The sequence below is a fragment of the Nelusetta ayraudi genome, unplaced genomic scaffold (assembly GCF_046127955.1).
Source record: "Nelusetta ayraudi isolate G7.1 ecotype Tasmania unplaced genomic scaffold, CSIRO-AGI_Nayr_v1 ptg000016l, whole genome shotgun sequence".
NCBI classification, from domain to species: Eukaryota; Metazoa; Chordata; class Actinopteri; order Tetraodontiformes; family Monacanthidae; genus Nelusetta; species Nelusetta ayraudi.
Genome location: NW_027466066.1, coordinates 2,245,635 through 2,351,081, shown reverse-complemented (window position 1 = coordinate 2,351,081; position 105,447 = coordinate 2,245,635). Strand labels below are relative to the sequence as shown.

Here is a 105,447-nt window from a genome sequence, read left to right as displayed (position 1 = left end):
TTGGTTGCACTGTTTGATTTGGATTTCCTCGTCTTCAGTGCGTATCAACATTGGCAGGTACTCAAGGACAAGGAACTTTCAAAGGTACTGCTTTAAAGCGTGTGTGTGTGTGTGTGTGTGTGTGTGTGTGTGTGTGTGTGTGTGTGTGTGTGTGTGTGTGCGTGCATGTATTTGGATTTACAACAGGTTTGTGGACAAAATGCATCAACAAAAAGGCAATGTTAGCTTCTCCAAGCATTCTAAATCATACTAAAAGAAATAAATCCAAGTTACTGATCTTTTAGTGGATAAGTAGTTTCAATGTTTACATGCAACAGATGTTGGAGACATAGCTCAGCGTGAATGGCAAATAAGACAGTATCCATGCTATTCCGTTTTTACGTCCCCAGTGGTCTTCCCTGGTTCAAGCATAACACTCTTTGTAGTCTGAATCCCAAATAGACTCGGTTTCCTGAATCTGTGAACCTGGGGCACTTAGTGTTCACACTGCGCAGGTTGAAGTGAACCGCATCGCGGGCTGGAAGTGGCTTTACATCAAAGTGGTCTGAGTTCATTTGGAGTGTCCACTCCAAAGCGTTCGATCTAAATATACTTCAGGGCCCCAGGTATGAAAACACACTGATATGGAGAGAGAGGACATCTATTGGGCAACCTCTCCTGTAACGAGCTGCTTTCCGAAACGAGGAGTAGTAGCAGTGTAGTAGTGTCATGTCTTGCTATATAGAAAATAAATAAATAAATAAATAAATAAATAAAATAAAATAAAATAAAATAAAAACTGGTTTGAGGCTTGTTTTGCTCTTCCGAAGTTCAGTAGAGCTTATGAACGGTTTTTTAATTTTAAAATGATCAGCTGAGCGTATTTACGAACATCAAGCAAAACAACGACTGCTTACTGCCACCCAGTGGTGGTCGTACGAGGAACAAGTCACCCTCACCACCGGAAGAGTTCTATCCGTCTCCGTCCTCGCCATCTCTGTTTCTTGTTTGCATTGGAACACTGAGGAGTGTTGGGTCGGGAAGGCAAAAAAACAAACAATAAAACAAACAAACAAACAAAAGCCTCAATCTCTGTCAGGGAATTTAAACTCACTGACGTTAGCGGCGGCGGCGGCTAACTGTTGCTGCATTTGATAGTGAATTACGCTTGCTAGCAAACGTTCACTCGTTTTCATCTCGTCCTGACAGCAGGAAGGCGAGTATAGAAGGTTTTTAGCAGGTAGCCAGAATTATCAGCTAGTGCAGCAATGTTAATTAGCAGTGGAGTGATACATTCAAGAGGAACGCAAACTATTTAAACTAAACATTAATCTGATATTATTTTATGCATCTGAACTTTTTTTTTTTTTTTGACATGTACATAATTGTGAAAACGGCGAGGGATTCTCCCTTTTAATCCTTATTTAACTTGAAACAAACCCACAGAGAGAGAGAAAAAAAACGGCATTCTAACCGGTTTACCTAATCTATCTGGGCAGCCCAGCAGTTCCACGACTGACCACCAGGTGTCCTCAGTGCACAGTCTACTGAACACACCTGTCGCTCGTCGCTGATCAGTTCTGGTCACCAGCAGCTGCTCCTCGTTTCCAATCAAAACGGTCCACTACAAGTGTTAAGTTTCTTACCCCTTGAAAGCCTTCTGGTTGGGGTTCTTTAAAGAAAGCCTTATCAAAGCAAAACACATATCTGCAGAATATTCACTGTAATTATTAGACTTTTATGGACCTTTAACTTTTAATCTTTAAGAAGACAGTTGATTGTGATATCTAGGCATCTGTGTAATTTACTTTACTGATGCAGCTCACATTTATGTCCTTTTAATTCTCCTGTTGCGTCTGTGTGCTGCCAGTGTCCTGCAGCATTGGTTTCCCTTCCTTTGACCTCAGTTGAATCCATCAGCGTCACAATTTTGGCTTGTGTCACAGCACTTTCTGCTCCGTTGCTCTCCATGTACAGTCCACTGTTTTGGTAGGAATAAAATTCCCCCAAGTGTACCGGACATGTCTAAACTTCTGACGTGAGTCACAACACCGTAAGTTGTGCCTGCTCGAGCCTGTCTGCAGCCGGAAACTTTGTCTTTCGGGGCAAAGTCATTTTAAACAGGACCATTTCAAAGAATAGATAAATACATAAATATCGGCTACAATGTTTTTATGCACAAAGGTTTCTAAAATTATATTGCACATAACATAAAGGAGCAGCAACATGTCATTCACTGGCTTGTCAAGAGAAGAATGGCATCCCTGCTGTTTACATAGCAAAGCCAACTGCAGCTTCACACGTTCATTTTAATGTGCAAATTCAAAGTTACTCTGATCATTCATTTTAATATCATCAAAAGAATAAAGCTAATGTAACAATCCTGAACAGGATGTAGTTCTCATGATGATACCTGGTGTAAACACAGCCAACAGAGTTAGTTTCCAATTGTGATCAGGTCTGAACTCGTTACTTCATCCCCACGGCACGCATCATCGAACTTTTCATCCAAGTTTAAACAGGCCTAAAAAAACAAGTTGGTCGGGTAAATTGTAAACTTTCCACCAAGAAGAAAAGTGATCCCTGGCGCTGCTCTTTGCTCATCCTACGCTCTGTGCAAAGATACAGATCACATCCCGATACTGGAACACCACCTCAGATTTTCTTTTCAAAGTCTTCTTACTAAAAGGCATGTTCCTTTCTTCTTCTTTTTTTTCCTCCTGCCTGCATGCTAACTAATGTGGCAATGCCTGCAGTGCTGTAACTTTTGCCTTGCCGGATCGATACAGTAGCGCTGGCTGAGATGGATGTTATTCCTTCAGGAATTGTCAGCCAGTTTTCAGCAGACGGATGCAGTTTACTCGCCTTTAGTCTTTTTTAAGATCTGCACAAACAGTGCAGCCTATTCTCTATTTATTATGAAGCTGGGGAACGTGGGCTGGGCATGCACAAAGAGATGCAAAAAAAAAAAAAAAAAAAAAAAATCAGTCAATATTACTTCACTGAGAGTGAGGCATACAATATTTTTGCATTAATTATTTACAGCCATTGGAAGTCAAAGCACTTTGAATCTCGCACCGCTAATCCTGAATGTTGTTCATTTAAACGCACCCTGGAAAGAAAAAAAAAATCGCTGCATTGAAAGTCACGGTACTATATTTCTCTCCAAATCATGGTCTGGAGAGACAGACTTCAGGTGGTTTGGGGTTCAAAATGTCAACAGCAGATTAAACCAAGTTCAACAATCCATAAGTGTGTTCACACCGACATCAAGCCTCGTATCAATGCCATGCTCCCGTGTCATGTGGCTGCCTCAGCTTGCTGCTGCATGTAAAGGATGCAAACACTTGATGAGATAACAACATTTCATTCTACCAAAGAAACTTGCACATCATTGTTAGGTTTTGGGACACCACACACCCTACAAAAAAATAACCTTTTTCTACTGCATCATTTTGCCATCTTAAGGTGCATTTTGCATACAGAAAAGAAAAAAAAACAGGGTGCGAAAACCAGAGTCTGCAAAAGGAAGTGGTCGTCTGAAGTGTCTGATTTCATGGAAACGGTACAGAAAGCAAATTACCTCAGTAAATGTATACAGAGTAAACGTAAAAACCTTCTTTTTTTTTTTAATTCCACCATGAAAACTAACGCAAGCAACTTTCCAAGTGAGACCATTGTGGGTTTACGCAATAAACACAACCAAAAGTTGGGTAATCAAACGAGTGAAAACGAGAAAGAAAGGCAAACCTTACGCTCACTCTCACATTTCAGTCATTCATTCCTGGGCATGTTCACTCATGTCGAGGTGAAAAACCTGACACTGCGCAGTCTGAAGTTTCTCCATTCAGTGACGGCTTCACCGCAGCAGGCACTCAGCCGAAGCGCATCGGCTGAAGCAGATCTGAATTATTAGCACTGAGCTAAGAGCTCCACATGTTCTCTTGCTGCCACGATGGTGAGTATGGACAGAGCTTTTCCGTCCAGGCATGGCTGCCACTTTGCTTTCACGCCGCTCCTCTCATGCCATCGTTCAAAACAGATCTCGGCCAGGAGTTTGCGCTCTGGTGAGGGGCCAGGAAGTGTTCATGTGTGGGTTTCTATCGTCTGGATCGCCTCTGTGGTCAACTTTGGTGGTAAGGTTACAAGTTGTTGTTGTGGTTGTTGTTGTTGTTGTTGTTGTTTTGAATACTTCAGTTGAACAGTACATTATACCTTTAGTTTTGATAGAAATGGAGCCCTACAGGGCCCTAAAGGTTGAGGAAATACTAAAAAAAAAAAAAAAAAGAAAAAAAAAGAAAAATGAAGATTACAGTACATTATAGAGAAAAAATGTTCCTGTTCAGTCTTTAATGCATTATTTTACACTTTCATACAGGGCACAACTATTTTACTTCCCTGATGCTACATTGTTTGGGCTAAGCTATATAATATAATATAATTATCTCATGTCATCAGATGTCTATTTCATAATAGGATATATTTCTGTAAATATAACACCTAAAAATACAGATAAAAAAAAAAGATAAATTAGCTTAGAAGAGTCCAAAAGTACAAGATGTATTGGATTCTTAAAATGAGCAAATAGCTCAGAAGAAAACAATGAAAGCAAATGTTCGGTCTGCTTAAAGATCACATGTTGGTTGAATTACAAAAGACGGTGGACATTTTCTGGGGACCCTATTTTGGGGTTTGTGCATAAAACACGGGAAGAGGGTTATAAAAAAAATACCAGTATTCTGTCTTTTGTACTTTCCTCCAATCGACCTCAAAAACTCAAACCAATCATGTCAAAACCATCTGATGAATAAACTGGAGACTTTGAAACACTTTCCTTGTGACCTCACCTACTTCTCATAGGTGCCGTCTGTCCAACAAATGCATGTTCCTTACAAGCGGGGCATAGATGAAAAAGGAAATGAACAATAGCCACTATTCTAACCGTGTATTTGTATTACAAGATCGACAGAGAGACACACAAATTCACACAAAGAGTTTAGTCCCTTTTTCAAAGGCGGAACCAAAATTTCAGTTACACCTTGTTCACCACAGGAAGTGGCCTTTCTGACCATGTTTCTACATTTCAGTCGGCGACACTGTCATGCTGATGGCTGAACCAAGAGTGGAGGCACGGTGTGGACAAAACGTGACAATGACATGTGACGTCCCCATACAAGACCCGGACAGAATCAAACTCTTCAAGTGGATAGCCGACAATAAGACGTGCGAGTATGGGAAGGATCACGCAGACACCAAGGTTGTGTGTGAAAGCAAATCGGAGCGACTTTCCATGACCGTCCTCAACGTGATGCCGGGCGACCAGGGCAACTACCTGTGCAAGGTCCACTCTGAGACGGGTGTCAATACCACCCAAACGGTTCTTACGATCCCAAGTGTGTATATTTTTTTATTCTTTATTTAACAAAAAAGAAACTAAAAACCTGTCGTAATCCACCTGTGCTGAAAGTCTCCAATCCGATCGCAGGCTGCTTCGATCCCTCGCTGTTCCTGGTGAACGAGAGACAGGCCATGTGCTGCTTCACCGGAGTTTACCCCCGGGGCTCCATCCACTGGTTCCAAAGAGACGTCAACTTGACAGACTATGCCGTCCGGCAGCCTGATGAGGTGGACCAAGAAGGACGCTACGGTGTCTGCAGCACTTTACCAGCCCGGAGCAGCGACCTGAGCCTGCCGTTCAATTGTTCGCTATGGTCACCTGCGAAGAGTTCTTATCTCTTTCATGTAGTGGAGCGATATGTTCCAACAGAGAGAAGTGTGACTGGAGGTACCGTCTGCCTGAGGGCGAATCTCTCTGTTGTGTTGATCATGGCAGCAGCTGCTATAAAGGGCAGTTTCCAAAGACTGATGATGCAATGACAGTACTGATACGTTAGTTCTGAATTTGAACAATACCAAATCCCTCCACTAGTGTTCGGATTTGCATACAAATATCGATATGCAGTTGCATGACGCCACTCGGGCCGTCGAAGGGAAGATCCTTGATTTTTTTTTTTTGATTTTTTTTATTCCCTCACTGTTCTTTCATTTGTTGCTGGAGGATCGTAAGCAAACACTACCACGTTTAATTTCCCAGTCAGTTGTCTTGAATTGATTTTGTCCATTGTGTTCCCCCCATAGCCACTATGTGGCTATAGGACACATTTAATTGCAAATTTTGTTTTCTTCTGAGAGAACATCATTCTGTTCTACCGTCCAGTTTGTTTCACAAACTTGTTCGTTTGACAAACAAACAACAACGGAGTGGTTGCCGTATTGACAGGAACTTGAGTGTAGATGGACTGAAGTGCAGGTTTAAAGCATGGATGTATTATAAGAACTGGATACCGGACTGGCAATATGGGGGTGAGACGATTTCCCCCAGTGGCCACTCGAGGTACTGCAACAAATAAAATCACATGGGTCCAAAAAGCATTTTCCCCATAGCCCGCAATTCAAAAATAAACGCTTTTAAAACGGCTCACAGGACGACTGTGACCTTAAACTCGATTCGTAGGAAATCTGTCTATTGTAGATTTTCCAGTTATGGTGTTTTAGTTGGTCAAAAAAAAAATGATAAAGGCCAGAAAATCACCTGAAAAGCATTTATTCCCAGCGTGACGTCACAACGTCGTACGTGCTGACGTCCTGAGAAGTGACGTTCTCCAGAATCATTCTAATTGGCCAAATAGAAAATGTGAGTTTCAGACGCATGATGGGAAGTGACACTACTGCGCATGCTCTATGGGCCCGTTAATGCGGAAGTCAAAAACTTTTTCGGCGTATGCGCTGGGTGAGAAACTACATTAAAATGCATGGGCCGACAACTTGGACTCTGGTTGGGCTGGTTTAAAGCCAATTTCCCAAAAAAATACACAAGATCCGCACTGGGGCTCTTATGGACATAACAATGACCAGAGGGGGGCAGTCTCTCTCTGTCTTACTGAACCTCTGACAATTTGTGCAGCTGTGACTGTTCTGTACATATGTTAAATGTATACGTGTGTGTATAAAGTCGTGATGTTGTCAAAACCGCCTCAAACGAGACCGAGACCAAGACACCACCAAGACCACGTTGAGCCCAAAGGGCAGGGCAGGAAGAGAACTGAGAACTGAGACAGAGACAAAAAAAAAAAAAAAAGCATTGCAATTCACTGTAACTATGGGCAGTGTTTGGGTGGAAGTAACTGTATTGAGCATCTGCATGGCATCTTGCCTTTTCAACGAGTCTTTCCTATTCCAGATTCAGCTACATATTTCCAATCGATCGCACTGACACATGCCACCGCACAGGTACGACATTGTGTTGTCATGGCAACTTGTGCCAAATTTATGTAACTTTTTCAATTAAATCTTCATCTTTCATTTCCAGTTTCCCAGATTTGTCATACACCTAATTACATAGTCAACGGGGAAAAAAAGTTTTTTCTTTTTACTTATTTTTATTTTAGATTTATTTTTTTAATGTATTCCACAAACCAAACGTTTGTGATTAAATTCAGTGGGCACAATGCAGCAGCACCAACCCAGTGGGACCGGGGGATGGTTGACACTCAGCTGCAGCAGACGAACAAAAATGTTTATTGCACCTGCCAGCAGTCGGTGAGTCATGTCGAGCAGGCAAGTACACGCACTAGTGTTGTGTTGCAAAGCCGTCTTAACGCATGTGTGTACTTGCTATACTCACAGACAAGCAGAAGCAGAGTAATTGAGTGAAACCCCCCTGATTTCACGGGAGAGTGAGAATGCAGGATATCGCCTCCAAGTGACAAATTCAATGTGTTTGAAAAATAAAATAAGCTACTTTGAGGAGTGAGCTGTGACATCAGGACCTTCGACTAAGAGAGGAATGACCTGAGGAGACCCTGCTGGAGGCAGAAACTCAAGATGGAGACACACACTTGATTGGATCGCTCCAAAAAGCGATTCTCTAAAGATCAGGACAAAGCTGGCAGTGGATCGGTTTAGTACATGACAGTGTTTGTTTTTTGTTTTTTTGGTGAGGCCTTATTGTCATGATCTGATTAACTCTACAGTCTGCTCTAACATCTGCTGTCTGTTATAACAATGCGATGTACAAATTTGTTTTTCAGGTGTCATGTATAACTGGGAAAAGATCCGTTAATGGGAATCACTCTTCAACCAATCAGAACAAGAGACATCAAAAAATGAAGTTAAAAAAAAATCGCTATTTTCAGGAATATCTAGTCTGCATCATCTCATTCAATAAATAAACAAGTGGCACAAAGAGTGCAAACCTCCCCCAGGTTTGGAACTGTTCTGAAAATATGGAAACAACATTTATAATATTTCACAAGTTGACAAAACAGATTTTTTTTCTCAAAAGGTTAAATGTTCAAAAAGGTAACTCACCAACCACAAAATTAAAAATGTCCTCCAAAAACAGCTCGTCATTCATATCCTCGACAAAACCACTGTCCCATATTGTTCATCAACTTGCGCCATCTACTGGCAAGGGATACAACACTTGTATTGTTGTTGCACACAATCAAGCAAACCGTTGCTTGGTCGGGCCATAAGATTTCTTCTGAAATTGCACTGCTGAAAAATTGTACTTAGCTCAAGTTTTAAAAAGTTGTAAATATACACATATAAACATATGAATAGGAATTATTGGTTCAAAACTCAGTTTTCTAGACGTATACCACCCCAGCTGCTGAGGAGTGGCTTCACTCAGGCTTTCATGTTTGTTTCTGCAATCAACTGGTGCTTGTAAAGAGCATACACACAGACTTCTTCTTCAAAAAAAAAAACATTGCTTGGTTTTTCAATGTTCTGAAGTGTCTAACGTCCCTCTGAAAGAACAAAGAACAATCATAAGGTACGGCTATAATGCTCGACTGCTGAAGGTAAATGCGTCTGTGTGCATCCCAGGAGCGCACGTGTCACCAGCCGATGGATCAGCAGCGTCTGACGAGGCGGCGACGGCACCGAAGAGCCAATGAACCCAGTGGTGAGTTCAAGGCTCCTCTTGCTGTTCACGTGCACTTCTCAGAAGACCACCATCCTGCAGACGCATGTGCTTCGTCCACTCTATTTGCTCAATAACGTGAAAACCTCTTTCTTTCTTTGCGTTACCCCACCGGCACTACACTTCGCCGGTCATTTATTATTGCTCTTTTAGGCTCGTGGGGGAGATGGGGGGGGTTGCTGCAATATGAAAGCATTCGATAAATACTTTGATTGCATGGCCAGCCACAAACTGAGGTGCAACTTCCGAAAGCTGCAGGAAAGGAGGGAAACATTTCTTTCCTGAAGGGAATTCCTGTGGAGTCCTTTGGCTGTATGAAGGGCAAGTTAAAGGAATTTTGTGAGCCAAAACAATTCGTAAAGGTCTGAATTCAGGGCTTCTTTCCGATGTGACAACCAGTCATTTTCAGTCTTTTTGCAACCGATTTTGGCGGCCCCTGGTGGTCAAAAGATAGAATGCAGGCTATTGGCCCGTCCGTGTTGGACTCCTTTTTTGAAACCGGTTGCTGTGTCCGACTTTATATACAATCGGTGGTTAAATCATTCCATTGGCTTTAGGCTAACTAGCGCAGAATCCGTTGACATCATGTGTCTAAATTGACAACGGTTACTTTCTTGTATGTCTAAATGGAAGAAAAGCACACTGTGTGTCTATATATGCATCATGAACGTGTCTACGTCTGCTCTAAAAACACAATGCAGATCCACCCTCTGATATACCATCCATGTGGCCATTTCATCTCTCTGCGGCGTCTTCGTGTTTGAAACACAGCCTGTGACGATAACGTTTTGCGCTCGTTAATGGACCTCGTCCTTCAATTTGTTGCCGAAAAGCTGTAACCACGCAGTTCACCAGCTGATTATGGAAAATATTTTATGAGTCACTGAGACGTTTATAGACGTGGGTGCAAAAGGGGCAGTACGCCCCATCATGAGTGAATCACTAAATGGATGGGATTAAATTGAAAGGGAAACGGTGGCCCGGCTGCAGCAAAACCATAGGACAAGAAAAAAGGATTCGCCATCAAACGCCGAACAGTTATATAATCGTCCACTTGTTTTATGTAACCCGCAGCCGAGGCGCCTCCATGCCGCTCGGATCCTGTCACATCCCCCTGCCTGCATGCGCCGAGACATCACGCTCAGAAAAACACACATCTGCACTGGCACATCTCGTCTGAGATTGTGGCTTCTTTTGTGGTCATCTGACACTTCATCAATCAATCAATCCAACTGTCGGAGTGGGGACAGGAATCAAAACATGGGCACTGCCCTTTCAAGACATTCCACAATTCCACAGTAATTACAAATAAACTTTGTTAGTATATAACGTTGTTTTTTATAATTATGTGGTAAATGGTCCCAATATTGTGTAAAAAAAAACATGCATGTTGAACCCCTCTGTGATGTCACAAAGGGCACTGAGGCTCCTCCCAGGTTAACGACCACACCCTCAGCGAGGTCTTTCATGCGACCTTATGGTCACATTGTTTTTCTCCGCTTCCAGATATGTGATAAGTTAAGAAAAAAGCCCTGGTTTTTGTCACTGGCTATAAACAGCGGGCTAAATATTCTGGAGTTTTCTGCGGAGATGTAGAGTTGTTGTTGTTGTTTTTTTTAAATAATTAATGAAGCAAGGGACTTTTGAAAATTAACGAAACAAAAGACAAATCAATCACTCAACTTGTATTTATAGACCGCTCGACCACATCCGCGGGCGTTTCAAAGCACTTGGCACAATGAAAAGACAAACCAACAGATACCAAAGGACGTATGCAAACAGGAGCTGCACCATCGCGGGGCAATGCAAATGATAAATTCTTCACATCTAAAGCACAATTTGGTGTTTGAAATCTTCACCAAAAAAAGTGTCTCAAAGTGTCTCACAGCCCAGAATAAATTCAGGAGCAGCTGTCACACTCAGCCGGGATCCCGCACACCTTCTGGTAAAGAAGTAACACAGTCACCTGAAGTACCACAGTCAGGTAGCGACTGCTGACCCCAGTCCGTCCGTCCGTCCGTCCATCCATCCATCATCTCGCTTCATTACACGGTCAAACAAAGCCTCGGGTCATGTGCCTCGGAACCCAAACACAGAGAGCGACCACCACGACCTCAGCGCAAGGGTTCACACACTCCTGCTGAAGAGCGCCGTGTGTGTGTGTGTGTGTGTGCGTGCGTGTGTGTGTGGGTGTGTGTGTGTGTGTGTGTGTGTGTGTGTGTGTGTGTGTGTGTGTGTGTGTGTGTGTGTGTGTGTGTGTTTCCAGTCTCCAGCTGGCAGCCTCCTAATCAAATCAGGTAACAGCTCAGGCGGCTCTGTGTGTACAAACACTGGACTATTGTTGCATCACGTTCCTGTATGAAACTCGGCCAAAGGGTTTTTATTCTGCAGACTTTATAGAGATGCACATCACTTTGCATTCTGAACATTTTTATTATTTCAGTTCAAGTTTAGCCATCGCCATCGACCTCCAGCATGGCTAATCAATACAAAGAGCTCCTCAAAATACCATCTTTAGCCCCTGTTTACAGTCAGCAACCAAAACACTGGGTTTGGGGTTGTAATTATCTTGTTTTGTTTAGTTTTTTCCTTTTTATAGCCTACAAATATTGAATTGTTATTTCTTATTGTCTTATTTCTTTTGATTCAATATAATTTTCCATCTTTTTTGCACTATACAGTTGCTGTAATTATGCAAATCTTATTATTTTAGCCTCCTGTCAAAGTGTGTAACCACCACAACATGCTGACACTGAATTTTTTTTTTTTTTCATTCTTTAAAAATGATCTTTAAAGTATAATCTTGCACTAGCAAAACAGAGACAAAATAACACTGTCATTTGACGTTTAACTGCTAATAATTTATAATCTACAGCTCAAACAACTGGTGTTTACAGTTGTTAAAAATATTGTACAGCACAGTGCAATGTTTGTAGTGTAATCCTACGATAAACGACACAATAATTTTGGGTATAGTCAAAACAATATCAAAAAATAAATGAAAAAAAAGGTCTCTGCCTCGCTCACAGTTTTGTCTTTTTATTATTCAATTATTAAAGCATTGTTTTTGGTCCGTCCGACCTTCATCAGACATCTTTTAAAAAAAAAAAAAGGATAAAACCTGTGTCCACCACAGATCAAAAGCCATCACGCACAAACATTTACAAGGCTTCGGCTGTCCGTCGAGGCCAAACACTCAGAGGAAAAAAACAAAACAAAACTCAAACTGGAATAAATGCCGGAGAGTTGGAAGAGTCTCTCGCCGTCTCCCTGATGCCGATGCAAATTTCACTGCGGTTGATGACGGCCCGGAGTCACAAACAGAGCTCGGTGGATGTCTTCATCCTGGGAAGGTCATGGGGGGGGGGGGGGGGGGGTGCTTCTTCGTGAAAACCTCCCTCGTGACCTTCAAAACATCAGATGAGAGGCAGACGGCAGTTTATCAGGAGCCGAGCAGAAGCAGCCCTCAGGTGGGAGAGCGACTCCCTGTGGATTTATTACCCAACGAACCCCGAAAGCGGCGCGTTGCGTAAGTCGTCGACGGCCGATTGTTGTTGTTTGGGCCTCTGCCGTCGCCTCAGATGTGCGGGCGGCGTTTTTTTTTTTTTTTTTTTCCGTTAACCTCTGCCGAACCCTGGAGTTCACATTTCAGTCGAATTTATGGCGCCGTCTCTCGTCTCCTTGTTATTCAGCCGCGCGTTTGACGGTTAACAAATTCCGTCCTTGGACTGTTTTCTCTGAGAGGACCCGAGGAGGTCGCCAGCACCTGCCCCCTGCCTGCTCAGGCGGCTGTGAAGATACACTCTGAAAAAAAAAACAACCTTCAGGTTGGGGGATTGTTCGAATTGAAAATGGTGATTTCATGCATCTTGAGCTGCTTCATTATTCGACTGATTACTTTGAACATTTTTATTTGCTCTCAGGTTACCGAAACCTTTGCACGTCCCGCAAGACAACGATCCGGTTTGCGGTCAATCCGACCACACGGATGAGTCAAAAAAACAACAACAAAACAAAAGCGGCTGAGTCACGACGGGTAGCAGATGCGATGGGATGGAAGACAAGTCACATGAAAAGCAGGCGATAGGCACACGCAAGCATCGGGAAACTCAACACATTCAGGACTGTGGACATGGCGAAGGCGACCGGCTGAGGTTCAAAGTGAGCGTCGGAATGGGGAAGAAAGGCCGCGTGAGTGACTTTTAAACAGCTGTTGGTGCGAGTCAGGCTGGTTCGAGTGTTTTCCAGAGAATGGTCCCAATCAGAGGAAACAGCCAGTAGGCAAGTGGTACCGGTTCTGCCAGAGCTGAGAACAGGGAAACTGCACCGGCTCGAGAGAACACGAGAAGTTGAGGAAAACCACGACGACAGACGATCGCATTTAGACTGATTTCTTTTAAAAAACAAAACAAATAGATAAATAAATAAAAGTGAAAGTTTGAAATTTTGCATAAAGTTAAACATGAAGGAAAGATCGATGTCAGCTGACATAAACGTCGCCTCTCCTTGTCAAAAGCATCTCAGTCAACCAAATGCATGATATGAATTCTGAAATTCTCCGAAACGCTCCCAACAACACAGCAGTTCAGTTACATCACCAGCCTTTGTTTTTCTAATCACTCTCTTTTTCATTTGTTTATTTGCTTGCGGGTTTGTCTCTCTCTGTTGACGAAGGTTAGGGCCATTTGCCCCTCCCACCACCTCCTAAAAAACTTTGCCTCGTCATTGTTCGGGCTCTTTTTGGAGGTTAATGTCTCCGCAGTGCATCCACCTCCGCACTGTTTCTTCTCCGCAATATAAAAAAAAAAAGTTTTTTTTTGGTCTAATGAGCGCTCCGAGCAGCCGAGAGGTGAACGCAGCCCTCAGGTGCCAGGTTGTGTTTGCTCTTCCACTCAAACAATCAAGCGCTAAGCCCGACTAAAACAACATACCTCATTCATACGGACGGGAATTTCATTATCCCAGCTTCCATTGGCCTGTCAGTCACTAGGGCCTACTTTCTAGAAAGAGCAGGATCCCGTAAGGAGACTCGTAACAAGGGTTAGAGATGCCATAAATCTTCCTTATAGGATGCTTCTGTCTTTCTTGGAAGCTGCGCAAACCCATTTTCGAACAATTATAGCTGATGCAAATTACCCAAGTAAATCACACTCAGTGTAGCGGGAGGGCAACAGCACGAATGCCTGAGTACTAACACTAACAAACGTGAAAGCGTGGAGATGGGGAAATTTCCAATATTACACACAATTCACTTTACTGCTGTTCTCCAAACTGAATGGAACTAAACTGAATGCAAATCGCACTAATCCAAAAAGATGTTTTATCCAAATTCCACTACCGGTTCACCTCAATGAGGTGTGAAGTGGGATGAAACAGGGAGTGAGGCTGAAGAGGAAAAGAAAGGCAATCGATAGCTGATAGCGATGAGAGTACGTTGTACTAGCAGGAACAGTCTCAGTCACGGCACTGAAAGCTTTGTGACTGAAACACTGCCTGTGTAAAAAGACGGACGGAGCTTCTAAATTTAAAAACAACACGAAACTGTCAAAACCTGCGATCTATCGTTTGGCCAAAGTAGGTTGCAAAGAGGCTTAAAACGAAATGCGAACAGTCGCCTTCAATTAGAACCTTTTGGTGGGCCTACATCTCACCAATGGGGGACGTAACTTAAACATCACAGCACATCACGGCAACTACGTGGACGCGTCAAATTATATAGATTTAACTGGGCCATTTAAATTTGATGAATGGAGGGTTCGTCCAATCACCCTCCAGATTTCCAAAACTTTCCAAAACGCTTTTGATGGCCTTCAAAGCAGGTTAGCTAATGAGTTCCAGGTGGCAGATCTTGGATGCAGAGAGCTAACATACAAAAGAGCAACAACTCAGTCCAGATGAGGGACTTCAGGAGCTCACAACTGACACCAGACTGATTTTACCTATTAGTGTTGGCGACAAATGTTCAATTTCAGAACCCTGGGCAACTTTTCCAAAAGCATGTTGTGTCTTGATAAAATTGTCAGTGTTTGTGTGTGTGTGTGTGTGTGTGTGTGTGTGTGTGTGTGTGTGTGTGTGTGTGTTCACGGTGCGGTGGTTTCGCTAATGAAATCCCACTTGAGTTTCAAGATCTTTACAGTCCAGCTGTCGCTCGAGCACTTCACATTATAGTCTATAGAACGAGGCATCTGGGTCACGGACTCAGCAGCCCCCCTGATCCTTTTTCATCCGCCTCCCAGTGCACCTCAGCTCCGGTCCGCCCGCAGGCTCGTGATTCTGACGTTCCAATAAAAGTGGCGCGCACAGCGCGGAAAACATAATGAAAGTTTCAGGCAATAACAGAAGCTGCGGGTCTCTGTTGCAGCAAGTCGGCGCAGAAGTGGGTCAAGTTAAATGAAAATCGCCCGTGACCGAAAGTAAACGCAACAGCGATGATCGCATCACTCGTCTGTGAATTTGTAAGAAAAGTAAAATTAAAAGTCGCGAAAGTCTGAGAAATCCTTGCCTCTGTTCACTAAAGCCTATTCCAACACACACATATATTAATATATGTTTAAATATGCTGTTATGCCTTTCTTTGATTTCTCTTCTAGGCCAGGTTGTTAAAAATAAAGAAATAAAAATAAATAATTTCCCAACCTTTCCCTGGCCTTCTGGCTGTGACTTGGCTGGATTTATTAAAATAAAACAACAACAAAAAGGATGTCACTGCGCCTTCATTCCACCTCCTGCTGCTGCTCTGACACAGATTTCTCTCCATCTGAAATAATTGTATGTTACGAATCGATATTTTCGAGGCCTCTCTAATGATCGGTCGCAGCTGCGGACCTTCGCCTCAGACATGAAAGTGGATCCGCGGTGGCGGCGAGCGTGTCTGTTGACCCAGAAAAGGAAGACGCCTCGACTAATTTGACTCAATTCTTACAAGATGAAGGTGTTGAGGGGTGAGGAAGTGGTGGGGGTGGGGAGGGGCGGTACACACAGGCAGAGAACCCTCACGGACAGACAACAACAACTTCTCCTGCGGCGCAGGTGTAATAAGACCAGCCTGCCAATCGACTGCTGTCGCTGTCGCTGCCTCCGCCTCCACCGCTCCCGTCATTATCCAGGACATCGTGTTCCAGAGGCAAAGGACAGCGTCGGAGCCCAAAGTTGGGAGGGAGCAGGGCTGAATGCGCAACCGCCGAGGCTGACCTGGATGCACAAAGCCGCTGGGTGAAAAGGAAGGATTAAGCGGCAGGGGAAGACATTAGTTGGATGGTGTTAGTGGCCGATCCTGTTCTGTACTTCTTGTTGACATGCAAAAGGGAACGCGGCGCCACTCGTCAAAACTCGCTGTGATTATTTTGGTTTCGGTGCCAAAAACATGAAATACTACAAACCATAAATAGATCTACCTGGTAAAAAGCCCACAGAAAGGGTTGGCAAAGGAGGGGGGGGGGGGGGCAAGACGTGGATGGTGACAGGACAAATAGTTTGCTTCTAAAATTCAAGAAGCCCAATCAGATTTCTCACGACCAGTTCAGCCATGTGGTGAGTGGCGCAACGTCAGCAACGCATCGCCATCAAACGACAACGCACAGGGGTTTTAATCTCTTCCCGTTCCAAGAGCAGCCAGGAGAGAAGGAAAAACACGCCAACAAAAACTAAACCTAGGTCACGTTTTTTGTTCTTCTTTTACTGTGAAAATATGACCCAGTTCTAATTAAAAACAATTTGTCGCTTTAGCATCTGCTAAGCCTGCTGCTACAACCTGCATTTCTCCTTTGTCTCCTTCAGTAGATTTTCAAGGCAGCTTACTTTCTCTTTATTGGAAGATGTCAAGATGGATGAGTCAGATTTTGGAGTAGGGGTTCAAATCTTTACCAAAGTGCTAAATTTAAAGTTGTTTTTTTAACCAGAACTCATTGCACGGAAACCTGCAAGGCTCCTCCTTCCCCCATTCGATACACCGCTTTACAGCAGTTGATGCAGCGGCGTGTTGTGGCGTCTGAGCCACAGGTGAAGTGGTCGGTCCAGCGGCAGAAACGTATCGACCTCCACAATGTTTCTGCCGGGTTATAGAGAGCGAGAAAAACAAAAAGGAAAGGGAAACCCTCGTGCTTCTGCCGTCCAACGGTCGGCGTAATGAGATCAATCTCCCACCGTTCGCACCTCTAATGGGCCGACAAATGGAGTGTGTCTCTTCCGGCTCAGCCTGCCTGACTCCGCGCGGCCCTACGCAGGAGTGCCCGTACAGTCGCGCTAAATTGGCCACTTAGCGCCGACAGTACATTACTTTTACTGCCTCTGATTCATCCTCGATTACACACACGCAGACGCACATTTCAACAGCCTATACCAGTGTGGCTTCACACACGAAGAGGATTTGACACCCGCTCCGGACGCCCCCGCGTTGGCAATCAGTAGGAGCCCGTTTGACTCGCCCGCAAAGCCACCCCCCCCCCCCCCCCCCCCCGCAGACAGACCCCGGGGCGAACTTCAAGAGCTAAGTTGGCAGAGCGGGTCGTCCAATGATCGAAGGGTTGGCGGTTCCAATCTCGGCTCCTACTGCCCACATGTTGAAGTGTCCTTGGCCAAGACACTGAACCCTGAAATGCACTCAACAGGGGTGGCAGCCACCGTAAAGCACTTTGGGGTACCGGGAAGGTGCTGGAAAGCGCTATACAAGTGCAGTCCATTAACCAATTCACCTGGACGACTACACGTCGGCACCTGTGTGCTATCGTGTGACAAAGTTTAATGTTCTCCTCGCACACGCCAACGTGCCGCTCGACTGTTTGACAGACGGGTTGGGCACATCGTAAAATCAACGCCTCCACAGAGGAAACAAGCCGCACGACTGACACGCGCTAATCCGGCGACGGTTACAATTAAAAGCCTCTTAACTGCTGCTGCCGCCTTCGTCCTAGCTTATCAAACTCTGGCAAGTACACAAATGTCACAACGTCCCGTCTTCGAGAACAGGTTTGTGGTCCTCTGCTCGCGTTTGCACAAGACTTCTTTTACTCACTTTGAAGAATAGAGCTGCAGGAAGCAGGAAGGGGAATACAACTGTGTGAAACTCCTTTTGGGAGACGACGGTGACAACGGCAGGCGGAGAATAAACCGCCCGGGTCCCCGGAGTGATTTCCAAACGCTGCTGAGGACAGCGTGTTCCCATCCATTATCACAGCCAGCCATCGTCGCAAAGTGACACCGGAGAGCAGCCGAAGCTGACCCGAAGCTCCCAACCGCGGCGGACAAGGCGCTACGACGCCTACATCTGAGATCATAACGTGCTTCTTTGCACACCGGACGCATGATAAACAAACAAAACAAACGAGGCCAGGCCAATTTTTTTTTTTTTTCCTCCTGGCAAGAGAAGAAAAAAAAAGAGTCTTCAACCTTCAGAACTCCAGGTGCCTTGAATCAGAGATGTGCCAGGTGTGCTCTTCAAGTGTGAGTCAGCCAGGCAGTCGCTACTGAGGGCAGACTGACAGACTGACAGACTGAAAGGAGTCAGGCTTATGGCCTCGTCATGCAAGTTTTCGATAAGGGTCCCAACAACTGGAAACCTTGCACGTCCATCTCGATTAACTATTGCTGAAGGAAAAGGGCTTTGACGCAAATCGACTCCCTCTTTGTTGTGACAAGTGCAGGAACCACAGTGCCGCAAACCACCCTCGAAAATCACAGCAGAGGTCATCGGAAATCGGTGACTTTGAGCCTTGCTGCTGCTAACAAAATAGGTACAGATGCAGTTTAATGGAAACTGGATATTTTCTCCTTAAATAAGAGAGAGGTTTTCTCAGTGAATAACATAATGTTGGTTTATTCCGGAGCTTCCATTGGAAGCACAGCAGGGGACCGCAGCTGGAGCTACCTAAATATGCAAGAAAAAGACTGGTCCACAACAGAAAAGCCTCATTGAAAGAACTGCCCTCCCCCCCTAGGTGCCCCCTATTGGCAGAATGTTCTATTGTTTGGTGCCTTCATATCATTGGTGCAGACACACACAAACAATCTCCAAAAGAACAACCATTGACCAAAATCCCAAACTAAAGGTGCTCGGCTCAACGAAGTATGTTGACATGGATCGTGCCTCTAATTAGTCCAATTAGACAACGAACCCCATGAAGAACCATTCATCTGCGGCGCGAGAGGCGAAGGGCAGCAATTGTAAAACAGCCGCGTTCTTGCAAATGCCTTTTGTCTCAGGTCGCGGATTCGGCGGTATCATAGCAACAAGTGACAAATTTGAGGCGTAGAGAACAGCCAGAGATCCAAGAGTGCGCGTTTCACACCGACAATCTCCAGCTGCAAAGTGGATTTTGTGTTGATTAGTAACCCGAGGCCCTGGAAGCAACATTTCCCACATCGGATGTATTTCACATATACACAATGAGGCACATTAAAAAAAAAAAACCTTTAAAAGCTTGCAAGTTGATTGAAGTTACAGTGTGTAACGTCTTGAACATTCGAAGCAGAGCGACAGCAGAAGATTTCTTATCGTTTGAAGGAGGCAAGACTCGAGGCGTCACCCGGCGACGCGAAGATAAACAATCACATTCCGTTTGAAAAAAATATATATATATACATATATAACTACTACGCCCCTACTGCTGCCTCCAGGCTGTTCTATTTAGCAGCTGCACCTCGAGGTTAAAAACAATCATAAAAACAAAAAAGCAGATTCAATTCAATAGTAGGAATTCCAAATGTTGAGAAGACAGATTTTCTGCATCGCCTCAACATTAAAGTGTCTCTGAAAAGAACCAAAACAATAAATGAGTTGTGCTGCATGAATTGTGAATTGTGCTGCTGCATTATGAGAAAAACTGATTATCGACTTAGAATCTCAGCAGCAGACTGGTGTAGCCTGCAGAAACCTGAACTTTTCTTTCCCTGAGTCCTTCCTCAACTTGTTCCGAACATCAGCAGCAGGGTGGGCGAGGAAGAGAGAGACACAGAGTGAGAGAGAGAGAGAGAGAGAGAGAGAGAGAGAGAGAGAGAGAGAGAGAGAGAGACAATCTGCTCTCCTCCGATTGGCTGGCGGCAGAAGGGGGCCGGTGCTCCGAGTGAGCATAAATACAGACGCGCTCACATGTGAATCCAAACAGAGACGAGGCCCCTGAAGCTGACAAACAAGTTTCGGAAGAAAAAGAGAAAATCCCCGGCATGTCTTTCGAAGTGAAGGAGAAGACGGAGGTGCGCCTGGTGTTCCTGGGGGCGGCCGGCGTGGGGAAGACGGCGCTCATCCAGCGCTTCCTCAAGGACACCTTCGAGCCCAAGCACCGGCGCACGGTGGAGGAGCTCCACCGGACGGAGTACGAGGTGGGCGGCGTCAAAGTCACCATCAACATCATGGACACCAGCGGCAGCTACTCCTTCCCCGCCATGCGCAAGCTCTCCATCCAGAACAGCGACGCCTTCGCCCTGGTCTACGCCGTGGACGACCCGGGCTCGCTGGAGGCCGTGCGCAGCCTGCGCGACGAGATCCTGGAGGTGAAGGAGGACAAGTACACGCCCATCGTGGTCATCGGCAACAAGATCGACCGGCGCGGCGAGCGGCTGGTGTCCAGCGACGACGTGCTGTCCACGGTGGAGCTGGACTGGAACCACAGCTTCCTGGAGTCGTCGGCCAAGGACGACGTCAACGTGCTGGAGGCCTTCAGGGAGCTGCTGCAGCGGGCCAACCTGCCCAGCTGGCTCAGCCCGGCGCTGTGCCGCCGACGCGAGACCTACCCCAAAGAGGGCGCCAGGCGGCCCGCCATGAGCAAGACCAACAGCTGCCGCATCTCGTAGGCGGCGGCGAGGGACACGGGAGGGTTGGTCGGGTCGTGTGAGAGTCAGGAGCGCAAAGAGTCTGGGAGAGGTTCTGGAGGTGCAGAAGATGATGCGGAAAGACATGAAAAAAAGACAGGAGGACGTGGAGCAGGGCGAAAGTGTCAGAAAGAGGAATTGAGCGCAGGCGATTTTCACTGTGAATGTAAATAAGTGTTTCTGCTGTAAACGGAGGCCAGGCCGCCCACTTGTTTCACCTTACAGCACAGAAAACGGCTGGCTATCGTCATGGTGCCAGGCAGGCAACCCCAGGTTATTTATTCCCACAGTAGGCCAGAGGGTGGCACCAAGTCAATGGCAAATGCCTTTTCCAACCGCAAGTGAATTGATTGTATTAAAAAAAAAAAAAATTGTGTTCGAGCTTTTATTTCAAGGTATAAAAACTTCACAGTGTTGATCTCAGTTGTGTTGTGTCATGAAAACAAAAGTCCAGCAGTCGCGTTTAAAAAAAAACAAAACAAAAATTGTGTATTTCAGAAAAAGTCTGAATGGAGGTTTCTCTACCAATAAAGTGAACGGAACATTTTTAAATGTATATATTATGTATATATGTGTGTGTACCTAAAATATAGTGTTTCAATATTTATAATTATGGTCATGAATATTCTCAATAAAACTTCTTGATGTCATAAATTTGTCTCAGCCTGATAAATGCCCTGGACATGACTGATTTTACCCATGGACAAAAATGTTCCTATGAACCAATATTCTATTATCTCACTATGAAACAAGATTGTATCATCCCACTCAATCACAAGTCAACGCAACACAATTCAACTTCATTTAATCAAATTGGTCAACTTAAAGAGACAGTTCTGGGAAAACAATCCCCCTTGTGATGTCAGAAAGGGCACCCACACCTAAACGATGCCCCTCCAACTCACCTTCCTCCTCCAGTCGACAAGCACCATGAGACCTCGTCACTTTGTTTCCGTCTCTTTCCGAACATGTGCAAGTTACAAGGCGGCAGGGGACGGAAAACAGAACGTTGTAAACAGACGGCTAAATATGCAGTTTTGAGTTCTTTGACAATTTGTTGATGGAGTGAGGCTGCACCTCGGAAGTCCTGAAAACAGGTGGGATTCTACCGGTTTCGTGGCGCTTGGAGGAAACATAACGGATCTTCTAACGTCAATAAATTCTTTACGTTCAGACATTATCTTCATCTCACCCCTGCCCTCAACCACTTTGTCTCCACTTCCGCTGTGACAAGAACATTTTCTGTCATGGCTCTAACTCTAAATGCATTGCATCTAAAATGCCTTTCAATACGGCAGGGCACGTCCGTCCGGTGAAATAATTATTCTGCCATGCAGAGAAAGTGACTTCATTACGAGCGCGGAGGTCGTCAAGTGCATTCTGCTGGAGGCTATTTTGAACATGCGACTCGATCTATCAGACACGACGAGGTGTCATTATTCATGCAAATGGTATTCTGAAGCTCAGTAATTTCATTCCAGGTCTCAGAGGATATCAGATATTTACATGACTGAAAAAGAAAAGGGGAGAAAAAAAAAATCAGCCAATCAAATCATTTGAGCTGTACAACTGCGTCTGTGCTGCTTCCTGGCAAACAAGCCTGTAATAACTTATGCACAAACCTTGAACCAACAAGAATTGGCAGTATTCCAGCACACTATTCCTCTAGTCTATGTTACACTGCCCCCTGGTGGACGTTATTTAGCAAATAATCTTCCTAACAACTGTTGCATTACTGAAAGCTCCAGTTCAAGATGATCTGAAAACAAAAACTGCATGTTTAACTCTCCCTTTGCAGCCTCCCACCACAAAGCGCTGGGGTGGCATCAGGCCCCACTGTGACATCACAAGGGGCTGATTTGCAGAACGGTGGCACGTTTTGCACAACGTGCAGCCGACAGAACTTTGTGCTGCTCTCTCGATCGGGAACCGCTGGAAACTGACATTTTTAAACACGTTCACCGCACTTCACACACTGAGGTGAAGCGAAAGGTGCACTTCCTCTTTTGCAAGCCAATGAAAACAAGGTGCTTTGTTTTCCCCAGAATGAGACAAGGAAGTGTCCACTAATAATCAGAAGGCTGTTTCCTCTTTGTGCTCACTGCAGCCTCACATCTGGCGCCCGGAGCGACGCTCAAGTCGCTACATCCCCACGAGCGCACCGGCGAACCGAGGAAAGATATTTATTTTTCCTCAGAGATCAGGTGAGATCGCAACTTTTCTTCCCCTGCCTCGTGTGGTTTGCTTCCCGGAAGCTCTGCAAGGCCCGACAAGAGGGTATTTGCCCCCGCTCTTGGACTTGGTCAAAGCTCCTCAGTGTTTGCTCATGTCATTGAGAAGTTGTGAACAAGTGTAGGATCTGGGACGGTGGCGACGCCCTGTGCGCTGCAGGTCAGCGCATCATCGCCTTTATGACCTCGGCAGATACATTTCAAATATTTGAAGTTGTGTGAATGGAATCTGTGGATGTGAGGGGCTTCAGTTGTGAGCAGAGGGACCGAGAAGCGAGGGCACGATCGAAACTTGCGCTTTGACGTCAATTGAACCAAACTCCCGATCAACCGGAGAGGCATTTTGGTTGTTAAGATTTCCCCGAAAAATTGAAAAAACAGACATCGCCAAGGGCAACCGTTTGCTTTATTTATTTCTTTTTGTACATACACGTTGACAAACACGTTCGAGAGCTGCTGCTGCTGCTTCACCCTCTGCATCGCAGGCCAGTCGTGGAGAAGGAGCGACCAAACAGAGGATGACAAGAAACGCTAGGGACAGATACAGTTTTGGAAGCGTGGTGGTGGTGGTGGTGGGGGGGCGGGGGTGGTTTGGTGAGACAACGTCCAACATTGGGCCGTCACACCTGGCACAGCAGCGACCAAACACAGAAAACACAAAGACTTCAAATAAAGTGGGGGGAAAACACATCGACTCAAAATGAAGTAGTGGGAAGCTGAGGTGGGGGTACAGTGCTGCTGTATGGAAGACGTTCTCACACGCCACTCTTTCGCGTTTTCAATAGGAGTAATAAATGGTAAACCAAAAAAAAAGTCCAAACCAAAAAAAAAAAAAAAAAAAAATGTGCATCAGCTTCGGCAGATATCCCTGAGCGAAAGGCTTTGCTAGCATAAAAACACTCTTTAGCATCACTTCCAAATTCAGTCAGCGAGCGTTGAAAAGTGCACAACGCTCTGCGGAGGCCCCTTAAAAGGCAATGCCAGACGCTCGCGGCTTCTTTTTTTTTTTTTTTTTTTTTTTTTTTTTTCATACGTTTGGCAAACCTGCAAAAAGGCGCCGGGCGCTTTCGCGTCATGCCTGGCCGTGTCTCGTGCTCTTCGTGCAACCCCCCCCAGCGAGCGGACCGTGTCATCGCATTTGAATAATAACGAGCCTCTCCAAGATAGGTCAACTTTGTCTGAGTCATGCTAATCAGTAGTGGGGACAAAAAAAAAAAAAGAAGAGAGATGTGGGCTTTTCTTGTTCTTTCATGCTGATTGTGAAATTCAAAGGTCCCATATTAGGCCAACTGCTGATGTCACAAAAAACTGTGTGTTTAAGCAAACAGTTTCTAAAAAGTAGAATGTAAACGACAGTGAAGCTGCAGCTGTCAATCAATTTTGCACTGAACTTTTTTTCTTCAATCTGATTAGACAACTCTTTGAATACGGCAAAATACATCCAACGCCTTGTCCTTCATACATGAACCAGCTCAAACAATCGTACTGATGTTCAGAGGCACCGAAATTAACAAAGCTTCAAACCAGGAAAAACACGACATGAAAAAAAACGCTTTCGTCGACGAGAGTTAATAAATCGATTAATCATTAGATTAATTCGGTCGAAATGATGGATTTTTCTCAATGCTGGGAAGTTCACCGACAGGCTACAGACACAGACGTTGGTTCAGCCAAACATGGGACCTTTAAATAGAGTTCCTGATCCCTTGCCACACAATTACACCTTCTTAAGAACAGGAACTAAGTGGGAGGCTCGGTGCGAAGGCAAGTTCCTGCTATGACTCGAATTTGTCGCTCTTGTAACAAAAAAAATGCCTTTTTTTTTTCATTTTCAAAACCCGACTAGCATGCAAAGGAACACACAGGGAATGTTATCATTTGTGTAGTTCCAGAAAGACTTCCTGGCCCCATTCAGTGATAGTTGGGCCAAGAAATGCTGTTAAGGGAGCCACCTTTCACACACACAATGATCAATTTCTTTCCAACCATACAAGTCTTTTACAACAAACACGTTGCGTTCTCTTGCTGCAACAAACTTCAGAATACAAACATATTAAAAAAAAAAAAAAAAAAAAAAAAAAAAAGGAATGACAAGGTCAAGTAATCACATAGGCTTTTGTGCATTTTTTCAATCAACAAAAAAAAATTTTAATTAAATGTTTTACAGTGTTTTCACATTTCTGGCCATTAGTGCTCGGAAAAGAATCGTCAGCTTTCAGAGATCAAATTAAAAAAAAAATAATACAAAGCAGCCTGCGATGGTGTGTTACATTCGTACCTTGCAGCTAACGAGTCGGCCGGAAAAAAAAAAAAACAACCTTCTGGCTCTGGGAGTTGGACAATACTGCAGGATGTATAGCTGCTGGAGGTGCTGTTTTTCAAAGGAGGGGTCCCACCGCACCTTTTCCACCTTTCACCCACTTGCTTTCTGTGTAATTCATCGGCAAAACCTGAAAGTGGAGTGGACGTTTGCTCACGGCGGCGCCGAGGTGGGTTGAGGAGGGGATACCGCAGTCACTTTGTCAACTCACACAACGAATTATCGTTAGTTGGTCAACATGATGCATGAGTTTCCTGCTGGTTAAATTTATTACTATTTATTTAAAATTTCAAACAAAAGGTCAGGGGGGGGGTTGAACTCGCAGAGGACTTTGGTCCAGCGCGAATCTCATAGGCAGATTTCATTCCACTCGACGACAACACACATTTTGTTACGGTTTATGCCGACTGACTGAACTGTGAAAAGAGAAAAATAAAATCCTCGCGGGGATATTGTATTGTTCAGTCTTGGAGCCACAGTGGCCGCTGGGCCGTTCACTGAAGTGGAGGTTAAACCCCAGAAGCTCAAAGTAGCTGCAGAAGCGCTGGGGTGTGCGTTCGTTTCAACCTAATTCAATAAAAGCTTGCGTTCAAATCAGCATCAGTTTCGCCCTCGTCCTTTTCTGACTTTTACGGGCAGTCCGACTTGAAAGGGCCCATTAACCAAAGTCTCCTGTGGTCGACTCAAAGCACCTCATGCAGCCCTTCCTGGGGAAACCCCCCCCCCATGTGTCGATGTGGCAGGAACCCCTTCAGTTTTTTTTTTCTCAGCAGCCTCGGTTTCACGCAGTTGTTCCCGTTTGCTTTGCATACCGGTGACGCACACAATCGCGTGGTGTTGAGGTGGTACCGATTTGAATTTGAGGGCCTGCGTGCAATCAACGAAATGATGAATTATATCCATTATGCTGGTAATTATAATTTATATCAGTAAAAGGGGCAGAAATATTTATTTGTTTCTATATCTAGTTTTTTTTTTTTTTTTAAACAACAAATTGGAACATCGGAGCAATTCAGCCGCCATGACGTTCAATTTGTTTAAGGGCTGCACCACCAAAAAAAACACCACATTACATCATAAGCTTGTCCCCACAAATGTCCCTCAATCTCTCCCTCACAGAAACTGAAACAAGGTGGAGATAACCGGTGCTGTTTAGATGGCGCGTTGAAGGCCGCTTCCATCCGATTAATGACATCTTGGAAATGACATCGAGAAAAGAGATAACAAGACAGAAAAAAAAAAACAACAACGACTTGACCAGTGTCTTGTTCAGCGACTGTATCAGAACGACCTTGACAGGGCAAACTGCGAAACTCAGATGTAACAAACTGGCCCTGAACTGGCTGGTTCAGTCACGAGGCACAAAGTCATCAGGTACAACCGACCGCGCGGGGACAGGAAGTGAACAGAACGTCCTCTCCAGGGAGTAAAAGTTGCCGAGAGCAGCGCAGCGCGAGGCTTTCAAAAAGTACACAATGTGTTTCCAAACACGAGGAAAGAAAAATTGCTTTTCGTTGGGTTGTTTTTTTGTTTTGTTTTTTTACTTACAATGTCTGATGGGAACTGAATCAACATTTCTATCATTGCTTTAGTCTATATGTAAACCTTAAATACACATGGAAACATGTCTTAACCATGTTTTTTTTCTTTCACCCTCCAAAACAGCAGTGGGGAGAAGTACCGCAGACCCTCGGGCCAGTACCGGACCCACCTCTGCCGCTGCCGCCGCCGCCGCCGCGCTCTAGTCGTCCACGGTGATGTTGCGGAACAGGTAGGCCATGGACTCGCCGTTGTGGATGCGGCGGATGGCCTCGGCCAAGATCATGCTGACGTCCACCGTCTTGATCTTGGGGCACTGGAGCTTCTGGACCTCGTGGGGGACGGTGTTGGTCACCACCACCTGAGGAGAAGTTCAGTGTTAGCAGCGCAGGTCGTCGTGGTGAAGCCGCTAGCTTGGGTTCGCCTGGTTTGAGCGACTCGTGTTCAGTCATATTTTTTTGTAATATTCTTCAAAAGTAAGATTGATGAATTATTTCATTTAAAAAGAAAAAAAAAAAACATGACTATGAGCTGATTTGACAGTGTTGACGATGGTGACCTAAAGTCTAAAGTTCTATAAGCTTAGCTTTTGCTTAGTGTGTTTATTCTGGTTGTTTAAAAGTATGAAAAACCTGTCATGACTAAAACAGAAGCACTGAGTCAACACTGGGAAAAAGGAGACACTATTTATTCTAATATCTATTTAAAGTTGCGCAAATCTTCCAATGTCAAAAAAAACGGAGCTGAAGAGAACCAACACTGAAACATTGCAGCTCTGCTTGCCTGCAGGATGGCCGAAGGCAAAAACTAAACTAGATCCTGATCATTTGCAGAAATCAAACAACCCTTTTTTTCTGTTTCCCTTTTTTTTTTTTAAGTCAAATAAATTCAGCGGAAGAGCCAGCAGGAGGAAGTGACTGCTCTTCTAACCCACTTTCAGGTCTGATATTGGACGCGACAGGCCAGGGTGACTTCCCCTTCGACTCGTTTCGACTGCAAAAGCCTCCGCTTTCGACGGCAGGACCTGGAGCGAACGCGGACGGGCGCCTCTCACCTCGTCGATGGCCGACTCCTCGATGAGACGCGGGGCGTCGGCCGACAGCAGGCCGTGCGTGGCCATGATGTAGATCTTGTAGGCTCCTCTCTCCTTCAGGATCTCTGCGGCCGCGACAAAGTCGCCCACGTCGTCGATGATGTCGTCCTGGAGGGGGGACAGGGAGGCTCTTTTTAGTCCGAGCGGCGACGCGGTCTTCAATCTGCCGCAGGCCGAAATCATTGAGAGGTCCCACGTGCAATTCGAAGTACCATGTTTTTTGTTGTTGTTGTTTTTTCTGTAATACTGCGTTTCAAGATCTGTCATTCGTTGTCCCACAAATGTAAAAAAAAAAAAAAAAAGCCCTGTTACTTTATTTTCACCTGCTCCGCTTATTCACAAAAGTGCGCGCTGTGTGTGGCTACTGGCATAGCGGTACAGCTCCACTCATTCAGTTTAAGGTCCATCACATGAAAGCATCCTATCATATTAGACAACAGATATAAATGATCACTGGAGTGAAATAAATCCCTGATCATGACATGTAAACTATAATATGGCTTAAAAATTGGATTATCAATCCTATTTAATTAAATCATGAATCAAATGAATTTTTATGAAGGACAAGCAGAGGGTGAATTTCAATGCTCAATGCCTGAAAATACATTTCATCTGACTTTAATTCACCTCTCTTTTCCCTTCACTTTACCCTTTAAGGTTCAAATAACTTCTCGAACAAAGGAAATTTTAAATTACCGTTCGTTCCAATGAAACAAAACGGTGTATGAAATATCAAAGAAATTAAACATTATTGTTTTATGATATTTATTTATGGTTCCATCTACCTATGAGCAATCAGTTTGGTTTGTGAGTGCAATGAATGAAGGAAATTAGCCTTCAGCTAACTCAAAAACATTTACTTTCTTAATGGAAATGTTGATTAATGTACTTTGTCCCTTTTTGAAAATAAAGAATTTGAATTTGAATGAATGGCTCACGCTCACAGAGCAGGACAAACATAAAGAGACAATATTTCACACCGATTGCATCTCCTTCACTCTCCTACCAAACTTGGTGTCAACCATATTAAACCAAATTGAAAAATATGATCTTTTTTGATTGTTCTTCCTAACTTAATAGCAATCGACCCTCTGTGATGTCACAAAGGGCTCTGGTTGGAATGTTTTTGTTTTTTCCTTCAAAAATGAGAACTGCAGTTTCCAGGTGTCGACTTCGGAGGAACGTCCCGTTTTCAAGCAAAGTCAAAACTTTGTGAGGGGAAGTCGAGGGAGGCAACCGACCAACTGGCCGGCCAGCCAACCGGAAGAGAATACACTTCGTCTCACCACAATGATGGCGATCCGCCCTCCCACGTCTCCGACCACAGTGATCGGCGGCTTCTCCTTGGCCATCATCACTGCGAGGGAACAGGAGAGGCAGTTAAAGGGCGATGCGACGGCGGGGGGGGGGACCCCTTGCTCTCCGAGCGCTACGTGATCAGAAGCGGGTCTCGGCAGCAGATTGGGTAAAATGGGTTGAGAAAATGCTGATTTGCAGAGATCGGCAAAGACCCCGAAACGAGACTGGATTGGATTCTTTGATCGGGTGAATTTGTCCCGAGGGGTTTCTGAGAGGGTGACACAACATCAACCGTGTGAATTTTTTTTCCCCCGCCAAATGTCGAGAGAACATCTCCCCCCATTGTGCCCCATCTACAGCCGCGAGATTAGAAGTGAGAAGCTGAACGCCGTACAGCCCATGCCATGCACAATCAAATGAGAGGGGTTTCATTGATCTTTTTTTTTTTTTTTCTTCCTACCCAGGATACCCAATCACGAGGCAAAGGTACAGCCGCCCAGACACACACGTACACACACAGACACGCAAGAAGTGGGGTTTCCGGACACGGCAGGAAGTCTGCATATGTGTCGATATGCATCGGACGGTGAAGTCAGTCGCCTTTCACACGGCGGAGGCTGACGAGCACCGATGGAGGTTCTCAGCATTCAGACTTGCCAAACGCACACCGGAGGGGCAGTGGGGGTTGGGGTGGGGTGGGAGGGTTTGGGGGGGGTCGGTCAGTCCTCGGTCAAACGCCGCCGCTGCCAGAGGCGACGTTCACACGCACGCAGCCTGCGAGAGCAGCGCCTCGACTGCACAGCCGACTTTATTTTAGAATTCAGGAAGACACCCAGAATTAAAATTTTGAATGTCATTTTGCTATTAAAGACCCCGCTTGATGCAACAGTCTGTCTATTCCTTCTCCAGATATACAAAGAGCCCCATTGCAGGTGACATATTTTCCTTGTTACACTTTTCACATAGGAATCAGCCCTTTGTGAGGTCACAGAGGGCACTTGCACATCTAACTTGTCACCGACGTCGTGCCCAGTTCCACCGCCTTGAGACAGTTGTGCAGAACTCTTCCAAACAAGAGGAAGGTACACAAGATAGCGTCGGTTTCAGGAGGAAGGAAAAGCAGGAAATGTCTTACTTTTTTTCAAGAAATAAGTGATCAAGGTGCTGATCAGACGCTCTACTGGAGTCTCTGACATGGACCATAAATATAGGACAATTCTGGAAAACAACGATGCCTGTCAATATATCTACATTTGACAATAACATGACAACTAAAGAACGTAAAGAAGAGATTCCGATGGGACTGAGATTTGGTTTTCACTCGAGATGACTCTCCAGTGAGGAAGTGAAAACGTGACCACGAGGAGGCGCTACGTCTTTTTTTTCTCTATTTTCCTACACCTAAAAAAAAAAACAGGCGCTACGTCTAAAATACTGCTGTGCGCGTGAACGTCGTCTTTCAAAGGTCATTGTCAGAAAAAAAAAAAAAAACAACAAAAACAAACAAACAATCATTTGGTTGCCAATCAGCCAGCAGGGCTGATTGTGGGGGGAGGGGAGCGGGCAGGGGCGGTCAGTAAGAAGGAAGCAGTGAGGAGGTGCGACATGCTGTGCACGACACTGTGTGCTGAGTACCGTGAGTTCCCACAGCATCAGGGGAGAGAAAACTTAAAAAAAAACTTTAAAAAAAACCCTGGCAGTGCAACATTTAGACTTTGATCACTACTGAGAGAAAAAAAGGGCAGGGATGAAAAAAAGAAAGAAAGAGAGAGAGAGAGCAGAAGCCACGTTGTTAGCAGTGCGCACACTTCCAGAAAGTGCTCCCGCCGCTCACCGAGGCACTGCAACAAGCCACCTAAAGGAATGTTTGGGGAGGGGAGGGGCGGGGCGGGGTTCTTTTGTACGTCGTTCCGTCAGATATCTCGAAAGCACGATGCTGCGGCGGAGATGAAATGGAAAAGAAACGGAAAAAAAAACAATAAAGGCTGGCGCTGCATTCCAGAGATGTCCGAGATTAAGGGGGGAGTGGGGGGGGACAAAAAAAACAAAACCGGCAGCACGGTGAGCGGCGGCGGGCAAAGAGGTGGAAGCATGTGATCGTCTCGCCGGGCCGCTCCGATACCAACCGTCCTCTTCCCGTCGCGTTGGAGACGCTAGCTCGTCAAGTCATGCTTCGTTGCCGGTGCATGCAAAGTCATGAGCCAATGTTAATCTGGGGTGGGGGGGGGGATTCTTTTTGTAGAAGAAAAAAAAAAGAAGGAATTACACGGATGCAGCGTGTGTTGATTGGCAAGATGAGTCCAGATATTCCGGGAAAGGGGACAAAAGGGAGGGGGAAGAGGGAAAAAAAATGCTTTGGTTTGATTGATGGGAGTCCAAATTAAAATCAGACCACAAGTAGAAAACAGGGAGAGGTTTGGCCGTCTCGTGAGGCCGGCCGTCTGGAATCTTTAGGGAAGCGACTGGAGTGATGTGAATCGAATTGCGGCTATCGGCCTCGCGCAGAGACAACGTGGATTTTTTGATTTTTTTTTTCTTGCCATTTCGGTGAGCACCTCCCTCCTAAAGATCCAGGCCGCAACTTCACGAGAGGCAAACCCCTCCCCCTCCTTTTTCTCCCCCCCTGCGACATGCATGACACGAGGGACCATCTGAAGAAAGGAGTCGTTTCGTTGTTTGTTTTTTTTTTGAGAGAGAGATCAGGTGTGAGTTCTGTTTTTACGGTCGTACTTGGGAGCTCTATGCCGGGGAACGGAGCCTGCTGTTTGCCTGCTATCACCAACAAATAAACACCACGTTAACACAAAATGCACAAAGAAATTGGACATGACAACAAAAAATCAAAAATAAAAACAAAAAACAAACATATGACGCCGAGACTTTGAAAATCCTCACTCTGGGGTCGACATGGTTTTAAAGAAGCGGTGAAAAAAAAATATGTCTGCGCATTGAGTCGGCACTTTGTGGTTAAAAGTGGCAGACGGTTAGAGCGGTTAGAGGAACGTCAGAGCCGTCCAAAGGAGGATTTTTTTTTTAGAGTCAAGGGTGATTATAACACAAGTAATAAGATAAGTACAGTATTTATCTAAATAATAACAACAATACTGGACACCATACTTTGCCAATGACACGAGCAGCATTAAATTACGGTCGTACGAGGAGTTTCTGTTGTCCGCGAGCTGAAAATTCAATGCCAGAGCCATGTTAGTACTTCCCAACAAAACAAACGCTTCCATGACAATGTGTGTGTGTGTGTGTGTGTGTGTGTGGCAAAAACACCCAAATAACAAACAAGGAGGCAACGAGGACGAAGCTCTGTGGAGTTCAAACATGCAGTGACGCAAGATAATCGAGTTCTTGAAGTATGGCTGATGGCATGAGTGATACACAGCAAAGGAAAAAAAAAAAAAACACGCACAAAAAAAACCACACACACACACACACACACACTTCCAGGAAGTTAGCAGAAATAAAGCTGCGTCGTTCTTGAGAATTCTAACTGCAGTCTTGCAAAAAAAAAAAAAAAAAAGAAGGTACGTAGAGCGTCAACGCGACAACAGGGCGGCGCAAAGACGGTGGTGCTTACAAGGGAGCTCCAGCCCGGTGTGTCCCGTGGTGTTGCGCACGCACGGCGGAGAGTGTCTGCCGTCGGCCATGTCCGACTCGGAGCACTGGGCCTCGCCGTGGATCACGGCCAGGCCCAGACGCAGGCGTTCGGCGTAGGACTGCGCCCTGGGCAGAGAGACGAGACGGGGTTGGGCTGTCTTATGTGATTTATCAGAGCAACGTGAGCACTTATTTGGCACAAAAAAAAGCAAAACAAAGAAGTTGACATGCAGCCACTGACTGTATGAAAAGGCGGGCGGAGCATTCGGTTTCGAATAGGAGGCCAACTTGAAAGTACGAAAAACGTGCATTCTATCATATGACCAGCGGGGGCCGCCAAAGCCGGTTGCAAAAAGATAATGGCTGGCTACCACTGCAGACAGAAGGAGTTAGAAACTGGTTTTAAGTTTTTTGTTGGTCTAAATTGCTAGTTTAAAAAAAAATGCTAAGCTCTACGCAAAACTGAGCAAAACAGCCCTGATGTCAATTTTGTCTCATTTGGCTTCATTTCGAGTAAAAAAAATTGTGGGCGTGGCTAAAGTATTAGTAGCCAACTGTAGTTGTCTCATTGGTGGGTGGGCGGGTGTTTGGTCACACGCTGCACTCACTCCAATCATTGCCCACCTCCGTTACCGCCAACACACACAAAGCTGGAATCTTGCGGTTTCCAAACTGATCGGAAGTTTATTTACCTCTTCGCAGCCGCTGGGGACTTTGCCACGATGATGGCGTTTCTGTAATCAGGAATCTAAACAGACGACAGGCATCAGTATCAGGTTAACCGACTGGCTTTTTTTTTTTTTTGTCAATTTGAACGCATGAATACGCGGGAGCAGGAGTGTCACCTCTTCCTGGATGTACTGAATCAAGAAGGGCGACGCGCGCAGGTTGTCCACGGGGAAGTTGAAGAAGCCCTGGATCTCCTTCTGATGCAAGTCCATGGTGATGATGTGCGTCAGCCCTGCGCGCGCACGGAGACGGAGATGGTGTCATCGAAGCACACAGACAAACGCGCACACACAACGCAGTGAATAGCTGCGTTTTCATGACAGTTTTTCGCAAAATAAAAGTGATGTTTCTAATATTTCGACTTAGTACAACTGCGATTTGCAGGTGTTTCCATTGAATGGTGTGAAGCGCGTAAACCGTAATTCTTGTAAAATCTTGCGGGACGATATTGTACGAGAATTACGTCCCACGAGATTTACGACAATTACGTTTGCATTTGTTTGTTTTTGTTTATTTGCCATTAAGAATGGTTGTTCTATTTTTGTCTTTGATTACTTGTAAAAAAATAATATTTGAGAGTTTTGTTTTTTTTTCGAAATTTAGGCGTTTCCTTTACCAGTTTTTTTATTGCGAGATTTCACTTTTTTGCGCAATTCTAGGGGTAGTGGAAACGCAGTGAATGTCTTACCTGCTCTGGCTAGCATCGACGCTAACAGCTTGCTCACGATGGAGCCTCTCTTCCTCATCTTGCACTGCTTGCTGTAGGGGAAGTAGGGGATGACGCCGATGATGTTCTTTGCGCAGGAAGTCTTGAGAGCGTAAGCCATAATCAGCAGCTCCATGATGGCAGTGTTCACATCGCTGCCGTGTTTCAAATCAAAGGGCACAGAAACGCAGAGGCATCATTAAGGTGTCATCGGAAAAAGTCGAATATCTGACCGAGGATGCTGGATTTGTTTACTCGGAGGGTTGGGGGGGGGGGGGGGTATTAAAAAATATATACATATATCAAAGCACTCAGGACCAGGCCACACACGACTGCTTTTCAATGGAGGCATCAGGCTGAGAAGCTGAGTTCTGCCACGCTCAAAGGACAACAATTCCCATTTAATGAGTTCAACATTTAAAATGTTGGCTGAACCGCATTGACCTCACGCAGTCCCCGATCACTTACAAAATAGAATGCGCGATTGTTTGACTGATTTTTAGGACGATTGAGTGCGTTTCCACATAAGAAAAACAACAGCTCTGAGTCACAATCGCTGGATTAAACTGAAAAATATTTTCTGATGACACATGTATCTGATGAGCAGTCCTCTGAAGGAAAAAAAAAAAGAAGCCAACTCTGGGTGGTCAGACCACACCAGAACCGATCTCATACACAGCCTTTTTCAATTGTTGATACCATTCTGCCCTCTGGATTATTCCACAGTCGCCTCATTTCTGTCCCTTCACAAACATGGTTTGGAAGGTCCAACAAAGGAAATCCCGCTAAAACTGATTGTTGTTGTATATTAATGCAGGTATTTTGGTATTTTAGGGCTCGAAAAAAAAACGTCAAAACGATCCATTCTCAGGCGATCCTTTCCAATTTGCTCGGTTTTGGCGTATATAGATCTTACACAACACAATACAAAAGTAATGCTTTGCAGTGCAGCTCACCGTGGTATGGTCTGAATGATGAAGATACTTTGTCCGCGAACAGATTCCTTCACATCCACTCTAGTTTCTGGCCGGAAGGGAAAACGAAAGCAGCCGTCAGTTAAATAAAGTTTCACATTGATTCATCCAACGAATCCTCGTATGCTTTTTTTTTTTTTTTTTTTTTTTTTACAACCGTGCCTTTTTCTTTTACTGCAGAGCCATAACCTGATATGGCAATCACATTTAAACATGCTGGTAACACGATGCAGCAAGCGCAAACGCTGAAGTCAGTTGCTCCGTTTTTAAACATTAACGACGGCCGTCAGATTCAGCCGTAAAACATGATCTCACCACGCGGTCCAAAACTTTATGCATTCATCCAATTAAAGTTGCATACTTTAATTTCTGCTACTACCTGCCTTGCTATTGGCAATCTGTCCATTTCCTGCACTTTCCTGAATTTCCTCCTCCCTGGATGCCCACACACTTTACCTTACAGGGTGGCAGAAGAACATTAGGCTAGTGTATTCTAATAACCTAATAACAGGGAAAATTTTTAGGTCAATTTTAGGTGATGGCAGTGGGGGAAAAAAAGCATCCTGTGGACATTTTATCTTTTCAAAATACAAGCCTTGTGTTTTCGACTTATTTTTGCCACTATACAGCCAAGTGGTAAATGCAGCCACCCAAGAAAAGCAGCCTCAGTCGCAAAGAATACGTGAGTTTCAAAGTATGTGAAAGTGTGAACGATCCACCAAGCTTTGAACTTGATAGGTGGTCTCTCTCTCTCTCTCTCTCTCTCTCTCTCTCTCTCTCTCTCTCTCTCTCTCTCTCTCTCTCTCTCTCTCTCTCTCTCTCTCTCTCTCTCTCTCTCTCTCTCTCTCTCTCTCTCTCTCTCTCTCTCTCTCTCTCTCTCTCTCTCAATATGCTGGGACTGTGTTTGGCAGTTCTGCCGCGAAAAGCAATTATTATTACAAATCATTTCACGCAGCATTTTTTTTTTTTTTTTTTTTTGCACAACAAACATTAACTCCACTTGTATTGTTGCATTTATTTTGACTACTTTATATTAAATATTTTACCGCGGACTTGTGACCAAGTCATCACCGCAGCACCGTTAGATTGTGATAACTGTTTATCCCTAATAGCGTCATTGTTTCATTTAAAACGTAACGGTGAAGCTCACCTCCATTTGACTCCTGGAACACCACCGACTTTCCCAGCTCGACTCCAAGTCTCCTGTAAGGTTGAAGCACAAACTTGAATGTAAGCACCATTTAAAGAAAAGAAGAAGAAAAAAACATCCGGTAAAATGTCAGGCCTGGCAGTGCCTCTGAGATTCAGATCATTCATTCAAACCACAGTCTTGCTGATGTGTAACTGCTGGAAACGATCAGCTTTAAGTCACACGACTCGCCCGACGTGTTGCTAACAGATAACTCAGAACAAAACGCCGGTTGTTATTCACCCTGTTGGTGCAATTTGTAGTTAAATGAGGCCCTGAAACGTGGCGAGTGGGTAGTTTGATAACGACACACACCACGCAGCGGGTCTTACAACAAGTCCAGAACACAGCTTTGTCCTTACTCTGTTATCTTCTTGGCCAGTTCCGTGGACGCCACAGACGAGTTTGCGGAGAAGACACGGTAACCACTTTTCGGGACGTTCATTGCGGCAGCCCGTTGCGGTGACAGCGGCTGCAGCCCGGACGGTCAAACCGCGTGAAGTTTGCCAATTTCCCCCTAATGACGTAGACGGCGTTAGCCAAGCGAGCTAAGCTATGTAGCCACCGAAAACTAGCCTGCAGGCGCGAGCCAGCTACGATGAGGAGCGGGGTTCGGTGCACTGCGCAAACATGGCTTCAATGGAGTTGAGCAACAAACTTGACGCCTTTTTTGTTTGTTTGGTAGTTTGTTTCCGAGTGTATCCGACTGTTGTCGCACGGACCGAGCACACCTGTCACCGAGGTGGCACAGAGAGATATGCCCGAGAAGCAGCGCACTACTCCTGCCGAGAATTGCGCAATTCTCGCGGGAGTCCACGACGGGAGCGTAACGACGAAAACAAAACAAACAAATCGAAAGAAAATAAAGTCCTTCTGACTTTTTTTTTTTTTGTTTCTGACCCGCAAGTTGGAATTACGACAATGAAATAAACGCATTATGTGTTATGGTTGTGACCTTTAAGGTTTTTTTCATGTCTTCTTTTGTCTTCAGAGTGAACCTTGCAACGACGGAGTCCCGTCGGGGCTATTCGTCAACACTGACGCACAACTGGCCGTTTGTTTGCTTTTAAATATATACAGTGAAAGAAACAAAAATGTAAAAAGTTAACTGATACTATGGGACAATTAAACTAAAACACATTTATTGGAATTTTTTCTTGAGGTAAGTTTCTTATTTAGATCATTCATGTCTTATTAATTGGATGGATGAATGAATGAATGAATGAATGAATGAATGAATGAATGAATGAATGAAAAAGGTGCATGCTGAAGCCAAGGTTTGTTTTTGCCTATTCTGTACAATCCAAGAGATAACCCAGTTGCCTTTTAGTTACCAAATTCAAACCATACATTAGATGTTTGACTGCACAGAGTTGGCAATCACACTCAGAGGGAGTATATGCAGACACAGGGGGAGAACCTGCAAACTCCACAGAAAGGTACCTGGAGGGAATCAAATCTGCGGCCTTTCTTGCCGTTATCTCAGCAAGTATGGTTTATAATTAACTTTACACCTCATTTTTCATCAAGTCTATCGTTTTAAGCTTCTCACTGTCTAATCCTGATCACATTTACAGCCACCCAGAGGAGTAACTGAACTGCAGTCTCACCCACTGAGCAGTCCACCCTGTTACCGATGACTGTAGAGGCATATAAGTCTCTCTATAATCAAAGCAAGCCACCAAAAATTGTTTTTCAGCTTCCTGAAGAGGAACTGAACTCTGATCTAGAGTTCTCTCTCTGTAGGAGGCATCCGTATCTCTTTCACAAGTATATACTGTATATCTTTCAAAATATTAATCCAATAGGAAACTATTGTTAACTTTTGTTCTTTTCCCAGTTTACATAGTTAAATTATATGCTGAGTTCAAAGGTTCAAGCTGAAAATGTATTTTTTTCTATAAGTTGTTGTCAGAAAAGAGTTGTGAGAAAAGAGGAGAGGACTGAGAACCCACCTGCCAAAATCAACGAGTCTGCACTAGAGAGAGTAAATAATTTTATTAACATTCACAATTTCATCAGCTGAGAAAAAAAAAAAGAAAAAACCCACCAAGACAACCTGATTAAAAAGTCTACACAAAACGTGATGACGTAGTAGAAACAAGTTGGTGGAAAATGTGATTAAAAAAGGTAAACCGCATCAGTTGTAGCAACAAAAGGTTAGTTATGAGTTGACCAGAGCACCAAGAAACCTAACAGAATTAAAAAAAAAAAAAAAAAAAAAAAAGCATTAACATGACTCCTATGTGTTGAGCTACATTAGTCAGAGTGAGATCCCTTTTCTTTTTAGACTTTCTACTTGACACGAGGCAACAAGAGCATGAAAACTAAGCAGCTCCTCTACTGTGTTACTCTATCGCTGTCTTCTCTCAAACTGTATACAATTTCTTTGTTTACACAGTTAAACTTTTATATAAAAAGGGTTAAAAAAAAAAAAGCGGGGCTCATCGTTGACTTTGCCGATATCGACCACAGAAACCCCTCCAGGGGAAAAGGTGCAGGCGGGCGGGTGGGCGCTCCGCGGCGCACACTCCTAACGTCACTTAGCATTCGGACCGACTTTGCTTCTCTTGCCACACTTTCCCTGAGTCCCATCGAAGAACACAACGCCGCAGGAGATGATGCAACGGTAAAATGCGAGGGGAGATTTTAAAGGCCATGAGGGCTCTCAGATTCGGGCGCGATGAAACTGCGGGGTCACCGAGAGCGATCGGCATTGAATTTGAATCCGAGCAGAGCAGAGAAAAAAAAGAGTGTGTCGTACCGTTGTGTTCATGACCCCTATATGGATGTGCTCGCGACCATAGATTTATTTTTTATTTTATTTTTTTTTTTCTCAAAGTGTCAAAAATAATAAAATCTGCTCCGCCTAAATACACAGTGCGGCTATCTCTCCTCCCGTTGCTCCCCTCTGTCATTAAAATATCTCTCGCTTCATCCTAAAGCCATACAAAAACATCTTCAATAAAGCATCTGTCTTCTGCGATACAAACCGCCATCACCGTCCACCGCCGCCGCTGCCGCCCCATCTCTTCCCGCTCCGGCTGCAGATGTGCTTGTGCGCCTGCAGGGGTGTCTAACGTACCAAACGGAGGCGCTACCGCTGTTCTTAGCCTCACGGGATAATGTTCACAGTTCAAACTCCTGGGTGTCCGATCAAACGGGCAGAAAGACCCGACACCCGGCATCTACTTCCAATTCGGATCGATCCCTGGCTCACCGCGGACAGAATTCCAGTTTTTCGGATATAGAGGATGAGGATGGGGTGCATCCGCGCTCCGTCATGTTTCCAAAGTGGTTACAGAAAAGGATGATGTCCGTCTAGTGGGAGGAGCCGTACCAACTGTCCAACTGTCTCCCCCCAGTTTGTGCCGGGCTGAGAGGAGAGTGCAGAGTTCTGTCCGTGGGTTCTCACTGCAGGGGAGCTGATGGGAGATGTTTGTGGTCCAGCACTGAAATCCGGTCCATCCAGCCCCCCCGTCCACTTCAGGCCCCTCCCCCTGCGATACTACAACGGCAATCAGGGGAGGGAAAAGAGAAAGAAAATCATAAAATAGACTTGATTTCAACCACGTGTTTCTGTCTCAACTCATCGGGTTCCAGAATACAGTGAGAATACATTTGTGCCCTTTTAAAAACAGGAATCTATACTTAAGTTTATTTTGCAGTCAAATATTTTATTCCATTTTATAGCCTTTACAGATCTTATGTAACTAAACAAAGTTAAATAAAGTTATTAGAATTATTTTACATCTGGTTTACCTTGTATTTGTACTGTTTGATCTCATTAGTGACTGCAAAAAGCCACAGATACAGTAAAAAAAAAAAAAAAAAATACTACTTCATAGACAGATATTCACAGAAGCACACTGCATTCACTGGATAATAAAAAAATGAGGCACTTTATCTCGTAATTACGAGATCAGGATCTCATAACGAGAAAAGATTTCCGTCCTGATCCTATAATTACGAGACAAGGTGCCTAATCTTTTTTCAATCCAGTGAATGCAATGTGCTTCGGTAGATATTGACGCTTTTTCTTAAAGAAGAAGAAAAGAAAAAAAAAAATCCAGCTCAGAAGCTGCATTTGGGTGTAGTTTGCGTTATTGTCCAGCAGGGGGCACCAGCGAGTTTCCAAAGGTGAAAAGGAGTTGTTTTTTTTTCTCATTAGTAACTGCTGTGGGCTGGGACAGAAACTGAGACGGTTATTGCACAATACTAAAGAAAAACAACAACTTGGCATCAAGCAGACGAAAGGCAAACATGCCGAGCGGCAGCTGGCAGATGTTGCGGCGGCCTCCTAATCTCTACGCCTCATCAGAAAGAAAATGTCAAAGGAGAAGCCGCGAAATGGTAATGAGAAACAAATTAATAAAACTAAAGGTGTGATCGAAGTGAAACAGAAGTCTCAGAATTCCCTGAAGCACCGCATGTGGACGACAGTAAGTAGCGTCTTCAGGGCTGCAGAGGAGCGAAAGGCAGCGCTGAGGGCTTATTATTGGAATGCGGCCCCTCCCACTTTGATGTCTTTGTCGGCTCCATTAGAAACAGGTGGACGGGCCTGATGGTCTGAGCTGCACGCACGCTCACGCCGCCGTTTCTTACGCAACTTGGGGGGGGGGGGAGACCCGCTCATGTGCGCGTCGCTCACCTGCTCAGTTAATGAGGATGCCGGCAGAGCGTCCTTCCTCCTCTTTAATGTTCTTCAGGTTGTTCTCCGCCTCGTCCACGGTGCTGCCAGCCGCAGAAAACACAAATCAGCCGCTAAGTGATGTTTGCAGAAGGGGCTGCTGCCTCTGTGTGTGTCTGTGTGTGTGTGTGCAGAGGTGTGGGCCCTACGTCAGAAAATCCCTGACGTCCTCCACAGTCATCTCCCCCGTGGTGTCCAAGGTGAGGTCAGCGCAGCTGAGGGGCGAGTCCAGGGGCGTGTCCAGGACGGGTGAGGAGAGGGAGCTGGGCTGCTCCTCTTGCTGGCCTGGCGAACAAGAAACGGTTCGGTCCGTCACTCTGTTATTTCGGCTGGCGCCTCCGCAGGAGCTGGAAGGACCACTCGGCCGACGCTTTCAGGCATTACGCCGATTATTTATTTATCTTAATCAGACTCGTGAGTGCAAGCGGCGCAATCCGATGCTGATTATTTTAAAGATCCCGAAAGAAAAACGCTGATGGATTTCTGGGTCGGACCACTGCTGGGAGAGCCCCTCCCGCTGGACGCTAAAAGGTCCATTGAGGTTTTACTCGTCTATTTTATTTGCTTCCTTTTGGTTTTGGAGGAAATCTTCCATTCCGACAAGACGGACAGAAAGATAGAAAGACACGCCGCAGAACTCAAAGACCAGGCCAAACAAAAAAAAATATAGGAATTACACATTGTAGACAGACATAAACAGAAAAAAATACACCCCTCAATCTCACTATTTGGCAGCAAACGCAACATTAATGCAGGCCAACAAGGGGCTGCCCTTCCTCAAGCAACTTATGGGTGCAGCATTATTTTAGTTTCTCGACGGTTGAAAACGTGCCAGCGCGTTCGCACCTCGCTGAGCAAAGCAAGGTCCGTGCGTGTGTAACGGAAGTTCTTGTGCGCAACTTTTGAAGCTTTAAAAATTGTGAAGATCAGATAAGAATGCAAGCGCCTGAAAATATTGAGGAAGCCTCACTTCAGCCACTTCAGTCTTGTTTACGTCGCTTTAACGAAGCCGGATACGAGACTGTCCATGTTTAACACCGCTCAGCCACACCGTTTTCTTCTTTTAATTTATAATATCATCAGTAAAGCTGTGCAGAATGCATGCAGCAACGCAGGACTGTCGGCTCCAGGTACAGAAAAAAAAACACGACAAGGACACAAACAAACCACCAGTGTGGTTTCCATGGCAACAATCAGCGTCATCCGCGCGATTGGAGAGCGTGTGTGTTTCGACCTACCCTCAGCCTGACCCGTCTGGTTCTTGTGGGTTCCGTTGGCCTGCAGCTGCGTTGTCGTACTGTCACTGCGGACACACACACGCACACACACACGTGCACGCACCGTTAGCTCGAGCGGCGGCCCCCTCCATCCACTCGACTGCCAAAACAATCGCAAGCAAAGAGGATCGTTTCTCTGGTTGCACGGAAGGGGCCGGGCGCCCGGAGCTGGCGGCGGCCCACCAGACAGCATAACCAACTGCGGCTGCGGCGGTTTCCAGCATGGGTTCACCGTCAGTCCTAGCACACACACTCACTCGTAGCGCGGGCGACTGGAAAATGTTGCACATCGCTGAAAATGTGCCACAGGGTTGTTTTATTGTCGGCGTGCCACTTTAATACTACAGGTATTAACTCACTAATTGCGAGATGAGCCCGCCCGCATGTCGGCCCCTTTAAGTGGGCTTCACTACATCTGGAGACAAGCTCTGGAATGACTTGATTTGATATAGTAATGCTAATTAATGCTATTAAATGATCACTAATGTCACATTATATTCCATATGAATAAAAATGTAGGATCGCATTCAAACACCACAAGCACATTTTAACACGTGACGTCAACTTATTCCGGGTCATGTGTGAATAAAAACAAGCCGAGGCAAGCAGGTTCTTTCATTTGTCTTTAAATATCTCCAATAAAAATGAGAAAGGGGGAATATTTGATGAGAGAAAAAAAAATCTGCAAATCCACAAAATAAATCAACGGTGATCATTGCTACTTCCTTGTTACTATAGCGTGCGTGCGTGCGTCTGTGTCAATGTGTGCGTTACCAGGCAGACGTGGGCTCCAGCGGTCGGTCGAGCTGCACGGAACACAGCGGCTCGGTGAGAATCTTGGCAGACAGCGAGAAGCGCTCGTACTCCGAGGGAGAGATCAGGTAAAATCCTGCGTGTGTAAAAAAAATTAATAAATAAATACGTAAATAAAATGATACGCTCAATCAAAGGCGCTTGATGAATGAAGTAGAATAGGCATCTGATCAGCAATGTCTAAATAGCCTTTCTTTTTTTTACTGAAATAAGCTGATTCGTTCCCAGTGCATTTTTTTCTCACCCTGCCCGTTCTTGGTGAAGACGCAGGACGCGATGCCGCTGATGTCTTCCTTACGGATGCAGCCGTAACGCACCTGCACACAGACAGAGACACAGGAACAGAAATAATCAGCAACGCAAGTGTCTGCTGGCGAGAGTTTTGCTTTTCAATTCTTTTTCCTGGCGTGCTGGATTGTAAGTATCAGTGCTGATTATTGATTGGTGGAGAGGAGAGTGGCAGAACAGGCACGCAAAGCTCTGCTAAAATACTGCCAAGTATTTTCCCCGAAAAGTGAGACACTAGCGGTGAGTAGAAACATATAGAATAGGATATTTATCAAAGTTGCATGATGAGTTGCAATAGTAGAATAAATGCTGAAAAAATCATTTGTAGTTACTTTAAGCTGCAAACCAAAGTGCAGTTTGTTCTGCACTTTTCTGGCGGACAGCAGCGCTGTAGATATTTAACCAGGAAGAGGCCTGTGACTACAGAGCAACTGCGGCTGGTCCAACCACATGGCGCTAACACAGGCCATGCCGTTTGGCTCCAAACAGAGGGATGCGAAGGCCCACCTGTGGCCGCAGGGCGGGGATGTTGAAGAGGTGCATGTCGCCCAGGTTGGTGAGGCAGACCAGCGTGTGCTCGCTGTAATCCTCCTGGGCCGTGGAGCTGAAGACCACCAGCGCCACCTTCCTCACCCGGCAGCCCTCGTGCGCCGTCAGCTTGAACTTGGTCTTGGCGCTCACCTTCGGCAGCGAGAACACCTGGGGGGGGATAGCGTCCTCGCATCAGAGGCCTGTTTCAACCTTGCGAAGCGACAGGTCATCGGGTGCCACCCACCTTCAGCTGCTCCTCCGAGGCGATGAGCACAGAATGGGCGTTGGCCATGTCCGGCGCGCTGGCGAGGTCCTGGGACGCCTCGTACGGGTCGGGCAGCGGCTTCCCCCGCCCGTCCAGCACGCAGATGGACACGACGGGCGCCCGGTGCATCAGCTGGATCTCCTTGCCCAGCACCGCCTCAGCGCACGCGCCGCTGCCCTCGCCTCCCCCACGCTCGCATGTGCGCCCAGAGCCCACGCCCGGCACCTCCAGGGCGTAGGCGTACACGCTGCCCGAGTTGGTGCCCGCCCAAAGCGTGGGGCCGTGGTGCGTACCTGGGGAGGTCGGAAACAATGCATTCAATAGGAAATCCGGTTGGTGGGGTGGGGGCGGCAGAAATGAACAATGTTGAGATGGGTAAGAGCAGGAGGAATGAGGGGAGTCAGAGGAGCAGAGCATGTTAGATGTTTTGGAGAGCAAAGTCAGAGAGAGCAGACTGAGACGATCCGAGGAGGGACACTGAATATCTGGGTGGAAGGATGTTGAGGTTGGACCGCCACTCGAGGAAGAGCAGAGAGGAGATAAAATGGATGAGATGAAGTCAGTTGGTGAGAGAGAAGAGGATGCAGGGTTAGATGGAGTTAGATGATTGGCCGTAGCTCAGTGGTCCTCAGTGGGGTTTTTTTCTCCTTATAATGAAGTTGCAACCCACAATTACTTCACAAAAATAGACGCTCATCCACTTTCTCTCATGTCTAGTAAATTAATTATTGAAATTATGGAATTGAATTGTGTGTCCTTCAAACTAAATGCCCAACACTTTATCTATATAAATATATATATTTTAACATCCCTTTGAAAAAACAAACAAAAAAAAAACTGCGGAACAAGCCACAGCCCAATCAAAACAACGCTGTGACCCACTTTCGGGTCGCGACCCACCAGTTGAGAACCGCTGCTCGAATACCTCGAAGCTGGGTTCGAGGAATTAAGGTCTATTTGTTTGTGCTCACCGTCCCGCAGGAAGGTGTCAGCGAAGCAGAGACACCGGACGACTCCAGACAGCGAGTCGTCGGCCGACCGAGGCTCGATCCTCCTCTGAACCGGAGCCACGTCGTCCTGCTCCGCGAGAGCAGCGTTGGCCTCCTGGACCTGCGCCAAGAAATCACAGAGATTTAAATTTCAGAATCAGGGTTATAATCACCAACTTTTCACAGAATAAAAAGCTCGACCTTGCTGGTGGGTGTGGTGATGGCGCGCTTCTTCCCCGACACTCTGCTCTTGCGGATGCGTCTGAAGCTCTGCCGTAGGGACTTTTTCAAGGACTTGACCCTGGACAGCGGGCCCTCCATCGCCAAGGAGTCGTTGGGGTGCAGCGTACACCTGCGACAGGACCGTGTCACTTTGTTGACGTAAATACTTTCTTAAATTTAAGATTTGGATGACAGCATTAAATGCAGACATTTAATCATTTATTATTTTTTTGCTAAATATATATTATTACTCCAGTTCTGAAGACTTTACACTGGCTCCTAGTTAGCTATAGCATAGACTTTAAAGTTCTGCGAGTGGTCTGTAAGTCACTGGTCCAGAATACAAGAATGAAACGCCCAGCGGGACTCTTGAGATCTGTAGACTCAGGTCAGGTAGTAGAGCCCAGAGTTCAAACTAAACCTGGTGAAGCAGCATTTAGCTGTTAAGCTGCACACAAATGGAACAGGTGAAGTGAAGTGTAAATGTTTTTAAATCCAGGTTAAAGACTCTTCTTTTTTCTTCTGCTCATGATTGTGTGCTTTTATCCATCTCATTATATTTCATTATCATCTTTCAATTTCTATTCTCCTTTGTGACTGTTCATTATACTGCACAATGTTTCAATTAACCTCTATGCACCTTAAGCTGTCATGTCTTTCTTTGCACTTTGTCTTTCAATACGGTTTGTTGTGTCTTAAACATGATGTTGAACTTTTAATCAGGTAAATCGTATTCAGTTGCCTTGTGTATGAAATGCGCGATATAAATAATGCTGCCCTGCCTTGCCTAAAGTTATTCCCCGCATGAGTCAACAAGGGCTAAACAAGTGTCATCAGCAGGGATCAAACATACTCATTCCAAGCGACACCAACCTGGCCAGCACAGCATTCCGCCGGTGGTAGTCAAACAGGCCAAAACCGTGACTGGTCCCAAAAGAGATGAGGTTCCACTCGGCGTGCAGCGCCACGGCCGTGACGGAGGCCGGAGGCAGGCACTGCACCAGCACCAGGGGCTGGAACCCCGGAGCGAAGGGGGCGGGCTTGAGGCGCGGCTCCAGCCGGTCGTGTCCCTTCCAGGTGAAGCCCTCCCGGTCCTGCAGCAGGTCCACCACCGACACGTCCACCGAGTGGTCCGAGCGCTCGTCGCTCAGGCCCAGAACGATCACCTGGAGGCACACGGGCGGGGGTGGAGGGGCGGGGAAGGAAATCAAAAAAAATCGAATCATCCGCTGCAGAGTAGGCGAGATGATGAAATAACGCTGCAGGGTGTTTTTTTGTGTCTGGCAGCGGGAAGCCGTCCGTCAAGAGAGGCGCGCTTGTTTTCTACGCCCACCTCTCAAATGATTGGAATAATAAAGAGCTGCTCTCCAACATAAAGACGCATGAAAAGTGGAGCAAGACTCTGGACTGTGGAAACAACAACACTGCAGTGGTGGGTGGGTGGGTGGGTGGGGGGAGTTTTTGGACACGTCTTTCTAAATTGGTCTGATTTTCTGCTTTAAGGATTATTCTGAAGTGACCAAACAGTTACTTGAATACAGTGAAAACTGGGCGCAGGAGAATTTTTTTCCCCTTGCTTTTTATCTTGTTAACAATAAAAAAAAAAACATTTGTGTTTCTTTGCATCAATCTTGGGACAGCCTCACCTCACAGCAAATATTAAAAAACAAAACAAAATTGTAGTCCAGAAAAGGGAATGTCGCAGAAAATGACGCATGCTTTATGTATTATGAATGAAAACTACTCTTTTTGTCTTTCTAAATAGCAAATGTAAAACTACCAGTCAAAGGTTTGGCCTATGAATTTAATGTTTTTTCTTTCATTCTCATGAATATTGACATTGCAGTTTCTCACTGAAGGCATCAAAACAAACTACTTAATAAACACACATGGAATTATGTAGGAAACAATAAAAGTGTAAAATTACTCTTTTCTCCATTCTTCAAAATAGCTGCCTTCCAAAGAAAAAAAGCATATTTAGAGTTATTTAACATGGTTTTCTTTGCTGTATATCTTGCTCATATATTTCATGTCTTCAGTATCTCTCTGCAGTGTGGGAAGTTGCAAAGAAAAAAATTGCATGAGAAGATGTGTGTCCAACCTTTTGACAGGTAGTGTGAAACTACATCTCCGAGCAGACAGCAGCAGAACACAGAAACATCTGTGAGGCTCACAATGGTTTCTAAAGCATCACTAGAGCAACCAGCAGCCCGGTTCCACCTGAACGGACTTAGATTTGTGTCTTTTCGAAGGGACAACGCTCAGTCTTTGTGCATGTGTGTGTGTGTATGCGGCTGCTCGGTTGCGGCTCTTCACCTGTCCGGCAGTTCCGGCCACCACCAGCTTGTTGCTGTACTTGCAGAGGCTGATCTTCTGGATGCCCAGTCTGGGGTCGTCGCTGTAGGGGTCGAAGCAGCCGACCTGCGTGAAAAAAACACACACACACGGAGACGAGCTCGTTGCATATGTCAAAACACAAAAGCAAACGTTGCGCTGTTTTTTTTTTATGGTGCTTCCTATAAATCTGAGGAGAGCGAAAACAAGAGGGGCTGGACGCTGTCAGGGCGCCTCCCTGAGGCGCTCCTTCCTCTTCTGTTCTCAGCCAAATACCAGGATGCCCCCACCCCCCCACCACCCTCCACCCCCCCACACCCCTTTCTCCACTCAGCAAAACACTCACATTAAGCTCTCACTCACACACACACACACAGAGTCAGAATTCCAATAGAAATCCTTTCTCACATGGGGCCGGTGCCTCAGCAAAACAACAGGGAGGAGAAGTTGGTCACTGGTGCGCACACACACACACACACACACACACACACACACACACACACACACACACACACACACACACACACACACACACACACACACACACACACACACACACACACACACACACACACACACACACACACGGCAGAGAAGGAGTGGGCCAATGGGTCTGGTTTTCATTACAGGGAGGGAAAGAAAAAAAAAAAGGGGAAAGGCTCCTCATCCCACTTCATCCCATATGAGGGCCACATTCCTGAACATGCAGCTCCGTTACCACAGGAGACGTGAGGGAAGCTCGAAAGGGGAGTGGAAGAGGGAGGGGAAAAAAAACTCTCAATCTCTGTGTTTTTTTTTTTAAGTATATATTTGTAAATGTATATATGTGTTGATATATATTTGACCTTTGAAATGCATACGGACAGTTTCCTTCCACTGCGTCAGACAGACGTCGGGCCCATTTGAATACTGGAATAAGAGCGTTTCCGCTTTGTGACTCATAAACGTTTTCTGGCCGGCGACGCGTGCGAACCCCGGCCGCTCAGCGGACGCTGAGTCAGCTTATTTTCAACATAATTGCGGGCAGAAAAAAAAAAGAAAAAAAAGCAGGGAACACAGGGGGAACAAAAAGAGGTGTGGACCGTCTAGAAAAAAAAAACAAAACACGTGAAAACAAGCAGACGAGATGATCAGGCTGCAGATGTGCGCGTGCACGAGCAATGGACGGTTTCTCTGCTTTTAAGCGGAGCAAACTCCTCATCAGGGATCGGTTACGGCGGGACGCAGAACCGGATGCTGAGCGTCGACGCGTCGGCAGACCTTCTCGGCCTCCTCGCCTCTCACCTTCCTGAAGGGTGGCCACTCTTCCTCCTGCTGCATGTCCGGGTCGTTGCTGGAGTCCTGGGGGTCGTCGCAGGGGTCGCAGTCCGTGTGGAAAAAGTTGGCCGTGCTCAGTTTGTAGATCGGGGTCAGCGCGACGCCGGATGCGTCCCAGAAGCGCACGGTGCCGTCCTCGTGTCTGTCGAGGCACAGAGGGGAAAAATATTTCTGTCACAAAGTAGTTTTGGCTGAGGCGAACTGGATTGATGGATTTTGGAATTTACTACATTGCAACAGATTCGACCAGTGGAGGTATTGCAATTCACTAAAGAGTTGAATTGACACCTACATAATAGTTCCATGGATGAAAAACATGTTTGTCAGCAGCCATGCTGGCAGGTCAGGCAAAACTTCACCACTGTGGTCTTTCTAGCAGCATGACAACAGTGGAATGCTAACAGTATATCCCTCACCTTCGAATGCGTCTCATTGTTAATACAGTTCCAACCCAAGCAATCTAAGCATGCAATATTTTCATCTGATGTCCGGTTGATTTCAAGCCATCGTCTCAAGGACGGGAAGCAACATTTAGGATGTTTCACCGCCTCCTGCGACAGTTCACACACAATTTGCAGGCAAGTCTTTCTTCTTGCTCTGGTTTCAGAAGATTCAGTCTTTTGCTTAAATATATTTCAGCATCTGCTTCACATCACGCAGCTCCTAAACTATTAATTGCACTGCATGCTTTCTTTTACAGGAAGAGATGCCGACAAATTCTTGCTTGACGGCTTCAGGTCGTGAGGTGACCTCGCGTCGGGAGGCCGTACCCATATGGTTCGCATCAGAAACAGGGAAACGTCTCCGAGCAGCTTCAGGTCATCTTGTTTACAAGGGAGCAATAGTTTGGCGCCTTTTCATAATGAAAATGGAGAGCGAGAGCTGGATCCACCTGCAGTGAGTGTGTGCGTGCATGCGTGCGTGCGTGTGTTCTGATACCCTGTCAACAGAAGTTCTTGGTACTTGGGTGAAGGTGCCAGGTTTTTCCCTCCACATATGGGCCAGCTCTGCAAACCAAGAAAAACAGAAATTAAACAGCTGCAGAACAATCCATTAGAAAAAATAAAATCCCCCCCCCTCTTCTAATATATTTCCAGATCCAGCTTTGACTTTACAGGCCGTGGCACACAGACAGCCCGCTCTGTCCCTGTGCCAGCCAGTCGCCCGGCTGATTTAGAGGAGCAAAGCAGCAGCAGCAGCAGCAGCAGCAGCTATGCGCCGTGTCAGCGTATGTTTGTCTAATCTGCCGCCGATCAAACAGCTGATAGCAGCTACAAATCTTCCGCAAAGCTTTTAACCGCCCGCACCTGCTCCCGGAGCCAACTACACGCTACCGGCAGGCTAAGGGCCGACGCAGCTGTCGAGCTGCCAGCGTGTGAGTCACAACATCCACCGACCAACTTCCACAATCACTCGGATGCAGTCATCCGCCGCGTTATCCTTTGCTAGATAGCAGCAGTTTCACTTCACATTGTGGACAGGGCTGGGGAATTTTGGACCAAAAAAATAAATAAATTCTCTGAAAACTCGATTTTCAATTTCAATTATTTTGGGTAAAACTACAAAAGACAACGTAGTAAATTATCTCAAATATTTTATCTTTATTTAAAAAAAAAAATAGCAAACACATTTCCTCATTGTGAATGGAATTGGGAAAGTTGAATCCCAAAGATGAATCCCTCCCTGAAGTGAGAACCTCACGTTCACCAAACACCACTTGAAAACGAGCAGGTTCTTCATAAACAAAGATGAAGTTAACTTATTTAGGAATAAAGTGAAACCTTAAGAACCAAACACAAACGAATCCCCCTGTGGATAAAGTGACAACCTTACCTCTCTATCACCAAACATCACTTTCAAAGTAAAAGCTTTTCAACGATGAATGAATAAAGTGCAAAACTTTCACATTTTGGAAAAGAAGCGCACAGCCCGGAAGCATGCGAGAGGAAAATCCATTTTAAGATTTTCTTTTTTTTTTTTTTAACATCGTTTTGAAATAATCCGAGTTCAATTTAAAATCAATTTATCGCACAGCCCTAATTGTGGAGCAACTTTTCAGGTGAACTTAAATCGACCTGCACTGACCTTCCGTCTGAGTGGTCAGTGTTTATTTTCTAGCACACTGCTGTCTAACAAGGTGATCAACCACAAAAATAAGCCGCTGATCTATAAATCGACCAATGAAGCCCTCGTCACTGATTGACTTAAATTAGCATTTCACACATTTGGAACACAGCTGGTACCCACGAGTGGAAACCGATAAAAGAAAATGAGACGCATCCGGCTCGCTCCTCACCTGGTGCACCGGCTGGCGGCTCTGCTGCACTTTGCCCGCGCTGACGAGCCTCTCCCACAGCTTGGGAGGGACGCTGGAGATGTGGAAGGAGCAGGTGATGGCAGAGGAGTGCAGAGGAGCCAGGTAGGGGGTGGGCAGAGAGGGCCACCCGGGGGTCTGGAGGTCAATGACAACCAGCTCCTCCTCCAACAAGACCACCAGCGCAGACGGCTCGTCGAACTCTGGGGGGGGAGGGAGGGGGCGGACGAGTTGGAAAGCTGGGAAACGACGACGCGAACCTGAACGCACCGCGCCGACGTCGGCCGGCTTGCTCACCTTTCTCCGGCTCGATGTCGTGCACGGTGAAGAAGTCGATGACCCGGGACGTGAAGTCTAACGTGACGTGGTCTTTGTCCTGCTGGATGGTCAGACAGTGGCGGTCGCCGTAACTGGCTCGGGGCATCCCGCCGCTGTACAACAACACTGGAGAACTGCGCGGAAGAATAAGTGAAACGTAATAAGATTAAAAGAAATTAAAAAATTTAAAAAAAGTTAAAGATGAAAACGAAATAATTTAAACAACCAATCATCATCACACAAAACCTTCTTGTCTTGTCCTTGACAACTTTTAGGTTTCCAGAAAACAGAAGACGACGTCTTACAGCTTTAGATAAAGCGTCAAGACATTCAATACAAAAAGAAATCTATAATCGAAAAAAAGAAGGAAACCATTTCTCACCCCGTCTCTTTGGTCCTCCACAGGATCTTGTTGATGGCCTTGCAGGGAAACGGCCCTATGACCATAAAACACAAAATATTACTAATGCTGTTGCAGTAAAACTTATTTATTGCAACAGCATGACTCAAATGACAAAAAAAATACCCTATTGTACACTGAAAAGAAAGAAGGTTGAACTCCACAATGTGTAAGCTGTCATGAGCTGCATTTCCATGGCAGTTTTTCGCAAGATAAAAGCGATATTTCTAAAAATTTCAACAAAGTGCAATAGCGATTTGTGTGACGCGCATAAACCAATAATTCGTCCCGCGAGATTTTACGAGAGTTACATTTGCTTTTTTTTTTTGTTCAGGTTTGTTTGCTGTCACGAATGGCTGTTATATTTTTCTCTTTCATTACTTGTAAAAAAAAAAAAATCCGTCTCTTCCTCCATCCAAACATAAGGCGGCATTTTCACCTGAAGTGATCTGGTCACATGACCCCCCGTAAGTCACATCCGGTGACTCGTAAATGTGAAACAACACTTTCCATGACACCTTTGCGATATACCTCTATATCGAAACACCTCATGAGAGCGCGTAAAAACATTTTTAGCGATAATTGAGAGGTTTAGGCGTTTCCCTGACCAGTTTTGTATTGCGATATTTAGGTTTCGCGCAAATTCTAGAGGTTAATGGAAACGCAGCTGTGGTAACCTTTGCATCGCGACTCGCTAAACGCACGCGTGTGCGTGCGTATCCCTCACCGTATGGGATGGTGGACGACGCTGGCTGCTGGCTGCAGGTGTTGCCGGGAGTGACGGCCCAGACTGAGTAGCCTCCGTCGTTGTGAGAGCTGACAAACAAGTTCCCAGTGCGTTCCCACACCAGGCTCTCCAGCTGCTGCACAGGACACACACACACACACACACACACATTGAGAAAGAACCTCATGACTTAAAACTTGTGCGCTGCGCCTTCGCGGACAAACGAAACGGCGTATGTGCACTTGGCTGAACCGACCTGCTTGCCCAGGAAGAGCTGCTCGGCGTGGCGGGCGGCCAGATCCCACAGGACCACCAGGCCACGGCTGTAGCCAATCAGAACCTTGGCCGGCTGCTGAGGATGCTCCTGCAGAGATTCCACCGGCCCGAGGGATTTTCCACATCGGTAATCATCTGGAAGGCTGTGGGAAGAGACGCAAACAGTGACCTGACACAGTCGTCGCACACCTGTGGCACATTTAAAGGTCTGGACCCGAAAGGCATCCAGGCTGAGGTGAAACAGCTGGATGGCGGGTCCGTCTCATGATGACGACACTTGAAATCAGTCATATAACAGGCTAAATGCATGACCTGGATTTAGAAAAGTTATTTAGCTATAATATGACAGTTATAACTGGCAATAAGAAATGAAGCAAAGTTGTCTGGGAATTTTGCGCCAGACAAATCCAAAACTTCACCCTTCAAACACATTAAAACAATCAAAGTCGTCACTGAGTGACAAGCGACGGAGCCGAAATTGCGAAAAGGCAGCCGGAGCTCGGCGTCTTGTTGTCCTGCTCCACATTCCTCCGAGGCAGTGGAGGAATGTGGAGCAGGACACGCCCTCGAGATGTCAGAGGAGGATTCCCTCAACAGCGGAGGGCCAGCGAGGAAGAGAGGAGGAGGAGGAGGAAGAGAGCGAAACGGAGAGAAAACAGCTGAGGGACGGAGAGCTGTGGAAGAAACAAAACAAGGAGGCGGGAGGAGGAGGAGGAGGAGGAGGAGGAGGCCCGATGCATGTGTGGTGCACAAAGGGCCGTCAGCCTGTCGCGCGCACACACACACACACACACACACACAGACATTAGCTTTAGCAGCGTTGACTGAGGAAGATCCTCTCTGGAAGCACGCAGGCAGAAACATCCCTGACAAAGCATTCCATTGTGTCTGTCTCCACATTCGCAAGTATTTTTAGGGAATCCAGCATCCTGCTACAGAGTCCAATGAGAGTGTGTGTGTGTGTGTGTGCGCGTCGGGAGACTCAGCTGAAACACTTCCCCAACCGGAAAACTGCGTTTGGCAGCCGGCACAAAGCCGCACTGTCTAAATTCTCCCATCCTTGCGTGCACACACACACACACACACACACACACACACACACACACACACACACACACACACACACACACACACACACACACACACACACCTTATCAGGACCCTCGTTAGGCCCCCAGCTCTGGACCGTTCTCTAAACAAGGCTGCTTAATGAGGAGCTTTGGATCGGGCCGCTCGGACCGGAACACAGAGGGATGAAGGACACAGACGCAGAGACGCAGAGACGGCGGCTGATTAAAGATTAAAAGTCGAGAAGAATCACCGCAGCGCCACGGCTGATTCACAGGCGCTCTCATGCGTCATGATCGCATGAATACTTGAAGGAAGAATACAACTGCAGAGCCCGCTGAACTCACACACCTGACAATACTACAGCAGAACTGTAGAGTGCACAGAGTATCACTCATACTGCGTTACACTGTGGAAATGAAACGAGAAATGAATTTGTCAGGGTTGTTTTTTTTAATCACATATGTTCTCTAATGTCTACAGAAGAGGATTAGGGCCACAAGAAGAGAAAAAAAATTAAGATTTTTTTTATTTTTTTCAAGTTTCCAATGCGAGTTAATCCACCATCCATATCATTAATCTTGAAATTTCCACCTTATTCGCAAAAATTCCACTTTATTTGCATCAACTTTATTCATAAAATTTTGACTTTATTCACGAAATTTCATCTTTTTCTACATCGACTTTATACACAAAATTTCGCCTTTTTTTACATTAACTTTTTTTCATGTAATTTTGACTGAATTCAACGTAAAACTCGAAATCAAAACTGAAATAAAAATCTCCTTCCTGTAATATTTTTTTCTCTTATTGTGGTCCTAATCATCTTTCCTAAGTGTCAGCCAGTTCTTAGGCACAGACTGAGTAGACCAGGTATGAGCAAACCAACTACGGCCCGGGGGCCAAATGTGGCCTGTTATGCTTGTTAATCCGGCCCGCCTGACTTGAAGAGATTATATGAACAGCAAGGAAGTAATGAGATAGCTGTATTCCATCATTTGTTTCAGTGTTTTCAGAGTCATTTGAAGAAAGAGCTAAATACTGTGGGGCTTCATAAGACAGATGTTTTGTTGTAGGGCTTTTGTTCATTTTCAATTGACAGGACCCTCGAGTAGACAGCCGAGGACCCTTGCAAAGGGTCGCTCGCTGTTTGTAAACTAAATACCGAATCCTTTGGAGACAAACTTCCCATCCTGCACCTGGCGGAACTGGGAAATAAAGCATCCGAGCAGAAAACAATGGGGCAGAAACAGAAGCAGCCTTCGAGCGACTCCCACACAGCACTATTGATTTGTTCGCAGTTATATAAAAAAAAAGTAATTTAAAAACAATGCACAATGCTTGAGCGGAACGGCCAGTCCTCTCGGTCCATGTTGTCCTCCACTGTTCCCTGCACTGCTTTAACCGCTAGTCTGAAGCTTCTGGTTCATAGCAGGGAGGAGTTGTCCCATTGGCTGCGTCACTGAAAGTCACAGTGTGCACAGGACAATGCTGAATAAATAAGGACTTGCAACTGTATAAAACATGTTTGACTGCGGCGCCAGTGCTGGGAAAAGAAAGCAGTCCAGATTGACTTTTACGGCCGGCGCGTCGTCAACAACTCTGTTGAACCTCTAGTGATTATAATCCGACTTGAATAATAAGTGAATAAAAAATAGTCTGTGTCTTTGAAGGCATCATGTGAGAAGCCGACGTCGGTTATTTAAGTGGATTTTCTTATTCTCTTTCGTTTCCTGGGGAATTCTGAGCCTTTTGTTTTGGAAGCGACAGATCAGCAGTTCTCTGCAAAGTCGGAGAGAAGCACCAGCAGTCTGAGTTGACCGTCAAGAATGCAACTGGGTCAAATTAAAAGCCTCGTTAAAAAACAAAAAACAACAACTTCAAAAGCATCAAAAGCACGTTCATCTGCTTCATCTCCAAGCCGGGCTCGGTGAGGGAAAAAACAAATACGCGCAAAACAGAAGAAGAAAAGAAGAAGAAGAAGAAGAAGAAGAAGAAGAAGAGGAGGAGGAGGAAGAGGAGGAAGAGGCCAGGAGCATTAGAGGTCAGGCATGTTGCACTGGACCCGGTTTGCTAAAACAAACCGTATCGTAATTACAGTGTAATAAACCACTTTCAGCAACAACAAAAAAAAAGAGTTTGCGTAAGACTCGTTTAGATGACATCAATGTTTTTGCACTGATGTTGTTACGGCAATGAAGGTTGCAGCTATTATTTTTTTCTTTTTCCTCATTTTCCTTTTTTCCCCCCCCTCAGTTTCCACCCTGAGTCGGCGCTGCACTCCGGCTGCGTCTGGCCCTCTCGCTCTCCCCGACTCTTCAAACAATATTCACACGTGGCTTTTTTCTCACGGACCCGGAGCCGCAGGACTCTGACCTGCTGCCGCTGCGGCAGCGGTCAACGGGGCTATTTTGTTCCCGAGCGCATGTGTGTGTGTTTGGCCTGCTCAGCTGGAGCTGCGAGAGGGGAGTGAACTCAGCAGAAATGAAGCGGAGAAGTGGACAAACTGGATGGATTTACATCGTCGGTCATTTCAGTGGCAATTGTTCTTATTTTCCCGTCTCGTTGATCCGTTTTTCCGCGATTGGTTTGTGAGCCTCACCTCTGCGTGACCTGATCCTGCAGCAGCGTGTCCCCGTCCTTCAGCGACAGACAGGGCAGCTCCAGGAAGTAGACCCCGCCCCCCTCTGTGCCGATGCAGAGGAGGTCGCACGACCTCAGCAGGAGGAGAACCGTCACCCGGGTCGCGCTGTGAAGCAGGAAGAGGAGGAGACTCATCAGAGACTATTATCTTTTTTTCCCTAAAGTCCAGGAAGAGGGCACAGCGAGGCCGACCGCCGACGGATGCGATTTGAACGTTTGGGAAAATAATTCCAGGGTTTCTCGATGAGCTGCAATCTTGGGAAATGGAGGGCTGTTGGTCGCAACAATGTTAATGTTACCCTGCTTGTTACGCAGTGATGGAGGGTTTGGCAAAACGCTGCATTCCAAACACACTTAGAAACACTTCACAGTTTGTTTTTGACTTTGCCGTGATTAAGTATGCAGCTTCTTCCACCCGAGAAGCCTTCTGTCCTCGGGCCGTACACTTTTTAATCCAACCCCGGCTGCGTTTCCATGACAGTTTTTCGCAAAAATAAAAGCGATAATTCCAAATTTTCCCCAAAGTACAATTGTGATTTGTTTGTTTCCATTGAATGGTGTGAAGCACAGAAGACGTAATTCTTGCGAGATTTACGAGAATTACGTTAGCTTTTTGTTTGTTTACGTTTACTGGTCACGTACGTCACATCAGGTGACACTTAAATGCGCAAATACCGATATCGGTGCGTCTGAAAAACCACCTTATGAGGGCGTAAAAACCTTTTAGCAAGATCTGAGAGTTTTTTTCCAAAATTAGCCGTTTCATTTAGCTTTTTTTTTTTTATTGCGATATTCAGGTTTTGCACAATTCTCGGGGTAATGGAAACGCAGTTGCTGACGACCAGTGCGTTTTCACACATCTGAACAGCACTTTGAGGTAACTTGCCGGCGAGACTTTGAACGCACCTGCAGCTCTCGATGCCGGGCCTCCCTGGGAGAGTGTAATCGCCCACTTCCTGCAGGCAGACCACGCCCTCTCGCTTCTCCCCGCCCACCTCCCTGGGGGCGCCGGCCACCAGCTCCCACAGGTGGATGGTGTTGTCGTCCAGCAGTGACAGCAGGCGGCCCTGACGGGTGAGGAGTCCACATCGAGACCTTCCGGTTACTGATGTCACAGGGTTAATTTTGCTATTTTTGACCTAAAGCACTGAGGAGGGAGTCCTAAAATCCAGACGTTGTACTTTTACATTTCATATAGAAATACTGCAGGCTTTTGCCAAGCAGTCGGCGGTCAAAGAGGACTCACCTGTCCAGGCAGGAAGTGAATCTGCGTGACAGCGGTGGTCGCCGTGTGCAGTCCTGTGAATTCAACACCAGGGGCCCCGTAACTGGCAGGGAGCCGTTAAGGAGAGACAACGACACAAACTGTAAAACTGCGCAAAAACGAGACCAATGGAGCCGGGCGGCGGTTTAATGAGCCTCCGCAGCCCACAGCGATACAGACGGGTAAACAAGGCAGGCACCCACAGTCACTCACGGCCGGTTATTAAGGGTCTGTTTAAAAAAAAAAGACACTTACTTTAAATGAGGCTCAATAAGCGGCAAACAATTTCTTATTGCCAAAGCCTTCATAAGGAAAAGACTTGTGAGAAAGTTTGAAGCATTGCGAGGAATGAAAACTTCATTCGCTCGTCATAAATCACAGTGAATGTGAAACATCTGAGCACTTAGTGTCTCGCGTTGTGCCATTTTGTGTCCACAGTGTTCTCCCTTTGATGTAGCCAATTTCTACAAGGCCACTCAGGGATTCACAAGCAGCTCTTCACTCGGGGTGACTGCCAAGGGTTAGTACTCCTACCTCATTAAAAAAAAAAAAAAAAGAAATCATTCACGAAGTCTTCGTCTACTCAGTGGTCACTACCAATTCTTGTACAGCAGTTAACTGTTGGAATCTTGCTCTTTAGTGCAGCTCGCCAACGTCGGAGAACAGGTGGTCTTGTCACTGGCAAATGATGGAAGTTAACGGGTGTCTTTTACGTTATAAAATGAGTTTCAACGTCGGTGAGTCACGCAAAGGGAGACCTTTTCAAAATTATGATAACTATGTTCTGTGTTTCATGTACTCTTGCGTCAGAGAGCGAGTGGTGGCTGGTGATTTTCATAGAGAAATTTAAAACCTTCCAGGTGTGGAAGACGGAAGCAGTGAAACAGTGAACTGTAAAAAAAAAAAAAAAAAAAAAAAAAAAGAAGAAAGAAGGAGTAGAAATGCACTAGCCGGGTGTCAATTAGAGCTCTACAACACTATTCATAGCAATTACCAACACCGGATGACGCAGATGCTCAAAACCGCAGCTCTGTGTGTGTTTGTGTGTGTGTGTGTGTCAGATCAGCAGCACTCCTCACTGGCTCCTCCCTTTGTCAGTCTAGTAAATGAAGCTGAGCTGTTAAAATAAAAAATGCTGCAGTCCAGGGTCGAGCCGCCGCAGACGCCGCCGCCACGGCTAAACTAATTTGGTCTGAAGCATAAATTAGCAAACCCGCGCCGGCCTCCACATACACACACACACACCCACTCTTGATAGTGATTCTACTGTGCGGCGCTTTGCAACAACAACCTCTCTCACTCGCCCTCCTGCGGGAGACTTTTACGACCGACAGGAGACTTTTTCAGCCGTCTTCTCCTCCTTCAAGTCCTCCGCTCGTCCATTTGGCTGGGAGGAATGGATCGAGCCTCCTCCGACGTAAATCCCTCCTATATCACTCTGCTCCAAGCCGACCCGTGCACCCCCACCCCCCGCCCTCCCAAAAAAACACATCTTGCCGAGTTTTTATGCTCGCATTCCTTCAGTGTTGTCACTTCCTGTCTCCGGCTTTATTCCAACCGCAATAACACGGTCCTCAGACAGCAGGAGGTGGGGCCGCGAGGTGGACATTGACTCACAGGTCACGCAGCGCCCGAACCCGCCGCAGACAAAGGAGGAAAGGCTGCCGAGCCGCAGAGTTTAGGACGAAGATTGATCAGAGGAGAAAAGCAAAATGAGGAAAAGCAAAATGAGGAAAAGTAAACTGCCGCTTTAATAAATATGCGCTTTTGTTCTCCAGCTCTGTTCCAAATGCCTCCAAACCCTCCTACTGGCACATGGTCAGACAGTCAAAACACCATCTCAAAAGCTCAAGTGTTGAGAAAAAAGAAAGACCATTTACGGCAGCGTGTGGGTTTACGAGGTGCACCGTTTCTTGGCCCCGACACCTCAACGTGTGAGTTGTTTTTAGTCTTCAGCTGCTGGAGGCCGACACAGAGCAAAGGACTGCTGGTTCCTTCTCTTTATCTTTAAGTGGGTCTTTGCTGTTTAGCAAAGTCCTCGAGCAGTGGACTTGTACACAAATAGCAAGAAGAAGAACAAGAAAAAGAACAAGAAGAATGAGGACAAGAAGAACAAGAACGAGAAGAAGGAGAAGAAGAAGGAGAAGAAGAATGAGAACAAGAAGAACAAGAAGGAGAACAAGAATGAGAAGAAGGAGAACAAGAAGGAGAACAAGAAGGAGAAGCAGAATGAGAACAAGAAGGAGAAGCAGAAGGAGAAGCAGAAGGAGACCTGTATTGATGCCACAGTGTGGAAATTTGCAACGAGAGAAATCACCGCCAGCGCTGCACGGCTGCTTAATGCAGATGGACAGCGGTGGTTTGTGCACGTGTGCGCGTGCGTCCATGCTTTGCAGTAAACGAGCGACACTCGTTCGTCACACGCACATAAAGCGTCACGAGCGCTTATTTAAGGCGCCGCAAAAGAGATACGACAGCGCTGGCGGGGGAGAAAAATTGGACCTCGGCGGTATTAAGGAGACGTTACATGCAGCCTGTCTGCAGCTCGTCCAACATCGACCAGGCTGCCGTCTCCGGTTTCATGCTGCGTCAGACCCCACCCCCGCCCCTCAAAAAAAAAAATAAAAAATAAAAAAAATCCACAAATGCATTCAATGCAGCAGGCGGAGGTTCCTTCACTGCGGCCACTGCAGGCACACAATCACACGCTTTTCCTGGCCGCGGTGATGTCAGAGGACAGCTGGCGCAGGGATTCCCGCCGATGATGTCATCACCCCCCCGGGACGGCCCCGGGAGAGGACTTCCTACTTGTTGTAAGTGTGTGTGTATGTGTGTGTGTGTGTCCAAGGGCACTGGGGGAAGTTGGGGGAGTAACAAGTGTGTGGTGACTTCCACCACAAGAGTTGACAGGATGACAGTAGAATTGTGAGCCAGATAACTTTTCTTTTTTTTCCTTTATTCTGGTTTCATCACATCCTGTCAAGGCCAACCGGCCGTGTCAAAACACTCCATTAGAATATCATTATGTGGGCGACCTGAAGTGCACTGTTTGACCCAATTGTCTTTGGTAAAAAATTGTTCAGTCAAAACTGGAATGAATTTTCACAACAAAAAAGTGACATAATTTTCGTCGGTAGAAAATTCATCTTTTTTTAAAGAAATATTTCAGCACTAGGGATGTTAACAATCGATCATCGATTAACTGTTGATTAAGAATTTAATCGATTAAATTTAATGAGTCACAATTAATCGAACATTTTTGGCACAGGTAGTTAATATCATTGTAACAGTGTAGTGGCAGGAAATAGTAATTCACCTGTGATGGTCATAATATACCTAGAACAAGTTACTTTTAAACAACTTAAAAAAAAAAAAAAAAAAAAGTGACCCATTAGAAGTCAACTTAAATAATGTTTAGGGTGTTTTTACTGTTCTCTCATATAAAAATGGGTCACATTGGACCCTCAACATTATTTAAGGGTTAAATAAGGTCTTCCTTTCCCATTTTTCATAGTGAAATTTAGGTTCTAAGGAAAAATCTCCACGTATCAATTGGTTAATCGACCGATAAGGTCAATCAACTAACGATTAATGAATTAATCAATAATGTGCATGCCTATCCAGCACTTTCCCTCAGTTTTCACAAGGGCAATCAAGGAGCGTTGGGTCAGAGAGGTGGAAACGCTGACTCAAAGCAGCAACTCGCTGGCGTAGCCAATTTTCCCTTTTGTGCAATAAATTGTTTTTTTTTTTTTTTTTTTTTTTAAAGGCGATAAAAAGAAACCACAGAAACGAATGAACGGAACAAGACAAAGCCGCAAGGACAGACAACGCCAAGGCATGAACAGTCTGGGAGGTCCACGACCGAATGTTAGCAACATTCCTGAAAAAGCGCAGGGAAAAAAAAAACAAAAAAACCAACACGTCATGTTGGTGATTTCAACCAGCCTGTTGAACGTTGGTCAGCCCGGCTGGGCTGAGCTGCGCTGATCAAAGCGAAAGGAAATCCTCGATCGAGACCCGATTGTTGCGAGTGGAACCGGCGGCGATTTATTGCGGCGCTCGCCAGAGAACTCTGAAGTGCACACAATGGAGGCCCACAGAAACTCATAATCAGTGAATCACTTACTTTCTCAGACGCACACACGCGCGCACGTACACACATACACAAGCGCGCACGCAGCGATGCCCGGTGATGCAGAGAGACAGCGTTAGCAGGGATAAAGCGATTTCACGGTCTGAATACAGACAAACAGAAGGCATTGTCCTCTGAGCGGGCGGACACACACACACACACACACACACACACACTTGCAAATGTGACAGGAGATATTAGCGGAGATGGTAGATGGCTACATCCAAACTACGGCAGAGGAAAAGGCTCAAAAAAACAAGTTTTGACTTTTTTGACAAAACTATGAAGTATGAAAGGAAATTAAAGACTTTATCTAAAACCCGAGGGGGGAAAAAAATTAAACAACTTGCTCTACTGCTACTTCCGCTTTATTTCCCTCCCCAGAACTCTTGGCATGACATGTGCACAGTCACTCTTTGCGCGTCTGGCGCGAGGCAGCACGACAAACAGGACAAGGCAAACAACTCCACCCACCCACTAGAGAAACAATGCCGTCTCATTTGCATCCTCACGTACCGCCGCGAGTCCTTCTACACCCCCCCCCCCTCACACACACACACCTACTGCCTCTGTCCCACTTGATCAGGGCAACAACAAGCAAAACAGAAAAGCAGGGAAGCAGGCATGAAAAAAAGTGATTGAGAACATGAGACGGAAGACTTCTGGTTTTGTTTTTTTGCACATGCTGCTGATGTCTGTTCCAGCGCAACCCTGATTTTTACGCTAATCATCTGAAGTGGAAAAATATATATATATTTAAAAGAAATGTAAAGTGTTTTATTGTGAGAACGTAACCTGAAACACATGGAAAAGAAGTTGCTAAAAGGTACCTGAACTGAAACAAACACAGACTGCTTCTATTGGTCAATGCAGGGCAACTTGCAACAAGAGTGTTTGTTTAGGTTGTGTTTACCCACAATGCCCCACATTGTAGTCCACTGCCTGCAAATGGTGGACTTGCAGCAAGTTCAAATTCACTTTTTTACGACAAGCCAGAGCTCGGATCGGAGGAGGACTGTGCATCAACAACACCGCCACAGACGAACCCACTTCATATTCTACTGACTTGTCCATTCAGAATATTTAACCCATTATGTGTTGCAATCCCCATGTGAACAATGCACTGCAGCTGAAGGTTCTTCTCACTTCCTAAACTCCTTAACAGCAACGCTCTCGATTGCTGCACGGCGCTAACCCAATTCTTTTTCTAAACTAGGCGAGAGAATTGTGTGTCTGTGTGTGTGTGTCCATTCATCTGTCCCTTCATCAAGTGTGTTTTGGCATGCAGAGAGGGGACGAGGGGGGTGGGGAGCACTGGAGACGAGGGAGGTGGGAGGGGTTAGATTTAAAGGTCCTGCTTGTCTTGAGGAATATCAATGAGGAGGCGAGTCAGTGGGGCGGAGGCGTGGGAGGGTGGTGGAGGGGGTGGAGGGGGCCACTGCGGGACAGCGAGAGACCAAAACAAGAGGGCGGGTGGCAGGATGCATGGAGATGCTTGCTGGGAGAAGTGCAGATGACTCAAGCAGGGCATTCTGAGAGACAGCGAGCGAGCGTGTTATGCTGAGCTAAGAGTGTTAGCAGAAAGAATGCAATGTGTGGGTGAGGAGGAGGAGGAGGAGGATGGAGAGGAGGGCTGGTGGTGATGGGTGGGAGGAATGTTCAAGGGTGAGCGTCAAACTTCAGATTTTATTTTTATTTATTTTTTTAAAAACACGACAAAAAGAAAGACAGCCGGTTACGCAAGCTAGCGTCGCATGACGGGGTCTCACTGCGAGTAAACAATCTTTCAGCTGAGCATGAAGGTGAGAAAAAAAGAAAAACCAGGCGATTCAAACGAGAAAGAAAAAAGAAAAAGAAAGAAAAGCAGGAAAAGCCGGAGATGCGGAAGAAACAAAGGAAACCGTGTGGCGCAAAAACAACCGCATGGGGAAAATTATTGTTTTTGCCAAAGCCTGCAAAGAAAAAAAAAAAAATGTGGATGGATAAACAATACAGGAATCCATCCAAAGCAGCTGGACCGGGTCTCACTCCGCCCCGGCCTGGAAATCAGGGGACTGGAAGTCTCAAGTTGAAATTCCGTCCAAGCAAAACCAAATAAATAAATAAATGAATAAGGAACGCTGCCGATGACATCAGCAAAATATCGCCGGCCGAGCGGTCGACCCCGGTGACACACACACACACACACACACACACACACACACACACACACACACACACACACACACACACACACACACACACACACACACACACACACACACACACAAGCTGTGCGGCGAGTGGGTAAATATTAGCTCGTCCTTTCAGCCGCTGGATCGTCGATACCGAGGCAACGCGGCCGCGTGGTTTCGGTGTGATTTGGCACAAACTCGATCAGTCCACAGTTTCAAGGTCCCGCATTCTGCCGTTTCCCAGCTCTGCATCTCCCCGCACAGCAGCACTGCGGCGGAGCAGCTTCCCATGGCTCATTAAGACCAGAGAAAGCTCCACTGATGACCTGGGAAGCAGCAGTTAGCCCTCTGTTTACAGCCTCCTTGGCAGGGAAGGATTCCGATTGGGAACCGGTTCCAATTGATCAATCCCATCGGAATCGTACACCTCCAATGTTATCGAATCTTCTGAACGATCCTTTCAGCACGGAATTAAAATTCCGAGGAATGTGGAGTGTTCGACAGTCTCCGTGTGTTCCCTAGTGCTAATGCTGCTAGCGTTGCTGCTGTTGCAGATGCAAGCTCCACTCTGACCTCCGTCCACGACGGTACCATCCGCGTTAAATAAATCCTGTGTTTGGCACATCGTCACCCTGCAAGCGGCATGCAGTTTCTGACTATTTAAGCCAAGCTATGAAGAAATATTTTTTCCTTTTTCATGCATTTTATAAAATGATGACAACGAAGATGAAGACGGCCACAGTCACCCCCTACAAGAGCTCAGATTCTTGCATAAAAATTGTTGATGTTCATTCAGTGTACCCTACAAGTTTACAGTAACAGCATTTTGAAAATGTTTCAAAATCTTTTTGAAGAGAATGAGGGTTTAACTATTGACTGACCTTCGGTTTAAGCTTAGAAGTCAAAGCAACAATATTTACATTTTTCTTTTGAACGTTACGAGAGTCAAGACGCTGTTGAATCTAAATATGTTCATGTTGTCTTGTGCAGATATTTTGGGAAAAAATAAAAGGGTTGCTTTCGGTGCTGAGGACTGTGTAGAAGTACTTTTTCCCGCCTCAAAAAACTACTCGCGATTGGTTGGGGGAATTGATAATAAATTGGATTGATAAGTAGAATCAATGGCCAATGGCATTGATATTGATAAAATCTTATCAATTCCCACCCCTAGACGTCACTAAGGGCTGATGTCTCGGAGCACCTGTTTAAGCACACACGCTCTCTGCAATGCAGCACGAGCTGAAGAAGAGAAGGTTTCAAATTCTGGGGAGTCCATCGTCGGCTGACCAGAGATGATGTTCAAATCTATTTTCTTAAAAAGTGTTGCAGCTCTGCAAGCGGGATATGAAAGGCGGCAAACTCCACTTTTGGACTTGCGCCGACGTCTGCCAAATCGACAAACTCCGGTATCGAGGCATCCTGGGCTGCAGACTTTTAATACCCCCGGGTCTGCGAGCGCCTCTCATCCCCAGCAACTGCGCTGGTCGTCTTGGAAACCGATTCAAAAGCTTCCTTTATTAAGGCTCGACTCAGCAACAGGGCTCTTAGTCACACACACACACACACACACACACACACACACACACACACACACACACACACACACACACACACACACACACACACACACACACACACACACACACACACACACACACACACACGGTGGGAGGGTTAACCCAGGGCAGCCCAACGTGCATTCTTGGATGGGGGACAGACTCCTCGAGAGTCGCCCCGCCGCCCCCACACGTGAACTCTCTCAACACACACACATGTGAGGAGGAGAGCGAAAGAAAAAAAAAACTCCACCGCACTGCATCCCCCCCGACCCCCCTTCCCTCCGCCGAGCCCCAGCCTGCGGTCGCTCGCAGTTACTCGCAGGGCGTAATATGACTCTGTCTTTATAAACAGGCGGAGAGCGGAGGCAGGAGGAGCAGACGGGGCAGGACGGCCAGAGAGGGAAACTCTCAGACGGGAGACTCTGCCACTGAGGGTCAACCAGTGATGAGGATAACACTGGATAGCATTGACAGATTGTCAATCCGGATTTCTCATCCTGTTTACTGAATTTGTCATTTGTACTCACAAGGAGCACAACTGCTGTCTGATCAAGGATTTCTGTTGGTAAAGCTTCCTGAGGAAACTATGATAACGGTCTTCTGAGAGTTCTAGATGATTTTATACATTGTATTTCTCAATTCTGAAATAATATTCAAATATGACGATAATGTGTAAAATTTGGCATTGTCACTGATTTGGACATTTGAGGGACAAACTTCTTCAATTTTGACCCTCATCTGATAAATATTCTATGATATTGAGTTGAAAAACTTCAAACAACATCAGGTTCGTGACAGAAAAAATGCAACTTTCAACCTGGTTTGTGTGGTTTTCAAGAAAATCTACTGCGCCGTCATGCACATTTAAACAGCAGTAAACAGTCATTTACCGCTGTTCCTCAAGACGGTGACGAGAGAATTACTCCAGAGGGGAAACTCGAGTGTCACCAGCTGTATTTCCATTACCCCTAGAATTGCACAAAACCTAAATATTGCAATAAAAAAAAAATGGTAATGGAAAACCCTAAACTTCGAAAAACCTCTCAAATATCACTAAAAAGTTTTGACACCCCCATGAGGTTTTTTTTTTTTTAGACGTATCTAAGTAGAGGTATATCGCATAAGTGTCATGGAAACACTTTTTCAGACATGACGTACAGAGTCACATGACCGATTCACTTCAAGTGAATGTTTCTTTTTTTTTTTTTACAAGATATTCAAATTAAAAAATTACAGCTAACGAACGTAAACAAACAAATGTAATTCGTAAAATCTAGAAATATCGCTTTTATTTTGCGAAAAAACCGTCACGGAAATGCGGCTACCGTCATCTCTTCGATAAAACACCAACGAATCCAAGTTCAAAAACCACTCCAAGCCTTCAACCACTTCAACCACTTTTCCTCGAACTCCATTCCATTCTTTTTCTACACGCATGTTGACTTCTCGCAGAATTCCAGCAGCAGCTGGGATCTTGTTAGGAAGCGGGACGTCCAGTCTGAGCTTTCTTATCAAGTCATTCGGTTTTTTCCTCGCCTCTAGCAGGTAAGACGGCAGTGCAGCGGAGTTTCAAGGCCTCCGTCCTTCTGTCTCTTCCTTCCACACTCCCTCCTCCTCCTCCTACTCCTCCTCCTCAGCGCCTCCCCTCATCCATCTCCCTCCAGTGCCTGGCACCGCCAGCCTCCGTCTCCTGAAAGCTGCGTCTCAAAGGGTCGATTCTCTCTCTCTCTCTCTCTCTCTCTCTCTCTCTCTCTCTCTCCTTCGCGCGTGCGCACACACAACCGCGGCTCGCTGATTAACGAGCACTTAGGAGCGTAAATAACCGTCAACGGTGAGCCGTGAGCGATCCAAACACCGCCGGCTCTCCCCATATTAATCCCACCGTGCACGCCGCGGTGTGCATCGTGCCGAGATCAAAGGCTAAAAAGACGCGCATCACTCAGGCGAACACTTTTGAAGAACTCCTTCCTTTGCCTCAGGACGGCCCACTGGTAAACAAAACAAGGAAAACCCAAAGAGCAGGAGCGCGCACGCCGCCGCAACCCTGCCATTAAGCCGCCGAGCCGTCGGAGCGAAGATGAAGACGAAGGCGAAGGCGAAGGCGAAGGGGAGCGGCGACACATCACAGCGCCGCCACTTCTGACGGACGACGCTTCGGGAAGCCAAATTACTGGTTTGCCGCCAACGGTGCGTCTCGTGAGCTCAACCCAGGGCCTCATCTGCAGCTTTGTGTGACTCACGGCAAATCTCCCACTTCAGCAGAGGGGAGGAGAGGAGAGGGAGGTGGTGGGGTTGGGGGTTTGATTCCCGACTGACAGCAAGCTCAAGAATGCTTTCATGGTCGTTCGGGCCTCCCAACAGTGAGAGAAAGAGAGAGAGAGAGATGCACTGTCGGTTAGCGTCTGTCATCATGATGTCATTTTGCTGCCGTTTGCTTTTCCTTTTTTTTGTCTTATTTACTAATCTAAAATCTACTACTCCAACGAAGAAAAATAATCAGCAAATCTGCTTGGATTTCAATCCTGAAATCCACAACATCCATATTGACAAGCATCCCACTCTCAGAGTGTTTTCAGTGAGTCTTCAAACTACCTTTGAAAACTGCAGAGTGAAGACAAAAAAAGGCGGAAGGGCCAACGACAAGCAGTGGCGGGAAGATCCGCAATGGCAGTCAATAAGAAATGGATCCGCTCGCGATGACACCGACGCAATTCGGGATGCATCATCATCATCATCATCATTCATCTTCTTAATCTGGCACAGACCATGCTTTTATCACGGGGCTGCAGAGAGGATTACAGCAAAACTCCACTAAAATTTTAATAGCACCGGTCAATTTTGTTCAGTGAGAAACTGCCGCTCTTTAAATCCTGAACCAGTAGGTGCGTGCAAAAAAAAAAAAACCCGAGAGGAAAGGATACACTTTGATGGCTCCTGACTTTGTTCCAATGGCCATCAGTTGCAGTTTGGGGTCAAAGGCCAAAGCGCTGGGCTGATGAGGGAAGCCATGCTCCACGGTCTAAGAGATAAAAGAAGAAAAAAACACGCACAGTTTATTAGAAGTGCAGAGGGAGAAACAGTGAAAGAGAAAAACAAGTCAACCAAACGACTTAGATTTATGTTTTTTTTTTCCCCTCATTGCGTTGCAGCTGAACAGGAGAACTCCCTCTATAAAGTTGAGGGAGTTTTTAAAAAGGACCTAATGGCGGCAGCTTTGTTTCGTTAAAACGCTCTGCAGACATTGTTAAACGGTATTAGCGTCAATTCACAGCTTTTTCCTCTGCCCACGTGGGGGAGAGGGGCGAGACAGCTGGGAAAACATTCAGATCCGCAGGGGAAAGACAGAATCTTGGTGGAAATAGAAACTACTTCAAAAGAGAGAGCTTTCTTAGAACTTTATCATTTGACTGTTTGGAAACTCGCCACGTGTTCGGGAACATTAGCATAGCTTCTTATTCCATTAAAGCGCCAGAATTAACTGACGCGCACACACGCGTCAAAGTCACACCCCTGTTGTGAGACCACCTCAGTGGTGTGTCTGTGTCGGTCGGCGCACGACTGTTATCACAGCAGTCCCACGACTTCAGGCACGATGGACCATTTTAGGCATTTTTCATGTGAAATGTCTCAACGAATGAAAATGGCCCTAAGGGGCAATAATTTGCTCAATCCACTTGGCCAAAAGTAAATAAAGAGAAAAGTCGGTCATTTCATTGCAGTCTTGTACTCTTGTACCCTTTTCAGAGAGGGTGCACTAAAACAAACACTTTTGCAAATTGGCCCCGAGTTAGTGACAACAACTCAAGCCAGGTGTCCAAAAAGTCCAAAAGTTTCAGCTCACAGTTGCTGTACAAAAGGGCACAAACACAAGGCTAAGGCTTGTTTCATCAAGCTAGGCTAGCACACAGCAGAGATAGATATGTGTCTACCGTACAATAGGACTTTAAAAAAAAAAAAACTTTAATCAAATTTTCGACATCACATGCATTCCTCAACGACAATGCAAAACACACCAAACCGGTAAGAGTGAAAAGAAAGGCCAAACACACAAAGACGGAACCCTCCCGCTGGGTCCCTGCTCAAATGTCACCAAGCTCTCACCCACTGAGAGAAGGGTCACAGTATAACATTTATTAGTCATCCACAAGCACCTCCAGCCGCCTCGTGCTATCATCTCTCCCCTCGTAAATCAGAACAAGAAGCAAAACAGAACTGCGGAGATGCTCAAAACATCTCGCCGTCGCACTTCAGTCTGCAGTGCAGTGACTGAGACCACAGGGCTGCGCTTGTGCCTGCGCCAGTGCATGTGTGACTGCCACCCCGACTGCTTTCTGGAATAAAGAGTAGACCTCAGTCCAATGAGGACAGAACTCTGGATCAGAAGATCCTGCAGGCGCTATACAGCTGATAAAAGTCTGGGTAAAGAATCAGGTTCTGTTTCTTAAGGGTGCCTGCCAACTACTTCTTTTTTTAATTCCAGCAATAAAGCAAAAGTGTCTGTGAAGGTTCTCAGTCATCCATCTGAAAGTAGAAGGACCAGGTTGGGGGCAAGCGGACTCGTTCTTGCGATCTTGCAAGACGTTTCAATGAAGTAAAAGATGAAACTGGATGAGTTAACAACGCAACAATATCTGTTTGTTTAGAAGAAGCTCCAGTTTGACATGGATTCTGAGATGTCAAAAATCTTTTTGGCCGGGCCACTACACTGTGGTCTACTCTTCTTGAGGGATGATGACACTGGTCGGAAAAAGAAAAAAAAACGGCCCGGCTTAGTAATTCAAGGCCAGTGTGAGTGCAGTGTGTCAACCCTGTTGTTGTGGCTCCTGTCACACAAGGTGACAACAGGCAGTGTGTGGAGTCAGTCAGTCAAACAAAGATGAGGTTCAAACCTAAAAGTGTGTGTGTGTGTGTCTGTGTTGCCAGCTGCCTGACTAACAACAATCTTAGAATCTTGACAGCCATCTTGATCGGCACCTTTAACGCTCAGAACCGCGGGCCTCGTTTGGGTGGGAGCCAATTAAAAGATGCCGTGAAAAGTGCATGGACGCTCGCGTCCACACACACACACACACACACACACACACACACACACACACACACACACACACACACACACACACACACACACACACACCCACACCATCTACATGCAGCTCGTTTATGGTGTGTGCGTGTGTGTGCAGCTCGATACAGCAAGATAGGGGGCAATGATGGGTCCCCACCGGAATTAGCCGGGTCCCGTTCCGGGACAGAGTTTCGGGGTGGAAGCAGCTGAAACAGCCGGGTGCCCCGCTACTTCTCCCTCCCTCCCTGTCCCATTACTTTACCTTGTTGAAGGCGAAGAGCTCCTGCTTTATCTTCTCCCTCTGAGGGTCGGTGCCCTGCCGACGAAACCTAAACTTCATCATTTTGGGAGCCGGAGGAGGGAGGCGAGGGAGGCGAAGCGGGAGGGCTCGGGCGCGGAGGGAAAATGCGCGGAGATAGCGAGCCGGGGCTTCCCGGCGTCTCGAGAGGCGGTGGCGGGCGCAAGTCGGACGATGCTAAGCTAGCTAACCGACTAGCCCATGCAGGCTGAGAGCGGGGCTGCTGCTGCTGCTAACGGTGCTGCGGGTTGTGGTGGCTCCTCTCCGCGCTGTCTCCCCTCCTGGTGCTGTTTAGGTCGTGGTGGGTTTGACCAGAGTCCCCTCCTCTTCCCGGTGTTACGTCGACTTCTGTCCGCCTGCCGAGAGCACACCCACGGCTGAGAACTGCGAGAACCACGCGGTGACGCGCCCAGTCAAAGTGGATACTACTTTGAACGTTCTCGCCTTACAAAAAAAAAAACATGCACGCAAAATCAATATAGAACGTTATAAAAATGACGTAATGGCTAGTTTGAAAGGACAGTTTTCTTGTCAAACTTTAATATGATGCGTCAAGTCTGTCGTCAGAACGCGCAGCACCCCCTGCCTTTTCAGCCTCGGTTCTTCAGGCGCAGCCCAGCACGCATGCAAAACTCAACGTAACACCGGTTCCCGCAGACCCCACTTGTGCTTAACCAATGACGGCAAAGAAATCTGCAAGCAATCAATGAAAAACGCCCACACAGCCAAGTGTTCGGGATGGGAATGGGTGACAGTCTCGCATGTTTGTTTGGAAAAAATAAATAAAATGAACAACTTGAATGTTAAGCAAAAAAAAAAAAAAAAAAGGAAAGAAAGAAAAAAAAAGGGGGGGGGGGGGTTGAAAAGCATTTTTGTTGGTTCAAACTTTGATGTGCAATGACATTTCTACGCTTTTATTATATACAGTATAACAGATATTTACATACATAGCAGTGCAAAGTTTTCAGTATTCCTGTAGAACATAATATGCTTTTATTGCGATGTGTCTAGTGTCTTACACGCCCATGTCAGCGAGGAAAAATAAAATTGATATATTTTTGTGGTCCATTTTGTGAATGATCTCAAACATCTACATCTGGTAATATTAAACATAAGGATGGTTCTCCTTGAAGTCTGCTCGTTTTTTTTTTGTTTTTTTAACTTTGTGGGTCTTGTGTTTTGAGTGAAGTACAGGTTGGGGACTCCACCCTCAGTCAGAACCACATATAATATTCAAGAATACATGATTCCACGATGCTCTGGCATTGTCGCAAATCAAAATGTCAGAAGTGGTAAAGTCACAGTAAATCAAAATAGACTTAATGATATTTTCAGTCTATTCAGCAACTATGGCAGACAAGATCTTTATCATCTTTTGGCGTTACAACTATAAAAAACTATTAGAGCAGCCTGAAAGCGCGCTGAAGCAGTGTTTACATCTTATAAGCTTACAAGTGTTAAAGCTCATTTGTGACATGCAACAATTAGAGTTGCTTTTCAACCAATGTTATGCCTGTTTACAGAAAGACTTAATCTTTATACATTTGGGGATTCTCTTTATGGATTGTCTCTATTCAGTGCAAAATATCACTTCAATTCTGATGTTCTTTTTAAGAAATAGTGAAGTTAAAAAGTAACTGCTGGATTTCCTTCATACAATAAGCCTGTTCTTACATCATTAACATTCTGAGCATACATTCATCACGTTACAGAAATATTGGAACATAATATTTCCAATTATGCGAATATTTTGTTTTCCTTGGAAGAGGTAGATCAATTATGTTTGTAAGGCTGAAAGTGCGACTACTTCCTGTGTGCATGTGTGCTATAGAAGGGTGATTTCACTTGGTGGCAGAGTGAGCCTCTTCTCTCGGACTGACAACATGTTCTCCATGTGCATGGCGATGACTCGGCACAGCTCCAGACTCTGAAAACACACAAAAACACACACGTTAACAATTTAAATGAGGAGATGCACAAAACTAGCCATGAATCAAAATAAAATACCAACCTGGTCCAATTGTAGCTGCATGATGCGCTGGTTGAGCAGGTCTCCGATCATAATCTCCACGTATGGATAACTGGAGCCGGATGTTGGTCTCTGGGTCCGAGTTGACTGCACCTCCTTCAGTGGGTAACGTGCCGCTGCCTCCTGATGGCACAACGCGCCAACACAAATGAACCATGAGCGAATGCGTGAATGAATATTTGAATGGGTTCAGGGATGAACACTTGAATGCACGAGGTACAAGAATCTTTTTATTTCTGAATATTAAAATAACAATAAAGGTTAGGCCACAGTAGACCCCTGTAACCCTGAGTGCAGAGGGAAGCATGTATAGAGAAAGGATGGATGGATGTAATAAAGGTGTGAAAAAGATAACCCATGTAAACCAGCAGGGGGAGCCACATTTCCTACTTCCTAAGTGGACAGCGAGAGAGAAGACACAGAATGCATTGCTGAGAAAATGCTGCCGATATGCTAGTTTTTGGCTGTGACGTACATGAGTGTCCTTGTTGAGAAAGTGAAGTCCATTCAGATTCACTGCCAGGATGCAGGGCGCTTGGATGGCGGCCGAGCTACAGCTGTGGATGTAAAAGAAGGACGAGCCGAACATGGGGAAGGCACTGATCAGACCTGGAGGGGAAGGGAGGAGAGGGGGAAGAGACACAGAATTCTGGAATGAGTGAACATAGCTTGATAAAAGACACATTCTTGGTTTTTCTTTAGTCACGTTCATTGAGGAAACCACACGCCAAAAAAAAAAAAACATGAAAGTACATCTTGGATTTTTCTTTGCACAATTTCAAGACGTTCTTACCGAGGAACTGTGCCTGCGGGTTTAATGGCTGCACCTGCTGCATGTGCTGGGTGGTCATATTCAGCCACAGCTGGGAGCCCTGCTTGCCGTAGAACGGCGAGGGGACGCACTCCTGCACGTCGCGTCTAGACGGACGCACAGAGGGCAGACTTCAGATGCCGCAGGCACACGGCGTGCTATGCAGACGCAGGTTGACTGTGCAAGCAGCCTGAGAGCCGCGTATTTGCAGAATTAGAATGTTAGGATGCACCTTGACTACCAATTTATGCACGTGCATAAACGGCACTTAATAGACTCTGTGTGCAATTACGTGGAAGTGACACTGGTGGTTTGGGACGAAATTATGGTTGTGTGATTCAGCGGTTATATTTACAGAGTGGGCAGGTAGATGGTGTCCTTGGCACGGTGCTGTAGGGCAGCAAGTCTGGCGATCTGCTGCAGATGCTGCTCGCTGGCTTTACCCTGAGGAACCACATTGAGCAGGGCCTTCAGGTAGTCTGGCAACACCTTGGACAAAGACAAGAGGGGGTGTTTTCAATCATGCCACTGTTGCAGTACTTGGCTGAGAGCAATAAGACGTGAGGTTTATTTTGTGATGAAAGCAACTAAATTACTAACCACCGGAGAAGACAGACAAGAGAAAGCAAATGCTAGCCCTTAAATAACGGTGCTGGGAAAGAGATTAGCAGAGGAGGAAGAAGGTTGCTGCAAGAGGAAGTTTAAGCTCAACTGGATGGTAATAAACGTTTTGGCAAGAGTTTGTAAGTGCACTGGAGTGCACCTCTTTACCTGATTGTAGTGCATAGTGACATAAAGTTCATTGTCGAGTTTGAGAGCCAGGCTCCATATGACCCTCCTGAACCACAGACTGTAGTTGCTGTCCACTGGCTCCGCCTCGGTCGCAATGTCCAAGATGTATTCGCGCTTGTTCAGGGGACGCACGTTCTGACCTACACAAGGGACACAGGTCCTGGATGTTTTAACCGCGGTCGAAGGCAAAAATGTCAAGTGTTGTCATTGTGATGGTTGAGCAAGGAGGGCGGCGTTACCTCTCTGCGTGACCAAAAAGACGGCATATTCATCCAAAGCCTCCGCTCTTTGCAGGCCCATTTCATAGCAAAGCTCCTCAATGACGTCTGTAGCCACCTGGGGGGAAATAATATCATCACGCTGACTCACGAAGGCATCCTGCTTTTTTTATTAAAAAAATAAATTAAAAAAATCTAATTTTAGTTTAGCTGCATTACACGCAACTTAGGATATCATTTTGTGTTTATGCGTCATGGGCTCGTGCGTGTGCACTTACAGAGCACGTTTTGATTTTCAGGTGCCTTTCAATCCCGCCCGGCAGCAGGAACAGTTGCCTCTTGGAGCTCCGCCCAGCCTGTGTACAAGCAGCAAATCAGGGCGATGCGTCACAGGAAAACAAGCACCGAGTGTGGAGAGAAACGTACAGGCCCAATGATTCTGCAGTAGCCAAGAAAATGGAGCAGCTTCAGATTTGTAATTTAGCCGCAAATTACAGCGCCACATAAAATTGCTTGTAATTAAATCAAAGATGCTCTTTTGTTGCAATACTCTCTCTTACCTCCAGTTGCTATTGTTTTCCACACACCACATGTCCGTTTAAACATGTTCATTTCATAAAGAAGGACTGTGTTTTGTGTTTGGTGCACACCGTGAATTTTAACCTTGGTACACAATTTCATAACTACTTCAGTTTTTCCATATTTCCTCCTTTTTGTCTGATGTCCTTTGTTGCACTTAGAGGGTGGAATGTTGCGAGGCTGAACGAGCGACTCACCAGCATAGCTTTCAGTTCCATGTTATTGGGATACTGGGCGCGTCCGCCGAACTGAAAGGTCCTCCTCAGGTTCTGCTCGCAGGCCTTGGCGATGCCTGTAGATCAAGAGAGAGACGGGCCAACCGGCTCATCAGATCAGACTTGGATGAGCGCGGCACAGTGAGAAGCTGGCGGTCTGCCTGCCTTGGTACTGCATGGTGGGGCTCTCGCAGGCATCCTTCAGGAACTGCAGCAGAAATGGCTTCAGCACGTCGGAGCAGCGGTGGAACGCGGTCAGGATGTACAACAGCCTCCAACCCCGCTGGCAGCTTTCCCTGCAACACAAACACTGACTCCAGTCTGGCTGGGCCCCCGATTCGTTCTTCAGTCTGCAGTGTGCAATGCGAAACGCGGTGGGGTCTCACGGTTTGGAGCTGGCGTTGGCCGTCACTTGCTTCATCACCTGGCAGTATGCTTCGTCCTTCATGAGGCCGTGGTCGCCGCTCAGCTACACATGTGGGCACATTTTCAAAAGAAGGAAAATCTTCCAGGCTTTTGTTTTGTGGAAAAGTCTCCAAAATTGAGAACATTTGGTGTGAGAACCTTAAGTATGGTGGCGACCAAATCCTGCTCAGTCTGACCCTTGAGGGGAAAATCTCCCATGAACTTCATTATAGCTGGTAAAAAAAAAAAAAAGGGAGAAGATGTAATAAAAAAAACTGATTTAAAATCGCCTCCCAGAAGTCACTGTAGTGTATATATAATGATATTGAATATTGAATTGCAATTTCTTATATAATTTCCAGCACATTTAGTGACTGAGGTCTGAGTGTGAGTGCACCCTAATGAAGTATTAACCCTAGGAACTCACTCGTCTTTTAACAAAAACACAGGGCAGAAGCCTCTTCCAATTTATGCCTCCCTGTTTCTCGATAGCTGCATTCAGACTACCTGCCAAAATCCAATTTTTAGCCCATCCAGAAACCAGGATGGCTCTTTTGTAGTCCGAACAGTCACAAATCGCATGAAATCCAATTTATTTCTTTCTCTTTTTTTTTTTGCGAAACAGATTGAAACCACCTTCAGTCAATAATGTGGCCCAGTCTGAACAGAGCCAGATCCCATTTGGACACTTGCTTAAAACGGTGTGGACAGTCAGCCCTAAAAAAATCGGATTTGAAAGTGAAGGAATCTGATTTGAATCCGATTCGCCTACGTCTCCGCTCTTTCCTCTCGTCTCACCAAGAAAGATGTCAGCGGCCACTCTGTTCATCCCACTGTCAGAGAAGTCGATCAGAGACTCTTGGATCGGACACTAGAGCAAACCAAATAGGACATTTTATGCAATAGACTAGAAACGGTAAGACAAAAAAATATGGCAGGCCTGCCTTTGATTTCAGTTTATTTTTTACCTTGGAGAATCTGACCATGTCGACAGGGTCTCTCCCTTCCTTGCCCTTCTTGGCCTTTGGATCGCTGCAATAAAGAAAAGCGCAAGTGGGTCCTTTAGCGACTGATGGCAGAGCCTTTAAAAGCGTCAACACATTGGCACGAGAATCCACTTATTCTCCTGTATGCTGAGCGTCGGACCTTCTGCCCCTCTGCGCCTCCCTGAAGTACTTCTTGGCAAAGTCGACCATGTGGTGTTGGCCGCCGTGCAGAGGCAATTCATCCAGTCCCACGCTTGCGTTGTCGCCGTACATCTCATTTATGACCTGGTACGCACACATTACAACCGCAGCAGGGAAAGACCCCAGGACAAAGTGCCAGTTAAATCATCTGCAGACTATTTTCATTTCGATAAAACCAAAATATTCCATTATATATTGTGCAAACAGCAGCCTACACCATAATAAAGGGGGTAGAGTTCACAGTTAGCTGTTTGCTTTTCTCCCCGTTGAGACTCAAAACAAGCATCGTCTCTCTTTGCGGGAAGTGACTGCTGTTGATGGAGCAACTTCGAGGGTTCGCACCTCGGTGGAAAGGTCGAACTCGTGAGCGGCGACGGACGAGCCCATCGCCACGGCGATGGCAGCGGAGGCGGCCACATGTCCCTGTCTGTCTCGGGGCTCGATACGGTCTGGAGGGAGGACCAAGAAGTCCGGAGCAGCCACGGGGTGGACGTACTCGCTGGGGAACACTCCCGATTTCCCGCAGATGGCCCCGAAGCGCCAGCCTGAGTGCACGGGTGAGAGTCACGCGTACGGCTGAGACGGAGTTCACACGCGGCTCGTTTTCAAATGCAACCGACAAAGTGACCAAGAAACTCTAAACACAAAACAGGCATCTTTAAATGTCAAGACACTTAAGCAGTTAAGGGTGAATTTTTGCTATTTCTAAATTGTATATGTATTATAATCATACTTCTTCAATTACACATTTTTCCAGCAGATCTGTATCTTTCATCCTGCACTCCAGTGGAGCAGTGTTAGATAATAAAGAAAAAAGAAAAAAAGAAAAACCGTTGAAGCATCTCATAATTAGCCCTCTGTTTAGAGCCTGCTAAAAACAAAAACGGATGCCGCGTGCGTGAAAGGGGATGAAAACCGGGCAACCATAAGGTGATCTCTCTGTGGCCATCCCCTAAGCTGGAAAAATTATTGTTGACTTATCGGCTCCCTGTGTGACATCACAAAGGGCCTGACTGCAAACTGTGTGTTTTAGCACATGTTGTTTTGATATATAAAGAAAGCAAAAGAAGTAAAGAAAAGCTCTTTTCTCTTTTCTGGGGAGTTAACTGACAAGCTAGGAGCACATTATCATTCGAAAACAGTATTTAACCTTGCAGAATTGGCAGTAAAATGAAAAAAAAAAAGCAAAAGCAGAAGCAAAAACAAATCAATAAAAACTCAAGATATTCCAAACAGATACAGAGCATAAGCCCTTTCCTTCATGATCTCAGCCAAACCCACCAAACTCGGAAGTGTCCCTCTTTAACTCCTCCAGAAGCATGACCTTCTTCCTGACAATGCAGCCGTACTGCTTCCCTAAATGCACCACGTGACAGACATGGACACAAACACACACATGCTGTTTGACAAGAAGAAGTACCAAGGTGGATTGCGCACTTTCCAACTAAGTGTGTGTATGTGTTTGTGTTTGTGTGTGTGTGTGTGTGTGTGTGTGTGTTTGTGTTTGTGTGTGTGTGTGCGTTTCTCACCAGCCTCCAGCCCGTCCATGTGCTGCAGCCTGATGATGTCTCCTTTGTGGAAGTTGAGCAGAGCCCGGTCGTCAGTGATGTAGTTCCTCACTGCCACCATGTACTCCGAGTCCTGGTGGGGGGAAAGACACATATGTCGCACTGCACTGACTGACTCCCACAGGGATCCTGATCCACATCCACAGTTGAAAAAAAAACTTATCTTGCTTTTGCATGGATTAAATACTGGCTGCTGAACCATATTCTGTTAAACTAATGGGAAAACAGGATTTAAAAATATCTCATTGAAAAAAACTTTTTAATCAGGATCATGGGAACTCTAATTTCTATTACAACAAAGAGGAATTTCACCACTGTAGTTTCAACTGTTGGGCGAAAGCACAGGATGCAGAAAAGACAAATGCATAGTGACAAACTTCAACACACACACACACACACACATACACACACACACACACACCCCTGACCTTCTTAAGCTCTGTGAGGAAGTGGTCGATCATGTGTTTGACCTGCGGGGCCTTGGCAGAGAACAGGATGAGCTTCTCGTTGGTCAGGTTGAACTCAAGCATGTTCTTGGATGGGATCGACACAAACAGGATGTCCGAGTAGCTGCACAGGAAGCAATACGCAGAGAGTGGGAGGGGTTGTGGGTTAAATCCATGGATGTATTATAAAAGCTGGATACCGGACTGGCAATATGGCGGAGTGTTCACTCGAGCACAAAAAATTCCATGAGCCCAAAAAGCATTTTTTTCCCATTGACCACAATGCAAAACTAAATTCTAGCTGACTTGTCAAAGGCTCACCTGTACGGCCTCAGCACCCTGAAGTAGTCAGGAGCTGTGGAGCTGCTCCTCACCATCTTCAGTAGTTTAATACCTTTATGGGACACAGACAGCACCTGTACTCCAGTGCCCACACTGCCCTAAAACAGACAGACAGACAGACAGACAGACACACACACACACACACAATTCAGTAGAAAAATATTAAATAACGAGCAGAAGGACTCAAGGTGAATAATGTTCACCTGAACCCTCTTCAAATTAAATTTACATCGAATAAAAAGGGTAAAAACCTACCGAGGCTGGAAAGAGGCGAGAGAAGTAAATTTCCCACGAGTCCTTGGCCATGCTGACAACTTTCTTCTTCATGTTCTCATCGTGCGTTCCTGAAACTGGATCCACTCCGTTTTCAGCTGTCAAAACCAAGCAAGACATTTAATTGACAGAGTATAACACTGAAAAAAAAGTGCATTTATTAACTATTTGTGAAAATGATTTCCACTGTACCTAACAGAGCTTTCATTTTCTGTCTCTCCTCCTGGGTGATGCGGATGCAGGCCTCAGAGAAGGTGTCGTGCAAAACCTGCCGACACAGTGAGTAAGCAACAACTGTCTGAGGGAAGAAATTCAATTTAGGTCGAAGTGCAGCCAACAAGTTGTCAATCAGGCTTAGAAATTGACTTCATGCCTTTAAGATGAGCCGACGATCATTGTTTCATATGGAGCAGTTTTACAATAATCACATTAACAAGAAAAATTAAAAACTAACCACACTCTGTTACATTTATTTTGGAAATGTAACAATGAATAAATACACACACACACACACACACACACACACACACACACACACACACGCGTAGATTAAATTAACAAATAGTAATACCAACCTGTCGAAAGATCAGTTCCAGAATTTGTGGATTGTTCAGTGTCTCTTTAGGATAAAACACCTGAACGGAGACACAAAAAAAACAACATTCTTTGTTTTTGGTAGAGGTCAAACAGTCCTATGACAGTTCTATGCCCGATCTTATTATTGATCTCCCTGTTGTGACCACATTCAGCCGATGGAGTGCACCTCTTTCCGCATGTAGAGTTTCCATGGGACATTGGAATATGTGTAATATTCATCGCTGGTCCTGCTGTGGAGCTGAGTTTGGATGATTTCTCCCTCGATGGGCAACTCTCTGGAGACTGCAAACACAAATGTGTCACGCGGTCATTGCATTGTTTACGGCTGGGTATTTACATTACATTACTACCATTTGAGACACTCACCTGCAGGCGGAGCAGTGTGCACACTGGAGCTAGCGCCCAACGGCGAAGATTTCATGGTCTTGGAAAGCTTTAGCCCTGCACCTTCTTTATGTTGGAAGCTCTGGGTCTTCTTTTGGCTCTGACACGTAAAAAGAAAGGCCACTTAATCTTAATCTTAATCTTAATCCTAATCGTGTGCACACACAGGATGTATACTTTACATACAGGGCGAGGTGGGTTCGCCATCTGATCTTTCAATATCTCCATAGCTTCATGGTGCGGGTCCGCCTTCTTTGCAAACTTCTTTGCGTCGCCTTTCCTACACACACACACACACACACACACACACACACACACACACACACACAATAAGTAAAAATGATGATGATGAGTGCCTTTGTTTGGGCTGAGTTTGTCGTCTTCCAGATGCTGACCCAGAAGTTGTGGTGCTGGCAGGCTGGTGCTGTTTGATGATGTCTTTGATGTCATGACTGGGATCCATGCGCTCCGTGTTCGTCGGACTGGATCGAACCACGTCCTCCGACGGGGGGCCACGGGTTGGACCTGGAGTGACACTTTATGTTAGTTAGCTAGTTCATTCCAAAAAAAGACCCAACACTGACTTTCATTTTTAAAGCCTGGAAGTACGTCAAATAGTCTAGTGGAGTACTTCCGTTTTCGCCAGTTTCCTGCTTACTGTGGGTGAAGCTGCGGGATACATGTTTTCGGCAGTTTACTTTTAACTGTGGGTAACTGTGTTTATCCACCATCCACTTTTTTCATAAAATTTCCACTTCATTTGCATCGACTTCATTCATTAATTTCCTACTGTCTTCACGAAATTTTGTCTTTTTTTTTAACGCAGACTTTATTCACGAAATTTCGACTATTCAGGAAATTTTATCTTTTTTACGTTGACTTTCTCACGAAATTCTGACTTCATTCTATTCCCAAAATTTTAACTTAAAACTCGAAATGAAAACTTAAATAAAAGTCTTCTTCCTGTAATATTTTTTTCTCTTTTTGTGGCCCTAACCCTCTTTCGTAGTACATCCCAGTTCAACGTCACTCTAGAGGGGGAAAACATACTTATTTTGCGATGGCCAGAAGCAGGTTTGTATGCTGACTGTTCAGCCTCTTTAACCTGTAGAAGAATAGAAAATAATGGTCCAAGAATAACATTTGGGTCATTTGCAACACACTGTCGCTAGTCTGTGTTCATGCCGTGCATTGTGCGTGTGTTGGCGTTCACTCACTGGACTCGGGCTGCGGTGATGCTGTATGGGTGGTGAATGGGGGGCTGGGGTGATTGGGGGGAAGGAGGACAACATTTGCTGCTGGATTGCGATGGCCTGCATGGTCATCTGCTGGGCCTGGGACGCAAACAAAAAACAGACTTTGCTGCATGGACACCAGAAATGTGGTCGCAAAGAGGGCCTAGCTCTGTTCTAAATAAACTACTGAGTGATTTTTATCACTGTCTACTACCTGTGACTGATCTATTAAAAGTTCAAGTATTTTAAATTGCTTTTGTATTAGGAATGATCAAATAAGTACAGAAACGTTTTAAGGCAAACATTTTTTTTAAGATGTTTTATTTTGCTGTTAAATCCATGAAAACGTCACAATTTACACTTTAGGCTCAGAAATTACTGGGTTGGCGGCTCAATACCAAGCCAAACTTCAGACCATTGTTCTAAGTAACATAATAATGGTAAAAATGGCATCAGATTAAATTGTTTTTGTGTTTATTTTTCTCCAAGTGGACAGATAATTCTCAGACTGCTCCAAATATAAAAACTAGGAAGACAAATTAACAGGAAATATTTGAAGCAACCATCCAATGAAAAGTGTTAAACTTTCCTGTTTACCTTGAACTAATCCAAAAGTCTCTTGTCTTCACTTTATTACACTTCAAATAGAGATTTTGCATGCAAAATTGTTGCACATTACATATTGTTCTCCTCCACCCTTTGATATTGTCTGCAAATTATTAAAATCACAAAGTTTGGAAGAGAGATAGAACTGAACAGTTTCATCATGTTTAATAATGACTATGACTCTGGTTATATGAGGATGTATAAGGATGTATGTCTAGTGAAAGGATGGACACTGCTTATGATGTAATAATTAATGTTTGCGCTTGATTCTTCTGCAGCAATGCCGCCTCACACCAAAAAGGTCCATTGTTTGATCCTCACACGAAGGTAGAGCTTCCATTTTGTCACTGTGCTTTTCCATGCTGGAAGTTAAATGCTGATTATAAAATGGCTGTGTTGGTCTGTTGCCCTATATCGGCCCTCTGTGAGCTGGCAACTTTCCTGAGTGTCACCCACCTCTTCTGAATCACTTCAGCCTGAACGTGGGAAAACAGATGGATGGAAAACTGGATGGAAGACATTTTGTCAAAGCTTCGCGTAGAAAATCCTATTTGGGGTTGTTTTTTGTTGTCCAGCAAATTAGGGTGTTGAACGAGATGCATCATTCGTCCTTCAAATGAGCACAACAGGTTCAAAGCGCGAGCGCTTTGGGTCCCATCCTGAAAATTCGACGAGGTACGTACTGGGATGCGTAGCGCTGCGCATAACGATAGACGTAGCGCTGCAAGTAGCGGTTGAAGTTGCACGTGTCTGACATGGCGTGGAGCACAGCCGCGGTGGAGACTCCGACACACGTTAATACAAGAACAGTTTTTGCGCATTTCTTCAGTAAGCGATTGGGCTTGACGTATGGAGCCAATTCAGGAGGGTTCCCCTCTTCAGCTGCACTGGACGATGTGCCGGGATTCGCATGATTGGCCTCGTGTTGCCTTTCATCCCATGCTGCGTAGTCCCAAAATGGGTCGTAGTTTTCCTCGGACATGTTTATTGACGCAGTCGGCTATGTTCGGCAGGTGTTACAGGGGATTTTGTCATCGTGTGAAGGTACTGTGAGTGTAAGGCCAATAACATCCCTCACGTCGATATTCCACTTGATCTCAGCCCAAAGGCCAAGAGGCGCGAACGCAATCAAAGTTATATTGGAGTTTGGCAACCTTTGAAGTGTGCCTTTAATCTTTGTCGTAATGTGACAACAGCATGTTTGTGGGTCCACACGCCTCCCACTGTGTGAACACGCCTCCCACTGTGTGAACCAATGTCAGCCTGGCGTTTGGAGAAGATGGAAAGTGAGTCGAAATATAATAAAAAAGGTGTCAGTAATGCAGCACCATCAATGAATGTGGGACGAAAGAGGGAGGTGACTCACTGAACATTTGGTGCCAAAAAAGTGGCCTGTGTGCAAAAATCAGTTGCTTCCTTGTTTCATCTCAAATCTTAAGGAAGCTGATGCATGCAATTTCAGGACCAACTAAAAATGCTTTCATCTGGAGGTGGACGGATTGGATTTCAGAACTGAAATCCTTTCACATCTTGTGCTGCTGTGCCAGGTTTAAGAGAGTCAAAGGGTTAAGTTATGGCACCTGGTCTTGTTCTTGTGATCTTGAAGACGTCTCGCTTATCATCCGAAAGGCTCCTTCAGTTCTGAAGAACTTGGACTTTTGAAGAAGATGCCCTAACTTAACCCTTCTCCTTTAAGATGACCTAATCCTCATCCTAATTCTACAACCAGAGTTGGCCTCAGAAGAAACAACAATCACAAACATACCAGAATGATTGCTTGCTGGTTGATGATGGCCTGTTGCTGCTGAGTAAGTACAGCCTGTTCCGGCCCTGTAGAATAAAAACCAAAGGGAGTGTGTTTGAAAATGTCTTCTTTTTTTTTTTTGAAAAACAAGTATGAAAAAAATACACCAACACACAAAGTCCACTGCACGGCAGGGCAAAGTCCTTCACTGCAGAAGTTCAGAGGGTAATGTGCCGTCACTCCATCACGCCCACACTCTTCAGGCCAATCATGCGGAAGAGCCGAACACACACGGCAGATCTTGCTACCTGGCACGCCAGGCAAGACAGGCAGGCCCGGGACGGTCGGAGCAGGAGAGGCGAGCGGCACCGCCCTCGCCACCTGAGGAGGAGCCACATCGGCATCGCTGTTGGGTGCCGATGCTGCCTCAGCGGCCCGGGGGGCTGTTGCTGCACGAGAGGGGTGTGTGGTGAGGGCAGTGCCCAGGGCGCGAGCAGCGCTGGAGGGACTCCGCTGGAGGGAGGAGGGCTGGGAGGGACGGTTGTACTGATGGTACTGCGGCTGCTGTTGCTCCTCCTGGTGGTGATGGTGTTGTTCGCGCTGGTGGTGATGGGAGTGGATGGGAATGGCAGGGATGGGCGGCATCATTCCCCCTGCTACCGGGAGCACTGGGACGGCTTGAGAAGGGGCGAGCAGCACACAGGGGTCAAGATAGGAAGGCACAGCGTCGCCTCCAGGACAGAACTTTGCCGCTGGAGGTGATTTTACTTTCGATTTTGGACGAGCAAGACTATCAGGCTCCAAAAGTGAGACATTAACATGAACATTCTCAATCTATTTAAAACTTTTTTTTAAAGCAATATGAATCTATATATTATGTACAACCACCTCCCACAGAAAGTTACAGTTGCTTGATTTTCAGGTGAATTCTATGGAAAATGTAGTTCAAAGGTTATTGTGCTTTTTAAGTGTATCCTGAAATTTCATCTGAAAGCATAATATTCCTAACTTTTTTGTGAGTGGGTTTTTTGCATTGTTTGTCACTGTAACCTAAAACACCCTCTGACAGAAAGGCATAGGCAGTTTGAGGGAGGCGCAGTGGGGCAAAGAATGGGAGTCACGGATGGCTGCAGGCAGCCGTGGAGTCGCGAGTGGTGCGGCCGCGATAAACGGCTCCCTATGCATTATCCATGAGCTCTGACTGCTCATTACATCCCCTAAGCAGCAGCCTAATGGGACGGGTGGGCCTTGCACCTGACCCTTCACACTTCGGACTGGTGCAAGGTCACCTCCACTCTCAATCTGAAATAATAACAGAGCCTGTTGATTGGTCAAAGTGTGGCAAAATTCCATCATTTTGGATCTTTTTGGGTTTTTTTTTAGCTTTGCACAAGTAAACAAAGAATATGATGCTTGTGTATCTCCAGCTCTCTGTGTAAAGAAGGCAAGAAATGGAGAGCTGGAAAAAACAATTATGAGACAAAACGACCGTACTGGCTGTTTTATTGATCTAACAATGAAGTAACAGGCATAATAAACATCTAGAAATTGGCCACATCTTTTAACTTGAGGGAAATAAGTGAGTGCACTGGTCGTCTGCCAGTTTAGAACTATCTGAATTAATAAACCAATACAGGCTGTTACTTCGAAAGTCTTAAATGCTGAATTCAGTAGCAGTGATACATACAGTTTACAGTGGACAATCTGCAAGGACACTATGAAGAAGATTGAAGAAAACGTTTTACCTCCGGGGTGGATTCCAGGAGGGTACGGCCGACCCGGGGCTGAGCGGCTGTCTCCCTCTTGTCCCACTCCTCCGCCTCCCTTCATCCTGGCTGACAGACTGACCGTCCTCTCCATGTCCTGGAAGCCAGACAAACAAACGAGATGTAATGAAGCAGCGTCGAGGTTAGGGGATAAGGGGAGGTGCCTGAGCGGGACCCTCTGTAAAGCCACGGGAACTGAATACTCTGCAGGAAGTACCGTACACGCTGGAGGAGAGGCTCCTTTGCGGGCACGCTGGGGTATTTGTTGATTTATTTATTTTTCCAAACAGACGGAAGAAAATAAGACTGAAAATTTTGAGTAGAAAAATAGTGACAGAATCAGATGAATGATCTGTGGAAGAACTGAAAAAGTGAAGAAAGAGAAATGCTTCTTTTGACCCTTTTTTCGTATACTACGTAATCAGCAGGGTCCTTCAGCAGTCGCCCTGGATTTGTACCTGGGCGATGCCTGCTGTTACATCCAATACGGTAAGTCTCTCTGTAACCTAATCGCCTCCCTGGTCTGCTTCGTTCATAGACACTCAGAGAGGCAGTGGATCGGATGCCCCGTCCCTCCATCAACATTCCTTTATTTCGCAGTCGAGCGTGCCGTGCATTTTCCTCAATGCTGGCAACTGTTGATTTCCAGCTTGATTTCGTTTATGGATGACATCCAATGTCAGTTAAGTCAATGCGTTGCAGGTGGAGAGTTGGATTGGATGGATAGTCATGTTATGACACAGTCATAAACGAAGCATTATAACGCGTGACAATGATGTGGCATCAAAAATGCTGAGCAAAATCTGAGCATAGCAAAAAAAGACTAAAACATGAATATTTTCTGAACACCTAACAGATTTAGATGGATGGAATAAGTCTGCATTAAATCAGGGTGATTTACACTCGAGGGAGAACTACTAAGACAGAAGATAAAAGGTCAAATTGTAGATACAGTATGCTGCATCAGGTCTAAAGGTGTTCAGAAATAATTGGAAAAGTCTTACTTATGTAATTAAAAAGAAAGCTACAATGAAAAAAGTTTACTGCCGCAACAATATTTTAAGTCAATCAGCTAAAAATACAAGAAAAAACACTTTACAGTCAAGCCTCTTGTGTCTCTCTTGTTAAAGCAACTGTTAGAATCTGTGTGGAATTAAATCACGTGACAGACGCACAAAAACGTTTCCGTCAGGACTCACCATGCTGCCGTCAGACAGCACCGGATCAAACAGACTGTCCAGGTAGCGGTCCATCCCCCTCTGGGTCGGTCCCTCGCTGAACGCATCCGACTCCACTGGACATCGACAGAGGAGCGGGACTCACTTTTACTCAAACTCTTTAACACAAACTGCTGTACAAAGATGGTAAAATATAAACAGGTCGACTTTTTTCACGCACCGTGGCTGAAGTAACCGTCAGAGTCCGGCAGACTGTAGGCCGGTCTGCTGCAGCTGCTGCTGCCGCCGAGAGGGAAGGAGGCAGGAAGCTCCTCGTCGGAGTCGAAGCCACTGCCGAACAGAGTTCTGAGGGGGAGCAAATGATAACTTAATAACTAATGAAATTATCTCGAACAACCGGAGCGTTAAAGTCAAACTGCCACAGTGTGCTGTGTGCACTGACAGGCTGGTCTTGGCTCGGACTCTGGCTGGGTCATCGGTGCTGATGATGAAGTAGCTTTTCTGCTTCGGGAAATCAGTGGGAAGCTCCAAGTCTGAGATCAAGTCCATGACGTAGTCGTGGCCGGCCAGCTCCACCCACTGGCTGTGCTCCTTCATCAGAATAGAGCCGCCCTTCCACCACTCGGACACTCCCCTGAAAAGCAAGAGCACCTGCATCAAAAATCAAGCCAATTTTCCCCTCATTTAAAAAAAAATAAAAATAAAAATCTGGACTAATTCATACTAAATAGAATCAACTTCTTATTTTTTTTCTCTAACTAAGTCACCAAGCCATTGTGGTGGATCCCTGGAACCAGTGACATCAGACTAAAGAGTGAAGAGTTACAGAACCTGTGACGCAGTATGTCCCCTGCTAAATCCTCCCCATTGGTCCAGGAGTGAACCGGACACAGGAAAGAACCTCCTACATGGAAACAAAAGGGAGAAACAAGTTTTTCCAAACATCCCAGATGCTTTGATTACAACAGACAAAGAGTCGGGCTTCGCCACCTGACCCTTACTGCCAATGAATAATCAATAATCGAGGACTGTAACTCATCTTTAACAATAATAATTCAAAAAAACATCTGAGCTTGTTGTCCATCATGTGGTATTTTCCGAACAAGCAAATTGTTTTCGTGTGGCGGCAGGTGTCGAAACTCACCGTCGAAACAGTGCACCTGCAGCACCATGTTGGCCTTCTTTCTGTTGGCCGTCCACTCCAGCAGGGACAGCGGGTAAGTGCGTGAGGCCTCGGGGGCGGAGCCCGAGCTCAGCTGCGCCTTCTGATTGGCCTGGATGAGCCGATGCTGCAGCAGCGCCTGGCAGCCGACGGGTCCGTGGTCAGACACGAACCTGAGGGACAAATTCACCTCATTCATGACAAAAATTGTTGAATGACGGAATTCAAGTTTTATTTATTTTTTGTCAAGTTCGCCCTTTTAATCATCCTGCATGAAAGACTCCTCTTACTTCAGGAGATACTTGTCCATCCTCGGCGAGGGGGCGAAGCTGCAGAGGCACGCCAGCAGCAGCAGCCACCCCCTCTCTGCGTTGTCGCCGTTGCCGTTCCTCCAAACCTGGTTGACCACCTGAGCCAGGATCTCGTCCCGCAGCCCTGGAGACGACAGGCCCCTCTGGATGATGTAGTTCCCAAACATGTTCTCCTGCGCACCGTTGAGGTGCGGGTCCCCCATGAACCGCAGCACCTGGAGGGGAAGGAATGACTGTGAATGACTGGCAGGAGTGGGACTCTTTGCCCGGCATTAACAGTGTTACTATTTCTGTTTACTATTTCTTTTATGATTAACCCTCAGCAACAAGACCTAAAGGAAACTGAGGACAGAAACACAATAGAGTGCAGGCTTTGTTTTCATGACATCTCTGAAAATTAGGGCTGTCAAACGATACATTTCTTTTTAATCGCGATTAATCACAGAATCTTCATCGTTAACTGCGATTAATCGTGGTTTGAATTGCATGTGTAAAATTCTGTAATACATATATATATGAATCAAGACAAGATGCCAAATAAAGCCTATAGAATTACATCATTCCACAAGAGATTCAATGATTCCATAAAAATTAGCAAATCATCGTACTCTAAAAGTACAGTTTCCTTTCATTGAAACAATTACACAAACTCTTTGAAATGTACCAGTATATTATCTGAGGTATGTGTCTTAGCTCAATATAACAAACAGAAAAGATTCATAAATATGACATATTAACCCAGCCAGCCCACCATGCTGAAGAGCTCTAGAGCTTCTCTGGTCAGGTCGTCCTCAAGACGGGTCAAAGGTGACTGCAGGGGGGCCGTCAGCATCCCCAGCTTGGGTTCCTACAACAGGGCACACAGGTGTCCTTACAAGCCCAGACTGAGAAAAATCTGCATTAACAGTGATGGCCATCCCTTATTCCACAAATACCAAACAGGAAAAAAAAAAAAAAAGTCCTAATTAAGGCAGATTTTTTCAAGCTGAGGTTTGTAGACAAATGTAACACAAATGAGCACATCGCACCCTGAAGTAGATTTGCACGTAGCGGTAGAAAGGGTAGTTGTTGATATCCAGAGGCAGAGTGAGCTGGACACTCTCTCTGATGTGAGGAGCCTGGAGAAGAGCCAGACAGTCGGAGTGCAGCTCCCTCCTGACTGCAGCAAGACAGGGATGTTAAGCAACTTTACAGATGGGAAAACACTCAGTTGATCTCTCTCTCTCTCTCTCTCTCACACACACACACACACACACACACACACACACACACACACACACACACACTCAATCATACGGACCTCCAGCCACCTGCAGCAGAACTCCCAGCTCTGCAGGGATCACCAAGTGCGTGACATTAACCACCTCCCTCCTGCTCAGCTCCTGAAAAAGTAAAAAACAAAAACAAAACATGTACTACCTGGTATGAAGAAGATCAACAGTCAGGTGTCTTTCTTTCACTGGAGGCTGACAAAAAGAAAAAAAAATCGCGTCTAGACTACCGCCATACCACCTACCATCTCTCTCCGCCGCCTCTCTTCTGCAGCCCTCCTCTTGGCTGCCAGCTTCATCTGCAAGCAGATGAGGGAACACCTCAGTTTCGTCAGATTCCTTCAAGGGGAAGTGTAAAACGCTGGAGCACACGTTCACGCACCTTGACGTACTGTTTTCTATTGACATACATGTGGACCATTGAGCGGAACCGAACCAGGCTGTGCCTCATCCTCAAATAGCGCCTCCTGTCGGGCGGAAGAAGTAATAATGAATTGGTACCACCGGTGTTGGGGAGTAACGAGTTGCGTGTAACGTTACATAATATAATTACAAAATAACGATGATTGTAATCAGTTACATTACTGGAAGAAAATGTGCAATTAAAGTAGTTTTACAATTTCAATTACATCTGACCAATTTTTACAACAAAGACTGGACTTTATGTATAATCATATTTTTTGTTGTTAAGCACCGTCCTTTTCTGTTTCCGAAGCTTCTGATTGGTTCTCCTGTCAAGCTCAGAATTGCAGAACCCCACTACTCGCCTGCTAGTTGAATTGTCTGGAGTGTAGTCTAAGAAATTTCAAAGTTGCACCAACAACAACATCGATTCAAAACACATTCCAAAATATTTTGTGCAGATATCAGATCTCACAGTAAGAAGAGGTACTGAGGTTGTTTTTTTGTTGTTGTTGTTGTTGTTGAGTACTGCTGGAACATTGTCTCGTCTAAACAGCTGACAACATTTTTTTTTTCAAACTTCAAAAAAGCAATCAAAATGCACTCAAAAGTAATTAGTGACATTAGTTTGAAAAAGTAACTGAAATAGTTCCACCATAAATACATTTTCAATGGGGTAACTTGCAATTGTAACCAATTACATTTGCAAAGTAATCTTGCCAACACTGGGTGTAACTTATCCTTTGGAATGTGAAAACCTCTGTCAGAAAGTTTATCTGCGTTAGTCCCCTGAGCCGTTCATTAAGCTGAACCAGTCTTTTAATGGCTTGGTGGCTTGGAGCCCCAAACCGACCGCGGAAGCCGGCTGGGCTGACCTTGTGAGGAAGCCTCGGCACCGAGCCTGCAGCGCCACGATCTTCTCGCGGAAGGCCAAAAAGCGTTTCCGGATGAAGAACATGCGTGCGTAGCGTTGCAGGGTGAGCGCGGCCAGCTGACGGGTGCGCTCCCGTTTACATTCCAGCAGCTGGTAGACGTCCTCCTTCAGAAACAGCTGTCCGCAGAGGAAACCAAAGGTAGATATTTTGAATACACAACGCTAAAGAAATTAGTGGATAGGGAACGGATGAAAAGCCAAGTACAAAAAAAAGAAAAAAAAACAGCAGCAGATCAGCACAGTGGCACCTTTGTGACGCCGACATGGTAAGCTCCTGGCCGTAGGGGACACAGTTTCCTGAGCATCAACACGCAGTTCTCTCCATTTGCTGCAGGGAGCTCTCGCAACCCCACCAAGGACTTGTACCTGGTGAAAACACGGCCGCGCACAATTAGCGTGAAGCATGTCATTGGTTATAAAGGTGAAACATTGTGCAGAATTCAGAAAGTGTGTACTAAAATGCCCAGTTTTAGAAATGAGCCCTTTGTGATGTCACTCAAAGGTAATAATGACGAGCGTAGGTTGTCGAACTGAGACTGCCCTGGGGCCGTGATATTTTCTTTATCCCCTTCTGAGCATCTAGAAAGTACTTCAAAGTTTCAGCATCCCCCATCTTTAGCAGAAGGTTGAAAAAGGCGTTTTCACTGGAGGCTGTAAACAGAGGGCTAAATTTGGTGTTTTCTGGAGATAAACTCATTCAATCATGAATACTTAAGATACGTAAGGCTATTACGTGCTAAACTATGCATCCTTTACATTACAGTTACTGAAAAAGTTGTGTAGGACACCTGAAGAGGAAGACGTGGAAGTGCATCCTGACGGGATAGCCCTCTTTGCGGATGCGGATGGTCTCCAGGATGCCCGAGTGCCTCAGCTGACCGCTGACGAGCTCGTCCTCAAACACTGCAGCTTGCTAAAAAAAAAAAAAAAAAAAAAAAAAAAAAAAACAGACGTGAGTATGTTTACCAAAATGCATGTTTGCATCTCTTCGGTGGAGACGTGGCGTTAGAACATCTACCTTCATGTGGTTTGGCTTGATGCAGCGCACAAAAAAGGGGTTGCACCTGGGACGGAAGGAACAAAGGTTTGTGTGTTGCAAGTGATCATTATGGTTTTAATTCTGCCGGTTTTTAACGCAGTAATTCTCCCCCTGATTCTTCTCCACTATCTATCGTACCCACCTCTCCATCTTCTCCACTAACTCCAGCAGGGACTGCTGGAACTTGCTGCTGACAGTCTGAGCTTGGTATTTCCTGGTGACAGTGCTGCTCTTTCTCATGTGACCTCCTCGATGTTGACCTGTGACCTCTGTGTGAGCCAGGAAGAGGTTTGACACCATCTGGACACACGGACAAAAAAATAATAATTCAGGTTTGTTTTTTTTTTTCCACATGCTGTTGTTCTTCAGAGATATTGAGCGATATGAGATAAGAATTGTCGTGATCAAAACAGCGCACGTGAGTGTCTCCTCACCTTGTTCTTGCTCTGAATGAACAGATCCAGCACGTCCTGACGGACCTGGTCATAGTTCTTATCGAGGAACTTGGAGACCTGGGTGGGTGTTTGATAATTAAATTAATCAAATTATGTAATTTAATAATTAAAAGTTCTTGTCTGAATATGGCTTGGAGCTATGTTCTACACCATCGGCTGATATGGATCTTGTAGGGGTTGTAACAAAAATCAGAACATAGCATTCCAAAGAAAAATTATTCTGACATCACAGTTACATGACTGTCCTAGAAAAAGAGCTAAAATACCATCAAATAAAGCAAACAAGGAACGAGGAGCTGTGCACCTGGTAGGTGACCCGGCCAGCAAAGTGCTTGATGGTGAACTCTGGCAGGGGCATCTTTGGCTTGATGTACAGTGGACTGTTGCCGTGGTGATAGTGACACTTTTGGAGGAACGTGTGGTCTGTTGCCTGACAACAAAGCAGCGCACGGTGAGTCAGTGGATCTTGGAGTGGGGGGGTGGGGGGGGGCGTCAGCCGTCTCCGATTCGTCCCGACCCACCCACCTGTGGGAAGCAGCTCTGGTCGTCGAGAATTCTCAGTATCCCATGAGGCTTTGCGGCAATGAGGTCGATGCAGGGTTGGTTGTCTAGGAACGGGATGTCCTGCCAGGGGATCTGCTCCCTGTTGTACTCCTCCTATACACAACAATTACAATCCTCATGTGGTTTCAACTGCTGATTATATCATGAGGTGTGTGTCATTTTATTTGCACTTTCCTGCGTTTGTGTGCGCGTGTTGAATTTAGTGCAACTCACCTGCTCTTCCCTGAATATGATCCGGTTGAAGAAGAACTGCAGGTACTCATTTGCGTAATTAATGCAAAGCTGTTCAAAGCTGTTGAATGCCAGATCCTAGTGTACACAAAACACAACACAACACCGCGTGCGCGCACACACACACTTAGAAACACACATCTGGGGATTTTTGTCATTTCTTGCATTTTATCGAAGCGAGCGGCGTGTTGCTGTTGGAAAGAATAGGACCGACAGCGAATCACAGCTTGTGCACTGACACGCACCTCAAACCCGTAAATGTCCAGGATGGAGATGGAGGTTGTGTGTTGGTGCGGATACACCTGGGCGTTGATCCTGTCCGTTAACCAGTGGAAGAGCAGCGAATACAGGATCTTGGCAACTGCATCTCTGCAGATGGAGGAATTCGGGGCGTCGGTGTAAAAAGAAAATGTATTGGGGAAATTAAAAAAAAGAATGGTGTTGCTCCTCCTTATATCTCAACAGTACAACAGCGCATCAAAAATAGAGGAGTTTCTATATTGTTAGGCAATTTTATGGTGCCTTTACAATAGCTGTACATGCAAAACAAACTATTAAACCTTGATTTGGATTTTTTTTTTTTTTTTTTTAAAAAGACTTCCAATGACCATAGCATCAATTGCATTCTATTTCATTATATACTACTATAAATAAACTACTACTTACAAAAACACGTTAATTCAATTAATTTAAAATGTGTCAAAACCCCCTAAAAGATGAGAAACAGACATTTCATTCAGTCCAGTTTCTTGTATTACAGCCTCTCACCTGGCATCAACAGCACTTTCCACAGTCAGAGGTGTGAAGATCTTGTCCCTCATTGTTTCCTGAAGAGGGATGAGAAGTGAGTTGGATAACGCTAGAGAGGCTCAATATCCGTATGAAGTTAATTCTGGCAATTCTTAATACATATGTGGAAAATTTCAGCATTTTTTTTTTCACGCCAAGTATGGATCCCAACTCAAAACTTGTGTCAGGATCTGATTGGACAGACAATCCCAAGTGTTTTGAGACGACGACGAAGCCATTTTTGTAGTTTTAGTAAATGTATTCATGATAACAAGCAAAGACTGTATCATCATCATTATCATCATTAGTATTACAATATCAACAGTTTGATCCTTACTGTGACTTTATAGGTGATGGCTTTCTGCAGACCCTCTGGTGAGATCTGCAGCAGCTCGGCCACCACTCGGATCTCTTGTGCACTCACCACCGACGCCACCTCCTGGCCCTCTGCCTGCAATGCATCGTGTCAGGAAAAAGAAGGAAAAACATTGACGTCTGTTGAGGTTTTAATGATCTAATTTCCCACAGCCACACAGTTTTTTTTCTGACAAATGTCATGTATTGTTCTCGACTGACTGAGCTCAAATATAAAATTAAACAGACATATGGCACTGTCGTGACTGAACTTGGTGAGTGATGACAAAAAAACCGTAAAGCGCTTCTTCTGGAATGTCACCTCATGTGTCTGGAAGTAAACGTTGCCCAGGTGCAGGATGGAAGAGAGAACCCTAAAGATTGCTGACTGGTCCTCAGGGCTGAAGTGCAGGATCTCCATGGCCGCAAGCAGGCGCAGGAAGTCCTCGCCGTCATTCTTTCCTGTTATAGCGCAGTCTCCGCCCTGTTGAGGTCCGGGACACAGACAGAGGACACCTTAGCCGCCATTCCCTTCTTCTCCTGAGAATACTGCTGGTGATGCTGTGTCGCCGCCCACCTGGTTGAGGTAATAGTAGGTCTCAGCTTCTTGCAGATAGAACGCCTGCCTCTGCTGCGAGGGAAGACCCGCCAGCATCTCGTAGAAGATGTGATAGTTCCTCTCATCCTTGGCCTAACGAAACAAACATGAGCTTCATCTGGCCAAATGAGCAGGAATAATAAAGAATAATAGAATATGACATGAAATGTTATTATCTTGCATTTTGTGTGTCACCTGGAAGACAATACGAGACTTTTCCAGCAGATACTGAGAGGTTATGGCACCGCTGATCACACCACTGTGTAGAATCAAATCAGACAAAGGTTACAGGAGTGGGATTTGTACTTTTTTTTTTGTGTGTGTGAATAATCATAACAGCGAAAATACAAGGCACAATGAAAAAATTGTCCAATAGGAAATCTAATAGAAACCAGTGTCATACTCACTCCTCCAGGAAGACCTCTACATATTTCCCAAAGCGACTGGAATTATCATTACGTACAGTTTTGGCATTTCCAAAAGATTCCAGCAGAGGAGCTGCCTCAAGTATCTGGAGAGCATTCAAATACACAGGAAAATCCTCAACCTTTGCCAACTAATGTACACACACAGATTTCAAAGGGAAAACCAAACCCTTATCAAAAGAAAGAAAAGAGAGAAAACATTTTAGCCAGATGCATATTTATAACAGATTTCTTTGTTTAAAGGTCCCCTTTTTCAGAGTTCCCTTTTTCATCCAGGACTTCAGGAAAAGCCGCCTCTCACAAGTCAATATTGCAGAAACAGATGCTGAGGAAACATCACACTTAGCCCTTTGTTAACAGCCTCCTGCAAAATTAGTTTCAACTTGCTGCTCAAGCTGATGCTTTGATTAGGACAACAACAAAGAAGATGCAAGGTGCCTCAGAGGGTAAAGCCCCTGGCTGGCGTCACTAAACTGGGGAATAGTACCCTTTGTGAGATCACAGAGGGCGTATTCACAGAACAGTGTTGGAAGACATTGGTAAGAATAGTAAAAAAAAAAAAAAAAAAATCATTATAAGGGACATTTAAACAAAAAAATAAACAACAATGAAGAAAAATTTGCTTTTTGTAAATGTTGTCACACTTCACAGCAAAGCACAACAATCTATTAGTTAGCTATTTATATGACCATATTAAAAATGTAAAGCACAAGACCATGCAGGCAACCCAACTACCTCAATCTGCAGGGCCAAAGAAAAATAATGATACAAAAAACAAAAAGGCATTAGTAATCTTTTATGACGTGAAGATTTTTTTCAGAAATTGCACCTAGCACTGTGTGTGTGTGCATGCATGTGTGTGCAATTTTGGTTTTGTATACCTGTTGTGCAATATTGGATTTGTGGTGTAATGCTGCAAGGTAGCGCAAGACTAGTTTCGTGGCCTCTGTTTTACCAGATCCGCTCTCCCCACTGCAACACAATAACAGACAGTCACGCAGGATCAAAGTCAAGCTGCACAAATTACCTGGACCTCAAGAGCAATCATTAAGTACACTATTTTTGTTGTTAGTTTTCTTGATTTAAGCAAAAATAAATAAATCTAAATCATCTAAGGTCAAGTTAGTCATGTAAATAATATAACTGGTAGACTAATTCTATAAAGCAATCCCTGCGTGTTAATATGTGTGTGTGTGTGTGTGTGTGTGTGTGTGTGTGTGTGTGTGTGTGTGTGTGTGTGTGTGTGTGTGTGTGTGTCCCTCTCCGTCTTGGTGTGTGTTATCTAAGGACACTAGCAACCCGGACAGCTGAAAACTGGGCCATTAGCGGTCATTGAACACCAGACGGGGCTTCCAGCAGTCTGTGCCTCTCACACGTTCATTAGACACACAAACCTCTGTAAGATAATCCGTTTCTGGCCCAGACCTGCCTGGGGCTTTCCTTACAGGTGTCTCCTTCCGGAGATATGGCTAGAATGTTGCGCATTTATCTACAAGGGCACGATTTGGGTATTCCCTGCGAGTAGTTGTGGCTTTTTACAGAATTACGCATTACATCCCTCTGTGCTTTTCAGTCGGAACTTTGGAGCAAGAACTTTTCTGAGCGTGTGATCCGAGGTTTATCACACAAAGAGGTGGTCTGTGACTGTCCGGTGAAGTTCAAGACGAGTGACAGATGGCCGTGTCTTAAGTTTTCAGTCAAGAAAACCACAGACAGACACTCATGAATTTACAAACAGCGGCCCTACCTGGAGATGGAAACCTGGCTTGCTCAAGAAGCGTCATGGACAGTTTGCGCAACACTTACCATGAAGGTCACACACCAAACTAATGTTGCTCCACCAAAACATCATGTGTCTATCCAAATTCGTCTTAACACATTCACTTGATAGAGTGTAGTGAGATCCCTTACCTGATTATTATGACCTGGTTTTGTTTGGCATCCATCATTTTAGAATTAGCAGCATTTGCAATGGCAAACAGATGCCTAAAAGAGAGACATAATGGGGTATTTATTCCTTTTTTCTATGGAATTATATTTACTTAATGAAATGTTTTGTTATTGGATTAGAGAGGCCCCACAAATAAAACAACAAGGCATTTTATTAACTGTCTCTACAGAGTGAATGACATGCCAAGAAATTACTTACGGAGGGTTCTCTCCAAGAGCGCGACCAGAGTAGAGTAGCACCATGTCTGTGCCGTAGATGTTGTACATCTTGTATGGGTTTACTGACAACAAAATACTACCTATGTATGTCTTGGGGAAAAAAAGTAAGAAAAGACAAAGAGGCAAATAGGTTCTGGGGTAAAACATCGACTTTTTTGTGAAATCAAGAAAATAAAATTTTGATTCACAAACAAATTTGAAGATAGGACATTTTGTTGATGGTTCTGTGTTGAGTGTGTGCTATTTAAATTACATAGATGATTTCATGGTCAAATCTTCTCTTCAGGTTCAGCAAAACTGCCCCTTCATGCATCTCCCTAGACAGGATGACAATGACGTTAAAGTTTGAGGACTGAGTTACCCAACAAGCTCTAAAAGTATTTAGTACATCTCAGCACAAACCCTGTGAAAGTTATCTTGGTGCACAGTTGTTCATGCTTGACGTTGTTAGTTTTTTTGTATGGTTGTAGCAAATATAAAATAAACTGTATGTATGTGAGACTTAACTCACTCTAGCTGCGTCATATCTTCCACTCCATCGTCTTCTCTTTGCTCTCTGTGAGCCACAGACGGCAGGCTTCTGATCGAGTACATCTAGAACACACGTCAAGGACAACAGTGGGACACAATGCCATAATAGAATCCCATCCTGTTCTATTATGTTGATAACTGATTTAAAAAAAAAAGTGAAAGATGAGTTTTTACTGGCGCTGCCTCCGACTTTAGTGTGCCATTAAAGCTTTCATTCATAATGCTCACTTGCGTGATCTGTATATGTTTCTCTGTATAAGTTATGCTTTTCCTTAACATTAAGACATACCATATATTAGCATATCTTAATCTACTGTATTTACAAAGTACACATAAACCTTGCCACAGCAAAAAACACAACAGTCCACAGACAATATTTCTTATGATAATACTTCTCTAATGTTGCAGCAACTCTACCTTGTCAAACCACTGACCCTGTGGTTCCCCCTCCCTGTTGAGATTCCACTGGCTTGGCTCCGGCCCCATAGTTCCCAGTGCCATTTGACTGTGAGGGGGCAGTAGTTCTCCATCTCTATACATAGACCACTTATTTAGGTTCTGTACAGTTCCATGAGGTAACACTCTCTCTGCACCCCAGACATCTACATTCTGCTGTATTTCTGAAACTCCAGGGCTCTGTGCCCAGTGCTGCTCTGCTCCCAGTCTCTGGACTTGGGGTGACACAACAGCATATGAGGGTAAGCGGAAAGAGGCTCTCTGGAGCTGAGGATTTTTCAGGGCACCAGCAAGGTTAGGTGAGCGAATTTCTGGAGTGCGAGGAGCACCGAGTCGTGTCATGATATTATCATTTGGTAGGCGATACTTTGCTGCACGAAGGTTTGGATTTTTTGATAGAGCATTTGAAAGGTCAGGTGTTTGGGGTGCAGCAGCAGGCTGAGAGCGACTAAGTAAAGTTCCATCTGGCAGTCTATAGGTTGCACTGCGAATGCTTTGATTATTAAGAGCCTTTGACAGATCAAGAGACTGTGACTGAGTACGATCACTAGATCCAGGTGGCTTCAGCAATGATGTGCCTGGTAGTCTGTAATGAGCACTACGGAGGTTACTATTAAGTATGGCCCCAGAAATATGAGGAGATGTTGGTGCTTGGGGTTGGTTTCTTGAAAACAATGACGATCCATTTGGAAGCTGAAACTTTGCCCTTGATAGGTTTGCATTCATCAGAGCACTAGATAATCCTGGGGATGCAACTTTGTTCTCCATTTTTTGGGCCTCATTCGCTGGTTGTGACAAAAAAGAACCACTTGGCAATTTATAAGAGGCACTGTGGAGATTACAATTCAAAAGGGCAGAGGAGAGCATAGGAGAGGAAGGTTCAGGCTCTGGCTCTTTTCTTGTAGCCAAAGTACCATCAGGGAGTTTGTATGTCATGTTACGTAAATTGGAATTGCTGAGTGCAGAGGAGAGCATTGGTAAAGAGGATGAGGGTGTGGAAGTTGGTATTGAGTTAGTTATAAAAGTACCATCAGGCAAACGATATGTGGCTTGTCTAAGACTTGGATTGAGCAAGGCAGACGACAACACAGAGGACGATTGGGGTGAACCTGAGCTTGGTCCAGCAGGTTCTGTTCGCATTACCAATGATCCATCAGGTAGTCGATATGTCGCTTGACGTAGACTTGTGTTTTGCAAGGCATTAGAGAGCATAGATGGTGATAGTCTCTCACCTCCACTCTCAGTGGTAACTGTATTGTGGGCAACGCCATGGGGTATTGTCAGAGTACCATCCGGAAGCTTGTACATTAATCCTTGGATATGGGAGGTTCTTAGTCCACCAGAGAGAATGTTCCTTTGTTGTGATGAAGGTGAAGGAGGGGCATTGGAGACTAATGGAATGGGAGAAAGGTGTCTTTGAAGAGGTGATGCATAAGAAGCATTACGTAGCTGGGGGGTAAACATTGCAGAAGACAATCGAGGTGAAGAGGGTGCAGAGAATATAGGTGGGGCTAAAGGCTGGGGAGGTGAGAGTACAGTTGTATATAAGTTTGCATTGCGCTGTAGAGGAGAGGAGTAAGAGGTGCTATCCAAAGGTGCATAAGGACTCACATTCTGATTCATTTCTGCAGGCATATTTGACGGATTCCTCTGTAAAGGTGTTGGAATAGGGCCATTCTGAATATATGGGCTTGGGATCAGTTGAGATAAAGGTGAGGCCGGTAAGGCGTCTGAAAGCATTGGGGGTGGGCCAGGGTCAACCATTCTATAGTCATATTGAGTGATACTTTGAGACTGTGACAGAGCCCCAGGAGGAAGACCTGGTGGAGATATAGGAGCTTGAAAAGCTGTTGGCGCAATACTTTGGGGACTTTGTGGAAAGAGGAATGGTTGGTGATGCATAGGGGAGGCTGAACGGGGAGGCAATGGAGATAGTCGCTGCACTAGATGAGGGGATGGAGGTTTGCTTTGCATCCTACGCACTGACGGCTGTGGCAACTGAGGACCCTTCTTTTTCGAGGAAGCCTGTGGCGAGAGTGGGGAAACCTGGGATGGTGCTCGAGATGACTGCCAGGAATGAAGAGAAGGCTGATTTCTTGGCATACGAACTAGCGGTTGACCCCTTCCCACAGGTCTACGAAAGCCCTCTTGGGGACTGCCAATTCCTTTTGACTCCCTTAACCCTAAGTTGTGAGAGCCTGTTCTTGCTAACACAGGTACCCTAGTAATGGGCCCTGGCTGTCCCGTAGGGGGGACTGAACCACTATGGAGGGAGGACCTGAAAGGTGCAACATGCTGTGTGAGAGGAGCTCCATGTCTACCATGTCCCTGAAAGTAAGGGTTAGCTGGGGAGGGTTTCACAGCCCCCATAGGCACATGACTTCGACCTCCACCAACACCTCTCAGTCTGCGGGTAGATGACCGAGTTGGAAGAGGACGACCGCTAATTCGCGATGGGGAAGGAGATGGGGGGCGATGTGGGGAGCTGGGACAGAATGATTGAGATGGAGACTGAGATCTCTCAGGTAGAGTGGGGCTCCGTCTTAGTAGGGATGAGGAAGGAGGAGAGGGAGATTGCCTCAACTTAGTTGCCTGTTTTCTGCCTCTAAAAAAATGGGGGCTTGAGGCTGGCTGGGAAACTGCATCTGGAGGTGGATGCTGTCTACAGGACTGTCCGGGGGAAGGTGGCTGGCTTACTCTCTTTCTTAGTGATCCTTTAGGTGAAGCTATTGGGCTAGAGGGTGGAGACTGAGGTCGGGCAGCAGATGGAGTCCTATGGATTCCAATGCCCTCCTGTCCTCGAGACAGAGATGGTTGAGTTCTAACTGAAAATCCTCTTCTGTTATGCAGCTGAGAAGGAACTGGGCTTGGTGGTCTCTGCCTGTTAATTGGAGAAATTGGCCTATGGGTTGCCACCGGTGTTTGGTGGGCAAGCCCTCTCCTTTGCAATTGAGGCGAGCGACTTTGGTCCATGTGTACGCCTGATTGTAAGTACAATGGATGGGTTGGGTGGTGGTGTTGCAGAGGTGCCATGGCTAATCCCGGATTTAGGGAGAGCTGGGGAGATGGATGGGGAGTCATTTGGTGCAGCGGCCGAGGTGAGGTCAGTGGTGAATGCACTGTGGACTGCATCATTGTCTGCATCTGTGATTGTATTGGTTGGACCACTGGGGGTATTTGTCCCATCTGAAACACTTGTGAGCCCTGAAGGAGGAGTGATTGGTCTGTTTGGGGAGATGGTGAAGGTGGTTGAATTTGGAAACTAGTTAAAGGAGGGTAGGGAGGCTGCGGAAAAGGGATAGGCTCTTGTTGACCAGACAGTGCTGGCGGCAAGAGTACTTGTCTTGGAAAAATTGGGGTTTGTTGCTGGTTCATGACAGTAGAGTACTGAATGTTTGCAGGAGGATATGCTGGAAGGGCTTGCTGGTATTGCATGTTTGGTGTCTCGAGATTGCCAAGAACAAGATTAGGGGCTGCATAATTTGGAGAGGAGGGAGGAGGTGGAGGGGGTGGTGGAGGTGGAGGTACAGGGCGTGGCATGTTTTCTATTTCTAGTCTGTCTTTTCCAAATAGTCTAACCTGAGGCCTAGGAAACCTAAATGTTTCAGCAGGTGGGAAATACATTTGCTCGTGTTCTCTGAACATCTGTCCTGTTTCGGTTACTTCCAAGCCTGCATCGATATAGGTGGGCTGCTGATAGGGGTTATAAATTACAGGATAGTCTGTATATGCCAGCAGTTGATCATTATTAAGGCTGGGAATCATATCATAACCACCATTTAGCATGCCGCTGAGGTCTGATATTCCATAGTTATAAAGCAAGTTGTGACTTGAGTACTCTCCATACAGTTCAGGATTGTAAGGGTCAACAAAAGCACTATATGCTTCCGGCTGAAGTACATGCAACATACCATCATCCCCATAGTAATACTCCAGTCCATCTTCTCCATAGTACTCCTCATACTCATCACCATAGTAGCCATTAGGGTAGCTGCTGTAATTTATATAATCATCATAGTAATATTCATCATCATAATAAAAGTTGCCCTCATCATCATAGTAACCATATTCATCTACCCATTCATCCTCTTCATAATAATCCATTTCCTCATCATATGGGTCATACTGGTCATAGCCCCTTGGTTGTCTATAGGAATTGCATTCAGGTATTAACCTGTCATAGTAATCTTGATCGTAACCATACTCATCATCATCATCATCATACTCATAGGCTTCATTGTAATACTGAGCCTGTCTCCCTTGAGAATTTCTGTCTGCGAATGACAGGCGCTTCCGTTGCCGTCCTCCTGCTCGCATACCCAGCCGACCTTGGCCCTTTGTATTCAAGAATCTTGCAGTCAACCAGTTAGTTGCAGCAGCAATCTTTCCCAACACTAAGCCCCTTTTCTTCCACTGGGGTGCCTCTTTCTTTTTTCCAAACATTCCCTTAAACTTTCCTCCCAGGCCCTTTGCCTCAGCTGCCATTTTTCCTTTGTCCCCGAGACTGTTTAGATTTATTGTCTTTTTGGGTGGCGGGGTCTCTTTTGCTGCGTCATCTTTTTTATTAAACAAGCTGAAACCAGACAGATTTGGCTTTTTGTCAGCAGATGACTTAGCTCCAAGACCTGCAAGGAGTTTGCCTGTTCCGAGGAGTGGCTTACCACCAGGGGTGGGCTTCTTTTTCTTGGACAGGCCTAGAAAGAGACGAGAAGTGCTTTTGAGGTTTGTCTTTGGTTTTTCCTTCACTGCTTGCTGCTTTTTAGGGGAGAAACTAAAAGGCGAAGCCTTTCCTGTGAGACCTGTTAGGACTTTCGAGGCTCCTTTCAAGTGAGACTTGACATCCGCTGTCTTTTGTGCTTTTGCTGTTGCAATGCTTTTCTTCTGCCCCTCTGTGGCAAAGCCCATCATGGCTTTAGAAGCTCCTTTAATGTGAACGTCGCTCATCTTTTTCAGGTTTACTGCTCCAATCCCTTTCTTCATCTGTGTCTTTTCCTTTGTTTCCTCCTGTTTGGGAGGAGGCTTAAATCCTTTCATAGCCATGGCCTTGGATGCGCCTTTCAGAGCTGCTTTCCCTTTCCCTTTCCCTTTCCCTTTATCCCCCTTTTTGGGCACAACTTCTTCCTCACTTACATCTTCACTTGCTTCCTCAGTCATCAGCTCCTCTTCTTCCTCTGAGAACTCCTCAGACTCACTGACAGGTTTCTTTCCCTTCTTCCCATCGTCCTTACCTTTCCCCTTATCGGGTGGCTCTTTAGCTTTCTTGTCCTCTTTCTTCTCACCTTTTCCTCCCTTTTTGTCATCTTTTCCTCCCTTCTTTGGCTCATCTGATTTGCCTTTCTTGGCAGCTGATTTTGAGGACTCTTTTTTAGGTGGCATGACACCAAAGACACACTGTTCAAATCCAGATCTGGATGTGAGTCCAAAGATGTCTGATGAAGAAATGTAAGAGAAACATTTTCATTCAATTATTGTTGTCACATCTTTCCTGCATTTCCATCCCTGAAATTTTTTGTGACACAGACAGCAAACTCCATCCCATGGTGGCTGTTCTGTAACGCACACTGAGACAAACACATTGCAGTCCATCCAAACTTAGTCTCAGCCAACAATGCCCAAGGAGATGAAAAACTGTTATAATTATAAAAGCAGATTCTTGCTAAAAAATAAATAAATAAATAAATAAATAAATAATAAAGGTGAAAATTAAAATTTGTCTTACAAACTACAGTCTTTCAGTCATCTCCCCTTGTTGCGTGCCATTCCAATGCTCCATCCTCCAAAGCAAAAACATACAGAAGAAATTCCTGGTATTGTTTCCCTTTCTGGGGTGTAATTTCCTTTCCAAGTTGACACTGTGATTAAAAGACCCTGCTATCCCAGTGACACAGTCATCCTTTGTGTTTGTCCTTTTGTCCGTGCCTCCTGTGAGTCCGGCAGTGAATCCTCATCTTGGCCACC

At 45.6% G+C, this 105,447-nt stretch overlaps 5 protein-coding genes and 1 long non-coding RNA gene across 9 annotated transcripts; 3 read left to right on the top strand and 3 right to left on the bottom strand.

Annotated features, from left to right (window-relative positions):
• Nucleotides 1-3,778: 3,778 nt before the first annotated feature.
• On the top strand, nt 3,779-7,341 carry LOC142886720 (uncharacterized). The gene is made up of 4 exons (XM_076023833.1): nt 3,779-3,937; nt 4,022-4,115; nt 5,067-5,372; nt 5,465-7,341. The coding sequence occupies exons 1-4, from the start codon at nt 3,935-3,937 to the stop codon at nt 5,854-5,856; spliced, it is 795 nt and encodes a 264-aa protein (XP_075879948.1). The 5' UTR covers nt 3,779-3,934; the 3' UTR covers nt 5,857-7,341.
• A 12,735-nt stretch (nt 7,342-20,076) lies between these two features.
• LOC142886719 (ras-related protein Rap-1b-like) lies at nt 20,077-21,424 on the top strand. The gene has a single exon (XM_076023832.1). It carries the CDS (start codon nt 20,126-20,128, stop codon nt 20,750-20,752), a length of 627 nt encoding a protein of 208 aa, XP_075879947.1. The 5' UTR covers nt 20,077-20,125; the 3' UTR covers nt 20,753-21,424.
• A 1,385-nt stretch (nt 21,425-22,809) lies between these two features.
• LOC142886718 (uncharacterized) lies at nt 22,810-28,879 on the top strand. Of its 2 annotated transcripts, XR_012926444.1 has the most exons (3): nt 22,810-22,974; nt 26,987-27,092; nt 27,801-28,879. It is a non-coding gene; the product is annotated as an uncharacterized LOC142886718 (long non-coding RNA). The 2 variants fall into 2 exon arrangements; XR_012926443.1 differs by lacking the exon at nt 22,810-22,974 and having other exon boundaries at nt 26,962-27,092.
• Nucleotides 23,397-37,240, bottom strand: prpsap2 (phosphoribosyl pyrophosphate synthetase-associated protein 2). Of its 2 annotated transcripts, XM_076023829.1 has the most exons (12): nt 36,819-37,240; nt 36,418-36,470; nt 35,250-35,316; nt 34,276-34,448; nt 33,704-33,819; nt 33,551-33,606; nt 32,839-32,984; nt 31,983-32,024; nt 29,240-29,310; nt 27,915-28,061; nt 24,840-27,221; nt 23,397-24,776 (listed from the first exon to the last, which is right to left on the bottom strand). In XM_076023829.1, exons 1-11 carry the CDS (start codon nt 36,899-36,901, stop codon nt 27,063-27,065), a joined length of 1,113 nt encoding a protein of 370 aa, XP_075879944.1. In that variant the 5' UTR covers nt 36,902-37,240; the 3' UTR covers nt 23,397-24,776; nt 24,840-27,062. The 2 variants fall into 2 exon arrangements, with proteins under 2 accessions (XP_075879944.1, XP_075879945.1); XM_076023830.1 differs by lacking the exon at nt 31,983-32,024 and having other exon boundaries at nt 36,819-37,238.
• A 1,195-nt stretch (nt 37,241-38,435) lies between these two features.
• llgl1 (LLGL scribble cell polarity complex component 1) lies at nt 38,436-71,958 on the bottom strand. Of its 2 annotated transcripts, none has more exons than XM_076023828.1 (24): nt 71,388-71,958; nt 68,982-69,079; nt 58,175-58,256; nt 57,835-57,995; nt 56,888-57,034; nt 53,198-53,360; nt 52,942-53,074; nt 52,197-52,251; nt 51,794-51,948; nt 51,479-51,699; nt 50,122-50,189; nt 49,150-49,324; nt 47,848-47,952; nt 46,405-46,697; nt 45,511-45,661; nt 45,292-45,430; nt 44,300-44,613; nt 44,032-44,223; nt 43,481-43,553; nt 43,198-43,312; nt 42,385-42,449; nt 41,296-41,431; nt 41,108-41,190; nt 38,436-39,964 (listed from the first exon to the last, which is right to left on the bottom strand). In XM_076023828.1, exons 1-23 carry the CDS (start codon nt 71,466-71,468, stop codon nt 41,112-41,114), a joined length of 3,201 nt encoding a protein of 1,066 aa, XP_075879943.1. In that variant the 5' UTR covers nt 71,469-71,958; the 3' UTR covers nt 38,436-39,964; nt 41,108-41,111. The 2 variants fall into 2 exon arrangements, with proteins under 2 accessions (XP_075879943.1, XP_075879942.1); XM_076023827.1 differs by having other exon boundaries at nt 52,942-53,077; nt 71,388-71,954.
• Nucleotides 71,959-72,315: 357 nt separating this feature from the next.
• Nucleotides 72,316-98,550, bottom strand: myo15aa (myosin XVAa). The gene is made up of 60 exons (XM_076023575.1): nt 98,483-98,550; nt 98,245-98,275; nt 96,316-96,419; nt 96,104-96,167; nt 95,888-96,001; nt 95,633-95,794; nt 95,294-95,407; nt 94,936-94,994; nt 94,413-94,536; nt 94,150-94,245; nt 93,898-94,029; nt 93,677-93,802; nt 93,352-93,429; nt 93,060-93,217; nt 92,897-92,942; nt 92,667-92,791; nt 92,127-92,244; nt 91,820-91,995; nt 90,925-91,009; nt 90,788-90,841; nt 90,572-90,653; nt 90,300-90,430; nt 90,023-90,118; nt 89,251-89,486; nt 88,943-89,133; nt 88,630-88,702; nt 88,241-88,432; nt 88,019-88,143; nt 87,820-87,914; nt 86,600-86,717; nt 84,876-84,940; nt 82,487-82,603; nt 82,320-82,374; nt 81,665-81,794; nt 81,456-81,549; nt 81,252-81,369; nt 81,052-81,167; nt 80,864-80,923; nt 80,481-80,556; nt 80,271-80,386; nt 79,995-80,113; nt 79,656-79,797; nt 79,189-79,300; nt 78,941-79,015; nt 78,002-78,204; nt 77,619-77,743; nt 77,441-77,504; nt 77,271-77,343; nt 76,632-76,705; nt 76,454-76,536; nt 76,233-76,363; nt 76,050-76,144; nt 75,552-75,629; nt 75,295-75,391; nt 75,035-75,195; nt 74,619-74,752; nt 74,246-74,370; nt 73,928-74,061; nt 73,435-73,575; nt 72,316-73,350 (listed from the first exon to the last, which is right to left on the bottom strand). The coding sequence occupies exons 1-60, from the start codon at nt 98,548-98,550 to the stop codon at nt 73,249-73,251; spliced, it is 6,588 nt and encodes a 2,195-aa protein (XP_075879690.1). The 3' UTR covers nt 72,316-73,248.
• Nucleotides 98,551-105,447: the final 6,897 nt, after the last annotated feature.

What these genes read in the sequence shown, in the direction of transcription:
- LOC142886720 (XM_076023833.1), top strand. An exon ending in CTCTGTGGTCAACTTTGGTG is followed by an intron (nt 4,116 to 5,066) that starts GTAAGGTTACAA and finishes TCTACATTTCAG; the next exon opens with TCGGCGACACTGTCATGCTG. An exon ending in AACGGTTCTTACGATCCCAA is followed by an intron (nt 5,373 to 5,464) that starts GTGTGTATATTT and finishes ATCCGATCGCAG; the next exon opens with GCTGCTTCGATCCCTCGCTG.
- LOC142886719 (XM_076023832.1), top strand. Translation starts at nt 20,126, where the DNA reads ATGTCTTTCGAAGTGAAGGAGAAGACGGAGGTGCGCCTGGTGTTCCTG.
- prpsap2 (XM_076023829.1), bottom strand. Translation starts at nt 36,901, where the DNA reads ATGAACGTCCCGAAAAGTGGTTACCGTGTCTTCTCCGCAAACTCGTCT. An exon ending in ATCATTCAGACCATACCACG is followed by an intron (nt 34,449 to 35,249) that starts GTGAGCTGCACT and finishes GAAACACGGCAG; the next exon opens with CGATGTGAACACTGCCATCA. An exon ending in CACCGGGCTGGAGCTCCCTT is followed by an intron (nt 32,025 to 32,838) that starts GTAAGCACCACC and finishes TGTTGGTGATAG; the next exon opens with CAGGCAAACAGCAGGCTCCG.
- llgl1 (XM_076023827.1), bottom strand. Translation starts at nt 71,468, where the DNA reads ATGATGAAGTTTAGGTTTCGTCGGCAGGGCACCGACCCTCAGAGGGAG. An exon ending in AAGTCAGGAGCCATCAAAGT is followed by an intron (nt 58,257 to 68,981) that starts GTATCCTTTCCT and finishes GCTCCCTGCCAG; the next exon opens with TTACGGGGCCCCTGGTGTTG. An exon ending in CCAGACGGGTCAGGCTGAGG is followed by an intron (nt 41,432 to 42,384) that starts GTAGGTCGAAAC and finishes CTTGTTCGCCAG; the next exon opens with GCCAGCAAGAGGAGCAGCCC.
- myo15aa (XM_076023575.1), bottom strand. Translation starts at nt 98,550, where the DNA reads ATGTACAACATCTACGGCACAGACATGGTGCTACTCTACTCTGGTCGC. An exon ending in TGGAACTGATCTTTCGACAG is followed by an intron (nt 80,557 to 80,863) that starts GTTGGTATTACT and finishes CTGTGTCGGCAG; the next exon opens with GTTTTGCACGACACCTTCTC. An exon ending in GAGGCGCAGAGGGGCAGAAG is followed by an intron (nt 77,505 to 77,618) that starts GTCCGACGCTCA and finishes TCTTTATTGCAG; the next exon opens with CGATCCAAAGGCCAAGAAGG.